The following is a 131,935-nucleotide window of genomic DNA, read 5'->3' as shown; positions in this document are numbered from 1 at the left end:
AAAGCCCCTCAGAGGCTGAGCTCACAGTCCAAAATTATAGAGCACACGAGGAAACAAACCACAGCAAATGAAAGCCGAAAGACACCAAAAAGAGGGGCGCCTGGGTGGCTCAGCTGGTGGAGCTTCTGACTTGCTTTCAGCACAAGTCATGATCTCACGGTTTGTGAGTTCAAGCCCTGAATGGGACTGTCTGCTGGCAGTGCTGAGCCTATTTGGGATTCTCTCTCTCTGCTCCTCCCCTGCTCTCTCTCTCTCTCTCTCTCTCAAAAATAAGTAAATAAACATTTTTTTAAAAGACTCCAAAGGAACAGGATTAGACACTCCCCCCAAGCACCTTCCCCAACTATGAGGAAGAGGTGTGCACAGCAAACAGCTTCTAGAAAGCTCCCAGTGATCTCTGTCCCTTGACCCTTCACCCTTATGTCCTCTCCTCCTCTTGACTGTGGATGGACCTGGTGATTTTCTTCTAACAGAACAGGGCAGTGGTGGGCAGAGTGCTAAGCAGCCTCCAGGACTCCCATGCCCCGCCCCCCCCCCCCCCCCCCCCCCCCCCCCCCCCCCCCCCCCGTGACTGTGGGTAGGGAGCTTGAGCGGGGAGAGTCCCTACCAATGTCCCCATCAGTTGCCTTTCAACTAATCGGAAGGGAGAAGCCCTGGGTGGGCTTGAGCTGAGACCTTTAAAAGAAGAACTCTGTGTAGAGAGGCTCTCCTGCTGGCCTGGGGGAAGACCGACCGGGAGCTGAGAGGAAATGGGGACCTCAGTGCTATAACCGTGGGGAACTGAACAGAGCCAACGCCTTGATCACAGCCTCTGATGGCAGAGGTGCATAGGTTCCCAGGGACACAGCGTGAAACAGTAAACGGTAAAAGGATTCCCCAAAGAGAAGGCTCAGTGCGTCTGGAATGAAACGAGAGTGAATAGCAAAGGTGGCTTTGGATCTTGGCTGTGGTCAAGGGTGGAGCTGAGCTGGGGGGACTCCCGCGGGCAGGCTGGGGCTTTCGTGATGTAAAGGGGACCCTCAAAGCTATGACTTGAGTGAAATCGGAAGACATTCTGCTCAGTGAAAGAAACTGGACACACACAAAAAAACACATAATGTAGGATCCTATCTGTGTGAAATGCCCAGAAGAGGCAAGTCCTTAGAGACAGGAAGCAGATTTGTGGGTGCCAGGGCCCAGGAAGTGGGGAGAAGGAGTGATTGCTGATGGGTCTGGGGTTTCTTTCCGGACTGATGAAACATTCTAAAAGCGGATTAGTGGGGATGGGTGCATAGCTCTATGAATGTACTAAAAGCCACTGAATTATATATACAAGGGTCATTCATTACAAGGATGAATTTTAGGATATGAGAATTCTATCTCAGTAAAGCTGGTATTAAAAGGAAAGGAATAGGGGCACCTGGGTGGCTCAGTCAGTTAAGTGTCCGACTCTTGATTTTGACTCAGGTCATGATCTCACAGTCGTGAGATCGAGCCCCGAGTCGGGCACCATGCTAAGCATAGAGCCTACTTAAGATTCTCTGTCTCCCTCTGACTCGTGCATGACCTCTTTCTCTCTCAAAACATATATATAATTAAAATAAATAAATAAAAGGAAAGGAATCTCATATACAATTTAATGATGCTTGAAAATTTTGGGTTAATTGTAGGTCTATGCAGTGAGGGAAAATTATCTTCAATTAAAGTTTCTAGAAGGTTAACAGAGTAGGCGTTAATTAGAGAAGGCAGGGCCGATTTGGCCCATGGTAAGGTCAACACTTGATTAAGGCTGTGGGCTGTACTTTTAGTTAGGCAAATACATACAGTTGACCCTTGAACTACATGGGTCCACCTATATGTGTTTTTACAGTACAGTAAAAACTGTAAATGTATTTTCTCCTCTTTATGATTTTCTTAACCTTTTCTTTTCTCTAGCTTACTTTATTATAAGAACAAAGTGCACATAACATACAAAATATGTGTTAATAGACTGTTTACGTTACCCATAAGCCTTCCCATCAATAGTAGCCTTTAGTAGCTAAGTTTTGAAGGACTCAAAAGCTATATTCAAATTTTCAACGGTGTTACAGGGAATCGGTGCCCATAACACCCATGTTGCTCACGGACCAACTGTCCTAATATTTGGAGGGATTCTGGGTACAAGAGAAAAAAATGGGGAAGGTTGGAGCTCAAGGTCTGTTTTGGAGAGATTTGAGGAGGGGTGTGATTTTTTGAGGGGCTATGGGCAGGGTAGAGTGCATATGGTGAAGGTGACACAAGAGTCAACCCCAGAATTAAGTCTCCATTGGCAGGGACGTGGTGCTCAGAGGGCATTCACCACTGGGAATGAATCTGACATCTAGGCATGAGTTATCAGGAGGCAAGAGTAATCTCGTTGGCATTTGGAACACAATAATTTGAGCCAAAGGCATTACCTTTAGGCATAGAGCCGTTTTGGTCAAGGAGGCACAAAGATGGAAGGGTGCCTTGGGATACGGAGTCAATCACCCTACTGGCTGCAGTCACTACTGGCGGCAGTCATATGCCTGCTGTGGATTAAGGAGCCCACGGGTGCCCACATTCTGTCGGTACCATTTCCAGTATTTTAGAATAACTCCATTTGCTAATAACATATAGAGGCATGAAGGTCAGATAGGTCTGTGGGTGCAATCTGTCATTCTGGTGGCCTTTTGCCGCAAAATGTGACTCCCTTTTAATTTTGAAAGATGGTGGGGGCACCTGGGGGACTCGGTCAGTTAAGTGCCCAACTTCAGCTCAGGTCTTGATTTCACGGTCAGTGAATTTGAGTCCCGCGTCGGGCTCTGTGCTGACAGCTCAGAGACTGGAGCCTGTTTTGTATTCTATGTCTTGCTCTCTCTCTCTCTGTCCCTCCCCTACTCATCTTCTCTCTCTCTCTCATTCTCTCTCAAAAATAAAGATTAATTTTGAAAGATGGTCAATTGAAGAAGTCCAACAGATTGTGTATTGTTGGAATGGATTTATTATCTTAGATTCTAGGAGGCTGTGGCCCCATCAGGATACTGAATAAATCAAATAATATTGGATGGCAATGGGGCCGAAAGATGGCCCCATTTCAGACCTGAGCGAGATCCCCCAAAGGATGGCAGTGCCCTTGACCCAAGGCTGGCTCAAAGAACAGCCAGAAAGCTGAGCAGATGCATTTTTATGCAATGGCCTGAGGGCCTGGAGACCCTGACTCGGAAGAGGCACTATTTGGGGACCTCAGCTGATATCTGTGTGTTCGGGAGGACTTGGGAGCACTTCCTCCTGAAACACAGCTTGGTGATATACCAGTTTTAACTTTTAACTGTTCTGTGAGAGGCTTTCATTGGGATCGTAACTGTGCCATCTGTACTTTCGGTAAATCTGGCAGGTGAGGTAGGTCAACGTCAGCAGGATATCAAAGGTAGATGCCGAGCCCTCTTGAGATTTATAATTAGAGGGTCATGTTCCAAGGATTCCCCTTGGGCCTCAATCTGGTCTCTTTCCCTTACGATGGGAGTAAAGCTGCAGAAGTGGACATTTTTCTGAGTGTTTTGTACAAGAGCTGAGTCTTTTGGGGGCGCCTGGCTGGCTCAGTGGGTAGAGCACGTGACTCTTGACCACAGGGTCATCAGATGGAACCCACATTGGGCGTAGAGATTACATAAACAAACAAATAAACAAACAAATAAATAAATAAACTTTTTAAAGTGTTTATTTAATTTTGAGAGAGGGGTGGGGAGGGGCAGAAAGAGAGGGAGACACAGAATCCAAAAAAGGCTCCAGGCTCTGAGCTGGCAGTGCAGAGTCTGGGTGGCTGTCAGTTAAGCGGTTAAGCGTCCGACTCTTGATTTCAGCTCCATGATCTCACGGTTCGTGAGATCGAGCCCCGTGCTGGGATCCTGTCTTTCCCACTCTGTCTGCTCCCCTCCTCTCTCTTTCTCCCTCTCACAAAATAAATCAATAATCTTTTAAAAAAGAGAGAGATGAGCCTTTTGTATTTTGTAAGAATGTAAGATCTTAGGGTCCTTGTTGAGGCTGAGAAGCTTGGGGGCAAGTTGAACCGTTTTGTGTTGTATTTTGGGCTTTTTGAGGTGATATTGTCTTTGTAGGGGCCCATCTATTAGCACAGGCTGGGGAGTGGGAGTCAGGAAAAGTGCGCTGACATCGCTGGTCGGTCAGGGTGCCCTCTGCAGCTAACGACAGCCCATGCTTCAGCCAACCCAGCTGCCCCTGGGCCCCACATTAGATCAGGGAGGCCCAGTGAGTTCCCTCACTAGAACTTCAAAGGCCATGAAGCCCCTTTCTGGTTTGCTTGCTTATGCCCAGGGTCCCCCAAAGTGGTTACCAATTCTGGGAGAGGGGCCCACTGGCATCAGTCTCTGGCAAGGAACCACAGATTGCACAGGGAAGACACCGGATGACCCAGATAAGGCTTTATCTTTTTTTTTTTTAATAATTTTTAACTTTTTTAAATTTATTTCTGAGAGAGACAGTGTGAGCAGGGGAGGGTCAGAGAGAGAGGGAGACACAGAATCTGAAAGAGGCTCCAGGCTCTGAGCTGTCAGCACAGAGCCCGATGCAGGGCTTGAACCCACGAACTGTGAGATCATGACCTGAGCCGAAGTCAGATGCCCAAACGACTGAGTCATCCAGGCGCCCTTGGATAAGGCTTTATCTTAAAGAGGTCACCTGTACCGTAGCAAGGAGGCTTGTGGCTAGGTGGAGTCCGCAGGGTACTGCCTCCATGATCCAGACATAATGGACATCTGTCTGTCTGAAGGGTAATGAGTTCATTTCCAATAGGGCCCAATGTGTGGCCAGCAGCTGTTTTAATGTAGTGTGGGGGCCACAGGAGGCAATTTTTTACACGAGAAACCCGTGGGCTGCTGTCCTGAGCCGCGCATGCCTCTCAGGGGGGTGAGCAAATCTTGTCTAGAAAGAAGTGCCAGGAGGGCATCAAGGAAGTGCTTGTGGTGTAGCCAATGGTGCAGCAGGTCAAGCTGACACACAAGGCCAAGGTCAAGGCCTGGCTGATTTGGTCGGTAAAGTCACCCTGAACCACTTTTAGGTTTAAGGTTTATTACTTGCGTAGACAGTGAGATGGGGACCAAGCCAAAGCTGCCAGCTCCCTGAGGTCTTTGTCGCATGTACCAAAAAGGATGACCTTGAAACCAAAGGGCTGGGGGACTATAAGGCGAGTGGTGGGGTGCCCCGCAGCTGAGAGCCCGTGCTAGGCTGCAGCCCAGTGTTTTCTACCCTGCAGCCTTCTCCTGAGGAAGCCAGTCAGAAGGCCTCAGAATAGTCTTTTTTTCTTTGCCTGTAGTAATTTTATCTTAGCATTTTGTAACTCAGAATATTTTAGGGATCCTTCTATTTATATATTTTTTTATCTTGCAGGACATCCCCAAATGGAACAGAATACAGTAGTGAGCAGTGAGGAGAGCCACACAACAGAAACACCTTGACCTTGGGGAGCGCTGGCGAAGCAGGCCCCCCCGTGCAAGCACAAGGCTCCAGACGCTGCCACATTGCACTCGCGCCCGGCGACCACCCTGGGAATCAACCACCCTTTCCAGGCAGCTCCTGAGAAAGGGAGGGGTCAGTGCCTGGCTGTGACATGTGACCATTTCCATTCTTCTCTCCGATGAATGGCTCGGCACTGCCAGGGTGCAGGCCGGGGTCCGGATCCTGGGTCTCTGTTTCTTTGCATGCTTTTTCAACCCTGTCCGGGGCCTGGCCCTGGGGCCCTTCCCACGCATCATTACGTCTGGCTTCAGCCGGCTAGATGTAGGGCAGAGGCTTGGTAAGATCCAGTGGAACCACCAGAAAGCGGCCGCTCCAAGAGCACAGACATGCCAGCAACGGCCTGAGCCTGTCCAAGCCCCCGCCCTCCCCGCCCCGGGGTGCGGGCTCAGGTTTCAATGATTTGAATTTGAAATCTGATTTGAAATTTCTACCAGTACCAAGGGATGGAGGCTGCACGTGGGCCTTCTTACCAGGCCGGCCAGATGCAGGGGCAAAAAGGAGAAGGGGGCTTTGAAGCTCTCAGTGGCCAAAACAGCACGAATAAGGTCTTTGTCCCTGTTGGCTCCTGTAGACATTCTGTTGTGGGAAGGGGATGGGAGATGCTGAGGGGCCCCGGTTCACAGCAATTCCCAGATCCAGGCTGACAAAATCCGCCCACGAGAGACCCTCAGCCCTAGGGCCTAGTTAAGCTGCGGTAGGATTCCTGACCCAGAGAAACTGATCATAAATGATGGTTATTTTAAGGCGTTCAGTTTGGGGGTACTTTGCTATGCAGTAGCAGATAACTAATACAGATATTGATACCTGAAAGTAGAGTGCTACCATAACAAATAGCTAAAAGCAAGAGAATGCTTTTGAACTGGCCAGTGGGTGCAGGCTGGAAGAATTTGGGGATCGTGTTAGAGAAAGTCTAAACTGCCTTGAACAGACTGTTGGTCAAAATCTGGACTTTGAGAACAGTGTGACGAAGGCTCCAAAGGAAGTGAAGAATGTGTTATTGGACGTGGAAAAAGGAAGATTCTTGCAGCGCCTGGGTGGCTCAGTTAAGCATCTGACTTCGGCTCAGGTCATGATCTCGTGGTTATGAGTTCAAGCCCCGTGTCGGGCTCTGTGCTGACAGCTCAGAGCCTGGATCCTGCTTCAGATTCTGTGTCTCCCTCTCTCTCTGCCCCTCCCCTGTTTGTTCTCTCTCTTTCTCAACAATAAATAACCATTAAAGAAAGACAAGAAAAAGGATGATCCTTGTGATATGGTGTCAGAAAGCTCAGTGACAGTGATGTCTGCAGCTATGCGAAAAGTGGACAATGTTCCTGAAGAATTTCAGGCCAAGTGCTGAAGGCGCTGCCTGCTTTCTTCTTGGTGCTTTTAGTAAAATGCAAGAGGAGAGATTCGTGGGCGGGGTGGGGGGGGACGGTTGAGCAAAACAGCCTTTCCAAGACACAGGTAATGAAAGGAAGCATAGACAAACTAGGCTTGATGAAAAATTTTAAATTCTGTGCATCAGAAGACATATCCATAGACTAAGGGGCATACCACAGAAGGGAGGAAATATTCGCAAAATGTGTACCTGATAAGGGATCAGTGCCCACAATATGTAGAGGGCACCTAAGACTCAACAACAACAAACCAACAATCTGTTTCAAAGTGGACAAAGGGCTTGACTGGACGTGTCTTCAGAGACGGCATCCAGATGGCCAATATGCACACGGAAAGATGCCCAGCATCGCCAGTCAGTCATTACGGAAAGGAAAAGCAAAAACCACAGGGAGGTGCCACATTACACCCATCAGGATGGCCACTAAAAAAAAAAAAAAAAAAAAAAAAAAAAAAAACAAAAAAACAGGAAATCACAAATGTTGGCAGAGATTTGGGGAATTGGAACCCTTGTGCTCTGTTGGTGGGAATATAAAATGGCGCCACCATTGTGGAAAACGGTAAGGCAGTTTCTCAACACTGAGATTACCATATGATCCAGTCATACTTCTGAGTATATACTGAAAAGAATTGAAAACAGGGGCTCAAAGATTTACTATGTTTGTAGTAGCATGAGTCACAATAGCCACAATGTGGAAACAACTCAAGGGGCCCCTGACCCATGAATGGATAAGCAAAATGTGGTCTATCCATGCAACAGAACGGCAAAAGCCACTCAGCTGCAAACACGTGTGCCCTCTCATTAAAAAGGAAGGATGATTCAGAGGCCCAAGACCCAGAAAGTAGAGCCAAGAGCCATGGAGAATTCTTCCTAGACGTAGGAACGTGATGGAAGAATTTCCAACATTTTGCTGGCTGGATTTCAGAGGGGCTTTGGATCAGTTCAGGTCTACCGTGACTCTCATTTTCTTGCTCTTCGAACAGGAATGTTAACTGTGGCTGACACTGACACTTCAGTGTACTTCAGGCTATAGTTACGGCAATAACTAGAGTTCTAGTCATCTCATGGCTTACGTGGGAGATGACCCACTTCCAAGCTCCTTCCCACAGCTTTTGGAAGGTTTTCATTCCTTGAGGGCTGTTGGGTTGAAGATCTCAGCTTCTTATTGGCTGTGGTCTGGAAGCTCCTTCAGTTCCTGCCATGTGGACCTTTCCTAAGAACAGCTCACAACACGGCAGCTGGCTTCATTCATTAGTGTAAATACATGAGAAGAACGGAAAAGAGCACGAGCAAATGGGATCATAATCTTTTATTTTTGTGGAGGTGAAATTCAAATAACTATTTTTTTAAAAAATTATTTTTTAACATTTATTCATTGTTGAGAGACAGAGAGAGACAGAGTGTGAGTCGGGGAGGAGCAGAGAGAGAGGGAGACACAGAATCCAAAGTAGGCTCCAGGCTCCAAGCTATCAGCACAAAGCCCGACGCAGGGCTCGAACTCACGAACCGTGAGATCATGACCTGAGCTGAAGTAGGGTGTGCAACCTACTGAGCTGCCCAGATGCCCCACAACTAACCATTTTAAAGATAGAATTCAGTGGTATTTTCTCCACTGTGATTGCAACCACCACCTCTCTCTAGATTCAAAGATTTCATCACTTCAGAGAAACACCCTGTACCCATGTAGCAATCACTTCTGAAGCACCAAAAGATCCCCAGCAGGGCCATGGCCACCACTCCAACTGTGCCCAGTGTGTGCCCAAGGATAAGGCCATTAAGAGGTTCATGATTCAGGGGCGCCTGGGTGGCTCAGTTGGTTAACTGTGTGACTCTTGGTTTTGGCTCAGGTCATGATCTCATGGTTTGGTGAGTTCGAGCCCCACATCGGGCTCCGCACTGGTGGCACACAGCTTGCTTGGGATTCTCTCTCCCTCTCTCTCTGCCCCTCCCCCACTCATACTGTCTCTGTCTCTCTCAAATAAAATTAAAAAATTAAAAAGAGTATTAAAAGAAAGTTCATCAGTCAAAACATAGAAGCTACAGTCAGCAGGGACACTTCCAAAGCAAGCGTTTTTGATGTTTATGTGCTTTCCAAGCTGCATGTGAAACTACATCACTGCATGAATTGTACCATTCATGGCAAGGTGGTCAGGAATCAGTCTTGTAAAGCCCAAAAGGACTAAACATACCCAGTCTAGACCCATGACCTCTGCCAAAATCCTTAAGGAATGGGGGGACGGGAACTCGTCCTCTGGGGGAAAAATGCAAATTATACTAAAAAATATCATTTCCTAATCCATGGACATGGGCTGTCTTTCCATTTATTTATATCTTCTTTAATTTCTTTCAGCAATGTTTTGCAGTTCCATGTAAAAGTCTTTCCCAGTCCTTGATTAAATTTATTCCTAAGTATTTTATTCCTTTGGGTTCTATTGTAAATGAAATTGCTTTCTTAATTTCTGTTTATGATTGTTCATTGCTGGTCCATAGAAACACAACTGATTTTTGAGTGTTGCTTTTGTACTCTTCAATTTTGCTAACTTTATTAGCTCTAGTAGAGAGAGAGTGTGTGTGTGTGTGTGTGTGTGTTGAGATTTTTATATATAGAATTATATAAAAATAAAGTTCTGTAAATAAGAAATGTATTACTTTTTACTTCCTGATTTAAATGCCTTTTTTTCTTGCCAGTGGGGAAAGCCAACTGTTCTTGTCTTGTGCCTGATTTTAAGGGGAAAGCTCTCAGTCTTTCACCCCTGAGTATGAAGTTAGCTGTGGGGTTTTCATAAATGCCTCTTATCATGTTAAGAAAGTTTCTTCAGGGGCAAAAACCTGGGTGGCTCAGTCGGTTAAGCGTCCGACCTTGGCTCAGGTCATGATCTCACAGTTCGTGGGTTCGAGCCCCTCGTCAGGCTCTGTGCTGACAGCTCGGAGCCTGGAGCCTGCTTCAGATTCTGTGTCTCCCTCTCTCTCTGACCCTCCCCAGCTCATGCTCTCTCTCTCTCTCAGAAATAAATAAAACATTTAAAAAAAAAAAGAAAGTTTCTTCAATTCCTAGTTTGCCAGTGGGTTTGATCATGAAAAAAGTCAACGTTGAATTTGTCTTTTTTTATATCTATGGATATGACTGTGCTGTTTTCCCTTTTATTTTATTTATGTGGCATGTTTATTGTTTTTCTCATGTTGACTCACCTTTACCTTCTTGCATACATCTCACTAAATCAGGGTGCACAATCCTTTCAGTGTTCTGTGACTCATAAACCTTTATAATCCAGTCTTCTAAATGGTATCTCATCACCTTTGCTCTATCCTATTCTTTAGAAGCAAGTTTCCATACTTGAGGGAACAGGATTACACAATGCATAAATAAATACCTGGAGGCAAAGCTCATGGAAGCCATCTTAGAAGCTGTCTTTCACAATTACCTTCTGATTTATTATACGTTTTCTCAGATCTTTTACACATACATATGACAACAACAACAACAAAGAAACCTTTATGCCAATTGGGTTTATAGGTAGAGTTTTACCAACTACTCAAGGAATAGGTAATCACAAACTTATATGCATTGTCCAGAGAACAAAGAACGGAGGGTGCTCTTTAATTTACTTGATAAAGCTAGTCCATCCTTGACACTAAAAACAAAAAAAGAAAGCAAGGCCAATCACATGTGTGAACTGAGATGCAAAAGTGTTCCATATTTTATTAGCTAACTTAATCTTTCAATACACAAAAATCAAATTTCTTCTAATACAACTCATCACATTCATTTACTAAAGGAGAAAAGGCATATGATCATTTCAACAAAGAGAAAATATTTGATGAAATTCAATATCCACTCATGATTTCAAATAAACAAAATAAACAAGATTTCTGATCAAGGTAATATAGAAAATCTTCCAAAGAAAGGTAAAGAAGTCTTCCAAAAATGTACAGCAAACATTATACTTAAAGGTAAATTGTGACTCACAGGCCATTAAGGACAAGAACTAGATAATAAATCCCTCACTCATTGGCTTCTATTCAACATTGTACTGGAGGTCCTAGTGCATACAATAAAACAAGAAAACCAATGAAGTATAAGAATTAAACAGGAAGAAATAAAACTGTCAATTTCTATGGTTTTTTGTTTGTTTCTTAATTGTTTGAAGTTTATTCATTTATTTTGAGACAGAGAGCACACATGTGGGAGGAGAAGAGAGAGAGAGACAGAGAAAGAATCCAAAACAGGTTCCACATCACCAGCACAGAGCCCAATGTGGGGCTTGAACTCATGAAACTGTGAGATAGTGACCTGAGCCAAAACCAAGAGTTGACAGTCAATCGACTGAGCCACCCAGCTGTCACAATTTCTACAGGTTTTCTCTTCATTTACATGAAAACCTCTTATTATTAGAACTAGTAATGAAAATAAGATTAGTACAAAGAAATAAATTGCATTTCCATACTCCTACACAATTTTAGAAAGTGTAACTTTTAGGGTCACCTGGGTAGCACAGTTCGTTAAGTGACCAACTCTTGATATTTCACTATCTCACAGTTTGAGCCCCGAGTCTGGCTCTGCACTGACAGTGTGGAAGCTGCTTCAGATCCTCTGTCTCCTCTCTGCACCTCTCCTGCTCTCTTTCTCTCTCTCAAAATAAAATGAATTTTTAAAAAATTTTAGAAAAAAGAAAGTATAATTTTTAGAGTAGCAATAAAAAGAAGCTACCTAGGTATTAATTTAACCAAAGATGTGCTGGTGGAGGGGTGCCTGGGTGGCTCAATTGGTTAAGCATCTGACTCTTGATTTAGGGTCAGGTCATGATCTCAAGGTCGTTAGATGGAGTCCTGAGTAGGCTACTGTGCTGAGTGTGGAGTCTGCTTGGGATTCTGTCTCTCCCTCTCACCCTGCCCCTCCCCCACTCACTCTGTCTCTCTCTTTCAAAATAAATAAATAAACATTTTTAAAATGGACTCTAGAGGGCTTCATAGTTTCAGTTCTAGGGGAAACTGGATGTGACTTCATTCTGGTTTCATTCTGTTTGCTGGTTCATTTATTCTTTTTTGTTGAAAAAATTTTTTCCTTTCTTTTCTTTTTCTTGGAAAGAGAAGAAAGAGAAAATTTTATTTTTATTTTCTTTTTTTAAATTTAAAAAATACTTTTATATTTTTTACTTTATTTTTTAATTAAAAATTTTCTATGTCATTTTCTTTATTTCATTTTATTCTATTTTATTATACAATTTTTTTTACTTTTAAAATTTTTTCTTACTTTTGTTCTTCTTTCCCTTTTTTCTTTATTCCATCAAGCTTCTTTTAACAAACAGACCAAAATACACCAAAGATCTGGCTTCCTTTATTTGATTTTTTTTGTTTTGTTTTTAATTTAAAAATTTTTTATGTTTATTCATTTTTGAGAGACAGAGTGAGTGGGGGAGGGGCAGAGAGAGAGTGAGACACAGAATCTGAAGCAGGGTTGAGGCTCTGAGATGTCAGCACAGAGCCTGATGCAGGGCTCCAATCCACTAACTGGGAGATCATGACCTGAGCTGAAGTCAGACCCTCAACTGCCAGCCACCCAGGCATTCCTTGTTTTTAAGTTTTTAATTTTAATTTTTTTATTTCATTAATTTTTTTCTTCCTCCAAGATGACAAAATGAAAGAGTTCACCCCCCAAAAAAGAACAGGAAGAAATGACAGGGGATTAATCAACACAGATATAAGCGAGATATTTGAACTAGAATTTAGAACCATGGGCCGCCTGGGTGGCTCAGTCGTTTGGGCGGCTGACTTCAGCTCAGGTCATGATCCTTGGGTTGGAGCCCCACGTTGGGCTCTGTGCTGTTGGCTCAGAGCCTGGAACCTACTTCAGGTTCTGTGATTCCCTCTCTCTGCTCCTCCCCCGCTCAAGCTCTGTCTCTCTGTCTCAAAAATAAAATAAACATTTAAAAAATTTTATAAAAAAATAGAACCACGATAATAAGAATACTACCTGGGGTTGAAAAAAGCATAGAATCCCTATCTGTGGGGATAAAAGACATAAAATCTAATCAGGACTAAAAAAGGCTATAACTGAGATGCAGTCTTGAATGGATGCTATTACAGCAAGGATGGACAAAGCAGAGCAGCAAATCAGTGATATTGGAGACAAAATTATGGAGAATAATGAAGCAGAAAAAAAGGGAAATAAAGGCAAAAGAGCACAATACAAGACTTAGAGAACTCAGTGACTTACTAAAAAAGAATAACATCTGAATCATAAGAGTCCTAGAAGATGAAGAGAGAGAAGAAAAGGGCAGAAGCTTTTTGTGAACAAATTATAGTGGAAAACTTTCCTAATCTGGGGAAGGACACAGACATCAAAATCCAAGAAGCCCAGAGAACTCCCATGAGATTTAACAAAAAATTGACCATCACTAAGGCATATCATAGTAAAATTCACAAAATTTACAGACAAGGAAAGAATAATGAAAGGAACAAGGGGGGAAGAGTCCTTACCCTATAAGGAACGACAGATCAGGTTCGCAGTAGACCTATCCACAGAGACTTGGCAGGCCAGAAAGGAATGGCAGGATATATTCAACGTGCTGAATTGGAAAAATATGCAGCTAAGAATTCTTTATCCAGCAAGGCTGTCATTCAAAATAGAAAGAGAGATAAAGAGTTTCCTGAACAAAAACTAAAGAAATTCATGGCCGCTAACCAGCCCTGCAAGAAATTTTAAGAGGGATACTTTGAGTGGAGAAAAGATGAAACAAAACAAAAAAAAGATGAAAAGCAACAAAGACTAGAAAGGGCCAGGGAACATCACCAGAAACACCAACTCTATGGGCAATACAATGGCACTAAATTCATGTCTTTCAGTACTCACTTTAAATGTCAATGTACTAAAGGCTCCAATCAAAAGACATAGGGTATCAGAATGGATAAGAAAACTAGGTCCATCTTATATGCTGCTACAAGATATCCATTTTAGACCTAAAGACACCTGCAGATTGAAAGTAAGGGGATGAAGAATCATCTACCATGCTAATGGTCCTCAAAAGAAAGCTGGAGTTGGGGCGCCTGGGTGGCTTAGTCGGTTAAGCGTCCGACTTTCGCTTAGGTCATGATCTCGCGGTTCGTGGGTTCGAGCCCCGCGTCGGGCTCTGTGCTGACTGCCAGCTCAGAGCCTGGAGCCTGTTTCAGTCTGTGACTCCCTCTCTCTCTGACCCTCCCCTGCTCAAGCTGTCTCTCTCTATCTCTCCTAGAAATAAATAAAACATTTAAAAGAAAGAAAGAAAGAAAGCTGGAGTAACCATACTTATATCAGACAAGCTAGAGTTTAAAATAAAAACTGTAACAAGAGATGGAGAAGGGCATTATATCACAATTAAGGGGTATATCCACCAAGAAGATCTAACAATTATAAATATTTATGCTCCCAATGTGGAAGAGCCCAAATATATAAATCAATTAATCACAAACATAAAGAAACTCATTGATAATAATACCATATTTGTAGGGGACTTCAACACCCCACTTACAGCAATGGACAGATCAATCTAAGCAGAAAATCAACAATGAAACAACAGCTTTGAATGATACACTGGACTGAATGGACTTAACAGATATATTCAGAACATTTCATCCTAGAGCAGCAGAATACATATTCTTCTCAAGTGCACATGGAACATTCTCCAGAATAGATCACATACTGGGATACAAGTCAGCCCTCACCAAGTACAAAAAGATCAAGGTCATACCTTGTATATTTTCAGACCACAATGCTATGAAACTCGAAATCAACCAAGAGAAAAAATTTGGAAAGACCATGAATACTTGGAGATTAAAGAACATCCTACCAAAGAATGAATGGGTTAACCAAAAAATTAAGGAGGAAATTAAAAAGTACAATGGAAGCCAATGAAAATTAAAACACAACAGCCCAAAACCTCTGGGATTCAGCAAAAGCAGTCATAAGAGTGAAGTATATAGCAATCCAGGCCTTCCTAAAGAAGAAAGGAAGTTCTCAGATACACAACCCAACCTTACACCTTAAAGAGCTGGATAAAGAACAGCAAAAAAGCCCAAAACCAGCAGAAGAAGGGAAATAATAAAGGTTAAAGCAGAAATCAATATCGAAATAAAAAACAGGAGAACCGATCAATGAAACCAGAAGCTGGTGCTTTGAAAGAATTAATAAAATTGATAAATCCCTAGCCAGATTGATCAAAAACAAAAAGGAAATGACCCAAATAAATAAAATCACAAATGAAAAAGGAGCAATCACAACCAGCACTGGAGAAATACAAACAATAATAAGAGAATATTATGAGCAATTATATGACAACAAGTTGGGCGATCTGGAAGAAATGGACAAATTCCTAGAAACTTATAAACTACCAAAATTGAAGCAGGAAGAAATAGAAAATCTGAACAGACCCATAACCAGTAAAGAAATTGAATTCAGTAATCAAAAATCTCCCAACAAACAAGAGTCCAGGACCGGATGGCTTTCTGGGAAAATTCTACCAAACATTTAAAGAAGGGTTAACACCTATTCTTTTGAAGCTGTTCCAAAAAATAGAAATGGAAGAAAAACTTCCAAGCTCGTTCTACCAGGCCAGCATTACCCTGATTCCAAAACCAGAAAAGACCCCACTAAAAAGGAGAACTACCAATTTCCCTGTTGAACACGGATGCAAAAATTCTCAACAATATATCAGCAAACTGGATCTAATGATACATTAAGAGAATTATTCACCACGATCAAGTGGGATTTATTCCTGGGGTGCGTAGCTGGTCCAATATCTGCAAATCAATCAATGTGATATACCACATTAATAAAAGAAAGGACAAGAAGCACATGATCCTCTCAATAGATGCAGAGAAAGCATTTGCCAAAATACATCATCCTTTCTTGATAAAAACCCTCAAGAAAGTAGGAGTAGAAGGATCATTCCTCAAGATCATAAAAGCCATATATGAAAGACCCACCTCTAATATCATCCTCAATGAGGAAAACCTGAGAGCTTTCCACCTAAAGTCAGGAGCACGACAGGGATGTCCACTCTCACGACGGTTGTTCAACATAGTGTTGGAAGTCCCAGCCTCAGTAATCAGACAACACAAACAAAAGGCATCCGAATCAGCCATGAGGAAGTCAAATGTTCACTCTTTGCAGATGACATGATACTCTATGTGGAAAACCCAGAGGACTCCACCAAAAAACTGCTAGAACTGAGCCATGAATTCCACAAAGTCACAGGATATAAAATCAATGTACAGAAATTAGTTGCATTTCTAAACACTGATAATGAAACAGCAAAAAGAGAAATCAAGGAGTCGATCCCCTTTACAATTGCACCCAAACCCATAAAATACCTAGGAATAAACCTAAGCAAAGCAGTGAAAAATCTATACACTGAAAGCTATAGAAAGCTTAGGAAGAAATTGAAGAAGGCACATACAAAAAAAAGGAAAAACATTCCATGCTCATGGATTAGAAGAACAAATATTGTTAAAATGTTGATACTACCCAAAGCAATCTACATATTCGATGCAGTCCCTATACAAATAACACCAGCATTCTTCCCAGGGCTAGAACAAACAATCCTAAAATTTGCACGGAACTAGAAAAGATCCTGAATAGACATAGCAATCTTAAAAAAGAAAACCAGAGCTGGAGGCATCACGATTCCAGACTTCAAGGTGTATTACAAAGCTGTAATCATCAGACAGTATGGTACTGGCACAAACGCAGACACTCAGATCAGTGGAACAAAACAGAGAACCCAGAAATGGACCCACACATGTATGGCCAGCTAATCTTTGACAAAGCAGAAAGGAATATCCAGTGGAAAAAGTTTCTTCAGCAAATAGTGTAGGAAAACTGGACAGCAACATGCAGAAAAATGAACCTGGACCACTTTCTCACACCATATGAAAAAATAAACTCAAAATGGATGAAAGACCTAAACGTAAGACAGGAAGCCATCAAAATCCTAGAGGAGAAAGCAGGCAACAACTTCTTTGGCCTCGGCTGCAGCAACTTCTTATTTGACATGTTTTCAGAGGCCAGGGAAACAAGAGCAAAAGTGAACTATTGGGACCTCATCAAGATAAAAAGTTTCTGCACAGAGAAGGAAACAATCAGCAAAACTAAAAGGCAACCGATGGAACGGGAGAAGATATTTACAAATGCCATATCAAATAAAGGGTTAGTAACCAAAATCTATAAAGAACTTATCAAACTCAACACCCCAAAAACAAATAATCCAGTGAAGAAATGGACAGAAGACACGAAGAGACACTTTTCCAAAGAAGACATCCAGATGGCCAACTGCCACATGAAAAGATGCTGAACGTCACTCATCATCAGGGAAATACAAATCAAAACCACACTGAGATACCACCTCACACCAGTCAGAATGGCTAAAATTAACAACTCAGGCAACAACAGATGTTGGCGAGGATGGGGAGAGAGAGGATCTTTTTTGCACTGCTGGTGGGAATGCAAACTGGTGCGGCCACTCTGGAGAACAGTCTGAAGTTTCCTCAAAAAATTAAAAATAGAACTACCCTACAACCAACCCAGCAATAGCACTACTAGGAATTTATCCAAAGGATACATAAATACTGATTCAAAGGGGCACCTGCATCCAATGTTTAGAGCAGCACTATCAACAACAGCCAAAGGATGGAAAGAGCCCAAATGTCCATCAACTGATGAATGGATAAAGAAGATGTGGTATATATACACAATGGAATATTACTTGTCAATCAAAAAGTATGAAATCTTGCCATTTGCAACAATGTGGATGGAACTGGAGGGTATTATGCTAAGCGAAATAAGTCAGAGAAAGACAAATATATGATTTTACTCGTATATGGAACTTAAGATACAAAACAGATGAAAATAAAGGAAGAGAAGCAAAAATAAGATAAAAACAGAGAGGGAGACAAACCGTAAGAGACTCTTAAATACAGAGAACAAACTGAGGGTTGCTGGAGGGGTGTTGGCTGGGGGGATGGGCTGAATGGGTGACGGGCATTAAGGAGGACACTTGATGAGATGAGCACTTGGTGTTATGTACAGGAGATGAATCACTGGATTCTATTCCTGAAATCATTATTACATTATATGTTTTTTAAAAATTGAATATAAAAAAAGATTTCAAACCATACTAAAAGACAAAACACAGTCTGAAGAGACTGCACAAGCATCAGTTATGACAAGGACATTGGAATTAGCAGACCAGGAATAAAAAAAGAACTGACTAACGAAACAAGTGTGTTAATGGAAAAGGCAGACGACATGTGATAACAAATGGATAAAGGAAGCAGAGAGATGGACATTCTGTGAAAGAATCAATGTTAAAATTCTAGAGACCAAAAACCTGTAACAGAAATAAAAAATGCCTTTTATGGGCTCACCAGTAGCCTGGACAGGGCCGAGGAAAGAATCTCTGAGCTTGAAGATGTGACACTAGAAACTTCCAAAATGGAAGAGCAAAGGGAAAAACAGATTGAGAGGGGGGGGGGAAAAGTGCAAGATATCCTAGAACTCTGTGACGATAACAAAAGGCGTAACGTACATGTAAGAGGAAAACCAGAAGGAAAGGGGAAGAGGAATTGAAGCAATATTTGAAAGCAGTGATGACTGAGATTTTCCCCAAATTAACATCAGACACAAATCACAGATCCAGGAATCCCAGCAAAGCAATCAGTGGTTGCCAGGGGTTTGGGGTGGAGCATAGAGGATTTTTAGGGCAGAGAAAATATTCTTTGTGATACTACAATGGTGGATACATGTTATTATGCCGTTTGTCAAAACAGAATGTAGAACACCAAGTGCGAACCCCAGTGTAACTGTAGACTCTGGGTGAGGGTGATGATAGATCAATCTAGATTCACTGATGTTAACAAACGTGCCACTCTGGTGAGGGACGTTGAGTATGTGCGTGGGGACACAGGGGTATATGGGAGCCATGTGTATTTCTCGCTCAGTTTTGCTGTGAACGGTTCTGGAAAACAAAGTTCATGGATTTAAAAAATTAGATGCACGGGGCACCTGGGTGGCTCAGTCGGTTAAGCGTCTGACTTCGGCTCAAGTCATGATCTCACGGTTCGCGGGTTCGAGCCCCACGTTGGGCTCTGTGCTGACAGCTCAGAGCCTGGAGCCTGCTTCAGATTCTGTGTGTCTCTCTCTCTGACCCTCCCCTGCTCATACTGTCTCTCTCTCTCTCAGAAATAAATAAAACATTTAAAAAAATAAAAACAAAAAATTAGATGCACAGCAAAGGATTGGTATTGTGAATATTCAGAATTCCTGCAAGCCAATAAGACAAAAGAAAAAGAACACAACAGCAAACCATGCCCTTCCCCCACCAAAAAAGAACTGAAGAGCCCACAAGCAAATGACACTCTGCTCATCTTCAACTGTCCTGGTAAAACAGACATTAAAACAATTGTTAAGATAAGGCTGCATGCCCATTGCACTGGTTTCCTGGTTAGACCTGCGTAACAAGTTGCACAGACTCGGAAGCTTAGAAACCAGATATTCATTCTCTCACAGTTCCAGAGTCAGAAGTCTGAAATCAGGCCGAGACAGGACCGCACTCTCTGCACCATCTCTAGGGGAAGGTCCTTCCTTCCCTCTTCCAAACTCTGGGGCTCCAGGCGCTCCTTGGCTCATGGCTGCGTCCCCCCCAATCTCTGTCTAATATTCATATGACCTCCTCCCCTTCTATCTCCAATCTTTCTTCTATCTTTCTTTCTCTTTTGGGTACATGTCATCGAATGGAGGGCTCCCTTGGCCAATCCACAATGATCTTCTCTTGAGAAGGGTGAGTAAGGACCCTTTTTCCACAGAAGGTCACATTCACATTCTCCCAAGGTTAGGGTATGGACACGTCTTTTTTGGGGGGCACCATTCAACCACTGCACTCGTTAGGAAAAAGCAAGAAGCTCGTCAATGCTGTTGGAGAGAATACGGGGCAGGGGAACTTGCATACGATGTTAAGGAGAATTTCTATTAGCCAATCTCTTTGAAGACAGCATCCAAGCCATGTATAGCAATCCCTGGGAAAGTTGGAAATGCACACACCATCTCCATGTCTTACTCTCCCATAAACACCCAGAGAAGCTTTACAAAGAGACCCCCCACCCGCCCCCGCTAGGTGTTACTCATAGCAAGGTCTGTAATTGCCAAAAAGGGAGCAGTCTCTAAAAGTCCACCGTATGATTTTGGAAGGATGAGATTCAACCATAGGAGTCTGTCAGATCTCAATGGAGGGTCAGGGTCAAACCTCAGAGGCCTTCACCAGAGCTGCTGTTCTGTCCCCAGATTTGTCACACCCGACCTCCTCGCTCCTCCACTCTGGCCGATGTTCCATTATGAAAAAAGCAGAATTCCCCAGAGGAAATCAGTCCCTTACTCTCCCCCCAACCCCCGGCTCTGCAAGCCTCACCCCACACCCACGTGCTCTGTCCCCGCCTGGATCATTCCTGTATGTGCCCCTAGATCTCCCCACTCTCAACCCGTCCCACCCCTCAGCCGTCACCCAATCTTGGCTTCCCCATAGCAGCAGAACTCTTTGAGAGAATCATCTAGGGTAGTGGCTGTCAACCGGGGTTGATGTCATCCATCAGTGGACGCACCCACTCCGAGGTGCTCCTGCCCTGCCCCTTGTCTTCCCCCTGCTCTGTCTCGCTGATGCAAAGCCACCTTGAGCCCCCCCTTGTCCTCAGATGTTTACGCTTGCATCCCATCTGCCTGGAACAGACACTCTTCCCTCCCAACTGCAGGTCCGAGTGTCCAGCTCATCTCACTGCCACGAGTGGGCGCAGATACAGCTTCATCAGAGAGGTGCCCTGGCCAGCACAGCCTCTCTCTGCCCAGCATGGTCCCGTCTAGCATCCCTCCCCCACTTCGAGACTACTGCCCTGTGCAAGGCTAGTTCAAAGCCAGTCCCCCGTGCAGCCCTCCCCTTAAGTGCCCAGCAAATATTGCTGATGATTTTGTTGTTTGTTCGAACCCATGAATGTGAGACCATGACCTGAGCCGAGGTCGGACGCTCAACCGACTGAGTCCCCCGGGCGCAATGAGAGCTTACTTAAAAAAAAAAAAAAAAAAAAAGGGGTGGCTTTGAGGGCGCCTGGGTGGCTCAGTCAGTTTAGCATGCAACTCTTGATTTCGGCTCAGGCCATGATCTCATGGTTCGGAGGATCAAGCCCCATGTAGGGCTCTGTGCTGAGAGCATGGAGCCTGCTTGGGATTCTCATTCCCTCTGGAAGCAGAGGTAGGAGGCGCGTGGCCACAAGCCCAGAGATGCAGGCAACCACAGAGGCTGGGCAGCGCGGGGAGGGACTCTTTCTAGAACCCCAGGGCAGGAAGCATGGCCCTGATGTTGGCCTTCTGGCCTCCAGATGGTGAGACAGTTAATTTCTGTTGTCCGCACCCCTCCACCCCCCGTGTTTGTGGCCATTTGTTAGAGCAGCCGCAGGAAACTGATAACACGGGGCGGCAAAGGTGTCTTACAAGGGTTTTATCTTACATTTCAACACCTGCTGCTGGGGTGGAGAGTATTTTCATTTGCTTATGAGCTGTTCAGGCTTCATGGTGTAGGTTTGTTTGATTTTGTTTTGCTTTATTTAAACAGCTTCATTAAGGTACATTTCACCCACCTGAAGGCATGAGCCAATGGTGTGGGGCCAGTGGGCGCCCTCAGCCACCACGCTCCCCCTCCTCTCTGCAGTGGACCTCTCCAGCCCGCCGGTCCCCTTCCTGGGGTCATAACAGCACTGACGTCCGAGGCTCGGGCCCGGACTCAGGTTTGGGGTTTGTGGCAGGCTGTGGCTCCTGCTTGGCTGGCTCCAATCACAGCCTGGGGATGATCTCAGGGTCCCGAGTGGGTTCTCACATGCTCTGCCTGGACACTCTCCGCAGCCCTCCGCAGTGGGTGGTCTTGGTCTAATCAGACGGACTCAGGGATGGTGGAGGGACAGGGTCTGGCGACAGGGCTTTCGCTCGTTCTACTGCTTCCCAGAATGTAGTATGTGCTCAAGACGTGCTCAAGGAAATATTAGTAGCCAACATTCGGGAGCACTGATCTTGTGCCAGCAGCTGTGACCTGTCTCGTCTAGTCTTCCATCTTCCCATGTGACCATGACAAGCACTAATGTGACCTGGAGAGGCTCAGAGAGGGTAAGTGACTTACCCAGGGCCCCACAGTGAATACGAGAATAAATGAACAAAACAGACCCCGTAGCTATACAGGTGTTCCCCTCACTGCCCCCAGTCCAGGCTCTCTCTGCTCACAGCCCCTTCCTCTGCCCTGAGGATGCCCGTCAGACACATTAGGAGAGGGGAAATAAAGAGCCTCTATGGCATGGGGACTGAGGGGGTCGTGGACATGATGACTTGATGCAGGGACCTGGGTGGGCCATAAAACCCTGATGGCTGAGGGCTTCCTGGAGGAAGCAGGATTTCCAGCCAGGGTCCCACTGATATTTTCAGCCTGTGACTCCCTGGGGCATTTTTCACCTTATTGCGCATCTCCCTGCCAGCCTCTGACGAAGGAGCTGCCAGACTTGTTCTAAACAACCGCAGCCTACTCCCAGCCCAAGCTGGGGAGGGGTGTAGATCTATGAATCAGGAGGCAGCTTCTGCTAGGTCTCCCCCAGGGCCGCTCCACTGCTGGGCTGGGGCTCCTCGGAGGACTGGCAGACAGCAGAAGCAGGGGTGAGGCTGGACCTAGGAGCAGAGTCAGCACGTCCGGAGGCAGAATGTCAGGCGAAGAGGGCAAAGGAGTGGCGAAGGATCCGGGGTCCGAGCCCACCCTGGGGTATGTGGGGCCGCGGGGTTAGGGGCCAGCAGCACGGGGCGGGGGTGAAATGTGGGGCCACAGGGCCGGGGCTGGGGGTCCGGAGCCGGCTCAGCGCAGGCAGGTGATGCTGCCCTGCTCTGGCTGTGCCTCCTGACTGGATCTCACTCTTCCCCCGGGACAGGCAGGCTCCCCGGAGCACCGTCGGAGGAACCCTCCCTCCTGGCCTGTGTGCTCTGGCCCCGGGACGATGGGACAGATCCCAGCTCCCAGGCCCGGGGAGGAGGCAGCAGGTGGACCGACTGGGATGGGGGTGGTGGGGAGCCAGGAGAGGAAAAGGGGAAGCTTCTCGGGAGGCGAGGCCAAAGCTGTCTTTGATATATGGTTGTAAAAGCGACACTTACAGATGTTTCTTTCTGCTTCTGGAAGTATTGCAAGCTTACTATGGAATGATGCAGACAGATGCTAGGAAGTCAATGAAAACAGGGTCCACCTCGGGGCAGGGTCTCATCTCAGTGCTGCTGGGGTGAGGGGCCGGGAGACACACAGATGGGGACGGAAGCCACCATACAGCAGCCATGAGGAGGGTAAATCAGGTCACCGCTCAGAGCCCCGGTTTCCTCTTCCTTCCAATGGGGCAATAATAAAACCCTCAAGGCTCAACAGAGATGACTCATGCCAAGCACTCATCTCCAGGCACCAGCTATGTCTTATTTCTCAAAACCTGGGCACATGCCCAGTCCCTCTGTCCAGAACACATGCCCCCCGAGAGGCTCTGCCCCCGCCCCTTCCCCGGGACGGCTGGATCCCGCTGGGGGGGGCGTCTCTGGCTGGCCCCTCAGAGCCCGTGCCACACCCGTTCATGTTTGCAAATTGTTTTCAGTGTCCTTGTTCTTTCGTGTTTCTTTTTTTTTTAATATGTTTATTTATTTTTAGGAAAGAGAGAGAGCAGGGGAGGGTCAGAGAGAGAGGGAGACACAGACTCTGAAATAGGCTCCAGGCTCTGAGCTGGCAGTCAGCACAGAGCCCGACGCGGGGCTCGAACCCACAAACCACGAGATCATGACCTAAGTGAAAGTTGGACGCTTAACCGACTAAGCCACCCAGGCGCCCCCCCCCCTTTTTTTTTTTAACGTTTATTTTTGAGACAGAGAAAGACAGAGCACTAGCAGGGAAGGGGCAGAGAGGGAAGGGGAGACGCAGAATCCGAAGCAGGCTCCAGGCTCCGAGCTGTTAGCACAGAGCCCGACGTGGGCTTTGAACTTACAAACCGTGAGATCAAGACCTGAGCCCAAGTTGGACGCTCCACCGACTGAGCCCCCCGGGCGCCCTGTTCTTCCATGTTTAGACTGTGAGGTCCAGAAGGGCTGACCAAGTCCGCTGAGGTCACCTGCGGGGCCTGGGCCGGGCAAAGCCTGCCTGAGAAGCAGAGGGGAGTTTCTTGTCAGCAAGGCCTGGGGCCGTGTCCCCTACAGCGGGGGAGGCAGGGCAAGGAGGCACCCTGGGTGGGAAGCAAGAGCCAGCTGGCAGCTCCAGCCCCCACCCAGCTATCTGTTTCCTCACTTACTGGGCAACAGTGGGGATGGGGCTGGAGGTCTGGCCACGGACAGGTCGAGCCTGAGATTGTCCCCAAGCACTCCAGGGGTGCACAATGGGGACACAGACCATGACAGCTGAGAAAAGCAGAGAACACTTGCTCTGCCTGCCTCACCTGGAAGAGGTATGATTGGCTGGTGCCAGGATCTTGGGATGGACGTCAGGACACCTGGATGCCATAACCCCTCCCAGACTCCTCCACTCTGGGCCTTGAGTCAGCGCTGAGGCTTTTGACCCTAGAGAGGTACTAGGGAGCCATGGACAAAGTTAGAGCAGGGCTGGTGGGACCAGGAGCTGTCTGAACGCCAGGCAAGGAGAGCTGGGCGAGGGAGGGCGATGCTGGCATTCCAGGCAGAGCTCTGGGGTGGCCCCGAAGGGGCTCCAGGCCAACTCTGGGGTTGAGGGTGGGCAGTGCTGTGGTCCACTCAGGCCTCACCCCTTCAGGAAGTGCTCAGAAGGAAATAGGCCTCTGTGGTCTGGGGCTGCGGTCTAGGTGGGACACAGTCCCCCCACCACCGGGGCTAGCTGTGGGAGGGTGTGACCTGGGCCCCCTTACAGCCCATGACAGGGACAAGTCTTTTACTGAGCAGCTACCGTGGGCTGTATCCGCTGGGTACAGAGCCCCTGCGGCCACGGAAGGGAGTGGACGGTGCCACAAGTGATGGCCTCACCGCCACGGGGAGGGGGGCGTCTGCAGGCCCTGCCTGGGAACATGTGCAGCGCAGCATCTCCCCGAATTTCTCCGCCGGGACCACCCACTGAGCTGGGCACTAGTTGCTTTCCTTGTGTTATGGCTTCCGAGAATAGTAACCACGGCCCCAGGCCGGTGCTGTGTGCGCCTCAGAGGAGTGCTATTCCCACTTCCCAGATGAGGAGACTGAGGCTCAGAGAGAAGGACTGCCCAGCCTGAGCCCCTGGGAGTGGCGGAGGCACGGCGGGGCCTGCTGGCCTGCAGGAGCCCAGGCGAGAGGAGATGCTGAGCCCCGTCTCGTCCACGGCCAACGCTCTGAGGTCCTGGGCTCCAGCCTGCGAGATACTGCTGAGGGCAGAGGACAGCCCAAGACCACACGGACAGACAGAGACACACACAGACATACACACAGACACACAGAGAGATAGAGACACACACATGGACAGACAGAGACACAGAAAGACACGGAGATGCACATAATTCGTACGATCTTGTAGCCTCTGGGTTGGGGTGCCCAGAACCCCCTTTTGCTCTGTGTCTAGGGAATCCACCCCCTCTGCTGGGCCCCTTCCTCCTGGCCCCTGCAACCCCCACTACCGTCAGCCCTGCGGGGGCTCCCTTGGGCCAGCTGGCTACAGCCCAGAGGGATTCGACGCCCCAGGCTGTCAGCTCCACCAACCAGAAGGCTCTTCTGCTCCTCGCTCTGAGAGCCTCCTTCCAAGACCACCTCCCCAGAGCAGACACGGAGCCCTCCTTATGCCACGGGCACCTGTGGCTCACCTGGCCTCGCTTTCCCCACGGACCAGTGCAGAAGTTCTGTTAAGAACCCTCAGAGACCCTGGCCTGGGCCCAGAGGGGGCCCTCTGTGTCATCTGTTGAGTCCCTGCTTCTCACTGTTGCTTGCGGCCTGGTGCCGTGGCTGGAGGGGAGCCAGGCACACGCGTGGGGGGCGGATGCACACGTCGGATGCGCGCTGGGGCAGCCCTGGCGCCCTGGGGTCACACGCGAGTCCCTGCAGGAGTATCGTGAGCCCTGATGGGTGGCGGCCGGGGGCTGGGAGGGGAGGGGGAGAGACCGCCCGTGGGGGTGGGGAGCCCCGGCCCACGCCGCCCCCTCCCTGCAGGATGGACCCTTTCGCGGACACGCTGCAGCGGCTGCGGGAGGCCTTCAGCGCGGGGCGGACGCGGCCGGCCGAGTTCCGGGCGGCGCAGCTCCAGGGCCTGGGCCGCTTCCTGCGGGACCACAAGCAGCTTCTGCAGGAGGCGCTGGCGCAAGACCTGCACAAGGTGGGGGGCAGGGGGCAGGGTTGGGGCAGGGGGGGTCCCCACCTCACCCCTGTATTGTTCCGCAGACCCTTCCCGGGCACGCAGTATGGCATAGGCACCCTACAACATTAATGCACACAAACCTGTGAGGCATGGTCCCCATGTCACTGATGGGGACACTGGGGTGCACAGGGGTTAAGACACGGCCGAGAAGTGGCAGAGGGGCAGCTGGAGCCCAGGCCACCTGTCCCGGGGGCCCAGGCTCCTCACCCGTCACGGGGCAGCTCCTCGAGGACTATCTCCACATCCCGGGGTGAGGACTCTTGGGGACCCCACGCACTAGATCCCCTCCCCGCCCTGCCCCAGCCTGACCTCTGAATCCTATCTCCACTGCAGTCAGCCTTCGATGCAGACATATCCGAGCTCATATTGTGTGAGAACGAGATCGACCTGGCGCTCAAGAACCTGACCACCTGGATGAAGGACGAGCCCGTGGCCAAGAACTTGGTGAGCCAGCTGACCCCACCGGGGGAAGGGGTGCCCAGCGGCAGCTCCGCACAGGCCTCTTCACCAGCCCCGACCCACGGCAAGCCGCCGATGCTCTCGGGACCTCTGTCTCCTCCTGGGGACGTCACTGCACAGGAGCTTGAGGACACTGGGGGTGGTCTTGGGGTGTTCCTGGCAGTGCCAATGCCTCACCCTGCCTCCTGCACGGCAGTTCACACAGCTGGGCTCCGCCTTCATCCGGAAAGAACCCTTTGGCCTGGTGCTCATCATCGCCCCCTGGAACTACCCCGTGAACCTGACCCTGGTGCCGCTGGTGGGCGCCCTCGCTGCAGGTGAGAGTGGCTTCCACCTTCCTGCTTTCCACGGTCCCCGCCCTCGGGCCTCACGGTGCCCACAGAGCCAGTGAGCAGGGAGCTGGCAGTAAGTGGCCAAGAAAACCTGCTTCCCACCTGCCCCCCTCCCCCGCCGTGGGCTGTAGGGCCTTGGGCCTGTCAGTCACCTCTCTGAGCCAGATTCCTCACCTGAAAGGAGAGTGAGACGAGGCGGGAGGGGTTGCCCCCTCCCAGCGCTCCCCCTGCCCTGCCCTGGCCTGCAGGGAACTGCGTGGTGTTGAAGCCATCGGAGTTCAGCAGAAGCACCGAGAAGGTCCTGGCCGACGTGCTGCCCCGATACCTTGACCAGGTGAGCAGGGCCGGGCAGGCCCCCGCGGTGTGTGGTCAGACTGGGTCCCCGCCCCCGCAGCCTCTTTCCCTCTGGGTGAAACAGGGGTGGGGATCACAGAGTCCCCTGGAAACCCCCGCCTGTCATCGGGTCAGCCCTGCGTGCCCCGCCCCGGCGTCCCTCCCCCAGACCTCAGCGGGGCTCTCACCGCACACCTGCGGGGCCGGGGCTGGCAGGTGCCCCGCGCCCCCCCGGGCGGCTCCCCGCCCCCACCTCACTCCGGTCTGGAGCCCCAGCAGCTGGGCATGAGGCCAGGCAGGGGGGGCGGCCCCACACAGGCGGGTCCCCCTCGGGGTTCCCCAGGCCGGGGTCCCAGGGGGCTCCCTCTGCCGTCCCGCCCCACAGAGCTGCTTTGCCGTGGTGCTGGGCGGGCCTCAGGAGACGGGGCAGCTGCTGCAGCACAAGTTCGACTACATCTTCTTCACGGGTGAGGCTGACCCCTCAGGCCCCTCGGGAGGGCTGGGTCCCACCCCCTGGCATGGGCCCCTTGACCGGTCACAATCCCACGGATGACGGCGTCTGGCCCTGCTGAGCTCCCACGGTGCCAGGGGCCCCTGGACCGTCTGTACCACCCACTGGCTCCAGGACCCTGTGTGTGACCCCACCGGCCCAGGGTGCTTGTGGAGGGTTGGGCAGATGAGGGATTGGAGGCCGGGTGACAAAGAGAGGAGGCACCCGGGCTGGGTCACCACCCCCCTCCCTCGGGGCCAGGACGGGGGAGGCCGGGTTTTCCCTCCAGGCCCACAGGTTGTTCTCAGAGGCCACCTGCTGTCCCCCTGTCGTGTGCCACGAGGCCCAGATGCCACCGGGCTTCGAGTGGCCAGGAAGGAGTCTCTATCAGGGTGATAGAGCCCAGGAGGCCAGTGGCCATCTTACCCGGCCAAGGTTCTGGAAGCGAGAGAGTCCTGCTCACTGGCCTCCTGCCTTGCACACTGTGTCCACCCCAGAGCAGGGAGAGCGTGGTCTCTGCTTCGCTGCCCCCCAGACCCGCCGCAAGCCCGGGACCACCTTGCCTATCAGGGGGCGTGACCACAGAAGCAGGGGGCGGGGTCCTCAGCTGGTCCCCGAAGGTTCCCAGTGGGCGGAGGAGCAGCAGGCAGCTGGGAGGAGGCAGTCACCTTCTAGAATCCCGGCCGGCGGCTCGGTGGGCTCGGGGCCTCGGGCCCCCGTGACTGTGGCCAGGAACCCGGACAGCGTGCACTGGGGCCTGGCACACTGACCCGAACAGACTCTGCCACAGCCTCGTGGCTTCACCAGGCCTTTTGTATCTGACGGCGGTCACAGGTCTGTGTCCAGGACATGCGAACTCATGGGAGCCTTTGTCCCAGCACGTGGCCTGGGGACGTGTTCACTCACTTGCTCACTGCATTCTGAGAGCGTGCGCAGTGTCCAGACTCTGTGGTGTCATAACGAGGGGACAGGGGACAGAGGGAGGGCCTCACAGACAAGAGACGGTTTTGAAAGACAGGAGGACCTGAGGGAGGAATGGATGGGCCTGGAGGGGGGAGGGGAGGTAGGTGGGCCTGGAGGGGTAGGGGTGGGGGCAGGGACACCTTGAGGACCAGGGGACTTAAGGTCGGCGGGAGGGGGGGAGGGGTCTGTGAGCCCCTGGAGATCAAGCACGTGGCCACTTCAGCCGGGTCAGGAGCGGAGGGAAGGGTGGGTGGTGAGGGGGGCAAGACAGGCTGGTCAGAGAGAGGCTCAGATGGCGGCCCCTGGAGCTGGACTCTGGTGTCGGGCCAGAGCGGTCACTGTCAGTGCTCGAGGGGCCTGGGGACGGGGGGAGGGGTGCAGGGTCTGGCTGGTCCGGTGGAGGACGCGATCGGGGCCCTGGTGCATTTCCCCAGGGAGCGGACCCCCCTCGAGGGCTCCCGATTCCCAGGCTGAGGCCATCCCGTCTGGCCGAGGTGACCGAGGGCCACTCTGGTTTCTTTCCGCGACCAGGGAGCCCTCGAGTGGGCAGGATCGTCATGTCCGCCGCCGCCAAGCACCTGACGCCCGTCACGCTGGAGCTGGGGGGCAAGAACCCCTGCTACGTGGACGACGACTGTGATGCCCAGACCGTGGCCAACCGCGTGGCCTGGTTCCGCTACTTCAACACCGGCCAGACCTGCGTGGCCCCCGACTACGTGCTGTGCAGCCCTGACACGCAGGCGCGGCTGCTGCCCGCCCTGCAGAGCGCCATCACCCGCTTCTACGGCGACGACCCGCGGGGCTCCCCGAACCTGGGCCGCATCATCAGCCAGAAGCACTTCCGGCGGCTCCAAGGCCTGCTGGGCTGCGGCCGCGTGGCCATTGGCGGCCAGAGCGATGAGGGCGAGCGCTACATCGGTGAGCCGCCCTCCCGCCACGACCCCCGGGGAAGGCCTGTCCATGATGCGGTCCCGCCTGGGCCGCGAGTCTGGGCCGCGAGGCTCCCACGGCTGCACCGGCCGAGCCCAGCCTGGGCCCCGGCTCCGGGAAGACCGTTCGGAGATGCTGGCGCTCCACCTCGGCCCCGGCCGGCCTCCCGGTCCTTCCCGGGGGCTGTGGGGACACCGTCTTCCCCAGAAGGTCCCTGAGCCCTGCCCGAGGGCCCCCTCCCCAGGGCTGAGCCGCCCCCTGCGCCCGCAGCCCCCACGGTGCTGGTGGACGTGGCGGAGACGGAGCCGGTGATGCAGGAGGAGATCTTCGGACCCATCCTGCCCATCGTGAACGTGAGGAGCCTGGACGAGGCCATCGACTTCATCAACCGTCGGGAGAAGCCCCTGGCCCTGTACGCCTTCTCCAACAGCAAACAGGTGGGGGCTCGGGTGGCGCTGGGACAAGACGGGGGCTTTAAAAAGGTGCAGACTGGTGACCTCCCCCGTCACAGGCCACCCTGGGAGGGTTAGGGCAGCACCACTTGGCCAATGGTCCCCTGCCCAAGGCTCCTGGCAGAGAGGGCTTGGGAGGGCTGAAAACTTGCCAGACGCGTGGCTGGCCGGCTGGCCGCCCTGGGTGGGGCAGCCACCACCTAGACAATGAAGTGCCTTTTTCTCTCTGGCCTGGCCAGAGCGCCCTTCTCCTAAATTGCACAGAGGCTCTGGGGGGCGAACAGAGGCCCGAAGGGGGGTGGGCCCCAACAGGCAGAGGGACACGGCTGCTGCCAGTGCATGGTTGGTGCTTACTGTCACTTCTCACAGTCCCGGGCCCCCTCTGTGTGGCAGGGGCTCAGAGGGGACGCGTCTCAGTAGAAGATGGGAACAAAGGAGGCTCCTCTGCTCCCTGTGGAACGGTCTGGGGCCCAAGCCTTCTTCCCTGACCACAAGCCCACCACCGGCCACCACCCCCTGCTCCCCCAGGTAGTGAACCAGATACTGGAACAGACCAGCAGCGGCAGTTTCGGAGGCAACGAGGGCTTCATCTACTTGACTCTGACGTCCCTGCCGCTGGGGGGAGTCGGTGAGGCCTGCCCCCCTCTACCCTCCAGCCCTCACTCCCAGGGATGCCTGGGTTGGTACTCCCAACCCCGGGTGGCCTGGTTTCGCCCTCACTCTCTTCATCTTGGCTCTGGGTCTCTCAAGGCCTCAGTTTCCCTATCTGCACAATGGCTCTTAGAGTGGCTGGGCTTTCCCTGAGGTCCTTGCCAGCGGTGGGCTCCCGCTTGGTCAGGAGACTGGGCCTCAGGCCCTCCCCTCCATGCCCACGCAGGTAACAGCGGGATGGGAAGGTACCACGGCAAGTTCTCCTTCGACACCTTCTCCCACCACCGCGCCTGCCTGCTCTCCCACTCAGGCCTGGAGAAGCTCAATGATATCCGGTACCCGCCCTATACTAACACCAAAGAGCAGCTCATCAGCTGGGCCCTGCGCTCCCAGAGCTGCACCCTTCTGTGAGCACCCTGTGCCCCTCCAGCACCCTGCCTCCACGGCCCCTCTGTGCTGCCGCTGCACAGGTGTTCAGTGAGGTGCTTGAAAGGTGGGGATCCTGCCCGGAGGGCAAAGATCCTTTCCTTGGACCTTTGTCTCAACAGACCTCTGGCTGGGCAGTGCCTGGGGGCCGATGGTCCCGCCGTTTTCAGGGCCAGAGTCCTCATCTGCAGTCTCCTGACTCGGCTCGGATACATCTGGTGATGGGGTTCTTGTGGTTAGAAAGGACTCCCTTGTATCAGACCTATAATTAGACTCCCAAAATACAGAGCCGTTTCTTTTCTTATTTTTTTTTAATAACGAGGGGAGGGGATGGGGATCGGGGGTGGGGAGGCAGCCCAGGGGTGGGGGGCTGCTGGGGAGGGGCCCTAAGGTTGGGTTCAGGCCACAAGTACAGTGCTGTCACCGCGCCCGCCACGGACTCCCCGGCCTGGGCCGCTGCCAAGAGGACTCCCAAAATACAAAGCGATTTCTAACAGGTCCACTCACACCTGGCCCGGGGGGCTGGGTTTGTCTGACCTGAAGTAACCTGGCCTCGAGCCCGGACCTGGCTGATCGCTGGCATCACCCTGAAGAGCATCACTGGCAAGGACTCTGATGCTGTGGGTGGGTGGAATCAACAGGAAAGAGCACAAGGGGTGATTAGGCACATCTTCTCCGGGCACATTCTGGACATCTCTATCAGCCTGCCACAGACTCCCAGAAGGAGATTGTGGTCGGCAGAGCCTAAATCTAGACTCTCCGTCCGACATATGGGGAAACTGAGGTCTAGAGGCAGCACGGGGCTGAACCTGTTTACACAGGAAAGCAAGGCAGAGCTGAATGGTGGTGGGCTTCCAGAACAATATGGAGGCGGTGGATCAGTAAACAGAAGGTACCTAGTGTGTTGTGACCTGCATCTTGCTCTTCCCCAAGTCCTCATCCTGGGAGCTCACTTCCAACACCCCCAACCCCACTCTTCAGGGGGCCCCTCACCCCTCAGAGCCATGGGAAGACTGGGTGTGTGGCCTGAAGCGTCCATCCAGTCCATAAGGACATCTACACGTGCCGTTCAGCTTCTATGGTCCCCTGATGACCACGGCCTGGTCTGCTCAGTGACCGGGGACAGCTTGGCTCAGGCCACGTGCGGTGTCCACACAAACCAAGGCATATTTAGAAGCCTCACCCAGAGGGGGGGCTGAGACAAGCAATTTGCCAATCCCTCCGTGGCCGGGAACTCTGGCGGACGGCCCCAGCTTCTCTTCGCAGTGGCCTTGGGCATCGTTTAGGACACACACGACATGCCATTACCATGTTAACCGAGTCACTGTACTCTAAGGGCAATCCGGCCTCCTTGGCAATATGCCAGCCTGCTGAGGCACTGGGGCGGCCACACTTTCCATGCACCCAACCTACTGTACCTACTCATGGGTAGGTCTCTCGGGCTCGGGCTCCAGCGAGGGCATCAGCTTCCCAACGGCCCGAGCTTGTGCCGCATGAACGGAGATGAAAACCAGGGAGGAGCACCTCGGGCCCTCGCGGTGAACCCAGATGCCTTTCTGCATATGCTGCCCCCACAAAGACTTCTTCACGATCTTCCACCCCTCAGCTTCCCATGCCCAGAGCTGCCAGGTTAATCCCTGTAAAACAGCCCCACTGTCAGTGCAAAGGGTTAAAGGCCGCGGCTCATGAGTAATCCCTGGTCAGACGACCCTGAGCTCTGCCCGCTGGCCGCCAGGGCAAGAGGCCGTACCTGGAGGGTACTGTACACGCAGCTAGGAGCTAGTGCTCCCTGAGGGTAGGCTGGGTTTCTGTCCCCTTACAAGAGCTGGGACCAAAACCCTAGGGGTATTTTCTGCTCCGTGGACTCTGCGGCAGTGGCTGACGCATGCTTTCTCTGCTGATGCTTCAGCAGCGTCCCTGCTTGTTTGCTTGTTAACCTTATGCCAGCAATGCTGTGGGTCCATGTCGCTGATGTGGGCAGAGAGAATGGGGACGGGTCCCCAGCTACCACCCCACGACAGATGGAGGGCGGGGCTGTGCAGGTAGCTTTGGGGGAGCCCTTGAAAGTGTCATCGTCGTCCCTCCCACATGAAGGTGAATTGATCTCAGTTGTCAGAAACCTGCATTGTCCGTCTTTTCCTCGAACCTCCTGGAGATAAAGCACTTTGGTAGGAAGACGTTGTTGCCAAACCATCAGGGTAAAAGAGTGACTGCAAATGACAACAGACTTGACAGTGGTCAGGGTTAGAGATCTGATGACAATTCATTCTAGCGCACAGGACAAGGGAGCCTCTCCGACAGTCCGTATTTCATTTATTATTTTTAAAGTTTTTTTTAAATATAGTAGTTCTTTTTTTAAAATTTTTAATGTTTATTCATTTTTGAGAGACAGAGAGACAGAGCACGAGCAGGGGAGGGGCAGAGAGAGGGGGACACAGAATTTGAAGCAGCTCCAGGTTCTGAGTTGTCAACACAGAGCCTGATGAGGGGCTCGAACTCATCAACTGTGAGATCACGACCTGAGCTGAAGTTGATTGCCTAACCGACTGAGCCACCCAGGCCCCCCTATCTTTTTTAAGTTTATTTATTCCGAGAGAGAGAGAGAGAGCGCGCGCCAGTAGGGGAGGGGCAGAGAGAGAGGGAGAGAGAATCCCAAGCTGTCAGCTCAGAACCTGACATGGGGCTCGAACCCATGAGCTGTGAAATCATGACCTGCGCCAGTCTCTCATCTGACTGAGCCCCCCAGGCACCCCTGCCAGTCTGTATTTTAAAAACCGCTTTCCTCCTTTCTGCTTCGTGTCTCTGTGGGCAATATTTACATTTCCAGACCAGACTTAACACCTTCAAGGGACAAAGAAAGAACGTAGATTTTCTCCTAGGGCTTTTGGGGTAACTGCTATTTAAAAATGTCCCTTATGTGAGGGGTCAGAAAGCACGGGGCATGTTGTCTGTTTCCTCATCAATTGCCACATCATCCTCTTCGTCTTCATCAGTTTCTCGGAGACCCTGCCTCTTAGCATCCCAGGCCGGCTGTCACAGTGCCCGGCTCTTAACCCGCGGCACCTTGCACCCTCCCCGCATTGCAGACGGCACGCTGAGGCCCCCAGTTTCTCACCCTGCTCTCGCTCCCAGCTCGTCTGCCAGCCTGAAGCCAGCAGAACAGTGAACCCCACACCTCTTTCTCTTGGCAATTCTAACTTTCTTTATTTTTTTTAAATTTATTTATTTTGAGAGAGAGTGAGAGCATGAGCAGAGAGAGAGGGAGAATCCCAAGCAGACTCCACGCTCAGCGCGGAGGCCAATGCGGGGCTCGATCCGACGTTGCTGGGATCATGACCTGAGCCGAAATCAAGGGTCTGGCGCTTAACCAACAGAGCCACCCAGGCTCTTCCCCGCTCCCCCCACCCCAGCAATTCTAGCTTTCTGACCGCAGCTGCAGCCCAGGGACCTGCGGAACTGCCCGTGGCCGAGGTCAGCCCCCTGGGGCCCCGTGGCTTCCCTCCTCTTCCGCAGGGCACCACATGCAGTTCCGCCGAGGAGCACGGGCACCCGGCTGGCATCTCCGGGTGTCCCCGTATTCACGCCGTGGTCCACAGGCATCTGATACAGGCTGCTGCCCATCACGGAGGTTGATGGCCAACTTGGGATTCCCCCCACCCCCCGCCCCTGGAGATGCCTCCTTCAGGCCCATTTCTTTGGTCTCCTGCCTGGCTCACCATGGGTTGGTCTGAACCCCCTTCCAGGAGCTTCCCAGGTGTCCCCTGAAACTGCACCCCATCTGCGGAGGGCAGGGCCCGGTCAAAGGAAGAGGCAGGCTATTCTAGGTTGGTAGGTGGCAGTTTTAGTAAGTGAAGGGAACTTACATACGAGTGGGTCCCCTCATTGCCCGCCGATCCTAAAAGGTTACACGGAAAGAGACCTTAACTGGGTACAGTCACTCAGACCGTGGACGCCTTAACGCCACGCCGTTATCTCACGGCTACATCCTTGGGAGCAGCCTCTGGGAGCCGGAAAGGCAAGCGCAACCCACAGCCAAGGGCAGGGGGGAGGCTCAGGAGCCTCCGAGCGCCCCCGTCCGGCTCATGGCTCAATTGGCAGCCCTGCTTTTTCCGCAACCTTCCCGATAATGGATGGATGAGCCAGCGGGTGGCTAGAGGGGCAAGTGAGTGTCGGTGGGTGAACTGATGGGTGGGTAGGAGGCCCAGGGAGACGCTGAGTGTCCAGTGGGGCCTGGGTCTGAGAGATGCCGTCTCCCCCCACCCCTGCGCTGGGAAGTTGTGTCCTCGGACTGAAAAGAGAGCCAGACGGGTTGAGAAGCCTCGGGGTGCGGGGGTCTCGGAACCACAGTCTGGGCGGTGGGTCCAGTGAGCAGAGAACAAAAGACCCCTCGTTGTAGAGTCTCGGGGAGCCTCACCGCCTTCCCCACGCCGATCCTGCTTCCTTCGCCCTCTTGGCCATTGGTTGCTGTGGCTCACGTGGGGCACGAAGGCTCCGAGGGAAACGTGGCTCTGGGGGACGATGGGGAGAGAGGAGTCCCAGATGGACAGACTCCCGGTGGCCTCTAACTGGGGAGCAGTGTCACACGGCAGCAGCCCATCGGCCAGCGCCCGCTTCCCACCCTCCCACCTCTCCCCTGCCCTCCCACCCGTCCCCTGGGGCGGCTGGCCAAGAGAGGCCACGAGGTGCGGCAGGCACCCCCCATCCACCCCACCCTTCCCGGTGCGTGCACGTCCCCTCCTCGGTCCCCGCTGACCAGGCACGGCCCTAAAGCCAGTGTCATCAAGAGACAGAACTGAGACTTGGTCCCGCATTTTAGGACCCAGTAGCCCAGAAGGCCTCAGGGAGCCTTGAACTCCTCCAGGCCTTGGCTCAGCTCTTCTCTCTTCCCAGGACACCCTCCCTCTACCTCTAACCCACCCCCACCCGGAGAGCCGGTCTGCTGTCGCTCTGCTGTCACATCGGTGCCTTTGGGCACGTCCCTCTACCTCCCCTGTGAGGTTTGTGACAGAAGCCTCTCCTTGCCCAGCTGCCCCCTGGCCGTAGGAGTGCCCGCCACGCAGATCTGCCTTCCCCCCCCACCCCCCGTCTGGTTCATGTTCATTCAATGACCGCCCGTGGGGCCGCGTGATCGGGGCCCCTTGGAGATCAGTATACAGACCTTAACAGCACCGGCCAAGGCCCGCATCGGGGGAGTGGGTTAGAGATAAGCAGTCTTTCCCCTCCTGACCATAGGCGGCAGAGCCACGAGATCTATTTAAAACTTAGCCGTCGGGACGCCTGGGTGGCTCAGTCAGTGTAGACTTCAGCTCAGGTCATGATCTCGAGGTTCACAGGCTGGAGCCCCGAGGTGCAGAGCCTGCTTGGGATTCTCTCTCTCTCTCTCTCTCTGCCCCTCCCCTGCTTATGCTTTCTCTCTCTCTCTCTCTCTCAAAATAAATAAACATAAAAAAAAAAAAGGTTAGCTGTCAGGTGCACACAAGCCCTGTGACAGCACTACAGTCCTTCTGGGCGTCCCCTCGCTGTATAAGATCTGCGGATGAAGGTCCCGGCCTCACGGAGAATAGCCACACAGATGCACGTCGGCTCCACCCCCAGTGAGTCACCCTGAGCAAAGCTCTGTAAACTGCGTGGAGTCGCCTGCTTCGTGTCGGTCTCGCAGCGCCTTCTCAGCCTGGGGATACTTCACTGCCCCGCCTCCACCTTCCAGCACCGGGGTGTGGGAGCCCCAGACTCAGGGCCCTGGAGCCCAGTGCAGCATAGGTGACTGGCCTGGACAGCTCACTGGCTGGCTCTGCCTCCCTCCTCAGGGACCTCTGGACTGTCCTCCGCTTTTCCCTGACAGTGCGACTTGGGCCGGGTGTGGGGGGGGGCTTCCCCGTCATCCTTTCTCCCTTGACCCTTGAGGACAGCAGGGGAAGGGTGGGCTCAGTGGGACACCCCCGGGTTCCAACTCCAGCTCTGCGTCTAGTGCCCTGCGTTCCCTCAGGCATTCTGTCTGGGCCTCAGTTTCCACATCTGTAAAATGGGTCTGAGGATCATTTCCAAAAACAGAGCAAACTGAGTCCTCTGAATCACACCTATCCCTGAAAGTGATTCAACATACTGGACAAAACATTTAGAAATTTTGTTTAAAGCGTCAAGAAGCTGGGAAAGTGAGACCCCACAGATCATAGCCCTTCAGGGTAGTGGTGCCCTGGGAGTGACGCTGGCTCTCTGGGGTTACAAGCGCAGAAGCATGTTGATGAGGGGATAGAGGCAGGGGGGTGTTCTCCATCCAGGCATCTGCTGGAGCACAGACCTCAGTAAGTAACTTACAACGGCCGGGGCCGGGGCCGGCCCATGGCTCAGCCAGTGGTGTGAGGGTCAGGTTCCAGGCGCACCTGCCCTTGGCTGGATGGCTGTGCCGGAAACAGCCTGGACCCGGCAGCCCTCTGGGGGGATGGGGGACTTGTGTTCATCTCAGGCCTCAGAGACTCCTCGCAGGTAATCTTCCAGGTCTGCGTGCAGCCCCCCGACCTGGCCGTGGGTGGGAGGGCTGGCCCCACTCCCAGAGGAGGGACAGAGGGCACGGACAGGAGCCTGGCCAGGGACCTTGACTCTATGTGGCGGCAGGAAGTAAGAGCGTGCGGTGGGGCGGGTGGGGAGACCTCAGCACTCCTGACCTCTGGGCGGACCTGCCCGGGGGGGTCTCTGGGCCCATAAATACCCGCTGGCCTGGCAGGTGCACATGAGCCCTGGAGGCCCGGGAAACCCAGACCCGCTTCTGCAGGTAATCACCCCTCCCCAAGGCCCCTCCGCCTGCCCAGAGGGGCAGGTGGGAGGGAGCAGGAGCTGCCTGGAACCCAGACCCTCCCAGGTAATCAGGTGACACCCCGCCTGCTTCACCCTCCCATCTATAGAATGGGAGCGTAACCCTCTTGCTAGAGGGAGCCTGCCTTGCTGAATCCATACGCCCCATGGGGACGGGTCTCCAGCATAGGCACCAGCTGGGAGAAGCCCTGAGCTGTCCCACCAGAGCCATAAATGGGGTGGGGCTAAGCTGCGTCCCCCCACACCTCTCTGCCCAGCTCGGGTCCCTCAGGCCTCAGGGGACTCACCGCTGCCACCCCAGCTCTGACCCTTGGGCCCCGCGTCCGTGCCAGGTTCACCTGAGCGGGTCCACCACCAGGTTCTCCGCCCCACCCCGGGATGTGCTTGCTGCCTGGGCCCCGAAGGCCCCTGCCCTGCGCGGCAGTGACGGGGGTGGGGGTACCCAGTGCAATGACATGTCCGGTGTCACCTGGCCCAGCATGGCTGCGGGCCCCAGCCTGTGCTGGCCTACCCAGCGCCCACAGCTGCCTGCCGCCGCTGCATGGCCGTCACCTCAACCGCACCTTCACCGGCAACTTCCTCGCGGGAGTGTCCTCGCCGCTGTGGGTCCCTGCCCCCCAGGCTGGCCCAGCCCCTCAGCCTCACAGGCAGGCCGGGCCCTCAGGGCCACAGTGATCTTCACGGCACCCGCAGGGGCCGGGAGAGGCTCCTCGGCAGCCTGGAGAAGCGTCCCCTGGCCACAGAAGGCAGAGGGAGGTGACATGGAGCAGGCACCCCCCAAACCACCTGCTTGGAGGTGCAAATATGGAACCTGTCTTTATTTTCCACTTATGTCCCCGAGCATCCTATGCATTCCTTCTGCAGCCCTTCCCTTCCTGAATGTTGCAGGAATCTGGCTGCGCAGCTTCTGGCTTCTGCAGGAGGAGTTGGGGAAGACTGCGTGCCCCCCACCCCCAGCTACTGCTCTGCCGCTGCCACATGGGGTCGCTGTCGACCTAGGTGTGTGCCCTCCGTGGCCTCCGTGGCCTGCAGGGTCCAGGCCACAGGACTCCCCACACTGGGTGCCCAGCCCTGGCCTCCTTAGTAACTGTTCCCCAAGCGTCCCGAATGGCCTCAGAACGGGCCACATGCTCTGTTGGCACCAGCCCTCCTGCTGCCACGCCAAAGATCTGCCCCTGAGCCCGGCGGGCAGCCACAGCCCCTCCTTCAGCGGTGCGTCCGTGCGGGACAGCATGGAGTGACCCAGCACACAGACCTGGCATGCGCTGGGGGCACAGCAGAGCCTGGGCACAGAAAACACAGAAATACTAGAAGGAGTTTGATATTTCAAAAACTGTTTAAAGAACCAAATTAACGGGGCACCCGGCTGGCTCAGTCAGCTGAGCGTCCGACTCTGGATTTTGGCTCAGGTGGTGAGCTCACATCTCACAGTTCAGGAGTTCGAGCCCTGCATCAGGCTGTGCGCTGAGCACAAGGAGCCTACTTGGGATCCTGTGTCTCCCTGTCTCCCTGCCCCTCCCCTGCCCTATAAATAAATAAATAAATAAATAAATAAATAAATAAATAAATAAAGTTTTTTTAAAGAACCAAAGTAACAATTGTAAAAAAAAAAGTCAGCAGTGGATTGGGTTTGTTTTGGGTGTTTTTGCTCTTATTATGGCTTCGTGTTTTATTTTGAGGTGTTCTCGTACTTGTAGCAACGCTGTGTGGGAGGGGCACCATCTTTTCAGTGTTTAGGCTCACATGCTCCAAACCTGTCCCCACCCCGGCCCCTAACCCAGGCCAGACCTGCACAGCCCCAACACTCGCATCTGAACAATGGGTCCTGAGCCACAGTCTTGCGCCCCGGGTGCCCTTTGCCTGTATGCCATGTTTCTGGCCATACTCCCACACCTCCATACCTCAGTTTCTATAAAATGGAAGATGTCCAGGGGTAATGGTTCATGTCCCCTCTCCTTCATGGCCCCTCTCTGTGGCCTCAGGATCTGGGGCAGGTCTGGGCCAGGGTGGTCTTGGACATGCTGTGTGTCCCGGGGCCCGTGATGGCTGTCTCTGTGCAGCCTATCAGTGCCCAGGGGGAAGATCCCACCTGGAGTCAACAGAGGGCCTTCCAGAAGAGGCCACGACCCAGAGGGGGCCTCGGTTTGAGAGAGCAGAAGCCCATGTGTGTCTACCCAGGCGCTGTGTGTGTGTGTGTGTATGTGACTGAGCACACGTTTCCAAGAGCTTCGGTATTTGGGCGTCCTTCTTCTGGGGAGATCTATACGTGGCTGGGCACGCAGCCCAGATGTGCATGTCCAGTGTGTGATGAGCCCAGTGCCCACGGGGACTCGGGGGAGTCGGGGCTGGGGAAGGGGTGCAGCTCGACAAGGCTGTCCCCACCCGGGACAGTCGCCCAGGTGCTGGGACGCAGGGAAGAGGCGCCTCTGCTTGGGGCAGAGGGAGTCCTACCAGGGGGCTGGAAGTCCTCAGCACCCCAAGAGGGAGTGGGCACAGGGTCTGCTGCGGGGTCCCCTCCACCCTGATCCAGGCACCCTCTGCGGGGCGTCCGTACAGACCAGACTGGACGCAGCCCCCGGCTTCCGCACCCACGCGAGCCTGACAGGCTGCGGTTCCTGCCTGACAGCGGGGCTGGGGGGGCCAGAGCTCCGTCCTTGGGAGGTGTCGCTCCCTGGCCCCCCTGCGCCCCGCCTGGCCCATCCATCTCCCTGCGGCCACAGCTGCCACGCGGCCTCCTGCTATTGAGCAGTGAGATGAGAAGGTGTGAAGGATACGGGGGCACCAGGGACGGGCTGGCAGGCAAGATGGATGAGGGGGCAGGGGGGCCAGCAGGCGCCTCCGGCAGGAAGGGCAGGTGGGCCAGGGAGGGGGCTGTGTGCAAGGGGTGCGTGTGACAGCGCGCACGCATGTGTGTCCACGAGTGGGTGTGCGGCATTGGACCTTGGGTTCCTCTGTGCGCGTGTGGGCTGGCGTGTCAGTGTGCTCACCTACGTGTGTGGAGGGGGTAAAGTCGCGTGCAGGTGCGCGCCCGCACACACACACACACACACACACACACACACCAGGAGCCAACAGAAGCCTGGGCCGGGACCCCCGGGAGTTGAGGCTGAGGGGGAGCATGAAGATTGGTGGGAACCTCCCCAGAGCATCATCTCTCCCCTCCCCCACCCACCCCGCCCTGGATCCCAGGACAGCGTGGCGTGGCCGGCCACACCCCGCTGGGTGGCCCCTGAGAGCCGCTGGGACCCTCACAAGCACGGAGAAGCCCCCCCTCACACACCCTGCCCACGGCAAGCCCCAGAGCTGGCCCCGGGTCTGTGCCGGGCGCCGGCCTACGTCTCCCGGCTCGGCAGGCAGGGATCTGGGGAACAGGGCACCAGAGCAGAAGGCGCCCCTAAGCGGAGGGAGGAGAGGTCTGCCCCTGGGGCACGGGGCTCTGGGAGGAGCCGGTGTCGCTCTGGAGAGAAGCAGCCCCTGCGGCCCTCGGTAACCTCCAAGCCCGCTGTCAGATGTGGGCCTCCGCCTCCCCCACGTCCCCAGTGCACACTCTGGAGGAGGTATGTTGGGGGGTCGTCCAGTGTGCCTCGGGGACACCAGTCAGGTAGGCCCAGTCCCGCCAGAGGTGCCGTCACCTAGTGCCGGCCTGGGGGCTGGCCTGGAACCCTCCCCCCCGGAGTGAGCTATCCTGCGGTCTAGCCCGATGACCGCCCTGGGCGCGGGTGAAACGGCCAAGCAGCACCTCAACTGAGAGCAACCAAGCTTTGTGCCTTCCTGACCGGTGACCCATGCAACCCTGAACGCCGGGCCTGGATAGGCGGGGGCAGCCTGGAGAAGGTGCCTGGTCGGGCCACAGAGAACAGACTGACCTGTGGGCAGAGCAGACGCCCGCCCCACAGGCCTCTGAGCTTACCGCAGTTGGGGAAACCGAGGCACGGGGGCTGTCAGGAATCCACCAGCACTGCACAGCTCACGGCGCCCCAGCCATCGGCCAGACCCAGCTTCCTGCCACCCGGCCGGAACTCTGCTTCTGCCAGCACTTGCTGGTGCTGCCCCCTGGTGTTTCCCAGTTTCCCAGGGCGGCGCCAGGGCAGCAGCAGCCCCAGGTCAGGGGTCAGGGCCCCGGTGAGAGGACACCACCTCTGCCATTAGCCTCCATGCTCCTGCGGCTGCTGCCGCCTCCCCAGCCTCCCCCAGGCCCTTTCGGTGCCCAGCCCTCCAGTCATCGGGCCTGGGCCCCTGCGGACCACCCAGCAGATCCTCAAAAGGGGCCCCCACCCTGCGTCTGGGCCCATTGATCAGCAGTGGCTGGGAGGCCCCTAGCTGGGGGAGGGAGGGAGCGGGGAGGGGGGACCGGGGAGGGGGAGAGGAGGCTTTGCAACGTCAGAGCCTTCCCACCTGCCCTCCTCCCGCACAGCGCCACGCCCGGAGCTGACAAACCCAGCCGCAGCCGTGCAGTCCAGTCTGGGGGTGGTTTGGAGCCGGGGTCCCGCCTGCAGAGACCAGGTGCCGGGCTCCGGCGGGGAAGCAAGACGTGAGCAATCGCTGGGAGGGAAGGACGGTCCTGCAGGACCCAGCTGCCGCCGAATGGGCCAGGACACCAGGAGCGCCTGACCACCCACCCCACGGGCGAGGGCCCCTCGGTGACAGCTACGGCCGGGCCCCGCGGAGCAGGACTTCTCCAGGAGCCACCATCCAGGCTGTCCCCATGGCAGGTACCGTGTAGGCAGCCCAGGGGGCCCCATGACTGGGCTCAGGCTCCAGGGTGACCGGGGCGGGGCAGGGACTGGGTGTGGGGGCCAAAGACACCCCTCTGGACCCAGGTTTTGGGCAAGAGGGTGGGGCAGGGGCAGCCCACGCTCAGGCCTCAGAATCCACCCGCATCCCAGGCAGGGCCGATGGGCTCACAGCCACCCATGTACAAATATAGGGGTGCTCATGGGTGGGGGTACAGAGCCATTTCTGGGAAGGCAAAGCCTTCTCAGGCATGAGTGACCTTGGGGCTGTCCCTTCCTCTCTCCGGGCCTCACCCATTGAGTATAAAGATCAGGGGCTGGACAAGAAGTCTCTGACTTCCCCTCCAGACCTGACTCCGTGCTTGTGGGAAATTGTCAACTCCTGACCGCAAGCGATGCCAGCTTTTAGAGGAACCGGGCAGAAGGCAGGCCCTTCCTGAGTTTCTGAGGGCACTCAGGGGTGGCACTTTGACCAAGATGGGCAGGGGGTGAGCTCACAGAAAACTCGGGAGCCAGGGACCAGCCTGCGAAGGCCCCAGGCCCAGGGAAGCCAGAAGCCTCTCCCGGGGACCCCTGGACCCTGGCAGCTGGCATTGGTTACCCGGATGGTGGACCTGCCCCAGCACAGCAGCTGAACGATGGGCAGTTGCCCAGATGGTGGCCCAGTCCACGTGGTGGTGGGGGGTGGACATCAGCCCTTCTACCCTCATGCCCCTCTGGGGGATGCAGACCTGATGCGGTCCATCCCTCTCGGAGAGATCCACCCCCCGCCCCCCACAGCTTTTCATACATGGCCTTCAGGGCTGCTAAATATGGGGCCACAGGCCCTGAGCCCCCTGCTCCAACGAGGCACCTACTATGCACCAGCTCTGGCCAGACGCTGCCTACCTGCTAGCTCATTACACGTAGGCCCCTCCGGGAATCTCCCTCCACACATCCATTAATCCATCCATCCATCCAACCATCCACCCGTCCTTCCTTCCATCCAACACCAAAATCCACCTCTGCCCAAGGGATCTCAGGTCTACCAGGCTCTTGGACACTTGGGGGGTGGAGCTGTTAGAAACTAATAGTCCATTTTTCAGGATTCTCTTTCTAGTTTTAATGTTTAACTGGTAAAATGTACATAACATAAAAATTACTATTTGGATCATTTAAAAAAATTTTTTTTAATGTTTATTTATTTTTGAGAGAAAGAGAGACAGTATGTGTAGGGGAGGAGTGAGAGAGAGGGAGACCCAGAATCAGAAGCAGGCTCCAGGCTCTAAGCTGTCAGCACAGAGCCTGATGCGGGGCTCAAACCTATGAACTGTGAAATCCTGACCTGAGCCGAAGTCGGATGCTTAACCCACTGAGCCACCCAGGCGCCCCCCCCATTTTGGCCATTTTTAAGTGTACAGTTAGGTGGTTTAAGCACATTCACTCTGCAGCTGTCCCCACCATCCATCTCCAGAACTTTTGTATCTTGCAAAACTGAAACTCCGTTGCCATTAAATGCCCACTCTCTGTCCCCTCCCTCCATCCGTTCTTCTTCTGTCTACGAAGCTGACTGTGGTAGGACCTCTCACAAATGCAAGCACACGGGATTTGTTCTTTTGTATCTGCCTGGCTTATTTCACTTAGCATAACGTCTTCAAGTCCATCCAAGTCACAGCTCACTGCAGAATCTCCTTCCTGCTGAGAGCTGAAGAATATTCCATTGTCTGCATTGACTATATCTTGCCCATCCATTCATCCAACACCAGACACTTGGGGTGCTTTCACCTTTGGGCCGTCTGGAATGATGCTGCTGTGAACACTCATGGACACAGCTCTGTTCGGGTCCCTGCTCTCAGTTCCTTTTGTGCATTTCTCCATCTCTAGGCAAATCCCCAGAAGTGGAACGGCTGGATCGTACTCTCATTCTGTTTTTCACAGCAGCAACGCCATTTTGTACCCCATCAGCGATGCACAGGGTCCCCATTCCCACACACCATCACCAACACTTGCAATTTGTTTTGTGTTCTTTTCTTTGTGGTAATAGCCATCCTTATGGTGTAAGGTAGTATCTTATTTTAGTTAGAATTTATTTTTTTATTAAAAAATTTAAAATATTTATTTATTTTTGAGAATCAGAGACAGAGCACAAGTCGGGGAGGAGCAGAGAGAGAGGGAGACACAGAATCTGAAGCAGCTCCAGGCTTTGAGCCATCAGCGCAGAGCCCAACGTGGGGCTCAAACCCATGAACTGTGAGATCATGACCTGAACCAAAGCCGGACGCTCAACCGACTGAGCCACCCAGGAGCCCCAGGATTTTGTTTTTTGTTTTTTGTTTTGAGGGTAGAGGGTGGCCAAGCTTTTAGCCAAGGCTCGTGCCGGGATTGCACGTCAAGAACTGGAACGTTTATGGGATGCCTGGGTGGCTCAGTCAGTTAAGCGTCCGACTTTAGCTCAGGTCATGATCTCACAGTTCGTGGGTTCGAGCCCCGCGCTGGCCTCTGTGCTGACAGCTCGGAGCCTGGAGCTGCTTCGGATTTTGTCTTCCCCTCTCTCTCTGCTCCTACCCCCTTTGCACTCAATCTCTTTCAAAAATAAACATTAGAAAGAAAGAAATGGGATGTTCAGAAGACAGTGAGGAGGGGCGCCTGGGTGGCTCAGTTCGTTGTGCGTCCAACTTTGGTCAGGTCATGATCTCACGATTCGTGGGTTCGAGCCCCGCGTCGGCCTCTGTGCTGACAGCTCAGAGCCTGGAGCCTGTTTCAGATTCTGTGTCCCCCTCTCTCTGCCCCTCCCCCACTCATGCTCTGTCTCTCTCTGTCTCAAAAATAAATAGACATTAAAAAATTTTTTTTAAAAAAGAAAAAGAAGACAGTGAGGAGGCCAGAGCAGAAAGACATTAGGACAGGCTTCTGGAGGAAGGGTTTGGGCAGGTCTTGGAGGTCAGACATGGGTGGGAGTCCTTGGCGGTGATTCAGGGACGTCCTCTCGGCTCGGCTCCCCTTGAGCGGCCCCAGAAGCTCCCACGACCTCACGTGCCCTATCATCATATCAAGTGTCGTTTCTGAAGGGTCTGCCGTGTGCCAGGCACCGTGTCCTCACCAACCCTCACATCAGCCCTGTGAAGCAGGTATTAAGAACTCCTTGTGACAGAGATTGAAACAATTTGCTCAAGGCCACAAGGCCACTTGAGGCCTCAAAGATTCCCTGGGGAGCCAGACAGCTCCTGTCTCTGGCCTCCAGGAGATTTAAGTCAGCATTTGCCTCATGAAGTGATGCCCAGCCAGGGAAACGATGGGATGGGAACACAGGCCGGGCAGTCAGGGAGGGCTTCCTGGAGGAAGAGGCACCTCGGTGCAGCCTGCAGGACGAGAGCTGGCTTGGCGGCACGGGGGTGAGGCCCACACTCTCATCCTCTCTCCCTAGCCTTCCTCTCTGCCAGCCTCGGGGTACTTGCATCCTCAGAGCCCTACCCCCTGACCAGCTCCGGCTGGGAGCCCCGGCTGGACTCCCCATTCCCGTCAGGCCCTGCCACCGGCGCCCAAGTCGTGGCCGAGCCCAGCAAGCAGGGCCCCAAGAACCCACGTGTGTCCGGCGTGACGGTTCAGCTGGAGATGAAGGCTCTGTGGGAAGAGTTCAACCAGCTGGGCACAGAGATGATTGTCACCAAGGCAGGCAGGTGCGAGCGGCAGCCGTGTGTGTGGTGGGGACCGGGGGCCACCTTTGGGCTGCTGAGCACCGGCCTCTTGCAGGAGGATGTTCCCCACCTTCCAGGTGAAGATCCTGGGCATGGACACGCTGGCCGACTACGCCCTGCTCATGGACTTCGTGCCTCTGGACGACAAAAGATACAGGTCTGGGGGCGGGCCCAGAAGTAGAGCCCTGCCTGCGCCCCGGGGCAAGCCGGGGACCGGGGAGTGTCGGGGAGGCCCACCCTGGGCCGACAGTGTCAGGTGGGCAGCGGGCTAGCCTGGGCCGGGAGGGTGGGCCGGCCCAGCGCAGCCACCGGGGACTCAAGGCCAGACTCTTGGAGTCTCGGGTTCCTCGGGTGTGAGATGCGGACAGCGCACAGGCCGTACCGGAGAGGGTGACAGCCCTTTCGCCCCGCCAGCCTTCAGGGCAGCAGATGAGGTGCCGTGGGGTGCAGATGGGGCGCCCTTTCCACTTGCTCTGCCCCCCAGGTACGCCTTTCACAGCTCGGCCTGGCTGGCGGCAGGCAAAGCAGACCCGGCCACACCCGGTCGTGTGCACTTTCACCCGGACTCGCCGGCCAAGGGTGCACAGTGGATGCGCCAGATTGTGTCCTTTGACAAGCTCAAGCTGACCAACAATCTGCTGGACGACAATGGCCACGTGAGGCCCCGGCCACAGTGGGGGGCGGGGGGGCAGGGCAGGGCTCGGGACGCGGGGGCCTGATTATAGCGAAGCCTGGAGCCAGGGCTGCCTGTGACCTTGGTGCCCACCCGCTACTGATGGCCAGCGCTGGGGGCCAAGTCCACCCGGCCAGGCGCTGGGCGGCAGGGGGCACTGTCCAAGCAGCTGGGTAAGTGGGCTGGAGCTGTGAGAATGTTCCAGCACACACGGTCCCCCTTGTAGATGGCGTTTATGGAATGCCCGCCACGGGCCAGGCCTGTGGTAGATTCAGGCACATGGCATTGTTGCCACTTTGTCAGACAGACAAAGATCCCTGCCTGCATGGGGCTCACCAGCCGGGATAGGGGGCAGATGGTAACCAAAGAAACCAGAGGACCCTGTGTGCAGTGTCTGAGACGGTGATCGATGCCCACAAGATGGGGGAAAAGAAACAAGCGAGGGGGGCTGAGACAGAGGGGCTGGTCTGTTCAAGGGGCTCGGAAGCTGCTGAGGCAGTATTTGAAGAGAGATCTAAAGGAAATGGAGAAGGGAGTCTGCGCAAACAGAAGTGGGAGCTGTCTCAGGGAAGGAACAGCAAGTGCAAAGGTCCTGAGGCTGCAGAATGTTGGACCCGTTGGGAGAAGTGCAAGGAGGTTCCCCACGTGGCTGGAGTGGGGTGTGTAGGGGAGACGGGAGGCGAGAGACCCTGGAGGGTGCCAGAGCTGATCTGCGGGGCCAGTTGGCTGTGGAGAAGGTTCTGGCTTTTACTCTGTGTGGTGTCCACAGGAGGGTTTTGAGCCCGGGGTGACACGCCGCAGCTCGCCGGGGCTGCTGGGTGGAGAACAGACGGCGTCGCTGGATGGAGGCAGGGAGAATGGCCAGGAGGCAGTGGGGTGGGAGTGGTGGTCAGATTCTGGATATTTCGGGTCATGAAGCTGACAGCAGGGTGTGGGGGTGAGAGAAGGCAAGTGGCAAAATGCTCAGACACAAAAGGGCCTTTGATGCAGAACCGTGGGCTCTCAGGACCAGACTCTGCGCCCCCGTTAGCAGAAAGGCAGCCTTTCTGCCCGGGAGACAAGGGCTTAGCCCAGGGGAGGGTTTTCTCCTGCTCTCCACCCCCGAACACTGCCTTCCGCAACCCCCCGCAGATCATTCTCAACTCCATGCACCGCTACCAGCCCCGATTCCACGTGGTCTTCGTGGACCCGCGCAAGGACAGCGAGCGCTACGCTCAGGAGAACTTCAAGTCCTTCGTCTTCACGGAGACCCAGTTCACGGCCGTGACAGCCTATCAGAACCACCGGGTGGGTTGGGCCACAGCTCATGAGGCAGCTGCCAGCCCATTTCACAGGGATGGAGACTGAGGCCCAAAGCTCTGAGCTCCCACATGCGCACAAAGCCTCGCCCTTCTCTCCTTCCCTAGGACTCGGCAGACCGCTGCCCTCGGACATTCTCCTGCCTTCACCCCCACTCGCTCTAAGCTCCTGGGCTGAGGGCCCAGGTCCCAAGGCTTCCTGATTGGGGGGTTCAGGGAAGACAGGGGGCCTGAACCTGGGACCCCACAGCCTTACCCTGGCTCGGGGTTGGCCTATAACTGCACTTTCTCCTCTGCAGATCACCCAGCTGAAAATCGCCAGCAACCCTTTTGCCAAGGGCTTTAGGGAGAGTGACTCGGACTCCTGGTACCGTGTGGGCCCCGGCAGCTCCGCCCGCTGCCCCAGCCCAGCCCCTGCCCCCATCCGCACCATCTCCTAAGGCCTGGGTGCCTGCCCTTCTCGCAGCTTCATGCCCCCCGACTGGTCCTGGGGTCCCACCGTCTGGCTGATCACCATCCTGGGCTGGGGCTCCCCCCTTTGACCCTCTGCCTCCACTCCTGTTTGTCGCGTCTTCAGGGCTGTCTCTCCCCGACCCCTGCTCAGCGGCGCGGCCCGGAGCCACAGCCGCCTCGGCCCCTGCCTGCTGAAGGGCTCCGCAGAGGAGGAAAAAGGTGAGCCCCCCGCGTACAGACACAGTGGGGCCAGAGCCTGCGTGGTGGGCAGGAAGCGAGGAGACAGGGGCCTCCAGGAGGGGGCCTCGGCGTGTTCAGCAAGCCCACTGGGCGCCTGTGTGGACAAAGAGGAGGCAGAGAATTCCGAGACTCTTTGGGGCCAAGGGCACCAAGAACAGGACAGGGACAAGGTGCTAAGAGCAGGGGCAGGAGGTGTCACGTGGGCTTCCTGGATGACATGGCTCCTGAGCTGGGCCTTGAAGAACTGGGAAGGGCTTGGATAGCAAGAGACGGTGGGGAAGAGAGAACAGAGAGGGAAGGGCAAGAGCAAAGGCCGAGAGGGGGGAAACGTGGGATGGGAGCGGGGAAGGAACAGGGGAGGCTGAGGACGTGGGGCAAGGTCTGGGGTCCACTCGGACCATGTCCTCCCTCAGATCCCAGCAAAGCTCCAGTCTCCAGCTCCAGGACCTCTGCCCGGCTGCACCATCAGCTGCTGGGCCCCCCTGAGGCTCTGCTGGCCCCAACCACCTACCAGCCCCTCACCTACCAGGGCCTGTACCCTGGAGCCTCAAGCCCCCTCAGAATCCCAAGGGCCCGACCAACACCATACCCCCTCCCCAATATCCAGGCAGACAGAGATCAGGAGAGCCTGCCGCTCCCAGCTAGGCTGGGGCTCCTGCCCCCCACTGCCATGTGCTTGGGGCTTGTCCAGGATCCTCAGTGATGATGAGGGCCCTGTGCCCAGAATCCTCTTACCCTAAATACCACCCCTCCTGCCTCACCTCTGCAGAGTCCCTCTTCCTTCAAGGATAGCAGGGCAGGTGGAAACCCAGAGAGGGAGGCTATCTACCCAGAGTCACAGCAAGGTTGAGAAGGTGCCAGGCTTGGAGCCCGGTGCTCCACCTCCCAACACGCCCCCTTCTGCCTTGGGGGTGACTCCTCTCAACCCTGCTTTACCTCTCCCTTTCCCCTAACATTAAACCATTTGGCATGAGTAGTCAGAGCACTTCTGTCCTCAGGGGGTGGGGTGGGAGGACTCAGGAACACCCAGACCCCAGAGACTGGGCTGCCGACATCCCAAAGCTCTGCCCGGTGCCTGTGGCATCGCTGGGAGCACAGCGGAGGGAAACACCAGCCTGGGCGTGAGGCCGCAGGCTCTGCTCCAGGCCTTAAGTGCCCAGATGAGGACTGAAACCGCAGCTCAAAGAGGTAGCTGCTCAAAGTCAATGCGAAGCATGGCGACACTGCCATTCCACGACGGGTGCTGTGCACAAGGCTGGGGTGGTCTGGCCCGCGAGAAGCCAGGGTCTGGAGGGATGCAGCACCATGGTGGGCAGTGAACACAGGCGCCAGGCCAAGCGGGGGACGGGGGAGGGACTTGAGAAGCCAATCAAGACTCGAGGCAGGACAGCTTCCATATAAACTGACATTTAAACCTACACCTAAAGGAGTAGAAATTTCGAGGGAGAGGGAAGGGGAGGAGGGAAGCCAAGCTCCCAGCGGTGGGAAAAGCAGGGCAAAGGCCTGGGTATGGAGTGGGTCCCTTGCAGCGGGAGGGCGCGGCGCGCGCCACCCCGAAGAACCAGGAAAGGGGCCCGGAGTGGGGCCGGACTGGGCACTCCGCCCGCAGCCCCTGACCCCCGAGGAACCCCCCAAACGGCCACTCTGAACATCGTGGAGCACTTCGCGTGAGGTCCTTAGGACAGGGACGGGCACACGCGGGCGTGGACGGACACGGGCCCCGGCGAAGCTTCGAAGCCCGACGCCCGGACTCCCGAACCCACTTGTCACAGAGCGGGGTCCGGAAGCTGCGGAGACTTGAGCGAAGCGAGCTACTTTAGGCGCTCTGACACCCTCCCTCCAGACCACCAATGCCAGCTCCGCCCTCCAACCAGGCCCGCCCCTTCTGCCGGAAGCTCAAGACCCCAGGGACCCGCCCCTTCCGGACCCGCCCCTTCCCTCTTCCTGGAGCCCCGCCTCTTCCCGACGAGACCCCGCCTCTTGCGCGGGCCCCGCCCCCAAGGGCACTGCGTAGGCAGCTTCCGAGCCCCCTAAGGGGCGGGGCGGGGTGGGGCGACTCCTCCCACGGCCCCGCCCAGCTCCCCCGGAGACCCCGAGCGCGAGTGTAGCCCCGCCCCTTCCCTCGCCTGGCCCGGCGCCCTCAGTGTCCCGGGTGCTCCTGGCCCGACATGCCGCCTGACTGCCTGTCATCGGAGGGCGAGCGGCGCTGCCGGCGGCTGCTGGCAGGGGCCACTGCGCGGCTCCGCGCGCGGCCCGCGGCGGCCGCGGTGCTGGTGCCGCTGTGCTCGGTGCGCGGGGCCCCAGCGCTGCTCTACACGCTGCGGTCCAGCCGCCTGGCCGGAAGGCACAAGGGTGACGTCAGGTACACCGCCGGGAGCTCCTCGCTCTTCTGGGAGGAGGCCGCCGAATCCCGGAGATCGCAGGGACCCGAGCAAGGCGCTTCGCCTGTCCGAGCCTGAGTTTCCGCCTCTGTGAAATGGGTTCGGGGCGAGGCGCGCCCCGAGTCTGGTGCCCTGGGATCCCCAGCTCGGACCCCACGCCGGACCCCTCGAAGCGCGTCCCGCACCGCCTCAGGCCGGGGACACGTCTTGGAGCTGTGTCCGCGTTTCTGAAAAGGCAGGACCCTGCCCCCTGCCGGCGACTCTGGGGAGATTCCGGTCCTGGAGCTGAGGACGCTTGCGGGTCGGGGGCGCTGCCTGGCTTCCCGCCCTGATCCCGCCCCCGTCCCCGTCCGGAATTAGGGACACGCTAGGGTCATAGCGCCACTAGGGCCACCGGAAGCAAAATTTGCGTGTGTGAGGCCCAGCGCCTCCCCCTTCCCCCTATCGTTGAGGGAGGTAAACTGAACCTGGAGAGGTCCTGTGGCTTGCCGGAGGCCTCACTGCAAACTAGGGGCAGAGACGAAAGATGCTTAGGTGGGTCATCAGCTCTCTGCCACACCTGTCACCCTCACCCGCCACGGCCCCAACAGACCAAGGACCAGGCTGCCTGTGCTTGTTCAGTTTCCCAGGTGGCAAGTGTGACCGCACTGACCAGGACGTGGTACACACAGCCCTGAGGGAGACCCAAGAGGAGCTGGGCCTTACTGTGCCTGAGGAGCACGTGTGGGGCATCCTGCAGCCTGTATACGACCAGGTAAGGCTGCCAGGCCCTGAGGCCACCACCAGGGACAAGGACAGTGGTCCTGGCCTCTGGTGGAGCTCCAGACACCTGCCCGGCAGCCATGCTCCGTCCCCACACAGACTTTCAGGGAAATGTATCTTGGACCCTTTGGATGGGGGCTACTGAGGCTCAGGTCCTGGGCTGGAGGTGGCCCAGCTTGGTGGAGGAGGGTGGGGGAAGGTGTCCCAGGGGAGGCAGGGATTGAATGACAAGCAGGAGATTCCAGGGTAGTAAAAGTCAAAGAAGGTTATTCTAAGTAGAGGGAACCGTCTGTAAAAAGCCCAGAGGACTGCATGGCTCTAGTGAGTTTGAGCGGCCTGTGGTTAGCGTGGCAGGAGCGAGCTCAAGGGCAGGGGCCAGGATGCCAAGCTGGGAGTCTTCCTCTTGGGGCCCCCTCCCCAGCCCCAAAGCCCCGCCAAGGCCACGCCTCCCCTGACTGCCTGCTCTCTTCCTGCCCCAGCAAAAGACCACCGTGGTGCCCGTGCTGGCCAGTGTGGGCCCACTGGATCCCCAGAGTCTCAGGCCCAACCCCGAGGAGGTGAGTGTGTGTGGGGGCGGGGGGGGGGGGCTGGGGGCAGCCTGTTCCAACCAGGCTGCAGCAGCAAGTCCCCGTCCACCCTCCCCCTGCCTCCTGCCCACAGGTGGACGAGGTGTTTGCACTACCCCTGGCCCACCTGCTGCAGGCACAGAACCAAGGCTATACCCACTTCTGCCAGCATGGCCGCTTCTGCTACACACTGCCCGTCTTCCTGCACGGGCCACACCGTGTCTGGGGTCTCACGGCCATCATCACAGAGTTCACCCTGCAGCTGCTGGCACCCGGTGCCTACCAGCCCCGCCTGGCCCTCCCTGGGAGGCCCACGGGCTGAAGGCCTGGCCGTAAGCAGCATCCTTCCTTCAGCTTGCTAGGCCCGCTCCCTTCCCAGACTGAATAAAGAGCCTTTACCAATTGTGTGCCAACTGCCTCTTGTGCACTGGGGCCCTGACCTTGGGCAGACCCTTTGGGAGAGCTGGCCTCCTGGCTGGGGTGCCTCTGTCCAATCACAGCGTTCCCCACTGACCAGCGGGCACTTACAGTGAGTGCTTTCTGCGTCTGGGCACTTGGCCCTTACCACAGCCCCAGGGTGGGCCAGTGCTGGCCCTGGCTGGTGAGACTGGGGCTCAGAGAGAAGAGACACCTTGCCCAAGGTCACCCCAAGCTATGGTTGGAGCCAAGCTGTCCCTGACTTCAGAGCCCAGACGCAGCCACTCCCCTGCAGCTCGTGTTCTCTCCTGTGTCTAGCTGTCCCCATGCCAGGCTGCAGAAATCCAAAGAGGAGCCCTGTGTTACTATAAAGTTCCAATATGTCCAGCTTCTGCCACACATCAGGTACTGTGCTGGGGCAGTATCTTCGGACCAGCCAGATGCCACCCTGCCCTCTGGGGGGTGACTCAGTCCAGGGAAGACCTCAGAGCAGGCCACACAGATAATCATGTGATTGTACATTAATTACTCACAGCTAATAGTGGAATTATGCATCGATTATGTAGACCAGAGAGGGCCAGAGAGGGGGGTAAAGCCATCTGACCTCGTCATGGTGGACTGGGCAATATTAGCCAGGACACGTGATAGGAAACTCCCCACACTAGCTGACTTTGCCAAAAGAGGAATGGGAATAAACTCGAAATGGACCAGCTTCAGGCATGGCTGGATCCAGGGGCTCAAGGGCTCTCTCTCTCTCTCTCTCTCTCTCTCTCTCTCTCACTGTGCTTTCTATTGTGTTGGCCTCACTTTTAGAGAATCTCTACTCTGCAGGGATGAGGAGAGGGCAATAGCTCTCGAGTGGCATGGGAAATGGCATCCCATCAACAGAAAACAGAGCTTCTGTCTCTGGCTGTCCGACCCAGAATTATACTTCGTTGGGCCTCCCTGAGCCTGCGGCGTGGCCTGCTGTATTTGGAATTCACTGGTCGGCAGGAGCTGGGGACACAGGCCTGGGGACAAGGGTGAGCCTCCCAGACTGAGACTATCGAAAAGGCGGTCCCCGAGGGACTGCTGGGAAGAGAGAGATGGGAAGGTTGAACAGGTAAAGACCAGCGAGTTTCCCCTACAGAGTGACCTTGAAACCAAAGGTGAGCAAGAGCAGGCCGCATCAGAGGGCAAGGGGGGGACGTCGGGGCAGAAGGAGCGGCAGGTGCACAAAGTTTGGGGTGTTGGAGGAAACAATGAGCAATGCGGAGAGCGGGGGAGGGGCCCGGACTCTCAGGGGCCGCCATGGGGTGCCAAGGGGACATGTCTCAGTGTGGGTTAGGATTTTGTTCCAGGCCAGGAAAGAGGGGAGAGGTGTGAAGCGACATGATTCATGTTTTCAAAAGCTTGAGCCGCAAGAGGACCAGACTGGGGGTGCCCTCCTCCTCCTCGGGGTCCCCTGCCTGGGCCCCCTCCCCACTCCGCACCTCCCAAAGTGTCTCCCACACCGCTACCCACCCCTACCCACACCTCCCGCCTCACCTCTCCCTTCCTTCACACGCCCCCCCCCATTGCCCCTCACACTTCACACGCCTTGCGTCGCCTCTGGCCCTCCAGTCTCCTCAGATGGGAGCAGGGCGCGTGATGGTGGTAAAAATAACTGATGGTGTGAACGGGGGACGAGGGAGGAGGGAGGCCGGGCCCCAAGGGACCCTTGGAGTTGAGGGCAGAGAGGTGCCAGTCTCCTGAGCCCCAGAGATGGGTTCTGACCCCGCCCCTTCCCCCTCCCTCACCGGTTCTGGGAGGCCCTTTGCTCACAGTCTTGCTCTCTAGGGTCATCTCCATCCGGCTTATACCCGGCGAACCACACCGGGTGGAGGAGCTCACGGAGCGGTGAGTAGCCCAGCCGGCCTGACTGCAAGCACACGGGGGTCCTCCTTCAGCCCGGAGCGCCCCCCTTCTCCCCCATTCCACCTACTCTGACCCTGCATTCTGTCCTCAGGTCCTGGCCGCCACCCGAGATCCCCCTCTGCGCCCTCAGGGATGCCTCTTCACCCTGGCTCCTTGGCCCGCTGCCTCCCCCCTGTCCCCAGTCCGTGGGGGCTTCTCTGAGTCCCCGCCCCTGTGTCCAAGCCCCCATGGCGGCAGGCAGTGCGGCAGGGAGCCGGGGCCGGCCGCAGCGGGTGAGCATGCAGGAGCACATGGCCATCAACGTGAGCCCCGGCCCCATCCGGCCCATCCACCTCATTTCCGACTATTTCCCACACTTCTACCCCTTCGCTAAGCACACCCTGCGCACCCCAGACCCACACCCTGCAGTGACCCCTGCACCCCAGCAGCAGGCGGAGCCAGAGCCAGAGGGAGATTCAGATGACAGCAGTGAGTGGGGACAGGGGACAAGGGGAGCACTCCTGGCCCGGCCCAGCCAGGGCGGGGTTTGGGGCATCCCAGGCATCCGACCAGGGATGGGTAGGGCGACGGGCTGGGCAGGGGGTGAGGCGGGAGCTGACCCTGCCTACCGCCTCCTGTTAGCTGCCCTGGGCACCCTCGAGTTCACACTGCTCTTCGATGCGGACAACAGCGCCCTGCACTGCACGGCTCACCGAGCCAAGGTGAGGATGCGGGCAAGGGTCTGTGGGCGCAGGGCCTGGGCCACAGACCTGCCCCGCATTCACTGCCTCTTCTCAGGGTCTCAAGCCACCAGCCTCAGGCTCTGTGGACACCTACGTCAAAGCCAATCTGCTGCCAGGAGCCAGCAAGGTGAGGGCAAGACCCAGGCCCCTACTGATGCTTCCTGGCCGCACCCCAGCCTGGAACACCCCCCGGGTCCTGCCGTAGCCCCCCCCTCCCCCAAAGCCTGGCCATCAGGCATGGAGCTCCCCGTTGTTGGGATGTGCGACTGGGGACCCGCCAGGGAGGTGAGCCAGGGTGGGGCCCTGGGGCCCAAGGACGTCCTCATCCACCCTCCCTGGCCCCCAGGCCAGCCAGCTGCGGACCCGCACGGTTCGGGGCACAAGGGGGCCCGTCTGGGAGGAGACCCTCACCTATCACGGCTTCACCCGCCAGGATGCTGGGCGAAAGACGCTGCGGTGAGGACCCGGCTGGGCCTGGATTGCAAGGGGGCAGGGCTGAGGTGGGAGGGGCAGGGGGCTTGCTTGGCCCGGTTTGACCTGGGCGGCCAGCAGGCTGTGTGTGTGTGAGGACCCACGGCTGCGGCGACGGCGGCGGGCGCCCCCCCTGGGGGAGCTGCGGGTGCCCCTGAGGAAGCTGGTGCCCAACCGAGCCAGGAGCTTCGATGTGTGTCTGGAGAAGCGGAAGCTGGTGAGTGGGGCTGACACAGCCTGGCGTGGGGATCAGGATCCTGGGGGCGGGGAAGCTGGAGAGGGGCGGAGCGAGGAGGGAGACCCCGGGCAGTGTCTGGCGAAGGTGACCAAGCTCTCTGCTCCTTCAGACCAAGAGGCCCAAGAGCCTGGACACCGCCCGTGGCATGTCCCTGTATGAGGAGGTGAGTAGGACAGTGGGACCAAGCAGGGACTGGGGGGCAGGCCTGGGGGCCCAGGCTGAAGTGCATCGGGCAGGGCCTGAGGTGGGCTGAGGGTGGGCTTGGGGACACTGAGGCCGTCCCTCTCATAGGCCCTAGCACTCGTAGCCCCGGGGAAGAGCCGGGTCCCAGTGGCTGGGTGGGGGGTGTGTAGGGGGGTGGGGGGTGGGAGGAGGGCAACTCCCCCACCAGGGCAGCCCAGAGCAACTATTGGGCACGGGGACAGTCAAGGCCCTTAGGGGGCAGAGATGAAGCCCGGCTTGAAGCAGAGGCTGAAAGTGGTGGGACCCATCCGGAGCCCAAGTTGGGAGGGCAGGTCAAGGTGCAGGAGAGAATGGACAGCAGGATAGGGCATTGTGGGTGCCACTCCTGGACCCTGAGCCCTAGATAGGCCCTTGCCAGCAGGCAGAGGTGACTGCGGGGGCCCCGTGCCAATGACCGCAGCCCTGGTGCCAGGCCCTCCCTGGCTCGCCTCGGACGCAAGAGCCAGGTGCTGCTGCCCTGCCCCCTAGTGGAGCCGCAAGTTGCTGCACCTGCCAATTAGCCAAGGCCAGCCTGGCAAGTCCTACCCAGGTGGGGCAGGCACCCTGAGACGGGCACTTCCTGTCGCAGACCCCACGCAGGGCGGCACCACTGCACACGGCACAGCCCTGCACACAACCCTCCGTTCAGTACGGGAGCACATTCTTCCTGGCATCCTCCCAAGCCCTTTGCAAGCACCAGGGGCTGAGGGTGGCTAAGGACACTCAGAATCTGGTCCCCTGGGTGGTGGGAGAAGAGGGCAGGTTTTGTAGCTTTAGTGACCTGTGTGTCACCAGGTAGAGAACAGCCTCTCAGAGCTGTTTCTGTGACACAGGGAGGGTGGCGATGGGCACTCAGTGAGAGGCCATTCGGGAAGCTCCTCACGTGTTTGTGGCCTTGGTCACCAGCACCCTTCCCCTCCATGATGAGGAGGCACTGAGCTGACCAGTCACATGGCCTGAGCAAGCCCCTCCCCTTCTCAGACCCTGGTGGGTAGAGCTGACCGGAAAGTTCCCTTCCAGGGCACCGGTCCAGTGACTGTTTTTGGAAAGTCGTGACATTACACTGTTGGTCCCGATTTCTGTGCAGCGAGCTGGGGCGGTCACATCCGGGCTAACACTGGCTGGGGGGCGGGCAGGCTGTGGGACGCGGCTGGCTGACCACGGCCTACCCCCGCAGGAGGAGTCGGAGGCGGCAGGGGACGAACGCGGGCGCATCCTGCTGTCACTGTGCTACAGCTCTGGGCAGGGCGGCCTGCTGGTGGGGGTGCTGCGCTGCGCCCACCTCGCCCCCATGGACGCCAATGGCTATTCGGACCCCTTCGTCCGCCTGTGAGTGTAGAAGGGTGGACGGGTAGGTGGGCAGTGGGGGCGCACGCCAGAGCCCCTCTCCAGGCCCGTCCCCAACCTGACCCCATCCTCCCCAACCAGCTTCCTGCATCCAAATGTGGGGAAGAGGTCTAAATACAAGACCAGTGTTCGGAAGAAGACCCTGAACCCTGAGTTCAATGAGGTAGAGGCCAGGGGCCCGCGGAGGCCGCCCTAGCTGCCCTGGGGCTGGGGAGGTCGGCATCCGCCTCAGTCAGCAGGCGCAGGTCCCGCCTAACCTGGGCCACTCGCCTGCCTGGGCCTGTTCCTGAGCCTGTAAAGGACCCGAGCCCCCCTCCCCTGCAGGAATTCTTCTATGCAGGCCCAAGGGAGGAGCTGGCCCAGAAGACGCTGTTGGTGTCTGTATGGGACTATGACCTGGGCACAGCTGACGACTTCATTGGTGAGAATGCAGGGGAGCGGGGTGGCGGGCGGCAGTGGGTTCCCACGTGGCTCCTGACCTCTGTTCCCCAACCCAGGCGGGGTGCAGCTGAGTAGCCACGCCAGCGGGGAACGCCAGCGGCACTGGTGCGAGTGCCTGGGCCTCAGTGACTGCCGACTGGAGCTGTGGCACCCGCTGGACGGTGCGCCCCTCCAGCTCAGCGACTAGAAGGGGTGTCCCGCCTGGCCCTGCTCACACCCAAGCGGACCCACACAGCTGGGAGGCCCTGCAGCCGCCTCACCCACCGTGCCCAGCCCGCGTCAAATCGTCTGCTCCCTTACCCCTCCTTTCAAATTCACCCCGCTGCCAATCATGGAGAATAAACTTCCCAACCAGACCAGACAGAGCCTCTTCTTTCTTCTCGTTGCTCGTGGCCTCACAGGGCACACGGGGCCCTGTTCTCCTTGCTCCCATCCTGCAGACACCCCCAGGGGGCCAGGCCTGGACCCCAGGCCACTGCTTTCCCCTCCTCACACTGGGAAAGCGCCGTCCCCACCCCTGCTATCTGCACTGAGGGACGGGTGCTCATGATGGTCTAGGACAGACTGACCCACGGGAAGCCAAGTTGTGGATTCATGACGTGACCTTGAGCTGACCTGTCCTCCCCCCGAGACCCGCACGGGGTGTGGGAGGCCTCTGTCTCTGGGAAACAGACCTCCCTGAGTGGCGGGCGGCAGCGGCAGAATGAAGAGAGAAGCAAGCAGGAGAGTGGGCATCAGTTGTTTATTGTCCAGCCACCTGGACAGACGGACATCAGCCCAGGCCAGTGGGATCAGGAGGCAGCCTGCCTGGCCTGGTGCTGCTGGGCAAACCTCTGCATCCGCTCTTCAAGCTCTGGCCGGAAGTGGCGGATCAGGCCCTGCGGGTGAGTAGCAGACACCGTGTGAAGCAGAGGGGAAAACCCCAACACCCTAGGCTCTCAGCGCCCCCACCCTAGTGCCCGCAGCAGGGCGGGGAGTACCTGCACAGGCCAGGCGGCCCCGTCACCCAGGGCACAGATGGTATGGCCCTCGATCTGCTTGCTGATCTCCCAGAGGGAGTCGATCTCGGCCGGCCGGGCGTCCCCCTTCACAAAGCGGGCCATCACCTTGTTCATCCAATCCACACCTGCAGCCGTGGCAGCAAGAGAGGGCCTGATGACCCCGGCCGGGGTGCGGGGAACCGCACTCGAGGGGTGCAGGCCACGGAGAGGGTGGGGCCGAGAGAAGCTAGAGCAGGCTGGGAAGCAGCAGCTGTACTGACCCAGGCCCAGGGTGAGCCACAGAGAAAGCCTCCCGCCCGCCCAGGGTGCTTACCCTCACGGCACGGGGTACACTGGCCACAGCTCTCATGCTTATAGAACTCAATAAGGCGGGCGATAGCTTTCACAACATCCGTCTGGGGGGGACAAGAGACAGTGAGGGCCAGAGCCTCAGCACCCCCAGCAGCATCCCCCCCCCAATGGATTCCAGCAGCATTCTGGCCACCTCCTCCACCGTCCCTGGGCATCCGGCACTGGCCAGACCCTAACAGGCATTCTCTCTAGGGGAATCCTCTCCTCTCCCACTTGGCTGTGGCTCAGGTCACATGAGCTGGGGTCCAAGAGCTGGAAAGAGTCCTCAGGAAGCCCAGGGAGGGGCGCTGCCCGGGTGGACACAAGGCAGGGACTGGGTGGGGAGCGTGGGCGGCCCTTACCGAGCGGTCCATGACGATGACGGCGGCCGTGCCCAGGCCCGTCTGAGCCTGCACCAGCGCGTCAAAGTCCATCAGCACCGTCTCACACACAGACTTGGGGATCAGAGGTGTGGATGAGCCACCGGGGATCACAGCAAGGAGGTTGTCCCAGCCACCTGTGACACCCCCTGGGACCCCAGTCCACCCCCAAAAGGATGGATGGTCAGGGCTGGGACCGCCGCCCCTGACTCGCCCTGAGCCCAGGACCTGTGTCGGCCCGTGCCCAGCCAGCGCCCTGGCTCTCTTCATGCCGCCCCGCCTGCCCCCAGCCCTGGCTGTTCCCAAACCTCACCGGCATGCTTTTCGATCAGCTCCTTCAGTGGCACGGACATCTCCTCCTCCACAGTGCAAGGGTGGTTGACGTGGCCAGAGATATTGAACAGTTTGGTGCCTGAGTTGCGCTCACGACCAAAGCTGGCAAACCATGCACCACCACGGCGGCAGATGGTGGGGGACACAGCCACCGTCTCCACGTTGGCCACGGTCGTGGGGCAGCCGAACACTCCTGTAGAGGAACGGGGTGAGAGGCCGGTGGCTGCCGGAGGGTGGGGGCAGGGTGGATCAGGGTTCCCGCAGTGGGGTCTGTCCCAGGGTCCTGCTCTGTGGCACAGCCCCCCCTTACCCTTTGGTCATTCCCCCCCCCACTGAACCCCAAAGTCTAGCAGGTGCTGCACTGCCTTTTTGCTCCTCTACTCTTAGTCCCTGGGGGGCCAGGGAGGACCTGGGAGCTGGGACAGGTTAGGGACTACAGATGGGCCCTATGTTGTCACCGCCCTACTCTGCATCTGGCCCCCTGTCCAGGACGAACTCAGAAATCCCCCAAGAATGACCAGTGAGGACCTGAAGCCAGATGAGATTCCACAGGACGAAGCACCAGGCCCAGGACCAGGCGGGGTCTTACCCACATCAGCAGGGAAGGGCGGCTTCAGGCGGGGCTTGCCCTGCTTGCCCTCGATGGACTCGATGAGCGCCGTCTCCTCCCCGCAGATGTAGGCCCCGGCACCGCGCACAACGAACACGTCAAAATCATAGCCGGAGCCACAGGCGTTCTTCCCGATCAGACCAGCCTCATAGGCCTCTCGGATGGCCACCTGCAGGAGGGGACAGTGAGGGTGCGTCCCCCGGCCTGGGAGCACTGTGGGGGGAGGGGTACGGCCCGGGGAGCCCATGTTCACCAAGGCCCAGGGGAAAAGCTCCCTTTGGACGTAAGTAGAGGATGCTCCAGGAGAGGGGTGGGCATTTTCACCACGTGTGCGCTACTTCTGTAATCACGACATTTAACAAATTCTTCAACTATATCTTTTTTTAAAAGAATGCCTGAGGAAACAATGAACATTTTAATAAGCACTTTCTTACAGGCAGCAGATCTGTGGGAGATTTTTCTGGGTGTTGTGTGTGCGTGCAGCTTCTTGTCTTTACGATGAGCAGGTACTACTTCTACAGGAAAGGAAAAGACCCTACAGGTTTGTTTTTAAATACGGTGCAGTAACACTTATACACAATGCTACTGTGTGCCCGGTGCCGTCCCTGGTGCTGTCCCCGTGTCCCTTGTCGCTGCTCTAGAGGAGCCTAATAGAAAGGTGTGAGACTCTGGCCCTGGACCAGTCACCACAGGTGTCACTGAGCTGTGAACTGCTGAAATGAGCCCCCGCCCCTTCTGCAGGAACATGCCTGCCAGCCCACCCCTGTCCCAGGAGTCCTGGAGCCCGGAAAGCCCCCCGAGCTGAGGCTCTGGAACATATCGAGAGAGTGCAGAGGAGGCTCTGGGGCCCACGTCCCATTAACAGTGCAAGCAGCAGGGGTAACTCCTCTTCCAGGGGAGCCCCAAACAGGTCAGGTGCTAACACCTAAGCACCGTGCCAGTACACAGGCATGTGAGTGCGCGCCGGTCACCCTCCCCTCTGCTGAGGCTCCTCCCCTCTCCCACCTGCAGGTTGGAGGCCTCGTTGTAGAATTCCCCTCGGATGTAGATGTAGGCAGCACGCGCACCCATGGCCCGGCCCCCAACGAGGCAGCCTTCCACCAGCTTGTGGGGATCATGGCGCATGATCTCCCGGTCCTTGCAGGTGCCCGGCTCCCCTTCATCCGCGTTCACGACGAGATACTTGGGCCTGTAGATTCCAGCAGATCCGTGAGGCCCCAGGACCGCCAGGGCTGGGCCTTCCACTACATGCCACCCCACTCCACCCAAGGAAGCCTCAGAGATGTCTCCTCCGGGAGCCAATCCCTCCCTGTTCTCCCAACGTATTCCTAGCGGCTCTGCTTGCTCACCAATGACATCGAGCTCACTGCCTATTATGTCTTTGGGTGACTGTGACCACAGGAAAGACCTTTGTTCAGCTCAGTCCAAACGTCTCCTTGTGCTTTCCTAAGAGCCCAAATTCTGCTCTTGGTCACAAAGAGCCTTCCTGAACCTCTACCATATCTCTGGGGTCAAAAGGAGATGAAGTAGCTGATATTTAAAATTTGCTTTCTTTTTTTTTAAATTTTAATGTGTGCTTACATTTAAGAGAGAGACACACACACAAAGTGTGAGCAAGGGAGGGGCAGAGAGATGGAGACAGAATCTGAAGCAGGTTCCAGGCTCTGAGCTGTCGGCACAGAGCCCGATGCAGGGCTCAAACCCACGAACTGTGAAATCATGACCAGAGCCGAAGTCGGACGCTCCACCCACTGAGCCACCCAGGCGCCCCTTATCATTTGCTTTCTATGGGCTGACCAATGTGAGGGGCAACTGCTATATGAACACTCTCTTTAATTCCCTGCACATTATAATATCCACTTACAAAAGAGAAATCTGAGGTTCAAAAAACGCAGGAGACTGCCCAAGGCTATACAATTAGAAGGAAGAATTGACCAATGAGTCTGCCGACGTCAAAATCCTATGTTGCTTCTGCTACCCCTCGAGCTTGCCCTGAGGAAGCCCGGAGAGAACAGAGTTGCACCTCCTTCAACTCTGGCGACGTTTCATTCACTCTTAGTTTCCCAGGAAAGAGCCCCGAGGCCCGGGGAAGCCACAGCCACCCCCAAGGTCTCTCCTGCAACCCCATCGCCACCTCCCCACACACACCTGCCATCTGAGGGCTTATTCATGAAGCTCCACTTGAGGCCAGTGGGGAAGCCAGCGCCGCCACGGCCCCGCAAGCCGGACGTCTTGACCTCACCCAGGATCCAGTCAGGCCCCTTCAGCAAGATCTCCTTTGTCTTGTACCAGTCACCTCGGCTCTGAGCACCTTTCAGCCTGGGCAGAGTGGGGAAGGCATTGAAGGCGAGGCCCTGCTCCAGGACCACCGCGTGAAGGGCACCATCTCACCTCCAGTCGTGGCGGCCGTACAGGTTGGTGAAGATCCGGTCTTCATCTTTCAGCGAGCCAAACGAGGTTTTCCTGGGTGCTGTCTGAGAACACAAACAGTCATGAAGGGCCAGGCCAGAAGTTACAGATTCTTGGGTCCCCACGATTAGACGGGGCGGGGTGAGGAGAGGGCGAGCGCCTACGCCTCAGAACCCTGCGTGGCATCACAGCTGCCGCCCCCACTTTAGTGAGCACTTCCTGCTCAGCCCGCATCAGGCTAGGCGCTTTCCATCCCAAACCCCATTTCATCCTCATAACCCTGAGACAAGAATGATTCCCTCCATTTTGCAGGGGAGGAAACTGAGGCTAAGGGTGAATAGAACTCATGGGAAGGCACACAGTCACAAGCTGATGAATCCCAACTCAGGTTTGTTTGTGGTCAGAGCCCATGCCTGAACCACGGCACATACGACCTCCCTGAGCCCCGGGAGAAGCGGCCGTTCGTTTGCCTGGCTGTCCTGAGGGGCCAAAATTTGGCCTGATCAGGACCTTATGTAACTAACTCTGCCGGAAACAAAACGTGTCTACTGATGCCAAGAAGCGTTTCACTGGGGCTGGGATGCAAAGCTGATGGGATAAAACTGATGAGAAGCGGGGTCTGGAATTCCACATGACCCGGTGGCGAGCCCCTCGGCTGAGAGCGAAGGGCACCTGGCTTGGACTCCTGTCCCCTTAAAAGGCATCACAGGGAGCAGAGCGTCAGGGGACGCACATCCTCTCCAAAGCCTTTCTAAAGCATCTGTAAAATGGGGCAGTGACACCATGAAGCTCCACAAAGCTAGGGCAAGGAAAGAATGAGACAGGGATGCTTCGCCACCTGCAAAAATTTCCATGGCGCCCGGCAGTTAAATAAGGCCGGCCAAGGAACCGGGGGGCTGGGGGAGGCGGCCTCCCACTGGGGACCGGTTCCCCTCTACGCCCAGGCCGGAGCGGCAACCTTCCTGCCTGGCTGGGGAAAGGAGGAGGGTTCTCTAGAAGGCACTATAGACCCAAGGGACAGCGCGCGCAGAGGGACTGCAGGGAGACCCGGCCCGCGGACACCCTTGGCCCGAGCCGGTCCGGGCCTCACCGTGTCGCCGCTGAAACGCACAGAAACCCGCGCAGGGAGCGACCTGCTGAGCAGCCGCCGTGCCGCCAGCATCGCGGGGCACGGCTCAGTCACCTCCCACTGTCACCTTCACGGTTCCGAGGCTGAGGCACCGGCGCGACCGAGGCGCCAGGCGGCGCACAGGAAAAACGTCACGCGCCCGGGCGCCGGCTGCGCGCCCAAGCTCCCCGGCGCCTCTCTCGCCCCGCCCTCGGCCGCACTTCCTCGTAGGAGGGCGGAGAGGCCGGAAGTGGCCTGTCTGGCGCAGAGGCTGCTGGGAGATGTAGTCCCGCCGGCCCTGGAGCCCGCCTTTTCCCTGTTGCAGGGTGGTGGTTACCCTCGCGCTCCTCTGCTCCGAATGTTAGCGTTCGCCTCCGGATCCCAGACTTTCAAACCCTAAGTAAACAGTCGTCGCGTGTCACCTTTTGCTAGGTTCTGGTGTTTGCTGCTTTCTGCGGGTTCTGCATTTAGCGTGCACTTGTATGCATGGGTGTATGGCGGGAGGAGGAGAAATCAGGCTGGTTGCAGCCCGACCGCGTTGTAATTACTTTGCCCTAGTCCAAGTCTGATCTCGCCCCGACCCCACTCTGTGCACCCCGGGGCTCGGGGAAGTATTGCTTATTAGCGGCAGGGAGCAGGGACAGCTCCAGAGCCAGGTAGGGGATAGTCGGTGGGGGTCTTAGGTTGGGGTGAGACCGAGAGGGTGGAGATGGTGGACATGGGCCGGTGAGTGGCACATTGTCTTGCCGGCAGTGCTGAGCTCCCCCAGCCGTTCCTTCCTCAGCCCCCCGTCAGTAGAGCTCGGTGCTTGGCACTCCTGCTCAAAATCTTGGGGTGGCCCCTACGTGCCTTCACAGTCAGGCCCTGGCCCAGCATTTAAGGACTCTGCCCCTTACCCGCAGGGTCATCAGGCCCAGACATCACGCCGGCACCCCCTGCCCAGGACCCCTTCTTCTTGGGACTTTAGGGCATTTATGTGGCTGTGCTTTCCTGCCCTGAGAGGTCGCTGTCCTTTATCTTCCCCCGAAGTCACAGAAGCCTGATTAACTCCGGTCTTCATCAGCTCCCAGGCACCCTTTGGCTCTGAGACCTTGCCCTGGTCCTGTGACAAGCATGTCCTTTTCGTTCTTTCCTTTCCAGCTCCTCTATTCTCTCTTACTGTTATCATCCTTTCTTGCCTCTCCTGCTGTTTAGAAACTCATTTGCCCTTATTTTCTCATATACTCCCCACAGCAGCCTTGGATAGAGTTAACGTTGTACGTGACAAAAACTGAGGCCCCTGGAGGTTTTATCTCTTGTCCATGGGCATGAGGGTGCCGAGTGGTAGAGCTGGAATCAGACGGAAGCCTTTCTTCCTTTCCAGAGTGCTCCCCCCCCCCCCAGCAAACGCACAGAACGACACGCGTGACACTCATTGCAGATGATAGTGGTGTTCCCAGTAAAGGTACCAAAGCGCCAGCACCTTGTCGGAGGTCTCACAGATGGGTAGGGCAGTACCAGGCCCAGGGCCCAGCAGTCCTGGCTCCCAGCCGGGGGGCCCCACTCCTGGACAAGGAAAGAGATTGCGCAGACAGAGCTGGGGATTACACAGCTAATCCCAGGCTCTGCGACCTGAGTCCATGGATCCCTCCGTATGGGGCGGGAGAAGGGGTGCAGGATGGAGCCAGACGGTGGATTCCTTCCTCATCCTTGTCTAACTGGGTCAAGGGAGCACAGGCCATGGGGAGAAGGTCGCCTGGGGATGCTGTGGATGGCAGGTGGCCGGGCGTGGGGTGATGAGAAACTGAGAGTGAGGGGCAGGGTCTCTTGTTCATCCGGCACCAGGCTCTGTGCCAAGCACTTGCCATGTGTCATCTCCTTAATCTTCCCACAACCCAGGGTGTAGGAATGATGAGACCCTGTTTTCAAAAGAAAGTATTAGCAACGCTGAGCGGCCCGCCTAAGACAGTGCAGCTGCCAGAACTGCTGACCTGAGATGCCCCCACTCAGTCCCCACCCATCCAGAGCACCTACTTGCCAGGCTCCCCTCAGTGTCCCTTCCCAGAAAGTCCTCCTCTGAGGCTCCCCAGGCCCCGGCTGTCCCTTCTCCCTCTGCACCTGTCCCGTCCTATGCCACTTTCCCCATCTGCCTCCGCTACCAGCCTCCAAACCAGAAGCCATTGCTGTGTTTGGCCAACTTTGCCTTCCAAGTGCCCCTTGTTCCTGTGCCCTCCTGCCCATCCCACGGCCATGACCGCGGTTGGCTTGCACCCGGAATTTTGCAAAGCTGCCTTGAGGTCTCCCAGCCTCGCGTCTCAGCCCCTCCTGTTCCTTCTCTGCATCGTGGGATGAGGGGGATTCAACCTCAGATCCGTGTCGCCTCTCCTTGGTCCTGAGACCACCAAGGGGTGGCTCCCCAGTGTCCTCAGGACAAAGCCCAAGCCCCCTGGCCTGGCGTTCAAGATCAAGTGCTGGCCTCTCCAGCTCCAGCTCGGATGGCTCTCCCCACCCAGAGGATCTCTCTGATTTCCACCAAGGATCCCTCTTCCTCCCATTCCTCCTCCTCCCGAGGAACCCTTTGAATGTCACCTCCAAGCGTCTCGAGTAACTTTTGCCACAGATCCAGTGTGAAAACAGCACAATCAGGGGCGCCTGGGTGGCTTAGTCGGTTAAGCGTCCGACTTTCGCTTAGGTCATGATCTCGCGGTTCGTGGGTTCGAGCCCCGCGTCGGGCTCTGTGCTGACTGCCAGCTCAGAGCCTGGAGCCTGTTTCAGTCTGTGACTCCCTCTCTCTCTGACCCTCCCCTGCTCACTCTGTCTCTCTCTCTCCTAGAAATAAATAAAAACATTAAAAATAATAATAAAAAAATAAATAAAAACTATGCACATTTTTTAATACAGGAATTTTATGTGATGTACTTTTTAAATAACATTTTCCCATTGGCTCTCGTTTGTGCACAGAGCACTATCAATTTGCCTTTGTTAGTGTTGATCTGGAGCCCTTAATGGACTCTCCTATTATATAAAAGTTTGTCCGGGGGCGCCTGGGTGGCTCGGTCGGTTAAGCGTCCAACTCTTGATCTCGGCTCAGGTTATGATCTCACGGTCGGTGAGTTCGAGCCTCATATCAGGTTCCGTGCTGACAATGCGGAGCCTGCTTGGGTTTCTCTCTCTCTCTCTCTGCCCCTCTCTGGGTTTTGCTCTCTCTGCTCTCACTCTCGCTCTTAAAATAAATAAATAAGCTTTAAAAAAAAAAGTCTCAGATAAAGCTGGAGCCTCAGATAAAGAGAAACTGTCTAAGCTTTTCTCTGATATTTGAATTGCATTCTTCTACCTAGAATGTCCTCTTCCCCAATTGCAGGGATCTTTCATGACACCTGCCTGCAGGCAGACGAATGACCTTTAACATCCAAGTGGCTTATTAACAAACAAAGAATATGTCCAGGCTATAAAATTTTAATTGCCCTCCCAGATCTGGGCGTGGCTTGGTTTGTTGCCCAGAGGCACCTTGGAAATAGGCTTCTGGCCCATCAGACCGGAAGGGAAAACATCCAGAGGACTCTGGCCCATTTATTATCTTAAGGCAACGCCTAAGTGTGACAATTGTCATTGTACCCTGTAAGTATGAGGCTTGCCCAGGCTCTTGGTAAAGCCCTTGATCATATTAAGGAAACTCCTTTCTAAGGCATGGTTTTATCATGAATGGGGCGCTCAGTTTCATTGAATACTTCTACATCTCAGATGTCATATTGTTTTTCTTCTTAATTACATCAATCTTTTTTTTTGTCGTCGGTTAAACTATGGTTGACCGAAAGGGGTGGTGGAGTGAGGCAGCTAGGAGAGTAGATTGAAGCCAGTTGGGACTAAATCTTAGCTCTGGTGTCTACCAGCTGTGTGGCACTGGACAAGTTGCTTGACATCTCTGTACCTCATAGTATCATTGTGATGATTGCATGTTCTAATCTCTGAAAGCCTTACAACAGGGCCTGGCACACAGTGCTCTGTATTTGCTGTTTTCCTTTTTTATTATTCCAGGGATAGACCTTTGGTCATGCATACTATTCTTTCATTGTAATGCTGGCTTGGTTTCTACATCTGTGTTCATAAATGAGGGAGGCCTATAGCTACATTCTCTTCAGGGAATTTTGTCCAGTTCTCTTAGAAGTGGATCACTTTCAGTGCCCCTTGGGTGGCTCAGTCAGTTAAGCATCAGACTTCAGCTCAGGTCATGATGTCAAGGTTCCTGAGTTTGAGCCCCCCTCCCCCCCCCCCATGTCAGGCTCTGTGCTGACACCTTGGAGCCTGGAGCCTGCTTCAGATTCTGTGTCTCCCTCTTTCTCTGCCCCTCCCTGCTAGCTCTCTCTCTCTCTCTCTCAAGAATAAATAAACATTAAAAATAAAACCATCTAATTAAAATCCGTTTTGTTTTCTTTTAACCCAGTTTGACCCATTTACATTTATTGGTATTACCATTATGTTGTGTTTTCTATTTAGCATTCTTTCCCATTCTTTCTTTTTCCCCTCTCTTTTCTGGTCTTCTGTTGAATTAACTGAGTTTTCTTTGTGCTGTTTCCTTTTCCACTGTTGTTTTGGAAGTTACGCATTTTGTTTCTATTCTTAGTACTTCCTCTAACATTTTTAACCGTCATACATAAATTTCTTTCTCAGGAAATGCTAATTAATATGTCTATCCTCCTGCTGAATGTGAAACTATAAATCAAAAAGAGAGTCTACTGCTTCCCTCTGTACTTCTTCCCTCCCCAATCCTGTCCTTCTGTTTTCTGGGTTGACCCCACTTATGACCTGGCATTGCTGGTCCCCTGCCTCGTGCTGCTGGCCTCAGGCACGGGGACCTCTCAGCTTTGTTTCCCAGGGCTGCGTTCTGACGGAGGACCTGGCCCACGCCCTGTGCGCTCAGCCTGGCTGTGTTCCTGCTTCCTGCCTCAGATGCAGGCCTTCCCACCCGGGGCTATGGGTTTCTTCCAGTTCATTTGTTGTTTTTGTTGCTTTTCCTTCAGAGGTTTATTTCAAGCCTACCCAGAATTCCCTTTTCGTATCTGTGTGGCATTTAACGATGAACATTTTTTTCTTCTCTGACTTGAACGTGTTTCAGAAGGACAGGGTGGGTTTCAGGTTGTAGTCTGCTCTCTTGACCTGGAAATCTCCCTATTTTTTCCCATTCATCTAAACTTTATTATTTTTTTTTTAATTTTTAATGTTTATGTTTGAGAGAGAGAGAGAGAGAGACAGAGCGTGGAGCGGGGGAAGGAGGCACAGAATCCGAAGCAGGCTCCAGGTTCCGAGCTGTCAGCACAGAGCCCGACACGGGGCTCGAACCCATGAACCGTGAGATCATGACCTGAGCCGAAGTGAGACGCTTAACCGACTGAGCCACCCATTTACACTTTAGAAAGTGGAGTTGATTCGTTGCGGCTGGGAAGGCACACAGGACAAGGCAAATGCATTTGAGGCAAGCAGCACAGTCAAGGATGCATCTAACTAGGCCTCCCTCCCTGCGCCCCTGCGTGGGATGCTGCACACATACTCTGTCGACTCGACTCCTGGTGTGAGAGCCACTCCCTGTCAGCCCGCCAGTGTCAGGGCCCCTGTTTGGCTTCTCCGGGTTCCGAAGCACGGGACAGTGTCTGCAGCCTCCACCACAGAGGACCCGTCAGGTCTCAGCTGGGCACAGGTCCCAAGCCCCAGGACAAGCCCGCCCACCCTGGCCCCTCCGTGGCCACGCCCACGTTCGGATGCCCAGCAGACGGGGTCTAGGAACGTGGGACACCTCCATGTTGGTCCTTTGCCCATCTCCACGTCATCCCTCGGAGTCCTGTCTACGGCCGCTTTGTCCCCTCACACAAAAGCTCGTCTCTGTTCTGCCCAGTGTGGCCCTTGATGGCTATTTGGGGTGACAGACACCAGGAAGAGTTCACACACTCCATAACTAATCCTGAGCTTTTAGAAACATGAGACTCGTCTCCCCCATCCCTCAAGGGTTCGGTTTTTAGACATGCCCTATCTTGTTAATCAGCAAAAAGAAAAGAGAAAAACTTGCTTGGGGTTTATTATTGGAAACAGGTTGAAGTGTTCATCTTCTGTTACATGTTCTTCCTGCCCCCGTGACCACTGTGCTCCTCACAAGAACTATTTCCTCCCAAAACATGAAACTCAAGGCCACAAAGGGGGGCGGGGGGAGGGCTCTGGTGCCTCAACAGGTCATGACACCATAGCCAGTATTTATGGTTTTCTTCCCTCTTCGTGAATCCCACACACCCTTTGCCTCCAGCAAGCACCCCAGCTGCTTGCAGGGCTTTAGCAGGTTGGGGGGACTTAATATCATAAAGATGTCATGTCTCTCCAAATTAACCTAGAAAGACACTTGAATTCCGATCAAAATCCCATCAAAGGGGCGCCTGGGTGGCTTAGTCGGTTAAGCGTCCGACTTTGGCTCAGGTCATGATCCCATGGTTCATGGGTCCAAGCCCCACGTCGGGCTCTGTGCTGACAGCTCAGAGCCTGGACCTGCTTCAGATTCTGTGTCTCCCTCTCTCACTGCCCCTCCCCTGCTCGTGCTGTCTCTCTCTGACTCTCAAAAATAAATAAAAAATTTTTAGGGGCTCCTGGGTGGCTCAATCGGTTGAGTGTCTGACTTCGGCTCAGGTCATGATCTCACGCTTCGTGGGTTCGAGCCCCGCATTGGGCTCTGTGCTGACAGCAAGCTCAGGGCCTGGAGCCTGCTTCTGATTGTGTCTCCCTCTCTCTCTGACCCTCCCCTGCTCATGCTCTCTCTCTCCCTCTCTCTCTCTCAGAAATAAATAAAACATTAAAAAAATTTTTTTTAATCCCATCAAAGCTTTTCATGGAACTGGGAAAACTGATGCTGAAACCTATACAGGAGAACACAAGGTCAAGAATGGTCAAGCCAATTTAGAAGAACAAGGTTTGGGGGAAGCTGCCTGACCAGACAGAAAGACTAATTATAAAGCTAGCATAATCGAGACAAGCAGATCAATGCTTCTGAACTATGGTGCTCCTTTATCACTATTTGCTAGAAGCTTCGCAGTTTTGGGTTGTGATTTCTTCTTTGTCATGAGACATTTTAAGAGAGATTTATAAATATAATATATAAATTAATATGCTATCTATAAGCATTATAGCATTGGTTTCCTGGTTTGTTATTTTTTTTTTATTGCTTTATAATGAGAGGCTGTTGTCTGTTCTGTTTCTCATCTTTCCCTCTGGAATGTTCTAAAAAGTTCCCTAAGCCATGATTCATGGCTATTACAGTCAACGTCCCAAGAGCAATAGAAAGGACGCCACCTTCCCTGCTTTCCTGTTACAGAATTTGAAATTTGTTGTTTCTGGCCGCCAAGGTCCTTGCCTCTCATCAGCTTTCACTATGTTAGGGTGTCTTGTTTGGTGTATAGAAGCTCTTAACTGTACTCACTTCAGATGTCGCCTCCTTTCATGACAGAGTGTATGTGTTGGTTTCTCAGGGTCTTTGTGGTTTTGCAGGGATTCCGAAAGATTAGTGGGAATTCCAGCTTCAACATTATAAACTACAGATCCTCCTCACCCCCCCCATCAGATGTTGCAAATATTTCCTTTGAATTTATTATCTGATAATCTGAAGAATAAAAAAACAAACAACCGTCATTGGATAAGAGAAATCCTCAGTTTTGATGTAATAAAGTTCATTCATCTGGGAGCCTTGTTTACGAAATTCATCCCCAAGGCACCTGGGTGGCTCAGTCAACTGGGCATCTGACTTCAGCCCGGGTCATGATCTCGCGGTTTGTGAGTTCCAGCCCCGGGTCAGACTCTGTGCTGACAGCTCGGAGCCTGAAGCCTGCTTTGGATTCTGTGTTCCCCTCTCTCTCTGCCCCTCCCCTGCTCATGCTCTGTCTCTATCTCTCAAGAATAAAAACATTGGGGCACCTGGGTGGCTTAGTTGGTTAAGCGTCCGACTTTAACTTAGGTCATGATCTCGCGGTTCGTGGGTTCGAACCCTACGTCGGGCTCTGTGCTGACTGCCAGCTCAGAGCCTCGAGCCTGTTTCAGTCTGTGACTCCCTCTCTCTCTGACCCTCCCCTGCTCACACACACACACTCTCTCTCTCTCCTAGAAATAAATAAAACATTAAAAAAAATTTTTTTAAAACATTAAAAAAAATTTTTTAATAAGAAAAAGAAAGAAGGAACTTCATCCCTAGCCCAAAGTCATGAAGAAGTCTCTTACTTTTTTTCCTGTTAATATTTTATTTTTCTCATCACATGTAGACGAACCCTACTTCAGGATTTCTCAATCTTGACATTGGACATTTGGGACTGGATAATTCTTTGTTGTGGACACCTGTCCTGTGTACATTATGGGACATTTGACAGCATCCCTAAGTGCCAGGAGCACCCAACACGTTGTGACAGCAAAAATGTCTCCAGACTTTGCCACATGTAACCTGGGGTACAAAATCACACACACACACCGAGAACCACTGATCTATTTGGATGTTATTGTTTTATATGGTGTAAGGTGTGAGGATCCAGTACTTTTTCTCAATATGATGTATCCGTTTTATTAATACTAAGTAATTCTTTTCCAACTTGTTTATGATGCCCCCGCTATCTCACATAGCAACTTCCCATATGCGTGTCCATCTGTGTTGCATATGGGAGACCCCCATTAGATATCACAAACTCATTTCCTTTTCCTGGGCGCAGAGGCCCCTTGCACCTGAATGGGGCAGAAGCGAAGAGTGTCACTTCCAGATCTGGACAGCAGGGAGCAGGTGTGTCTTCATCACGTTCTCTTCTCTTCCCCCCCCACCCCCCACGCCATCCAAGGACACGCCTTGTCAAGAATATGAACCTGGGGGTTCAATGGGCACCAATTCTTACTCAGGGTCTCATGTGACCATGGTCAGATGGCATCTGTGTTTGGGGCATCTCCGAGGGCTTCTCCCCTCGCCTGGCGGGGCTGGGAGAGGAGCTGAAGTCTGGGACAGCTATGGCTCACGGGTCTGGCTGTGTGTGTGTGTCTCTCTCCCTTCACCCCTCCCCCCGCATCCTCTCTGGTCTCTCCACGTGGGCTCAGCCTCAGGGTAGCTGGACTTTTTGCACAATGACTGAAGTCTCCAGGGGAAACTGCAAAGCTGCATGACCTTTTCTAACTCAGCCTACAAAGCACTACAGTGTCGCTTCCACCGTCTTCATCCCAGAGATGCCAGCGTAGAAAGATTTGTGGACACGTTTCAAAATCACAAGATATCTGATGCAGTTCCGGAGTCCTTATCCCTCACATGTGGTGTTCGTTTCTCCCTCTGGAAGCTTGCGCCTTCTTCCTTTTCTTTCCGGCCACTCTGGAATTTTATGATCTGCTTTGCGGTGCTTTTTTCAATGTGCTCGGCACTCATTGTACCTTTCAACTCGAAAGTCCATCTTCAGTCCTGGGAAAACTTACCGCATCATTCACTTGGCAGTCTGCTCCCTACTATTTTTTTTCCCTCCCCTCTTCTCTGTCCCTCTCTCTGGATCTCCCGGAATAATACTGTTATTCTTAGCTGTCCATGCCTTTATCTTTTCCCCCTCTATTTTCATGCGTATTTTTCAATTCCGTCTTGAGGTTTTTTATTTCTGCGATCACATTTTTAATTTCCAAGACCTCCTGAGTACTCTTTATAATAGCCTCCCTTTCTTAGCTCCTGGGTGTAATATCTTTGGTTATGTCCCTGAAGATAATGACTAAAGCTGATTTGAAGATTTCTTATACAGCCTGCGTGGCCCCTGTCTTTTCCGAGTCCTTTTTCTTTCCCTGTTTATTACTGTCTCTCTTTCATGTGAGCGATTTCTCTCAACTATCTAGCAATTATTTGTTGTCCTTTGATATTTATCATGTCAGGAGTGAGCAGGAAAGTTGAGGGTTTATCAAACACAGACCCTGTCATTAGGGACCCATAAATGTCAGTTTCCACTTCTCCCAGAGGACACCCCCAGGCATCCACCTGGGGTGTGGGCCTCTGTGTCCACGCTCCAGAAGCTGGCTTGGAGGGCTGTGCATGGGGTCTCAAGGTTTGAGTATGAGGACTCTCCCCTGGCCTGCAGGCTACCCAGTCCCATCCGCAGAATACAGCCAAATAAAGAGCCACCAATTTTGTTAGTGACACAGGTGCCTGAAAACCCACTTCATAGGCACTGGGTCTGCTGGGGAAGGAGGATGTGGAGACAGCCCTGTGGGAGGTCATCAGCCCTGACTGGATCTTTCTGCAGCCGCATCCCCCAGGCCCCCTCTTAAACCTCTTCACCAACAACCCCAATGCCAACCCCCACCCCCATCTTGTCCAAATTCCTGTGACATCCCGGAGCCTTGGGGGCCTGCTCAGCATGTTCTGCAAAAACCCCGGGTCCTGGGGCCACTGCTCAGCATGTTCTGCAAAAAACCCGGGTCCTGGGGCCACTGCCGTTTGGCACACCATCTCTGTCTTTGTGTGCCAATGGGCGGCCCCGACCGGTCCTCGCGAGCAGGTGCCCCGTCTCCCCCCAGGGCTCAGAATGGCCAGGAGCCTCAGAAGGAGGCTGTGTGGGCTCCTGTTTGCTCCCTGCTGGACGGCTTTGCACTCGAGGTTCAAGGGCCTGAGGAAGGGGCTTCCAGTGGGCCTGGTTGAGGTCCCCGGTCTCCAGAAAGATGAGAGGCTGAGTCCACCGCAAACGATGGCGGAACCACATGTGAAAATAGAACTCGGACCCCACGACCTGCCACTGCCTGCCCGGACAACCAGCCTCTCGTCTGCAGTAACCAGCCAGGAAGCTGGCGGCCATGGGTCCCAGGGAGGGACGTCAGACTGCCATCTCTAGGAACAATGCAGGAAGCCGGCAGCGGGCCTGGTGACAATTGCCCAGGAGGTCCACGACTTCATTAATAAGCAAGAGCTCCCCTCACTTTTATTTTTTCCTACTTAAGACCAACCAGGAAAAGCCACATCTGCTCCCCTGAGCAGTGACACAGGACACCCCGCTTCTACCAAGCCCACTCACTGCTTCCCCGGGCCAGCAGCCTCCCTTCGGGGCAAGCCTGAAGTCTCCCTTCCCACCCACCCCCTGCAAAGCCCTCCCTCTCCCCTGCCTGTTGAGTCTCTGCCCAACACCAGTGGCTGCAGCCGGCTCCGTCGCCAGCAAGTATGAGTAAACAGCACTGCTCACTCCCGCTTGCTGCTCTTATTTCCACAGCGGGCAGCCAGGCCCATGGCTCCCAGAAGAGGTTCGGGAGGTGCTGATGTGGGAGAAGATGAGGGCAGACCGGTCTCCGTCAGGCCGCGGGGCCGGGCTCTGCAGGCCGCAGCAGCAGACAAGCTGTGCCAGGGCAATTTGCTGCCCCAGGAAGGGCCGAAGGAGCAGGCCCGGCCCAGCTCTGAAATCCTCACGTGCTCTCCCCCGACCGGTGGCCAGATTGGCTGGCCAGGCCCAGCCACTGTGCCCTCAGCCCTCGGGCAGCGCCTGGACCTGTTCCGCCTCCTGGCCTGCAGCCAAATGTCCGCACCGCGGAGACGGCTGGGCCCTTCAGCTTCCAGATGCTTCCCTCAGCCAAGGGATCTACCTCTGCCCCCAAATGAGGGGATTCTAGCTCCCTGTCACTGACCGCTCTCAGGGTCTGGTCTGGGGGAGTCTGAGGGGCCTGGTGTCGGTGTGGGGTAGAGTAGTCCCACAGCGCTCTCGCTCTCTCTCTCTCTCTCTCTCTCTCTCTCTCTCGGAACCCCTCCCTGATCCCCTGGGAAGGCAGGATGAAGCTGGGAGGTGACCCCAGTCCCTTAGCCTGAGAACAAAGGACACATCGGACAGGATGGGTCAGATTATGCTGTGGTGACAACAGCTCTGAAATGCCAGCAGCGGAAAACCGCAGAGTCATTGCTCAGTGGCACCACGTGTCTGCCACACTTGAGCGGGGGCCGTGCTGCATGTCGTCCTTACACAGGGCCCAGGGCCACCATCGCCGTCCCAGAGGCAGGGGAGGGCAGCGCCGGGGTCTAGCACTGGCAGTGGCTGCCCGGGAGTGATTCCCCAGCCTGCACCCAGCACCCAGCCCACCACTGACCAGAATGCATCGTAGGACCCCTCCCCGTGGCAAGGGTCATTTTCCCATGTCCTGGGTGACTGCTGTCTGTACTCAGTCACCCCAGCCCACCGTGAGCCAAAGAAGCCTGGGCCAGGCCTCCTTGGTCTGGCCAATAGTCTAATGTCTCGTGTGTGTGCAACTGATGCAGCCGGTCTCCTGGACGCTTATTGTTTTCAACCCGTCGTGATCACAGGCAATACGATGAATAGTCTAGTGCCTCAGTTCACACACCAGCAAGTCACTGAAAACTCGTGACAGTTTCTTCTCCCCACTGGGCACACAGCACCGCCAGCTCTCCCAGGCTGAGCCTGGGGAACGTGGATGGTGAGAGAAGGCAGGGGAGAACCATCCAGATCGCCCAGGGTTGCTTCTGCGCCCAGGATGCAGGGAGAGCCAGCAGGGCCCCACCGGCACAGAAGCGACTGTCCCCCCACCTGCCTGGGCTGTGCCCTCAGCTACTCAGCTCCTCCCCGCAGCCCCCTCACCGGGGCCCCTGGGCTTCTGGGCTCCGCTGTCCTGGACGGAAGCCCCGTGGCAACCAGAAAGCATTTTATATAAGTGAGCCTCTCCTCTCCCTCTAGACCGTGGGCATCCCCGCGGCAGAAACCGTACTTAATTTCTCTTAGTGTTTTTTATTTTTTCAGTCTCTTTATTCTTGTTCCTGAAGCTCAGCAAACTGGGTTGAAGGCTCTAAGATGACATATCCATGTGTTTTCGGACTCAAGCATCCTCGGGGGCTGCCCCACCCCTCCCTCACCCCTGACTGTTGAGGCTCTGAGGGCCCCTCCCCAGGAAACTCGATGCTCACAGCACTGCCTCTCGCTTAGAAATTTTATTGGTCCCGGGGAAAGGGAGGCAGGCAGCCCCCACCTCCTGCCAAGGGTGCTGCAAGCTCTCACTGCTTCCCATTGCCATTGATGGGGCGGTTCACGTGCTCCGGGGAGGCCAGGAAGGCCTTGAGCTTGGGCCGGGCGCTGAGGCGCGCCACGTAGGCCGAGAGCAGAGGGAAGGAGTCCAGGCAGCCGGGAGCCAGGACCTGGTGATTCAGCAGCAAGTCCAGCAGGTTGTAGTCCGCGAAGGAGATCTGCAGGGCAGGGGCGTGAAGGGGCTCAGGAGCTGGGAGCCTGGAAGCCTGAGCCGTTCCCTCAGTCTGGCCCGTTCTGAGCAACAGGCTCCTGTGTTCTCTCTGCACCCGTTTCCCATCTGCAAGAGGGGGGTGGGGCGGAGGGGCAGCACAGAGCCAGACGCTCACCTGGTCACCAATGATGAATGCCTGGCCCCCCGCGTTCTGGGACAGCAGGGTCTCAAAAGGCTTCAGCTGCTCCGGCAGCGCCTTCACATATTCCTGCTTGCCTCCCTCCTGCCAGAAAGACACCATCGCACGTTACCCTCCTGACCCTCCCACCGTGGCCCACCCCAGCCCCTGTCTCAGCCCGGAGACGACCCCCTTCTTTTTGCCCTATTTCAGTGACTCCCCATCCACCCAGGCCGGAGCCCCGGGGCTCCCCTGCCCCCTTCCCATCCCCAGAGCCACACCACATCCTGTCCAGTTCAGCCATGGAGTCTTCTTTACCCCACCCCCACCTCTCCGCCTGTGCCGTGGTCCCCCACCGATCTACTCCAAAAGTCTTGGAAGATCCTTCTAGATCTCACATTCGTACACGGCCCTGCTTAGATGCCTCGATGGCTCCCCACTGCCATCAGGGGAGTGTCCAGCCATCCAGTTCAAGCCCTCCGGATCCGGGGCCGCTGCTCTTCCGGTTTCAACGCCGGCCACTCCCTCTCCCTCTCCCACGGGCACACACACGGCTCGTCCCTGCTAAATTGGCCCCTGGTCCCCCCCCAGATGTGCCCGTGTCAGCACACTTCCTGCACCTGGAATTTTTGCACCTCCAAGGGCCAGCGCCCACTTCGGGAGGCTGGCTACAGACCCTCCCCCTCCCCCTCCACGAAGAAGCCCGGCCTGGACGGAGGCAAGTCTTTCTTTGTTCCCGGCCGTGCCCACCCCTGGCGCCCGGGCTCACATAGTTGGTGTAGATGAGGGTGGCATATTTGCAGCGAAGATCCTCCACCCCGTCATTCACCACGTCCACCAGGGCTGCCTCCCGCTGGTCCTTCCCGTACAGCCCTGGGGAGAGAGTCCGCACACGGCATGACTGGGGGTCTGACATGACAGGCGACGTGGGCACAGAGGGGAGAAGGGAGGAGGGTCCTGACGCACAGTAGGCGCTCAGGACTCAGCAGGAGGCGAGAGCTGCAGGCAAACCCACGCCTGTCTGTGAGCAAGGTGACCTCCTCCTGCCTGTTTCCTCCGTTCCCCAGCGGTCGCCAGGCAGCCTGCTTCGTACGGAAGAGGTTCAAAGGGTGGGCAACAAGCGGGCGTGCCGAACGCGGGCTGATGCCTGCCCGCCTCTGCCCTGGGCCACCTGCGGCTTTGCGACTCACCAAAGGTGCGGCCCAGGTGTCGCAGGATGGCATTGGACTGGTACAGAGTGAGGTCTCCGTCCTGGAACTTGGGGAGCTGCCCGTACAGCTGCGGGGGGTGGGGGGGACAGCTCTGTCAGAGACGCTGAGCTGGGCTGCCCCCCCTCCCCCCGCGCTGCCCAGCCCCCGACCCCCCCTCTGGGCACCGGAGCCGCTCACACAGGAGGCCTTGAGTGGGCCCTGCAGCCAGGCGTCCTTGGTCACCACCTCTTCCTTCCAGCTCTGGCCCTGGTCGGCCAGCAGCATGCGCATGGCCTCGCAGCGCCCTGGGGGAGGGGAGACCAGGGTGGTGGGATGCGCACAGACCCCAGACTCAAAGCACGCTGGGGAGGGGGCGTGGGGGCAGGGACTCCGACGACGACCTCACTGGACACTAGGGAGGGGACGGGCCACGGTGAAGAGATTGGATATTCCAGCCCAGGGAGCGCAGGGGAGCAGGGTAGGAGGCCCCAGCCAGGACCCACGTGATGGAGGGGCGGGGGGGGGGGAGCGGGGATCTGCAGCCCCGACCTCTGCCTCCCCCTGCTGCCAGTCACGCGGCGCCTACCTCGAACGGGAAAGTAGACAATGGTGTAGGGCGGCACTGGAGCGGATGGAGAGAAGTCTGTTAGAGTCTGGGAGAAGGGTATTACGGAAGGGAGAGAGCACCAGTCCGTCCTCCCTGGGGTCCCCTGGCCGGCCCTGGGCCCTCGAGGGGGCCCGTAGGAGCAGGTCCCTGCGCGGGAGGCGCCGCCCCACCCCCACCCCGCCCCCCGAGAGCCCCAACCGCGCGCTGCAGGCGTCGTGGGTCTCCTGGATCCCCTTCCCGGAGCTGGGGTAGGGAATCGGGCTGGGGGTGGGGGGGCAGAGCCTTCCAGGAACTCTGGCCCGAAGCCGGGGTCCGGCCTCCAGCCGGGAGCAATGCGAGGCCCCTGGCAGCCCCCCGGGAGGCCCGGGCGGCGGGACTCACTGGTTACAGCGCGAGCAGCGGCGGCGCGGGCGGCGGTGGCGGCGCAGGCGACGAAGCTCACACCCTGTCCGGCCTCCAGCCTTATAAGGCTTGTCCCGCCCATCCCCGTCCCGCTCCACCCCAGTGCTGACTCACGGCGCCCCGGAAGCCCCGCTGGCTGCCCCCCTGCGCGCCCGAGCCGCCGGTGGCCCCAGGCCGCCGGCGCGCCCGCGGGAGGCTCCCCCTGCCCGCGCGCCGCGCCCTACGCGTGGCCCCAGGTCTGCGCGCCACACCGGCCTGGCCAGAGCCAGCGCACCAGCGGCGAACCTTCCAGAGCCCTTGGGGTTCGCCCACCGCAGCTGCTTCACCTGCCTGGCTCACAGACCTCAGAGGCACGAACCCTTTGTCCACCGTAAAAATAAAACAGGCAGTTATTTTGCCAGTAAAGTGGGTTTATTGGGGAATAGCGGAGAAGTATTATTTGGGACAAGCGAGCTACGGAGAAACCACAGGCAAGTCCACGAAACAAAGGACAGGAACTCTTCTTCTGAGAGAAGAAGGAGGGAGCCGGCAAGGGCTGCTTTGAAAGAAAAGTCTATTGGAAGAAGGGAAGTGGGGATGGTTTTCATGGGCTGGGCTATGGGGGAGAGAAAATGGTTATTTTCCTCCTAGTGGGATAGTTAAAAAGGAGTCTGTCTTCCTGTGGCGTTTACAGCTGAGGAGTGCAGTCCCCTCTCCCTATTTTAAATGAGGTTTTCTTTATTCAGTTTCACATGTCCCCATTCTGATAAAACTCTTCTCTTCCCACTACGCCCCCCCCCTCAAAAAAAAGCATCCATGATCCATGGATCCATGATCCAAATTGAGTTTTCCAAATTCAGTGGGTTTTTTGGTCCCTTCCTGCCAGGAAGGACCTTTCCGTTTCCTGGGTGTCAGATCCCGCATTGGAAGCAAAGTACAGGGATGGGAAAACCTGAAGCTACGTTAGCAAGGAGGAGTAGGAGGGAGGACTCAGGCATTTCCTGTGTGAAATCTGTATCTTCTCAAAATCCTTCAGGTTGGAGATCATCTCAAAGCATTGAATAGCATCATCTTATTTGGTACATCGTTTCTCCGGTGATTTGACAGGGAACAGCTACAAAGCTTCCAAATAATGATATGAAACATAAAATATACTTAAAGGCAACATGACAGTTCTTAACTGTATGATGGTTCTGAGCTGTGCCTCTAGGCCTGAAGGTGATGAGGGAGCTTGGGGCAATCTGGGGGCAAAATACAAGTACACACACACACACACACACACACACACACACACACATCGGTGGAATATGTGTGATATTCCTTGGACACTCCTGGCTACCCAAGAACAAAGGAAAGGAGTTTAAGTCCTTGCCATGATGATGTGGGAGACTAAGGCAAATGAGAAATTAAATTCCCTTACTGCCTACAGCCCATTAACAAGCCCTTGAAATGGGCAGAGTGACCTCCCTCTAGGAGCTCAGCTGCCTCAATGGCAACACTTCACTGCGGACAAATGAAAACCCTACCTTAACATTATCTGAACCTCCAGAATCCTAGAAGTCAACTTCTTTATCTCAGCCGCCCCAAGATATATGCTGGCGATCACACCCCAAGCTTATGCTCCCCCCATATATATCTAAAGGGTCTCATGACTGAGGTTTTATCAAATGGTAATAAACGGCGTTTCCCTAGCAACAGCGAGCCCTTCAAGGTCCTGGAAACCTTGCTTCCAAAATTCCTTACTTACTCTATCCCTGACCCCCTCCCAACCTGAGGGTATATAAGGAGTTACCCCAGCACAGCTCTTCCTGCCCACGGGTCCTATCCCGGTGCTTTAATAAAATCACCTTTTTGCACTAAAGATGTCTCCAAGAATTCTTTCTTGGCCCTCGGCTCCAGATCACCCCACCATCACCCCAAACTTCACCAAAGGTAGTCAACAAAAAAAGGACCACGGAGAATCGGGTGGAATTTGCTGTAGCCAGAGTGTTTTTTCCTCTCATTCTGTGTAATCGGCTTTGTACCTCCCCTGAGGCGTGTATCTACCTGCAGCAGGTAGGCGATGTTTCCTGTCACACAGATGCTTCATTGTTCAGCAAGTAGATAATCAAGGGCTATGCAATTGTCTCGAACTACCTTGGACAACTTATCCTGAAGCTCGGCTCCTCTGTTGACTGTGGAATTGGCCTGTTCTCTTGATGTTAGGGAGAGATTTCTCATCATGTGTTCACTGGCACTTTCTCCAGCCCTGGGGAGGGAAGTTCTTCCTGCGGCAAACTCAGAATCCTGTCCGTCTCCTGGGAGCTCCTGATCGAGGCAGCTGTGGAGAAGAAATGGCACAGACCGAGGAGGGGGTTCTAGTTTGTTACGAAAGGAAACTGGAATGGTAAACACAGCAAGAGCACCTTGCCCTTTATCTTCCAGCTGTCAATACAGTGAGTGGCCCCAGGCTCGGCTTCATTGTCAAAAACCCCACCTTTAGAGGAGTAGCCAGGGGGGTATGCATAAGGCTGCCTCATAAGTACCATCTATGGACCCCTCAACCTGTATACAGACATAGCACCATTCAGCCAACATCTAGACGCTGTATTATTACACATTGAAAGAGTACCCAGATGTATGCATGTGTCCCTAAACTGACAAACGACCCTATTTATACTGTCGGCCCCACAATAGCTATAGAGATGGATAGATGGCTCGATCAATTGATAGATATTATTTATATTTATATATATTTGAGAGATCTTGTTTTCCCATCCCAGGAATGGGTTACATTGAAGCAAGGGATGGTGTCAGAACTCTAACCCTATAAAAGGGACCTGAGAAACAATCTAGGCACACAGTGGCACTTGGGATTCTGGCGACATCCCTTAGAGAGTGAATTAAGGGATCACTATCATCATAAACAGGTGGAGGTTTCTGGGGACAAATCCGACTATCGGAGAGGTTTCCCCTTTTTGCAGTAGATTGGGAAATGCGGATGAGAGCGTTGTCTGTCTGGAGAAAGCACAGTAAGAAACAGCAGTGAGACCGGGGCACACAGGCCCTCCCACTCACCTTGGGAAAGCTGTCCCCATCGGATATCGTCTGCTTCAATTATTAGAAATCTCTGCCTTCAGGCCACCATTCCGTGTGCAAGTCCAAGTCCCTGAATTCCAGCGGGGGCAGATCTGAGATTTAGAAGGGCCATGCTTTGGGCTAAGGTATTTGAGGCATCTTTACAAACGTTGCCAGCTGAGTCTTACTGACGTGTTAGTGTGTTGATTAGCCCTGAGGGCTCAGGTTGATGTGCCCGGGAAGGTGTAGAAGCACCTGACCAGCACAACTGTCCCAGAGCACCTGACCAGTGAAACAAGTTCCTGCACATTGTAAAACACGGGAGGGGTTCCCCAGGTAGGAAAAACCTTTTTAAGGGGATTTTGGCCACAAAAGAGACCATAGCCTATCTACAAGGAAAGCTTCAGTCCCGTGAGGAAACATGCAAACCATAACCAAAACATATTTATATCCATGAGATGGGGCATTCTAAATAAAATCCACTTGCCAAACCTTGAACGGTCCATTGGGCAATTTTAAATGCCCAGAGGTGCACCCAGGACTGTATTTTGGAAGGTGCGAGGTGTGACAAGCAGGGTGAGCATTTTTTTTGATGGCCTTATTCATATTTCCCTACCAGTGTTGGTTCACACAGGGTATTGTTTTATCAGTAGACCGACGATTTAGAGTATGTACAGCGGTCAGTAATGGGAATTCTAGAGTCTGGCAGGACTAGATTGTATTTGGCTCAAGCTACAGTCCTCTCTTTTTACCAACCCAACAACGATTAGATTTCCAATATAGTTTTCCCCTCTCCAGGCCAATTCTTGGACATCTCTTGTCAAATTTTTCTAGATTATCATTTGGGAGAACTTCCCTTTGGACCATGACAGGGGTTTGGCGTTGGTTTCTTCGAGTGTTTTTGGTAGAAATATCAGCAAGATGGTTTCCTTTGGCCTCCAGGGAGCTGAGTCTGGTAGGCCAGGAAACTTACTAAGTTGAGGATGCCATGAAGCCTCTCTAGATCTCAATGTAGGCCCTGTTCCAAGATCAGGTGCCCTAAATATTGAAACTGGTCTTGAGCAAACTGCAATTTTTTTAGAGAGAGAATTCCCATCCCTTTTGGCTTAAAGTTTTAACAAGTGGGTGCTGTCTTTCTTTGAAGAGTTTTGAGGAAAGCACAGAAGTAAATTATGTACGTACGGTAACAAAGTAGAGTGTACAGAAAACTTTTTTTTTTTTAATTAGAGAGAGAGCGAGAGCACAAGCAAGGGAGAGGCAGAGGGAGAGAGAGAGAATCTCAAGCAGCTCTATGCTCAGTGTGGCCCCATCCCACAGCCCTGGGATCATGACCTGAGCTGAAATCTAGAGTCAGACGCTCAACCAACAGAGCCACCCAGGTGCTCCTTTCTTTTCTTTTTTTAATTTGAGAGAGAGAGAGAGAGAAGAAAACTTTCTATCACCCACATCAGCCTTTAACTTTTGTGTAAAGTATGGACATTCTGTGAAACCCTGAGGCAATCCTGTCCAGGTATGCTGTTCTCCGTCCCAAATGAAGGCGAATAGAGATTGGCTGGCCTTACCCACAGAGGCTCTAAAGAAGGTGCTACATAATTGATCACAATGTATAATTTGCTTTCAGTGAAGATGGAGGCCACTAACGTATGGGGATTAGAAACAGCAGCGTGCCGAGGGACAAGGTTATTGTTTGTGGCCCAGAGATCTTAGACAAACTTCCATCCTTGACCACTGGGGTCTTTTCTCCGGTAAAACAGGGACCAGTGCAGAGGATAGTGAGACCCCAAGCCTTATAATATTTTATGATGGACCTGATGCCTTGAAGGATTTTTTTGGGTGGGGGGGAGAGTATAGGATTAATTCATTCTGAGGGAAGAGTTAAAGGATCTATTTGAATCTTAATGGGAGATGCACTGCGGATTCAGCCAACATGAGCTGAAGACTTGACTCATAAGGAGGGTGGTGACCTGATTAGTGTCCTTGGACTCAGCTCCAATGCCATCAGCGATGGAGCAAGTAGATGATGTTGAAGGGTCAGGGGCACCTGAGTGGCTCAGTCAGTTAAGTGTCCTACTCTTGATTTGGGCTCCGGTCATTATCTTGAGATTTATGAGATGGAGCCCCAACTTGGGCTCTGAGCTAGTAGCATGGAGCCTGCTCGTGATTCTGTGTCTCCCCCTCTCTCTGCCCCCTCTCGGCTTGCAATCTCTCATTCTCTCTTAAAAATAAATCTTAGGGGTGCCTGGGTGGCTCAGTCAGTTGGGCGGCCGACTTCAGTTCAGGCCATGATCTCACGGTTCGTGGGTTCGAGCCCCGTGTCGGGCTCTGTGCTGACAGCTAGCTCAGAGCCTGGAGCCTGTTTCAGATTCTGTGTCTCCCTCTCTCTCTGACCCTCCTCTGCTCATGCTGTCTCTCTCTCTCAGAAATAAATAAAATGTTTTAAAAAAAAGAATAAAAAATAATAAATAAATAAATTTTAAAAGAATACAAAATTTTTTTAAAATCTGCAGTTGATTGTAATAGTTGTGAACAGGTTTATCAGATTTTTGCGTGCAAGTCTGAATTTTGTTCTGGTCTACAGGCTTAGGAAGAGCTACTATAATTGCTTGGTGGAAATTTCCAGCAAGTGTTCGAGCAACTTGCCAAAAGTTAGGGGTCTGTTTCTCTAGATCCCTTTTAGGATTCCCATTGGGCAAGTTCTGAAGCAGTCTCCAGGCTCTGAGCTAGCTGTCAGCACAGAGCCCGACGTGGGGCTGGAACTCATGAACCACGGGATCATGACCAGAGCCGAAATTGGACGTTTAACCAACTGAGCCACCCAGGTGCTGCCAGGGAATTTTTTTTTTAATTGTATGTATTTATTTCTTTATTCAAGTATAATTAACATACAGTGCAGTGGTAGTTTCAGGTGTACAATATAATGATTCAACCCTTCTCTAAATGACTCAGTGCCCATCATGATAAACGTGTTCTTAACCTCTTTCACCTATATCCCCCATCCCTCTGGCAACCATCAGTTTATTGTCTGTAATTAAGTCCAGTTTTTGGTCACTTTTTTCTTTGTTCATTTGGGGTTTTGGGGTTTTTTTGTTTGTTTGTTTTTGTTTTGTCTTGTTTTCTTTTTCTTTTTCTTGTTTTTTTTTTTTTCGAGAGAGAGAGAGTGCATACGAGTGGGGGAGAGACCAAAAGAAAGAGAGGGAGAGAATCTTAAGCAGGGTCCATGCCCGGCACAGAGCCCAACTTGGGGCTCACTCTCATGGTGAGATCATGACCTGAGTCAAAATCAAGAGTCTGACACTTAATCAACTGAGCCACCCACATGCCACTCATTTGTTTTGTTTCTTAAATTCTGCATTTGGGTGAAATCATATGGCATCTGTCTTTCTCTGACTTATCTCACTTAACACTACATCCTCTAGATCCATCCATGTTGCAAATGGCAAGATTTCCTCCTTTTTTTTACGCCAAGTAATAGATTCCATGGGATGTGGTTTTTTTCTTTATTCTCACATTTTCTTTATCCATTCACCTATCAATGGACAAGACTGGGGCTGCTTCCATGTCTTGGCTATTGTAAACAACGCTGCAATAACGCAGGGGTGCATATATCTTTTCAAAGTAGTGTTTCCGCTTTCTTTGGGTAAATACCCAGTAGTAGAATTACTGGATCATATGGTAATTCTATTTTTAGTTATTTGAGGAAACTTCATACTGTTTTCCACAGTGGCTGCACCAATTTGCATTCCCACCAACAGTGCACAAGTGTTTCTTTTTCTCCATATCCTCGCCAACATTTGTTGTTTCTTGTGTTTTTTATTTTAGCCATTCTGACAGGTGTGAGTCAATATATCACTGTGTTTTGATTTGCGTTTCCCTGATGACGAGTGACGTTGAGAATCTTTTCATGTGTCTGTTATACATGTGTATGTCTTCTTTGGAAAAAATATCTACTTGTGCCTTCTACCCATTTTTAATTGGATTATTTGCCTTTCTTGATATTGAGTTGTATAAGTTCTTTATGTATTTTGGATATTAACCCCTTATCGGGTGTATCATTTGTGAGTATCTTCTGCCATTCAGTGGATTGTCTTTTTTGTTTTGTTGATGGATTCTTTTACTGTGGAAAAAAAAACTTTTTATTTTGGTGTAGTCCTGATAGTTTAATTTTGCTTTTATTTTCCTTGCCAAAGGAAATATATCTAGAAAAATGTTCCTATGGCTGATGTTAAAGAGATTCCTACCTCTGTTCTTCTAGAGATTTTATGGTTTCAGGTCTCACATTTAGGCCTTTAATCCATTTTGAGTTTATTTTTGTATATGGTGTAAGAAAATGGTCCAGTTTCAGTCTTTTGCACGTTGCTGTCCAGTTTTCCCAACACCATGTTTTTAAAGACTGTCTTTTCCCATTGTCATATTCTTTGTCAAAAATTAACTGACCATATAACTGCGGGTTTATTTCTGGGCTCTCTATTCTGTTTTATTAACAGATGCATCTATTTTTGTGGCAGTACCACACTGTGTTGATTACCACAGCTTTGTAATATATCTTGAAATATGGAATTGTGATACCTCCAGTTTTAGTCTTCTTTTTCCAGATTGCTTTGGCTATTAAGTGTCTTTTGTGGTTCCATACAAATTTTAAGATTATCCTAGTTCTGTGAAATGTGCTGTTGGTGTTCTGATAGAGATTGCATTAAATCTGTACATTGCTTTGGGTGGTGTGGACATTTTAACAATATTTCAGTCTTCCAATTCATGAACATGGTATATCTTTGCATTTATTTGTGTCTTCTTCAATTTCTTTCCATCAGTGTTTAATAGTTTTTGTTGTGCAGGTCTTCACCTCCTTGGTTATGTTTATTTCTAGGTATTTTAATTATTTTTGGTGTGATTGTAAATGAGATTGTTTTCTTTTCTTTTCTTATTTTTTGGATTGTTTTCCTTTTTTATGTTTTATTTGTTTTTGAGAGAGAGAGACAGAGTATGAGTGGGGATGGGAGGGGCAGAGAGAGAGGAAGACACAGAATCTGAAGCCGGCTCCAGGCCCTGAGCTGTCACCACAGAGCCTGATGCGGAGCTCCAACCCATGAATCGTGAGATCGTGACTTGTGCCAAAGTTGGACTCTTAATCAACTGAGTCAGCCAGGTGCCCCTGGATTGTTTTCTTAATTGCTCTTTCTGTTACTTCATATCGGTGTAGAGAAATGCAATGGGTTTCGGTGTTGATTTTGAATCCTGAAACTTTACTGAATTCATTTATCAGTTCTACTAGGTTTTGGTGGAGATTTTAGGGTTTCCTATGTATAGTATCATAGCATCTGCTAATAGTGAACATTTTATTCTTCATTGTCAATGTGGATGCCTTTGATTTCTTTTTCTTGTCTGGTTGCTATGACTAGAACTTCCAGTACTATCTTGAGTAAACATGGGGAGAGTGAACATCCTTGTCTTCTTCCTGATCTTAGGGGAAAATCTCTCAGTTTGTCACCATTGAGTACGAGAGCTGTGGGTTTTTCACATATGGCCCTTATTATGCTGAGGCACGTTCCCTCTAAATCTACTTCGATGAGGGTTTTTATCATAAATTGATGTTGTGCTTTGTCAAATGCTTTTTCTGCATCCATTGAAATGGTCATTGGTTTTTATCCTTTCTCTGGTTGATGTGATGGACCATGTTGATTGTGAATATTGAACCACCTGCATCCCAAGAATAAATCTCACTTGATCATGCTAAATAATTTCCTTAAAATATGTTGCTGGATTCAGTTTGCTAATATGTTGTTATGGATTTTTGCATCTACATTCATCAGAGATATTGGCCTGCTGTTTTCATTTTGTAGGGTCTTTATTTGGTTTTGGTATCAGGGTAATGCTGGCCTTGTAGAATGAATTTGGAAGCTTTCTTTCCTCTTCTGCTTTTACTTGGGGAAACTCTTTAACTATGGCTTGCAATTCAGCTTTAGTCCAGGGAAAATAAGAAATTTGAGGTTTATTTGGATCCTTGGAAGACTTAACTTTAAGCGGACAGGTTTTGGGGTGCCTGGTGGCTCAGTTGGTTAATGACCCAACTCTTGATTTTGGCTCAGGTCATGATCTCATGGTTCATGAGACTGAGCCCCACGTTGGGCTCTGCACTGACAGAGTGAAGCCTGCTTGGGATTCTCTCTCTCCACCTCCCCTCTCTCTACCCCTCCCACTCACAGGCATGCTCTTTCATTCACTCTCTAAACAAACAAACAAGCTTTAAAAGGACAGGTTTTAATAGGTTCAAGAGAGAGAGTGGGGAGTGGTTCAGAGGAAAATGGAAGTTTAGTGAAAAGATTAGAATCAGGGAAGTGGTGCAGAGGAGATAGAGGAATGGACCCCTAGGTGGGGCCTCAGCACAAGGTGGCTGTCCTGTCTCCAGAGACAAAGGAGACGGGGAAGAGGAAAAAAATAACAACAACAACCTCAGAAGCCACCTGACTTCCTTCAATTGTTTGCTCACGTCAGTTAATTTAGAAATAGTATTTTGCAAAGAGGCAATTTTAGAATCCGGCAAACGTTTGGAAGCTTCAAGGTACCAATTTAAAAAGCCATCCCATTCAGTTTGTTTAATTTTGGAGCTGTAGCTTTCTAATTTAGTTTTGAGAAAAAAAACAATTTTGGGAGATTGAAAGCTTCCCATAATGGCCACTGAAGTTCTAAATTAACTTTAGCTATGTTGGTCCATATAGTTGAAAATGCACGGTAAGAGGGACCACGGTTTTTTAAACAGAAAGCCGGCCAGATCCAAACAGGAGGGCTCTCTTGAAAGAGTTTAGAGGGCAGAGATCCCCTTATTCAACACCGGAGGGTCAGAAAATGAGTTCTCACCAGATAGAAGAAGCCTTTAAAAGGACGCTGAATCAAGCCTGGAGCTCAAAGTGCAAAGGGAGTGGCGTTTGGATCCAGGGGAGGCTTACCCTCGATCTCCAGGGCCGGATGACAGAGCAGGGAGCAAAATGGGCCCTCCACAGGGCCCCGTTTGCTCACTAGCCTCAGGGCTATTGAGGGTCTTCTCTGGATCCCACCTCTGATCACCAAGTAACATCTACCTTAAAAATAAGACAGCCAGGGAGCACTTGGGTGGCTCAGTCGGTTAAGCATCTTACTTCAGCTCCGGTCATGATCTCACAGTTCATGAGTTTGAGCTCCGGGTCAGGCTCTGTGCTGACAGCTCGGATCCCGGATCCCTGCTTCGATTCTGCGTCTCCTGCTCTCTCTGCCCTTCCCCCACTCATGCCCCCTCTCTCTCTCGCTCACTTTCTCTCTCAAAAATAAATATTAAAAAAATTTTTTTTAAATAAGACAGTTATTTTCCCATTAAAATGGATTTATTCAGGAATAGCAAAGAATTGCAATTTGGGACAAGCAAACTATTGTAAAACCACAGGTAAAAACGGGGAACAAAGGAGAGGAACGCTACTTTACAGAGAAAAAGGAAGGGGTTGGGAGGGGCTGCTTTGGAGGAAAGTCTGTGGGAGGTAAGGAGAGTTCAGAGTGGTGGCAGTTTCTCGTTGGCTGGGCTGTTGCTGGTTGAGGAGAAAACCTTGCTTCCTCCTGCTGGGGCATAAGCTTCTTCCTACCGGAAGTGTAAGGCCCCTCTCTTCTTCAAGGGTTGGAATTGAGGACCAGTGGTAGGGCATGAGAGCGCCCCCTTGTGGCCTCCCAACTCCATTTAAAATGAGGTGTCCCTGGGGCTCCCGGGTGGCTCAGTGGGTTAAGCATCCTTGATTCTGGCTCAGATCATGATCTCATGAGTTGGTGAGTTCCAGCCCCACATCGGGTGCTCTGCTCTGACAAGGTGGAACCCGCTTGGGTCTCTCTCTCCCTGCCCCTCCCTGACTCGCTCGCGCCTGGTTGCATGAACGCACTCTCTCTCCCTCAAAAATAATACACTTAAAAAAATAAAATGAGCTGTTCTCAGGGTGCCTGGTGGGCTCAGCCATTAGAGCATGGGACTCGATCTCGGGGGTTGTGAGTTCGACCCCCACGTTGGGTGCAGAGATGACTTAAAAATTAATTATTTATTCTTTTTCTTCTTCTTTTTTTTTTTACGTAGGCCTCACACCCAGCGAAAAATAAAATCTGTAAGTGAGGTATTCTTTACACCTGTAGACACTTGTTGCCCGATACCAAACACGCAATGGTGTCTTCACAAACACAGGCACACCCACCTTCCCTGCACGCAAACATGCGCTCACACGCACTCACACATGCTCACACTCTCACACCCATCCCACCCTCATGGTCCTTGTTATAGTCATGGCCCTGATGCCATCTACTGACCCATTTTCTCTAGATCACCTCACTTCTTCAGCTAAAACACGCTGATTCTAGATAGAAACTGTGTCACTCCCCTGGTGGGAAGGGGCACCTCTTGTTAGAAGTAAAAGGTCACTAAAAATTATGACAAGGAGAATGCTTTTTAAAAAATTTTTTTAAATGTTTATTCCTTTTGAGAGAGAGAAAGATAGAGCACGAACAAGAGAAGGAGAGAGGGAGACACAGAATCCGAAGCAGGCTCCAGGCTCTGAGCTGTCAGCACAGAGCCCCAGGAGGGGCTTGAACCCACAAACGGTGAGATCATGACCTGAGCCGAAGCCGGACACTCAACTGACTGAGCCACCCAGGTGCCCTATGATTGCCATTATTTTTTAAAATTTGCTGTGCTTTTCTCCCAACTTTGTGATTTCAATGATTTGCTTGTTTATTTTTAGACATTTTTATTTCCTGATAAATATAGTCAAAGCTATAAATTTTCCTCAAAGTACTTCTTAGCTGTGTTCCACTACTTTGAACATGTGATGTTTCTATTCATGCATATATAGATATGTCTCAATACTCTTATGGTTTCTTCATCAGCTCGAGGACTATTTAATAATAGGGATTTGGTTTCTAAATATATGGAATTTTTAAAAAATGTTTAAATGTTTTATTTATTTCGAGAGAGAGAGAGAAAGAGAGAGAGACAGCGTGAGCAGGGGAGGGTCAGAGAGAGAGGGAGTCATAGAATCCGAAACAGGCTCCAGGCTCTGAGCTGGCTGTCAGCACAGAGCCCGATGCGGGGCATGAACCCACAAACTGTGCGATCATGACCTGAGGTGGAGTCCGACGCTCAACCGACTGAGCCACCCAGGCGGCCCCATTGTTATCCATTTCAACTGGGAGAAGCTTTCATCCCTTTGTTTTTATTTCTAGTTTTATTACATTACGGCCAAAGAACACAATCGGTCTCATATCTATCCATTGTATTTTATTGAGATTTTATTTATAGCCTAGGTCATAGCTTGTTTTCGTAAATGTTTAAAGATACTCCAAAAAAATGTTTATTTTTTGTTAGGTGTAAATGATTGTTCATCCCTTTGACATTAGTGTTTATTTCTTTTTCTTTCTTTTTTTTAATGTTTTTATTTTCTTTTAGAGAGAGAGAAAGAGACAGCGTGAACAGGGGAGGGTTAGAGAGAGGGAGTCACAGAATTCGAAGCAGGCTCCAGGCTCTGAGCTGTCAGCACAGAGCCCGATGTGGGGCTCGAACCCATGAACTGTGAGATCATGACCTGAGCTGAAGTCGGACGCTTAACCAACTGAGCCACCTAGGCGCCCCAATGTTTATTTATTTTTGAGAGAGAAATACAGACAGACAGAGCACCAACAGAGGAGGGGCAGAGAGAGACAGAGACGGAGACAGAGACAGAGACAGAATCCAAAGTAGCTCCAGGCTCTGAGCTGTCAGCATAGAGCCTGATACGGGGCTGAAGCCCATGAACTGTGAGATCATGACCTGAGTCGGAGTCCGACGCTTAACCAACTGAGCCACCCAGGCGCCCCAGTGTTTATTTCTTGTACATGTTTGTTCTCTCTTATAGGAGAGAGATGTGGTATGACTATTGGCTTGTCTGTCTCCTGCGATGCTCCCTGCCATCATGTAAAGCTATATTGCTAAGAGTTTTTATCTTTGTCTGTGTTATATTTTATGTGTTTATAACATCCTTATTTATCCTTTGTGATTTTCATGAATTATATTTTTTCACATATTAAGTCAGTCATATATGAAGATGCCTGCCTTGGCTTTCTTTTTATTCATGTTCATTTGGATTGGAATACATTTTCACATCCTTAAAAACAAACAAACAAACCAACCCTTCTGTACCTTTAAGAAAAGGGAAGTGATTTATATTCAGTAAGAGAACAGATTTTTAAGTGTACTACACATACATTGCGATAAATGTACGTTACCATGTAACTACTGGCAAACCAAGTCATGACACATCTGTCAGCTTTGAAGTCCCCTTGGGGCACCTTCTAGTTGGTCCCCACCCTCTGTAAATAACCACTGCCTTGACTTCCATCACCACAGATTAGTTTTGCTTTTCTCCAACTTCACATCGGTACAATCAGTAAGTGTTAGCTTCTTTCACTCAACATAACATTAAAAGATTTTTTTTATTGTGCTATGGTTTACGGGTAGTAAAATGTATCCTTTTTACTATACGGTTCTATGAGTTTTGACAAACGCCATTGCTACCATGAAGATCTAGAACATTTCTTTCCTTCTTTCTTTCCTTCTTTCCTTCCTTCCTTCCTTCCTTCCTTCTTTCTTTCTTTCTTTCTTTCTTTCTTTCTTTCTTTCTTTCTTTCTTTCTTTCTTTCTTTCTCTCTCTCTCTCTCTCTCTCTCTCTCTCTCTCTCTCTCCCTCCCTCCCTCCCTCCCTCCCTCCCTTTCTTCCTTCCTTCCTTCCTTCCTTTGTATGTCAGATTCTTAACCGACTGAGCCAGCCAGGCGCCCCTGCATGCAAGTTTCTAAATGAACATAATTTTTCATCTGTCTTAGGTGAAAAACGAGAGAAAGGATTGCTGGGCCATCTGGTAAGCGTGTTTAACCTTGGAACATATTGCCAAGCTGTTTTCCAAGGTGGCAGCACCGCTTGACATTCTCAGCAACAGCACGGATGAATTTCATTTGCTAGGGGTGCCTGGGGGGCTCAGCCCACTTGGTGTTGGACTTCAGGTCATGATCTCACAGTTTGTGAGTTCAAGTCCCACATTAAGCAGAGTCTGGGTGGGACTCCTCTGTCCCTCCCCCACCTACCCTCTCTCTCTCTCTCAAAAATAAATAAATATATATTTTAAAAAATTCACTTTCTGTCTCAAGCCTCATCAGCACTCAGCACTTTCAACTTTTGTCCCGGCCATTCTAATAATAGGTTTGCAGTTTTGTCTCACTGTGGTTTTGGTTTGCATTTCCCCTAATGGCTAATGACGTCGAATGCCCTTTCAACTTTCACACTTATTTGCCATGAATGTATCTCCTTTCCTGACCCGTCTGTTCAGATCTTCTGGCCATTTTTAATTCGATTATTCATTTTATTATTGAGTTTTGAGAGGGTTTTGCTTGTTTGTTTTAAAATTTTTTTAACGTTTACTCATTTTTGAGAGATGGAGAGAGACACAGCGTGAGCAGGGGAGGAGCAGAGAGAAAGGGAGACACAGAATCTGAAACAGGCTCCAGGCTCCGAGCTGTCAGCACAGAGCACGATGCAGGGCTCAGACCGTGAGATCATGACCTGAACCGAAGTCGGACTCTTAACTGACTGAGCCAGCCAGGTGCCCTGTGTTGTTTTTGTTTTTAAGTAGGCTTCCGGCCCAGCATAGAGACCAGTGCAGAGCTTGAACTCACCACCTTGAGATCAAGGCCTGAGATGAGATCAAGAGTCACACACTTATCCGGCAGAGCCACCCAGGCGTGCCTTGAGAGTTTTTCATATACTCTGGATGTAGTAGTCCTTATTGGATGAGGATTTATAAATCTTTTCTCCCAGTCTATGCTTTGTCTTTCCACTTTCTTAACAGAATATTTTTTTAAATTGAGTTTTGTGGTTTTTGCTTTTGATGAGGTAAAATGTATCAACCTTTAAATGTCATGGACCATGTTTTTGGCATTCCATCCAAGACACCTTTTCTAATGCAAACACTGCAAGAATTATTTTATGCTTCCTTCTAGAAATTTCTAGAAGTTGGGATTTTACATTTATGTCAGGGATCCATTTTGAAGTTTACGTCTGATGTGAAATGTGGGCTGGAGTTCATGTGTTTACACGTGGAAGCCACGTTTGTCCAGCACCACTGGTCAAAAGGGCAATCCTCCTTTCTCCATTGGTTTGCCTCTGCAGCTTTACCAGATCCTTGGGAAAGCACACTGTTGGGGTGAGGGGGACCCCACTAAGGTGCCTCCCTGGGAGCTTGTAGGGAGATGTGGAAGGGAAAGCTCAAAGCCAGTGGTCTCCACTCTTTTCCCCAATGGTTCACCCAAGAGAAGTTCTGCAGCCCAAGGATCGTCCTGGGGTAACCGCTATTAAGTCAGGATGGAGTAATGGCGGCAGCCTCTCAGTCACTCTAGGGAATGGTAAGAACCTAATGCCAACTTCTTCCCTCTGGCATCTTGTTTTGCCACCGCCAGCCACACTCAATCCTGCCCCCCCCACACACAGACACCCCTCCCACAGACATACACACACGCATGCACACGTACCTCCGTGCATCACATGCCACACACGTCCACATGTCTAAATACGCACACCCACGCACACCTTCAGATTCACACGCCCACCTACACACACCACCAGACACACACACAGTGTCAAAATAGCCATCCATCCCCAGGAGGGGGTACGTCTGATTTGTTCTGTCTCATATCATCCTTTCCTGAAATCCTTGCTTCTCTCTGCAGCGGCCCTAGGGTTCATATCCGAGAAGGAGATGGTAGTGTGCTCATTCACCGTCTAGACCAAAGGCTGGCATACTGTGGACTGCAGCCTTTCATAACGTTCCTTTTATAAATAATGTTTATTGGAAGCCAGCCACGCTCATTCATTTATACAGCCTCTGTCTCTGCTTTTGTGCTACAAGGGCAGAAATGAGTAACTGTAGCAGAGACCGTGTGGTCCTCAAAGCTTAAAATACTTGCTATCTGCCCTTTACAGAAGTTTGCTGACCTTGACACAGACCAAAGTCCTGGATCTCAGCTTCCTGGAGAATGACCTTCACCAAGAGGGTTGCTATGTAGCCTGCATAGCAACGCTCTCTCATCGCCCTGTCGTCCCCTCACTTCCCTGACATGCTGGCGGTCCAGTGTGGGAGCCGCTGAGCAATCCTGGAATGTGTCCTGAGGTGAGCTGGGCATCCGGTGTGGTTTGCACATCACCTCAGAGCAGATGGAGCGGGCCAATGAGCTCACAGACAGAGCTTTTTCCTTTCCACTCTTATTAAATGCATTCCATTGAGGGAGTCCTTCTCACCCCATCGGAGGAATCAAGGGCATATCCCGAGCTTGATCAACCCCTCCAAAGTCACAAAAACTCTTCCAGGTGACTTTGAGATCATTGAAAGGTCTGGTTCTATATAACCTTCAAAGTTCTGAATCCTTACCCAGCTTGGAGCTCCTCTCTCTCCCAACGTGGGTGGGACCCGGCTAGGAAGCCCGGAGTGGGAGGGGGCAGCCTTCTGTACCATGTTCTAGCTTCACCGACTCCCAGGGCAAGGTTTGAAGGCCAGGGAACAATCTCCACAGAATCCCTTACCTTCTGTCTCTTCCACCTCAACAACTTTACATCCTTGAGACGGGTGATGAGTTAATGGCGGACAATACATTGGGTGGTCTCTTAGCATGTCTGGTGTGGGTGATCTGGCACCTCACTCTCATGTGGGAATACTTGGCAAGCATCATATCACTCCCAACCTCTGGACCCGCCACAACTGAGACAACAAGAAACTAGTTTTATTATCCTATTGTTCAGAGCTCTAAGAACAGCCAGGGTTCCTCTTGAAAATCAGGAATTCCCGGCCATGTTCTAAAGGCCTGCATGAGTTTCACTGGGGATCTGATGTCTCCTTCATCATTGGGCTGAGTCTGGTCCCAATCTGAAAACTGGACAAGGGATGATGACCTTTGTTGGGCCAGCTACCTGCAGCCCCCTGATTTCTTCGAGGGATGCCGATTGGGCAATAATCGCTGACCATTGGTTCGATTGACCATCTATTGTGCCCCTAGGAGCAGAGTTTTCTAACTATCTGCGTACCTCTCTAGGGGACTGTCCCTCTGATGTTGATGTTTCTTTAAAAGTAGCAAGTAGCTGCTCCCACTTCTGTCTGGTGGTTAACCCCCCACCGGGCTGCACTTTTCAGGGGTCCATCACCTTCATTGCTAGAGGGAGTCTACACAGCTTCTCCTGCCAGTCCCAGCCTGCCCAGAGGCATTGCCACTGAGCCTCTCAGTGATCGGGGGGAGGGGGGGAGCCTCTCACCAGCGCATTCTTTACTGCTTTGTAAATATGGGATTTCCAACCTTACATAAAATACCCACACTAAGGGCGCCTGGGTGGCTCAGTCGGTTGAGTGTCTAACTGTTAATTTCCGCTCAGGTCATGATCTGACAGCACAGCACAGAGCTTACTTGGGATTCTCTCTCTCTCTCTCTCAAAATAAATAAATAAACTAAAAAAAAAAAGTACGCCCACACTAGCATGCTTGCTTCTCTGAGCCTGTTATTTGTGCCTTCCACCATCTACCTCTGCGATCCTGGAATTTTTTCTCACCTCGTGTGGGCATTGGTGCTAAGAGCTGTCCTAACCACTTCATCGCACCATTTCCTGGGTCCTGGCCACAAAAGAAGTCCTATATCCTTGGAAATGTTCCCAGATCAATAAACACTCCTTGGTCCAAGTCGGTGTTTGCCCTCCTTTGATCTCGCACAATCCCAGGGTACGTGCTGGCTGTGTCCTCAGCTCCTTCGGTGTGGTTTCTCTCCTCCCCTGGGAGACAACCTGCCTCTATAGGTCATACGGTGTCTTAATCTAGCTATTCGCACAGTGGCCAGGAGAGGCTGAGCGGCCGCTTGTGGTCTTGCAGGGGGGAGGCATCATCTTTGGGGGAGTGGAGGAGGGGCACTGGCCCTTCACGGGGAAGGGTGGGCCGCTTCTGGCTGCAGGGTCCCTGGGAAGCCGGGGATTCGATATTTGAAGGGTGTCAACCCAGATGTGGCCATTCCCAACCTCAGGGTCCCCTGACCTGGGCTTGGCAGATCTGCCCCGACGGGAAGCTTCACCGTCTTTAGACTCAGACGCTCCCAGGACTCAGCCTGGGCCTGGGCTCGGCCCTCCCCCCGAGGGTGGTGAAAACCCAGCTTCCTGCCACCACTAAGCGTTTTGTGCTGAGTCACGACTCAGCCTTTCACCCCTACCTGGTTTTCCAAAGTATCAATCAACCTTAGCGACGGACCCCTAACCCCCGGTTCCTTGTAGGGTCCACCCTTCCTCATATTCCCCACATGCCAGACGCCTCTCGCCAGCTAGTGGCCCCCTGCCTTTTCCACCGGCGCCCCATCCGCCCCCGTGAAAACGTAGCGGTCATTCTGCTCTCTCGTGCCAAGGCATGGGGGCGGGGTATTGGGGGGGGTGTCACACCCGTGGGGGAGAGAGGAAAGACCAGGATTGGGTGGAGGAGGAATCGAGGTGCAATGGGGTATCAATAATACCCTACCCCCCGGAGGGGTAGAAGCTGGATGTTTTGGAGGATCGTCTGGAATTGGGACAAGTCTGGGTCTTTATGCTCCTCTGTTCTCCAGTCATTGGATGAGGGCTGCCTGGGGAAGGGGGCATGACCTCGGGCAGGTGACTGTCCTCTGAAGCAATTCCAGAGAGCGCTGGCCGCCCAGGGCTGTTTGCCACCAGGAGGGGATGGTTCTGGGCGATGTAGCACAGCCTCCCGCGGCCAGGAAAACAAAAACAAAACAAGGAATTCTCAGAAATTCACAATGACTCCCAAAAGGGGCGCCTGGCTGCCTCAGGCAGCCGAGCACACCTTGATCTCCGGGTTGTGAGTTCAAGCCTCATGTTGGGTGCAGAGATTACTCAAGGAAATAAATAAACTTAAACAACAACGACAAAAGTCCTCTTGGGCACCTGGGTGGGTCACCTCGTTGAGGGTCCGACTTTCTGATTTCAGCTCAGGTCATGACCCTAGGGTCTCTGCCCCTCCCCCGCTTGTGCTCTGTCTCTCTCTCTCTCTCTCTCTCAAAAATAAACATTAAACAATTAAAAATAAGTAAATAAACAAACATTAAAAAAGAACGCCAAGAATAAAAAGAAGTTCCTCCAGGCTTCTCTAGGGGAAAACCGCAACAAAAATGAAACAAAACCAAACAAAGGGCCACTGTGCACGGAAGAGTGGGATCAGGCGGGAAGGGTGAAGGCGAGAAGGGTGAAGGCAGGAAGGGTGAAGGCGGGAAGGGTGAAGCGTGGACTATCCAGGTCAGGGGGGAGGAGTCTCACCTTTGAATGTAGTCTCAACCTTGAATGTAGATTCAGCCAAACTGAGTCAAATGGGAAGACGGGGACGTTTTAGACATAACGGGTACAGAAAAGTTACCTTCCACACTTTTCTTCAGAGTTACTCACGGGGAGTTTTGCTCCAGACAAACAAGGGAGTGAGCATGAGGCGAGAAAGTGGAGGCTTAGGACTCGCGGGCTCCCTGCTCCCCGGGACATCAGCCGGCACCCTGGGCCCCACACTTCTGTGCACAGGGCCTGGGGGTGGGGGAGGCTCAGCGGGGCGGCAGCCCCCAGTCAACACTGCTCACTCAGGGGCACGTTCAAGCCCTCGAGAGCCCCCAGAGGGCCCTGTGTCCCCCTGCAGTCCATTTCCGTGACTTCCCCGCGCATCTGGTGGGCCTTCCTTAGGGACTCCTACTTCGCTGAAAGTTCTCGATGAAATGTTTCAGGGCCGGGAGCTCCACTTTATGCACCGGCATAGCTCTTAGGAGCAGGCAGGCTGATGCTGGAGAAAGCCCCTGCCCCCTTCTTGGGTGAAATCCAGTGCCCCTCTGTGCTCCCTGGTGAACCCGATGGTGCTCCAGGGGCCTGGCCACACACAGCACCTGGGCATCCCAGCCTGACCTGATAACCCGAATGAGCTTGCTTTTATTTTATTTTATTTTATTTTATTTTATTTTATTTTATTTTATTTTATTTTATTTTATTTTATTAATGTACATCTAAGTTAGTTAGCATATACTGCAATAATGATTTCAGGAATAGGATTTAGTGATTCATCTCATAGGTATAACACCCAGCGTTCATCCCAACAAGTGCTCTCCTTAATGCTCGTCGCCCATTTAGCCCCTCCCTCCACCCACAACCCCTCCTACAACCCCTCAGTTTGTTCTCTGTATTTAAGAGTCTCTGATGTTTTGTCTCCCTCCCTGTTTTGAAATTATTATTTTCGCTTCCCTTCCCTTATGTCCATCTATTTTGTATCTTAAATCCCACATATGAGTGAAGTCATATGCTATTTGTCTTTCTGTGACTAATTTCACTTAGCTTAGTACCTCCTAGTTCCATCCACATTGTTGCAAAAGGCAAGATTTCATTCTTTTGGATTGCTGAGTAATACTCCATTGTGTATTACACAATGCATATATATACACCACATCTTCTTTATCCATTCATGCCTCGATGGACATTTGGGCTCTTTCCATACTTTGGTATTGTTGATAGCGCTGCTATAAACATTGGGGTGCATGGGCCCCTTCAAATCATCACTCCTGTATCCTTTGGATAAATACCTGGTAATGCAATTGCTGGGGGGCAGGGTATTTCTATTTATAATTTTTTGAGGAACCTCCATGCTGCTTTCCAGAGTGGCTGTGCCAGTCAGCATTCCCGGCAGCGGTGCCAAAGGGTTCCTCTTTCTCCACGTCCTCACCAGCATCCGTCGTTGCCTGAATTGTTCATGTCAGCCATTCTGACGGGTGTGAGGTGGTATCTCATTGTGGTTTTGGTTTGTATTTATCTATTTTTCATGTGTCGGTTGGTCATCTGGATGCCTTCTTTGGAAAAATGTCTATTCATATCTTTCGCCCATTTCCTCACCAGATTATTTGGTTTTGGGGGTGTTAAGTTTGATAAGTTCTTTACAGATTTTGGATACTAACCCTTTATCTGATATTTCATTTGTAAATATCTTCTCCCATTCCGTCAGTTGCCTATTAGTTTTGTTGACTGTTTCCTTTGCTGTGCAGAAGCTTTTTATCTTGATGAGGTCCGATAGTTCATTTTCGGTTTGGTTTCCCTTGCCTCTGGAAATATGTCAAGTAAGAAGTTGTTGCGGCCGAGGTCAAAGAGGTATTTACCTGCTCTCTCCTCTAGGATTTTGATGGCTTCCTGTCTCACATTTAGGTCTTTCATCCATTTTCAGTTTATTTTTGTGTATGGTGTAAGAAAGCAGTCTGAGTTCATTCTTCGGCACATCGCCCAGTTTTCCCAACGCCACTTGCTGAAGAGACTGACTGTCTTCTTCCCATCGGGTATGCTAGCCCGCTTTGTCAAAGATTAGCTGGCCATACATTTGTGGGTCCATTTCTGGGTTCTCCATTCTGTTCCGTTGATCTCTGTGTCTGTTTTTGTGCCAGTACCATACCGTCTTGATGATTACATATTTGTAATACAGCTTCAAGTCTGGAATTGTGATGCCTCCAGCTTTGGTTTTCTTTTTTAGGATTGCTTTGGCTATTCGGGGTCTTTTCTGGCTCCCTACAAATTTCAGGATGGTTTATTCTAGCTCTGTGAAGAACGCTGGTGCTATTTTGATAGGGATCGCATCGAACCTGAATGAGCTCATTAAGCTGTTTAACACTCAGAATAATCTCCCCCAAACCTCCCAGAGTAATGGGAAACCCCAGAAAGGCTTTCATCTCCGGTCTTGCTGGCCAACTGGTGACAGTGAGACTCTTTCAGGTCTGCGTCCCCTGAGTGCCAGAACGCTGGCGGCGACTGTGCTCCAGGGGAGGCGAGGGCCACAGCCACCGCTGACCCTCAGGTTCTTTCAGACTGCAGCCAAAAATAACCATGTCCTCAGATACACCAAACCTCATCCCTGCAAGGCTCTCCAGGGTCGTGGCTGTGCCCTGCCTGCTTTGCTGAAAGCCTGGGAGAACGAAATTGGGGTCCTTAGCTGAATAGCCCCTCGATGAATCAGCAAGCAAGAAAGCGCTTCCTGGCATTCACATTATAGTCCCCATCGGGGGCATTGGTGGCAAGAGCCTGGTCTCGGGTGCTGGGTTCAAGCCCTAGCTCCTCCACACTCTCAGAGACCTTGGTGTTGCTACTTAGAACCTTCTTGCAAAGTGAGGACCAGCTGTGAGGATGGGGCAGCAGCCGTGAGGATCGGAGGAAATGATACTTGGCACACAGCGAGCGCTCTGAAAATGCCAGCGGTCCGTGATCTACCCACCTGGTCCCCGGGGGTTGCTGAGGATGAACCATGACAAGATCAGAGGGAAGGTGGTCAGAGACCACTGGGCTAGTTTAGGACCCATACCTCTTCCCTCCCCGCTCCCCAACTCCACAGTGTCCCTGGGATATTCCCAGGTACATTTTCTTTTTTTCTTTTTTTAAGATTTTTAAAAATGTTTCTTTATTTATTTATGAGAGAGAGAGAGAGAGAGAAACAGAGAATCCCAAGCAGGCTATGTGGTAATGGCAGTTCAACTAGGGGCTTGAACTCATGGACCATGAGACTACGACCTGAGCCGAAATGAAGAGTCAGATGCTTAGCCAACTGAGCCGCCCAGGAGCCCCTCCCTGATGCCTTTTCTAGTCCCGGGATCTCTGCTTCCTGAGTCTGTCTCAAGGGAGCGAACCCCACCTGAGCTGTCCCTACACCCACCAGGAGGCCTGACGGGCTCCAGCTCAGTGCAGGAGAAGCTGGGTCAGGACTCGGGCCCAGAAGAGGCTGTTCCCTTGCACCCTCGGACCCACAGCCAGAGACCCGTTACATGGAGGTCCTGGGGCAGTGGGGTGCAGGGTCCCAGACCCAGTCCTGGCTGCTCCCAAACCAGATCCCAAGGTTCTGGTGCCTTCCTGAGACAAAACCAGGGGATGCAGCAGCCAAGACCGCACACCCCCGGGGGAAGAAGCCTCGCTGAGAGCAACCTGAGGATGGTTGGAAGAATGCCCCTTCCTTCCACAGATTTTTCTTGAGCAACCAAGTGCCAGGCGCTGTTCAAGGTACTGAGGACTCAGCGGGGGAACAAGACAAAGTCCCTGTGCTCGCAGAGCTTGCTCTCTGTCTACCTCCCTGTGCACTGAAAGCTTACAAATGTCCACAAGAATAGTAAGTGCATCACATACTTACTTAGTGCATCACGGAGTTTTTCTCCGTGTCAGAAAACCTCACAAAAATTATTACTATAAGTACCCTTGCTGTCTGAGGCTGGGTCTCCCCAGAAGGCAGAGCCTGAGACCAGGGCTTGTGTGGCAGCTCCTTTGGGGAGTGGTCCGGGTAACAGGAATGGGGGGCAGGGGAGAGGAAGCTTCCCTAGGGGCCAGTATATGAAACAACTGAAATCAACCAGTTACAGGACGGCCAGTTTCTTTCCCCGTCTAAGTAACTGGTGAAAGGCAATCTCCAGTCGCCCTCCGCCTCCCACCCCCACTGAAGTACTCAAGGGGAAGAAAAAAGAACTTCTTGATTCAACGCTGGCCTCTCTTCGCCAAGTGCTCTTACAAAGCATATTCATTAGAAGTCATTGTCAATTGACAGTCAGAAATTCCAAACCAAGTACTGCATGGAGTCATGTTGCGTGTTGGCAATAAATGACTTCTTTTATCATCTGCACTGTCAACGCTCGCAGATGCCTCCCCAGCAGGTATGGTGCAGAGAACTCCCTTGCCCTGGCTGGGGAACTCTCCTGCCCAGGAGGGGAGAGGACAGCACTGTCACAGTGACAGAGACGGCCGGAAGGGGCTAGGGTCCCCAACACCATGGAGAGTGTACACCAGCGCTGGCCAGAGGACACTGGACTTTCAGCTGAGTGAAAAAAAAAAAATAATAACAAACCAGTTTGTTGCTGTCGCTGTTCCTTGGAGAAGCTGTTAGCCCAGTTGAACTTCCATCTAGTTAATACCCACACTGAAGCAAGAATGAGGACCACAGAGACGTAGGAAATGGTCAGGAGGCTTTTTTATTTTCAGTCTCCAAAAGCGAATCTATTTCTGTAAACAATCTGTTAAAAAAAAAAAAAAGTAGCATCCGATCAGCCAAACCAAACACACGTTGAGTAAATATTTAAAGACTTTGGTTTGACAAAGAAACACACTCCTGGCCTACCTGTGGCCACATTTCACAGCCCAGCCCTCAGTGCAAAAAAGTCTTTGCTGCCCTAAGATCTTTTGTGTCAGCACATGAAAAGCGCTCAGCATCATTAGTACTCAGGGAAAGGAGAATTCAAACCACAACGCCCATTAGATCACCAGCATGTACCCATTAGAAAATTTTGAAGCCTTGACAATTCCAAGTGTTAGCGGGGATATAGAGCAACTGGAGCGTTCGAGCACTGTTGGCAGGAGTATGAAAATGGGTCCGTCACTCTGGAAAACTGCATTGTCTACTAAAGCTCCAGTCCTAAGTATCTGTACTTGTGATGGTTAATTTTCTGTGTCACTTTGAATAGGTCACAGTACACAGATATTTGATCAAACATAATTCTAGATGTTCCTGTGAAGGCATTTTTAGATGAGACGAACATTTAATCAGTAGACTGCGAGATTACCCTCCATGAAATGGGTGGGCCTCCTCTAATCAGTTGAAGACCTTATAAAAAAGACTCAAGATACAGCGAACTCTGCCAGCAAACTGCCTTCGGACTTGAACTGCGGCACCAACTCTTCCCTGGATCTCCAGCCTGCCAAACTATGCTGTAAATTTTAGATTTACCAGCTTTCACAATCACACGAGCCAATGCCTTACTCGTAACAGACCTAAACTAGAAACAACCCAAGTGTCCACCAGCAGGGGAATGGAAAAATCAACTGTGGTATGGTCACACAACGGAATACCGCCATGAATGAATCCCCACAGACATTATGCTAACCATAAGAAGCTGCCCAGAAGAATACATCGTATATATCTTCATCTATATGAAATTCCAACACATGCAAAGCCAGGACAGGGGGTACCTTGGAGGGTATTAACTGCAAAAGAACATGAGGGAAGCTTCTGTGGTGCTAGAAAGCTGTCGTCTGGTGGTGGCTGCACAGGTGTGTATGCATATGAACATTCACTGAGAAGTCTACTTAGGAGCAGAGCACTTTACAGTATGTATATAATATCTCAACAACAGGAGTTTTTAAAAACCAAACCCCTAAAATTGCAAACAAAATAGTTGAGGGGCGCCTGGGTGACTCAGTCATTTAAGCATCCAACTTCGGCTCGGGTCATGATCTCATGGTTTGTGAGTTCAAGCCCTGCGTCAGGCTCTACGCTGACGGTGCGGAGCCTACCTGGGATTCTCTTTCTCCTCTCTCTGCCCCTCCTCTCCCTCTCTCTCTCCCAAGACAAATAAACTTAAATAAATAAATAAATAAACGTGTTTCTTGTAAATTGAATATAATTTAATGTTCTTTTGTCACTCCGATGCCCTTTGTCTTTTAACTAGAATATGCAAGTCTATTTACTTTTTTTACCTGAACTTTTCTTTTGAGATAACATCTTGCAAAACTCTAGTTCAATATTATACCTGAGGTATTGACACTGATACAATCTATCCATCTTGTTTGGGGTTATAGTTGGACGTGTGTGTGTGTGTGTGTGTGTGTCTAGTTCTGTACAGCATTATTACCTGTGTAAGTTCATGTGTCCACCACCACAGTCCAGATGCTCAGTAGTTTCGTCACCCAAGGATCGCTCTATGTCACCCTTTTATAACCACACCGACTTCCCTCCCTCTGCCTCCCCTCTCCTGTCCTTAATCTCTGGCAGCCATTAATCTCTTCTCCATTTCTGTAATTTGATCATGTCAAGAATGTTATATAAATGGAATCAAACAGTATGTAACCTTTTTGGATTAGCTTTTTTTTTTTTTTTAACTCCGTACACTGCTCTAGATTCATCCAGGTTGCTCTGTACCTCAGTGGTTCCTTCCTTCTTATTGCTGAGTTGTAGTCTGTGGTGTGGATCTTCCACTTTGGGACTATTCTAAATGCTTTTATTTTTTTTATTTATTCTTGAGAGAAAGAGAGAAAGAGCGCGAGCAAGGGAGGGGCAGAGAGAGAGAGGGAGACACAAAATATGAAGCAGGCTCCAGGCTCTGAGCTGTCAGCACACAGCCCAATGTGGAGCTCGAACTCGTGAACTGGGAGATCATGACCTGAGCTGAGGTTGGACACTTAACCAACTGAGCCACCCAGGCGCCCCATTTTGGAGGTTGTTCTAAATAAAATTGCAGTAAACATTCATCTACATGGTTTCTGTTTGTTCGTTTGCTTGTTTTGAGTTTTGGGGAGAGGTTGGGGCTTTTCTGGTTTTTAATTTAAGTAGGCTTCACGCCCAGTGTGGAGCCCATTGCAAGGCTTGAATTCATGACCCTGAGATCCAGGCCTGAGCCAAGATCAATCAAGAGTCGGATGCTTAACCAACTGAGCCACCAGGTCTTCTCACGTACATGGTTTTTTGTGTGTGACCATGTATTTCCATTTTTTGGGGATAAATGCCCAAGAGTGTAATTCCTGGGTTGTATGGAAATTTGCCTGTTGATTTTTTTAAGTGTATGTATTTACTTAGAGAGAGACAGAGACAGCAGGAGTAGGGGAGGGCGGGGGGGGGGGAGATTCCCAAGCAGGCTCCACACTGTCAGTGCAGAGCCCGACGTGGGGCTCAAACCCACAAAGCCACGAAATCATGATCTGAGCAGAAACCAAGAGTCCAACGCTCAACTGACTGAGCCACCCAGGCGCCCCTGCCTATTCAGGCTTATAAGAAACTGCCAAACTGTTTTTCAGTGACTGTACCAATTTACATGCCTACCAGCAATATACATGATCCAGTTTCTTCAGATCCTTACCAGCATTTGGTGTTTTCACTATTTTTTTTTTAGCAGTGGGGATTTGGCGCTCCTCCCATCAGGGGATAAAGATCTTCTCTACCTCGTGAGTCTGGGCCTGGCCACGTGGCTTGCTCCGGCCACTGCGACGTCAGCAAAAGTGGCAGGGGCCCTTTGTGCACTGAGGCTGGTCCCTGTCTGTCTGGAAAGCCTTCCGCCACGGCGCAGTCAAGCCTGGGCTGGCCTTCCCAGAAAACAAGGGGTGGCCTAGAAAGCTGTCCCTGCCCTCTCCATCCATGGGACATGTGGAAGCGAGGGCGGTCTAGACCGTCGGGTCCCAGTGGAGCTGACCCAGACCAGCAGGGCCACCAGGCCAAGCCACATAATTGGGAGAAATAACACCTGTGAGTTATTATTATTACTTTCTCTTTGAGGGAGAGAGAGAAGGAAAGCACGAGTGGGGGAGGGGCAGATGGAGAGGGAGAGAGAGAATCCCCAGCAGACTCCACGCTATCAGTGCAGAGCCTGATGTGGGGCTCAATCTCACGACCCTGAGATCATGACCTGAGCCGAAATCGACAGTCAGACTCTTAACCAACAGAGCCACCCAGGCGCCCCGCCATGTGAGTTGTTTTTTTTTTTTAATTTTTAATGTTTTTTTTATTTATTTCTAGGAGAGAGAGAGAGACAGCGTGAGCAGGGGAGGGTCGGAGAGAGAGGGAGTCACAGACTGAAACAGGCTCCAGGCTCTGAGCTGGCAGTCAGCACAGAGCCCGACGCGGGGCTCGAACCCATGAACCGCGAGATCATGACCTAAGCGAAAGTCGGACGCTTAACCGACTAAGCCACCCAGACGCCCCGCCATGTGACTTATTTTAAGCCACCATATGTTGGGGTGGTTTGGTGTAGAGCAAATAGTAAATGTGGTCGCATCCAGTCACACGGGCAGAAAGGGAGTCTTTCCTTTGGGAAGCAGGGCTGCGACTGTACCCGCGTGTAGACATTAATGGAGCTGCTGTGTGTAAGTTGAGTCTCAATTGAAAAGCGGGAACAGGGGCACCTGGGGGCTCAGTCAGTTGAGCGTCTGACTCTTGATTTTGGCTCAGGTCATGATCCCACAATTGTGGGATTGAGCCCTACGCCAGGCTCTGTGCTAAGTGTGGAGCTTGTTTAAGAGTCTCTCTCTCTTCCCTCCGCTCCTCTTCTGCTCACTCACTCTCTCTATATATATATTTCTCTCTCTCTCAAATAAAATGAAGTAAATAAATAAAAGTGGGAAAGAAAAAGAAAAATAATAACACAGTCCATTCTCTCTAAAGGTTTCTCGTCATAATAAACAAGCATTCTAGCACAAAACCAAACGTGCCCTTCAAACCTGGAGGCCCAGGCTGTGCTCTGGACGTGTAGATGGGGAGAAACAAGGCCAGGTGAGAAATGGTACAAACTACCGGTTTTGCCAAGTGACGCCCGTATTCAGTGCACGCTCAACGTGACCCCAGGGAATGTCAAGCAGGCACGTCTCTCACTCCAAAGCCGCTCAGGCCAATCCCAGGCTGCAGACATCATCCCTCCCAGGAAGGCGGGGGGCCGTTCTAGATCAGAGGGTGGAACTTCGCCGCGTGAGGAAAGAGGGAGAGGCTGGAAATGGCGTGCATGGGGAGGGACAGCTGTCCCGAGCAGTTGAGGCATGAGGAGTGAGGTACAGACCTAGAAGGACCATCATGGAGGCTCAGAGGCAAAACTAAAACAAAACAAAGCCAAAAATATGGACTGTGTCGTATACACAAAAGGGAAAACTTCAAAGCCATTTAGTGATGGTTAATTTTACATGTGAACTTGACTGGACCGACAGTAACCCCGATTACCAGTTAAATATTATTTCTGGGTGTGTCCATGAGAGCGTTTCCCAAAGAGATCAGCACTTGAATCGGTGGACAGAGCAAAGCAGATGGCCCTCTCCCAGTGAGGGTGGGCCTCATCTAACCTGTTGAGGGCGTAGATAAAACAAAAAGGTAGAGGAAGGTTGAATTCACTCTCTGCCTGATTGTGGAGCTGGGCCGTGATCTTCTATTCTCAGTCCTTTAGACTGGATTGGAATCTTCCTCAGCTCCTGGCTGTCAGGCCCTCAAACCACACCATCAACTCTCCTGGGGCTCCAGCCTACAGAAGGCAGATGGGGGGCTCTCTCAGCCTCCGGAATCATGTGAACTGATTCTTTATAACAAATCTGTTTATAGGTAGATACATACATAATACACAGACATAAATAGATCTTTATATTTATACATATCTATGTAAATCTATAGTTATATATATAGATATAAATCTTTTTTTAATGTTTATTTATTTTGAGAGAGAGAGAGAGCAGAGGAGGGGCAGAGAGAGAGGAGAGAGAGGGAATCCCAAGTAGGCTCCGTGCTGTCAGTGCAGAGCGTCACGAGGTACCTCGAACTCATGAACTGTGAGATCATGACCTGAGTCGAAATCAAGAGTCAGGCCCTTAATCTACTGAGCCACCCAGGCACTCCCGTTTTGTTCTTGATTCTTAAATAATCTGCTGATTTTCAAAATTGAACAATTTAAAACACTTCACTTAAGAAACCTTATTTGGGGGCGCCTGGGTGGCTTAGTCGGTTAAGCGTCCGACTTTCGCTTAGGTCATGATCTTGCGGTTCGTGGGTTCGAGCCCCGCGTCGGGCTCTGTGCTGACTGCCAGCTCAGAGCCTGGAGCCTGTTTCAGAGTCTGTCACTCCTTCTCTCTCTGACCCTCCCCTGCTCACGCTGTCTCTCTCTCTGTCTCTCCTAGAAATAAATAAAACTTTTAAAAAAAATAAAAAAAAAAAGAAACCTTATTTGGGGAGGAAATCATAGCGTAGGAATATTTATTGGTTTCATCCTAGACTCCAGTGCCCAAGTGATGATTGGCTGAAAATGTCAAATTTCAAGTTTTGCTAGAAGTCAGCTCACCAGCCATTTTATTCCTCTTGCTCAATCGCTTATTTGCACCAAATATATAGTGAAAGAAGGGGTGTGGCTTTTTCAAGACTTTGAGGTAGCGCCAAACCTGATGGTGTGATAATATCAGCAAAGCTAGGTTCTTACAAATGTTGTCAGCCTTTCACTGCGCACTTATTAAGTGCCTCCCCTGTGCTAAGAGTTTTAGGTGCATTACCTTGTTTGGGTACCTAACTGAGGATCATGAAGCAGATAAGGGACAGGGTTGGGACCTGAACTCAAGCTCACAGGCTGTTCTTTTAACCACTATGACCTCCTGCCTCTTCAACATGAACGAAGTGCTTTGGGAAAAGGAATTTACTGGAATGTGCTTTGTCAGAGTTCAGCCACACTAGCTTCAGGAATCAGGGACGTCATCAGGGCGCCTGGGCGGCTCAGTCGGTGAAGTGTCCGACTTCAGCTCAGGTCATGATCTCATAACTTGTGGGTTCCAGCCCCATGGCCGGCTCTGTGTGGACAGCTCAGAGCCTGGAGCCTGCTTCCGATTCTGTGTGTCTCTCTCTCCACACCTCCCCAACCTTGCTCTGTCTCTCAAAAATAAATAAATGTTAAAAATTAAAAAAAAAAAAAAAGAAATCAGTAGCATCAAAGGAAAGACTCCTATTTTGAAGGATGTGCCTTCATCCCAAGCGCTGACCAGCACATGGGCTGAGTGGCTTCAGAGAAGACATCAAACGTCCACCAAAGGGACCGGAAAGCTTCCAGAAAATAGTTCATTAAACCCCAGAGCGCCTGCCTTGCAATGGGCGCCTCCAAACCTTTCTGTGTCTTGCTGAGGCCATACGGTGCTGCTTGGCTGTGACTTTATATTAATAATCTATTGCTGCTTAACAAATTACATCAGACTTTAGTTCCTTAAAGCAACTAGCATTTATTAACTCTGTTTCCTGGAGTCAGAAATTCAGGAGCGCGTTGGTTGAGTGGCTGTGGCCTGGGGTCTCTGTTTTAAATAGAGCTGTTATTACTCAGGTATGCAACGGCGCACAGATCCGAGGAGACTATTGCCACTGGGAAGACAGTTTGTTACTCACGGATTCCAAACCAGCAGCAGGAGAGAGGGGAGCTGGCCTCCCAGGAGCTGGAACCAGGGACCCAAAATTATCTCCCTCCCTCCCTCCCTCTTCCCCTCCCTCCCTCTCTCTCTCTCTCACAGGCACGCACTCACTCTTCCCTGTGCATGGCTCCGCTCTCTCAACTACAACCAAATCCAGAGTCGGCTCTGAATTCACATCCTGACGGCCTCTTGCACAGAAAAGAAAGCTCTGGCCCCAGAGGGAGTCCCTGGCGCCCGGCCAGCTGCATCTGGGACGGGTCAGGGGAGGATCCTGACGGACCCAGCTCCGTTCTCGCTGGGTCCCACGCCCTATGCCGGGGTCACAGGGGTCTGGAGGACAAGGCCCGGTGGCAGCAGGGGGTGGTGAGGCCCTGGAGGAAGAGATGTGCACGGACGTGCTAGCTTGCAGCCAGGTGGCCGTCCCCGCGTGTGCCCCAAAGTCGGGGGTACCCTATTTGCAGAATAATAGGACAAAGCAACTGCCCCAAACTCTCTCAATGGTGACTTGCCACAGATGGGGCTTCAGCAGTAGGTCTTTTCCGAGACTGAAAATGCTGAGCCTGAATCTTCAAGAAGCCACCTTCTCACCGTTGATGCGCCCTGAAGCCCGAATCCGGTAACGAGGACGCCGCAGATGGATGGGCCGAGTGTCTTCATTTTATTTTCTACCCTGGGCGCTGCTCTTCAGAACAAGGCTCGTGAAAAGAAGTTGAAGGGGCGGGAAGCCAGGCTCCTGCCCACAGGATCCTAGGCTAGTTTCCTGATCTTGTGGAAAATCCGATGTGGAAATGAGAGGGCTCCCCCTGCACCCCGTCCAAAGTCCTCCAGGGGGGAGAGATGGAGCTCACGTCTAGATCCACTGCCAAAACCCCTCCCGAACACCTTGGCGGTTCGTGTCCATCTGCACACGCTCACCCCGATCCCACACCCACACCCGTGCAGAGCAGCATGGACACAAACAGCAGAGCGGACCCCAGGCTGGGCCAGGACCCATGCTCTTGCTTCTAAACCTCCCCGCGGCTTTGATTTGATCTCCGTCAGGATACTGAACGCTTAACTGATGCTAACATTTTATTTTTTTTAATGTTTTATTTATTTCTAGGAGAGAGAGAGAGAGAGACAGTGTGAGCAGGGGAGGGTCAGAGAGAGAGGGAGATACAGACTCTGAAATAGGCTCCAGGCTCTGAGCTGGCAGTCAGCACAGAGCCCGACGCGGGGCTCGAACCCACGAACCGCGAGATCATGACCTAAGCGAAAGTCGGACGCTTAACCGACTAAGCCACCCAGGCACCCCTGATGCTAAAATTTAAATACCCACCCCACTGACTACTAGATGTGTCCAGAGCACATTCGAGAACATTTTCTGGAGCTGCCTGGGAAAGCAGGTGGGCTTGCCGCCTGGGCTCTGGCCTGTCTGTTTCCTCCTCTGGAAAATGGAGATTTTTGAGACCCGCCAAGTGTCTGCAGGTAGGAGGTGCTGGGTAACACAGGGTGGCACTTGGTGGCCCCTGGGACATCAGAAGAGGGACCAGGCCCACAGAGGGCTGGCCACTTGGCCACGGATGCACTTCTGGGTAAGGGCAGCCAAGGGTCCTGACGCCGTCCCAGGGTCCCGGGCCAGGGCAGGGAGCAGACTCCTCGGGAAGGGCAGGTCACTAGGCAGGATGGGGAAGAGAGCATGGTGGGGGTGGGGTGGGGGGTTGGAGCCCAAGTCAGAACCATCTGGAACCTTGAGGGATGGAAGAAAGTGGCGGAGGCAGAGGTGGGAAGCAGGGAGGGAAGGGAGGGTAGGTGGTGTGGTTGGGGAGTGAGGCCCCCAGGCTGAGACCTGGACCCAAGGCCTTGAGGCAGCCTCAGGTTCTGCCCCTGAGGTCGGGGGTCACTCCCTGCGCCCCTCATCCCCACCCTCCCGGGGAGGACTCAAGTCCCAGAGCTGCCACCCTGGGGTGGACGGACACCTGCGTCCTCGCTGCCACCACCCCCGCCCCCCGCGTCTGACTCAACAGCAGCTAGCTGAGGACCGGGAGCCCCCGGAAGCACTAGAGCTTTTCACCTGCAACCAGCTGGGGAGTAAACCCGGTCACCAGCCTCTGAATGTTCCAGCAAATGTTCCCCAAGGGGGAGCCAGCCCCACTTCTGCCCCTGATAGACTGGAAGCCCCACCTTTCTCTTAGGGTTCCCGTCCCCCACATCATGAAAGGGGTCACCGTCCCTGCGGGTCACCCTGCACCAGGATATAAAAAGTAGTGGCTCCAGCCCCCACCTAGAGCAGAATCATTACGAGCACACGCTCTGGGGCCAGAGAGCCTGAGTTCAAATCCTGCCTCAGCCTCTGAACCAGCCGTATGTCCTCGAGCAGGGTGACTTCGCCTTTCTGGGCCTCAACATCCTCATCTGTGAAGTGGGGATATTGAGAGCATCTACTCGGAGGCTTCTTTTGTGAAAACTACATGAGTTAATATAAGTGACGTGCTTGGGACATGGTTCGAAGAAAGTTCAACCCTGGGGGTCACTTGTCACCTCATCAGCTGGAGGGGCTCCCAGTCTCTCCCCAACCTAGCCACCTCGTCACCCCCATGCCTGGCTGCACCAGCTCCCCTGAGTCCCCAGCTGCCCAAAGAGGGGACCTGCCACTCCCCAGCATCACATCTCCTGGTGCAGGAGCCAGGGGTCACAGAGCTATCCAATCAAAATGCCCACGGGGCGCCTCAGTGGCTCAGTTGGTTAAGCATCGACCCTTGGTTTTGGCTCAGGTCAGGATCTCCAGGTTTGTGGGTTCGAGCCCCACATCGGGCTCTTTGCTGATGGTGTGGAGCCGGCTCGGGATTCTCTGTCCCTCTCTCTCTGCCCCTCCCCCACTCACACTCTCGCTCACTCAAAAACAAATAAAGAAACATTAAAAAAAAAAAAAACGCCCAGCTCAGTCACCCCAAAGAATATGGAAGCCGTTGGTCACAGGAAGCTTTGAAAAGAGTAACTCTTCCTGCTGCCCTGGGACGCGCAGGGTGCCGGGGTCTCCCAGGCCTGTTCTGCGACCTCCTATGGCCACCGGCCCGTCTGCCTGCGCGGTGAAGCCACTGCGGCCCCAGGGCCCTGCCCTCCCCGCCCCAAGCCACCGGTCAGGGTGCTGAGGAGGCTCACCGGCCTCAGCCCTGCCCTGCAGTCACCCGCGCAGCCTTATGAAACCCAGCGGGACCACGGGAGCAGCAGGTCTCTCCTCTCGGGGACCCGTGGGCCCCTCCTGGGGCAGTCTGCACACAGAAGCCAGCTGTCCTCTGGAAACCCAAACTTCCAACCGGCACCCCCCACACCCAAATCCAGTGCACAGAAGACCCTCCTCACGAGGCCTCTGCTTGAAGTCCGTGGAGCAGAGGCTCCTCTGAAGGGCCAGCCAGGCCTCCCGCCTGGGAGTGTCACACCCACCTGGCTCGGTGACTCCCTCTCTGGGCCTCGGTTTCCCTGTCTGTAAAGGCACGGAGTTCCACGATGCCCGCAGCCTCCTGAGCGCCGGCGCTAGTGTGCCCATGTGTCCTCTTTGGCGTCACCTTCCTGCTCAAAGGCCTGCAGTGGCTCCCCAGTGCTCTGGAATCAACCCCGAGCCCTAGTCGTGGCAGACGAGGCCTCCACAGGGGACACGGGTGTCCTCAGGCCAGTCTCCGGCATCTGCCCAAGCCTGGGTCACTCCTGCCCCCTGAAACTGACCTCCAGCTCCCTCTTCCGGCCCCCCACTCCCTCCCCACTTCTCTCTCCCAGGACCGACCTGGGAGCCACTCAGACTGGGTTTTGAGCAGGGCAGCCTTGGCAAGTAAGGTGCCTCACCGCCCGTCTCCTGAGTTCTTGCTTCCTCCCTCGAGGGGCTTGGACAAGATAACGAAGTCCCCACCGTGAGGCCAGCATGAAGCTGGGGCACCAGCCCTGTGGCCTCGGGCGGGCCTCTGACAGAAGACTCTAGTAAAACAGACTTGGTGGATGAGAGCTGGCGCGCGGCTCAGGCCCTGCGGCCTCCCTGACGGAAGTCGCCGTGCCCTGCTGATGCTCACACGTCTGTTTCCTAACAGGTAAAGCCGATTCAGCCACTTCCCCATGGGGACAGGGAGACAGAAATGAACCAGACCCGATCTCTGACCTCACAGGAGGACGGCCGGAGGGGAGACAACCAGGCAGGACCCCACAGAGCAGAGCAGAGGGAGGCGGCAGTGCCCACTGTCATTGCTGGAGGGACAGTGAACGAAGCCGTCGGAGGTGCGGCCGTGAGCAGGTGAGAGAGTGCTGGCTGACAAGGTCACAGGGACGAAGGCTGGGCGGGACAGCTGGTGAATGGAGCAGGGCAGGGTGGGGAATGTTCTGGAGAGTGGAGAGTTCGTGTGGAGGAAGGCCTGGCAGGTTGATCAGGCTGTGGACTTTGTCCACAGGGCAGCAAGGAACCAGGATAGGTTTGTCCTAAGAGGGCCGGGCAGCGTGGGACCGGCCGACCCCACCTCGCCCAGTGAGCTGGCAGGAGTGTTGCAGGCCGGCAGAGGGGACTGGGCAGGGGACACTCAGAGAGGGGCTGGGACTGGGCAGCGGGCAGGCTGCTCCCTCCGGGCCGGGCAGAGACTCCCTGGAGCTGAGTGGTCCTTCCAGCCCCCTTAGGTCCCCTCGGCCGCCAGGCCGGGCCCCCAGAGCTCTAGGTTTGCCTTCGGCCACGCACCTGGGCCCTGCTGGCCACCTGCCATGCTGCCCGACGGTGACCGTGGGTGACGCAAGAGAATGAGCAACCCTGCTGCTCGAGTGAGACACCAGAGTGTGTCACTTCCTAGGGTACAAGTGTGATAGCGTCTGAGAGCACGCAAGCCACCCTGACGGTGTCCGCAGACTGGGGAACACAGATGTCAGGGACTGTTTGCTACATTCATGGCTGCCCTTGTCTCAGACTCAGGGGGTTCCCCAGGTGCTGTAACCACGAGTGCCCCGAGTGAGGCCAGCTGCCTCCTGCAAGAAGTCCTCCGGGGTGGATCCTGAAGGTTTGGCATCTTGCCTTCCAGTCTGAGCCCAGAACTACTCTTTGGCTCCTGGCAGATCGGGTGCCTAATGCTGTCCTGGGGGCCAAGATGCCCAGTGCAAGCCCCATCCTCCCGAGGCTGCCTGGGAAGAGGGAGAGGGTCCCCGGTGCCCCCCAGCCCCTCAGGGACACAGCACAGCTTTCCTCTCACGGTGTTTATTGGTCCCTAAGGGCAGCTCTTCTCTTGAGGGAGGCCGAGCACGCTCATATTTACTGGGCTCCGAAGACAGGGCGGTTCACGTGCTCCGGGGAGGCCAGGAAGGCCTTGAGCTTGGGCCGGGCGCTGAGGCGCGCCACGTAGGCCGAGAGCAGAGGGAAGGAGTCCAGGCAGCCGGGAGCCAGGACCTGGTGATTCAGCAGCAAGTCCAGCAGGTTGTAGTCCGCGAAGGAGATCTGCAGGGCAGGGGCGTGAAGGGGCTTGAGCAGGGTCAGAAGAGAGAGGGGCTTGGGGCGCCTGGGCGGCTCAGTCGGTCAAGCGTCCAACTTCGGCTCAGGTCATGATATCCCAGTTTGTGGGTTCGAACCCCGCGTTGAGCTCTGTGCTGACAGCTCAGAGCATGGAACCTGCTTTGGATTCTGTGTCTTCCTCTCTCTCTGCTCCTCCCCTGCACATACTGTCTCTCTCTCTCCCCACCCCCAAATAAATAAATATTAAAAAAAAGAAGAAAAGAGAGGAGCTGCAGGGAGCCAGACTACTGGTTGTTCCAATGAACTTGCCACGACCCCCCCGGGCCTCAGTGTACCCTTCCGAGAAATGGATCTACAATGGACAGGACCCAGCACCCACCTGGTCGCCCACAATGAAGGCCTGGCCCCCCTGGTTCTGGATCAGCAGGGTCTCGAAAGGCTTCAAGTGACCCGCCAGCCCCTGAATATACTGGGCCTTGCCTTCCTCCTGCAAAGGGCGGTGGTTCAGCGGTGGCCCCGGCATGCCTGGCCGGGTGACCTCCCGCCCCGCCCCACCTCTGCTCACGTAGTTGTGGTGGATGAGGTGGCTGCAGAGCCTGTGCAGGTCCTCCACGCCGTCGTTCACCATGTCCACCAGCGCCGCCTCCCGCGGGTCTTTGCCGTAGAGCCCTGGGTCGGCAGCGGGGCAGCCGGGCTGGGTCAGTCCAGGCCGGTCCTCCGCTGCTCCTCTCTCTCTCCCCCAAACACCCGCAGGCCTCGGGCTTGGGCCACCAGATCCCCCGATGGGGAGGGCCCGCGCTGCCCGACCCTGCTGCCCCCGTCTCCGAGAGCCCGCGGGGTGGGCCCGGCTGAAGAGCGGGCGTCTTCCGGGTCCCTTCCGGGTCCCATCCAGGTCCCATCCCGAGACTCAGGAATTCCCGGCCCAAATGGCCCCGAGTCCCCCGGCCCCAGATCTATCCCCTGCGAGTGTGAACCAAGCCCCTGGTGCACACGCCCTAGGCCTGAGGAGGAGCTGCGTGTGGGGCCGGAACAGAACTGGGCCGTGGGCACTGGTGTGTCCACGTGCAGTGCAGGACAGCACAGGGGCAGGAAGAGGGGGCCTCTCCTCTCTCCCCGGGTCCTGCAGAAGTAAGGGTAGGCTCGGCCTGGCTGCTACCACTGCTCCCCTGTCCCCTTCCCTGACTGTCACATCCTGCTGGGACCCATGACTTTTCTAGAATCCCCAGTGTTAGCCAAACCAGAGGCAGCCACGTCTCTAAGCCACGTTGCTGCCAACGTGGTCACAAGGCCACAGGCTTGCTCACTGTGAGCACGGGTTTTCCAGATTCAAGAGACGCCAGAGCAGGAAGGCACGGGCAGGAGGTCTGCCCGGAAGCCCCTGGTCACACCGGCAGCGGCCTCTAGCCCTCCACCAGCACCCACGTGGGGCTGGCGGCCTCCTCTGACTTGTCACCCGGGAAATGGGCACAGGGAGCCCACCTGGCACGGCCTGGCCGGCAGCCCCAGCCCCACAACCCGGAGCCCTCATCACCAGGCCCTGCCCTTTCCTCTAGGGTCACACGGCCTGACCCCAGAAGGGCACAACTCTGGTTCTCGGGTGCCCCAGCACACCTGAGTGGGGCCCATCAGGTGCTCCGCAGGACCGGGCTGCCCGAGACCTTGGAACTCACCAAAGGTGCGGCCCAGGTGTCGCAGGATGGCATTGGACTGGTACAGAGTGAGGTCTCCGTCCTGGAACTTGGGGAGCTGCCCGTACAGCTGCGGGGGGGGGGGGGGACAGCTCTGTCAGAGACGCTGAGCTGGGCTGCCCCCCCTCCCCCCGCGCTGCCCAGCCCCCGACCCCCCCTCTGGGCACCGGAGCCGCTCACACAGGAGGCCTTGAGTGGGCCCTGCAGCCAGGCGTCCTTGGTCACCACCTCTTCCTTCCAGCTCTGGCCCTGGTCGGCCAGCAGCATGCGCATGGCCTCGCAGCGCCCTGGGGGAGGGGAGACCAGGGTGGGGGAGGGAAGCACAGGGGAGGGGAGGGGAGAACAGGGTGGGGAGGTGGGTGCGCAGAGACCCCCGCGCGTTCTGGGGAGGGGTCAGGAGTGTGGGGACAGGACAGACACTCCGGCGTCAGGGCCTGCTGAGAAGATAAACCGCGGGGAAAGCGTGGAGATGGGAACGCAGGCAGGTGGCCAGCGCGCAGCCAGACAGGGATGGCGAGGAGGCAGCCCGGGGAAAGCCGGACCTGGCGCCGCCCCGCCGCCCGGCCCCGCCCGCACGACCCAGGCCCGAGCGAGCCCCCGCGCTGGGTCGGTGCCCCGCACCCTCCGGAACGCACCTCGGACGGGGAAGTAGACGATGGTGTAGGGCGGCACTACAGAGAGACAGACAGACAGACAGGGAGATGAAAGAGGACCCCCACGGAGCTGCGGGGAGGCGGGCGGGGGGAGGTGGAAGAGGGGGACAGATCCCCCCCGGGAGAGAGGGAGGTGGCTCAGCCTCGGCCCCACCCCCCACCTGGTCCAGACACTACTCACTAGCGGCGGTGAAGTGAAAGAGCGGCAGGAAGTGGCGAGGAGCCCAGTGACCTTATATTTATGGTTGTCCCACCCCCTCCTCCCTTCCCGCCCCACCCAGGAATGCGCCAAGCACTGAGCGCAAGTTGGCCCTGGGTAGGGCTGGCTGAGGAGGGGGCAAGGCCGGACAGACTCCCCTGCTCCTCGGCAGGGGTACCCACCTGCAGGGCACTGACTTTCCCATCCCACAGCCTCCACCCCTGTCCAGGCCACACCCAAACCCACAGAACTCAGGGCCCACAGAGGGCGGGGTCAGAGGACCTACCAGCGGCTGGGCCCCAGCCCAGCACACAGTAGGTACTCATTAAATGCTTCTTGCAGGGGCGCCTTGGTAGGCTCAGTCCCTTAAGCGTCAGTGAGTTCGAGCCTGCATTGGGCTCTGTGCTGACAGCTCAGAGCCTGGAGCCTGCTGCAGATTCTGTCCCCCTCTCTCTCTGCCCCTCCCTGCCCCGCCCCTCCCCAGCTCTCTCTTAAAAATAAACATTTTAAAAAAATGCTTGTTGCATGAATAAATACAACTTCAGTAGACGCATCCATTGACTCATCCTCTCTCTGGGATAATAATTAGAGCAAACCCTTAGGGGCTGAGCCCTGTGCTGAGAACTTTTTGTAAATTGTAACCGTAGGACTTGGTATTGTTCTGATCCTCATTTTACAGACGGGGAGCTGAAGCACAGAGAGGTTAAGTGACTCTCAATTTCTCAAGGTCGCACAGCTAGTAAACAGGATTTAAACGCAGGTCTGGGTAGCTTCAGGGGCCTCACTTTTTTTTTTCTTTCCCCAGGGGCCTCATTTTCACCCTCGGTCTTTCTTCTGCAAAGCCCTGTCATCTCCAAACCATTTTCTGACCGAGTCTAAGTGCTGTGCATTCTTTAAATACTGACTGGGGACATGGGTGGATGGCAAGATACACAGCCTGAAATGTAAAGGACCCGAGAGGGCTGTTTGCTTCTGGGCGGAGTCCAGTGCCTGCCTCCATCCGGCACCCCCAGCCCACTTCTGGCTGCCCCTTCCTGGGGAGGAGGGGGAAGGGGGTGTCCCAGCGGGTGCGGTGGTCTTTCCCCCGGAACCGGAGCTTGGCTGGAGCAGATGGCTCAGCCTGGTTTTCCTGTCAGAGCCACAAGGAGAGAGAAAGGGATTCTTGCCCTGGTGAAGTGCCCATCTAAAGCCCGGGGGAATCCCAAAGGCACCTAATCAGAAGCATCCCTGAGCCTGGGGCTGGGAGGGGTGGGGGAGGGGTGCCAGAGCTGGGTTCTATCCATGCCTCACAGCTGGAGGAACATCTGCCCAGCACTTAGCAGCTTACAAAGAGCTTTCGAATAAATGGTCTCATTTTATCCCCACCACATCCTGAGAGGGAGGGAGGCTTGCTCCCATTATACCGATGGGGACATCAAGGTTCACAGGGGTCCGTGCACCCGCTCTGGCGTGGAGCATGCATGCCCTCCCCTTGTGGATGGGAATCAAAGGCCTGGGAGACCCCTTCCCGTCCAGCGGGCCGGCCTCCTGCCGGCTCACACCCTCCAGCCATCATGCTCAAGTCCCCTGGGCAAGCTCTCCCTTAGGTCCATGGGGCTCTCTTCGGTGGTGTTCCAGCTGGCTGCTTTTACCCACAGTCCTCTGGCTCCACAGGCAAAGCCCGTGGACTAGTTCTGTGACCAGCCTGAGGCTTCCCCCTCTGAGGTCCAGAAGCAGTTTTCCCAGTCCAGTGTGCCAAGAACCTCCCCGTGTCCGACCCCCACCTCCAGCCCATGTGTCTATGAGCACCTGTCTTTAGCAGGTTTTTTTTTTTAAATGTTTTATTTATTCTCAAGAGAGAAAGAGACGGAGCATGAGCAGGGGAGGGGCAGAGTGAGAGAGGGACACAGAATCCGAAGCAGGCTCCAGGCTCCGAGCTGTCAGCACAGAGCCCGATGCAAGGCTCGAACTCACAAGCCATGAGATGACCTGAGCCGAAGTCAGACACTCAACCGGCTGAGCCACCCAGGCGCCCCGTGTCTTTGGCAGTTTTTTAAATATAAATAAACAGCTTTATTGCTACTTAAATTTCACCCTTATAAAGTGTACATTCTGTATGGCTTTAGTATAGTCAGTGTGATATAATTCCAGAACATTTACATCCCCCCAAAAAGAAACCCTTCAGTGTGTATCAGTACATCGCCTGTTTCCACGGCTGAGTAATATTCTATTACATGGATATACACGTTTTGTCTCCCCATTTCTACACTGAGGGACGTTTGGGTTGTTTCGCTTTTTGGCTTTTATGAATCTTGCTGCTGTGAACATTTATGAGAAAATTTTTGGTGTGAACTTACGCTTTCAATTCCCTTGGGGCCATACCTAGGGGTGGACTTGCTAGGTCACATGGTAGCTCATTTTGAGGAACTGCCAAATTCTTAACCAAAGAGGCTGCATCGTTTGACAAACCCAGCAGCAGCATGTGACGGTCTTTGCCACATCTTCGCCGGCACCATTACAGTCTGTCTTTTCCACTCTTGTTATTCCGGTGATGCGAAGTAGGACCTTGGCATGGGTATGTGTGCCAAGCTTGGGCTGGCTGGTGGGGAAAGGGCGGAGAGGGAGCCATCATCTTTGCCCTCAGAAGAATCACAGCTCAGAGTAGAGGAAACAGATGCGAGGCTTCATTCGCACACTGATGAATATGGATCAGGCCACGAATGGGCTAGACATCATGGCAAAAGGCCAAACTAGGTAAGAGATGGTCTCCACTCTAATGGACTCTCTTTCAGAAGAATATAAGGCCTTCAGGGGCGCCCGGGTGGCTTAGTCGGTTAAGCGTCCGACTTTCGCTTTGGTCATGATCTCTCGGTTCGTGGGTTTGAGCCCCGCTTCGGGCTTTGTGCTGTCTGCCAGCTTTGAGCCTGGAGCCTGTTTCAGTCTGTGACTCCCTCTTTCTCTGACCCTCCCCTGCTCACGCTGTCTCTCTCTCTCTCTCCTAGAAATTAATTAAAAACATTAAAAAAACATTAAAAAAAAAAAGAAGAAGAATATAAGGCCTTCAGCAGCCGCCTGTCCACCCATCCACCCATCCACCTTCATCCATCTCTCTGTCTGTCCATCTATATGCCCATCTACCCAATCATCCACCCATCCAACAACCAAACATTTGGCCAGTGGTCCATCAAAACATCCACCTCTCTATATATCCACCCATCCACCAAACCACCCATATACCACCCCCAGTCATCCTCTACCTGTCTATCCATCCATCTATCCATTCACTCAACTATCTATCGGTGCAATCTTCCATCCATCCACCTATCAACTAATTATTAGCCTATTTACACATCCTTCCATTCAATCAGCTTCCTATCTGTCAGTCCATCCACCCATCCATCCATCTGTCAACCACTGATCCACCTGGCCATCCTAGACACTGGAGCTGGAGCTCCAACTTGGCTAAATTGGGCTGGGCAAGTCAAGGGCATCAAGATGAATACCCTATCATGTTTGATGTTCATTGAACACAAGTGAGGAAGTATTTCCAAGCCAGGCTTCCCCTACCCGGACACAAAGTCTTCGTTTCATGATTGAAAATACTTCTGGGGCATCTGGGTGGCTCAGTCGGTTAAGCGTCTGACTTCGGCTCAGGTCATGATCTCGTGGTTCGTGAGTTCGAGCCCCGCATCGGGTTCTGTGTTGGCAGCTCAGAGCCTGGAGCCTGTTTCAGATTCTGTGTCTCCCTCTCCCTCTGCCCCTCTCCTGCTCACGCTCTGTCTCTCTCTGTCCCAAAAATTAAAAAAATAAACTATAAAAAAAAATTAAAAAAAAAGAAAACACTTTTATCCATGAGACTCTGACCAGTCAGCGCCCCTACTACCTTGGCTCAAACTTTGGGACACACATTTCTAACCACTTCCCACCTTAGATGGTCATGTGGGCCCAGAGTCACTCATCATACATGGCATCCACCATTTGTCAAGTCCTTCCTAAGTGCCAGGAAACTTCTAGGCCCTCCATTTAATTTTCACAAAGGCACCACGAGGCCTAGGTCAACCCCTATTTTCCAGATAAGGAAACTGAGGTTCGGAGAGGTGAAATACCTTGCCAAGGGTCATACAGTGAGTACATGGGGAAATCCAGGCCTGCAGGCCTTTTCTAAGACCTTGAAGAAAATGGCAGAATTCCTATATCTGAAGGTTGTTTGCCATAGGCTGTCTGGGATGTAGTACACCCCTGGCCTCCAGGAGGTGAGGCCCCAAGTACAGAGGGCTGGAGGCTGCTGAAGGCTGAAACTTCAAGTGGTCAACTTGAACGGTCACAAGGAGCCCTTCCCACCCTTGACCATCTGGTTGGCGTCCACTCACCTCTGGATGCTGACCTTTCCTCAAGTGCTCAGCCCTGCCCAGGGCTGCGTGGGGGCCGTTCCCTCTGCCTGCTGGCCACCCCTCCCTTCACGTGGTCACTCCCATCGTCTCTCTGGTCCTGGCTCACACGCCACTTCCTCGGCCCCCCAGTCACAGCAAGGTCCCCATTCTCCTCGCTCTTGACAGGCTGTTCTCCTCCACAGTCGTTCTGGGTCTGCTGAATGCACATCTCCCACCAGCCACTGGGGAAGGGCCCCCAGCATCCGGGAAGGCGCGTAGCAGGTGCCACAAACACTTGTTGAAGATGCCGCCCCTCTGGAATTTTCTCCAGCCTCTGGCCGTCATACCCCCTCCAGGGCCTGACCCCTGACCCCTGCCTCCCCCCGAGGGCCTCCACCTAACATACTCCGTTGGACCCCAGCGCCGGGACCCTCCACATCCACAGCTGATCCCCGCCAGGTCCCAGTGCTCACCCAGGGCTGAGCACAGGTTACACACATGGGCGGGCAATGCCTAAAAGGCGTCCCCGTCCTCCCGTCTCCTCCATGAAGCCCCCCTGATGCCTGGACCAGCGTTCCCAAGTACTTAGACTGTCTGGGGCCCTTTCCTGAGTCAGATGTGCCTCGGGATAGACATGGTCCGTCCGTGTAGCCCCAGCGGCTGGCCTGAGACCCAGTCCCAGCCTCAGATGGGTGGCCACTCGTGTGGCTGCGGGAGGCCGGAGCCACCGGCTCGGGTGGCAGGTGTCTGCGGGATCTGTTTCCCTCAGACAAAGGCTGGTGCGGGGGGCAGGTGAATAAATCATGAGGGGCCTGGAGCGGGGCCGGGGCAGGACAACTGACCTCATTCTGGGAGGTGAGACGCAGGCGGCTGGTCAGTCGGAGGGCCAGGGGCATAACAAGGGGGCACAAGAGGCCAGTGGGAGCTGCCTGGCCCCGCCCCGCCTTTCTCCCTGACGAGCAAGAGGCCGGAGGTCAGCAGAAGGTAGGTGAGAGGTGCTGGCCGGAGGTGGGGAGCCTCAGAGCGACTGTGGGGCTCTGGGTGGGGAGAAGGGGGTATGTCTAGGGCCAGGCTGTGGGGAGGGGCTGTCTCTCCAGAATCCAGGAGTCACCCTGGGAGGGGGGAGGGGAGGGAGATTAGGAAGAGCCAGGATGGACAGACAGAAAGACAGACGGACCAACAGAGAAGGAGTCTCATGCAGCGGAGGGAGGGGGGCAGAGAGACGGGCATGAGTGGTCAGAGAGACCCACAGAGACAGCCGGGCAGAGGTCAGCAGAGCGCAGGGGGTGGCCAGGGGCTGCAGGAGAGACAGAGAGATGGGCACGGAGCGGGGGCGGAGAGGGGCAGCGAGCAAGGCCGAGACAGAGGGGCGAGGGGGCGCAGAGACCATGAGCCAGAGAGGCCAAGTGACTAGAAGTCTGCAAGGGCGGCCCAGTGGGGGCCCCGGGGCGTCTGCGGCCGGCAGGGGGCCGGGGCCGGGCGGGTTGGGGGAGGCGAGGATTTGGGTGAGCAGCAGGGGAGAGCCTGACCAGCCTGTGGAGAGAGGAGCAGGGGAAGGGTAGCAGGGAGCCGGTGGGCACCGCGCCCACTAAACCACCCTCCCACAGGAGCGGGCCGACCCGAGTGGGAGCAGGAGGCGCCAAGCCCTCATCTCCATGGCCCTTCCCCAGGGCCAGGCAGGTGGCAGCCCCCCCGCGGGGGACCCCAGCCCCTCTGAGGGCTCTCCAGGGCCCAGCCGGGCCCCTCCCAGCCCAGCAGCCGCCAGGCAGCAGGCACTCCGGGAACTGAAGGCCCAGGTGCAGGCAGCCTATGGGCAGGTAAAGGGGACAAGGGTGTGGGGCTGTCCTCACCTGAGGGCGCCAGAGGGAGCAGCGGGGATCCCGCACCCCACCCGGGACCCTGTGGGGCAGACCCAGGCAGAGCTCAGGGAGGGGCCCCCGGACGTGGATGTTGCTGGAAGGTCAGCTGCCCAGGAGGGAGGCTGGCGTCTCTCCCCACCTCTGCCCTCGCTGAACCCGTGTCCAGCCCGCAGCACCCAGAGTTCTCCCCCTTCTGCTCTTCACCTGAGTACAGGGTTGGGGGGCTGGTCCGGGCAGCGGTGCCGAGGGTGGCCAGGTGCTCTAAGGTGAGAGCCAGGGTCCTGGCCTGGAGGGGCAGGAACTTCCGGGACTGGGCCAAGATGGCCGCCTCTCAGGACAGGGTCTGCAGAGGTCATACCACCGTTCTGAGGGGAGAGGTGCCCCAGCCCACCCTCGCACACCGGGCACCTGGTTTCCCCCTGCCGGGTCCAGGCCCTGCTTCTGAAGACATTAAATCTCTCCTGATTGGGGGAGATTTAGGGGTAGGGGTTGGGGGCGAAAGTGCTGGAGAGGAGGGGCCCGGAAGACCCTCCAAGTGAGCGCAGGGAGGCTGTGCCTTCCAGGGGCCCTTGGGTCCTGAGTGGCCCCCCCTCACCAGCAGGGATGCTCAGAGATAATCCTGGATTAGGACCCAAGCCCCTGGGCCCAGGGCTCCCCGCCTGCCCACCCGCTCCCAATCTTCCCCGCAAAACCCCAGGAAAATCCCCTGCAGCGCTCCCAGACTCTCACTGGGAGCAGCTGGGGGCAGGCAGGAGCCCACAGCATCCGCCGAGGCCCAGCCCTGGGCTGCCCCTCGGGACCTCAGGCCTGGCATGGTTCGGGAGCCCATGGGAAACTGTGCCAAACGGCCTCGACATCGGGGGCCTAAGGTAGGACCACTGAGGGGGAGAGGCCAAGGTCAGGGGGCTGGGCTGGAGCCTGGAAGGTTCTGGGGGGTGGGCAGAGCCCTGCGTGAGGACTGGGCTGGGGTTAGAGGTGGAGCACGGCAGGGGGGTTGGGGGGTGGTTCCCACCACCCTAGACCAATCAAGATTTCCCCGGGCAGGCCCCAGACTCTGGCCCATCCTGGCCTTGGCTCCCAGGACCACTGGGCTTTCCCGCCAAGCTCATTAGGCCCCGAGGTGCCCCTCCAGCCGCCCTGGGCGCTGTTCCTGCTCTCTGCCAGTCAGAGACAGGGGGTGCAGAGCTTGAGCTGAAGGTTCCCATTCTGCCACTGGCTTTCTGAGTGACCTTGGTCCAGTCCCTTGCCTTTTCGGGGGCCCTCCGTTTGCCCAGTTGAACAGGAAGGGGGTGGACCCTTCCGGCCTAGAGTATTGATGGGTGAAGGCCCCCGCCGTCCTGTGCCAGGTTCCAAAGACGGGAGAGGCTGGTGAAGGCGGGTGGAGGGGCCACCGCCCCGGCTCATAGCTGGCTCTGCCGCAGGACCACTGGCAGTGGCCCAGCTCCCCCCCAGGGGGCTCCCGCCACAGCCCAGGCCCCGGTCCGGAGGAGCAGGGGGCCCCTGGGCCGGGCACCCAGGGTTACTCGGTGCTCAGCAGCCTGGTGGGGCCCGCCTGCATCTTCCTGCGGCCCAGCATCGCCGCCACCCAGCTCGTATGTACGGCCGCCCCTGCCTTTGCCTCACCCCTGCCTCTCCTGGCATGGGCGGAGAGGGGTGTTTGGAGCAAAGGCACACAGTTCCTGGGGCAGGGGGTGGGGGGGACAGAGAAGAGCAGAGAAAACAGAAACAGGAGCTAGCAGGGGGGAGACCCAGGGAGACACACCAGGAGAGAGAGAAGAGAGGAACAGAGAGAGACCCAGAGACCCTCAGACAGCCACCAAGGGGGTGGGCAGGGAGGTAGCAGGGCCTCCGAGAGGGACAAAGAGAGACCAAGAGCGACACACGGAGGTCCCCAGGGCCAAGTCTGGGGCTCTGCCCCCCCCCCCGCCATCACCGCTGGCAAATGGAGCTCTGTGACCTCGACAAGGGTGGGGGCGGGAGGTGAGCAGAGGTCTGGGCAGGGAAGGGGCCCCTTCCTGAGCGGTGTCGAATGACACAGGCCCTGCCCGTGCGTGTTGGGGGTGCCAAGTGGGGAGCCCCAAAGAACAAGAGGAGGGGTGCAGTGCTAGGGTGGTCCAGGGAATTCTTAACCTCTCTGTGCCCCCCGCCCCCCAGGACCGGGAGCTGCGGCCGGAGGAGATTGAAGGTAAAGGGTTTTGGAAAAGACTAGTCTCCAGAGGGGTGGACATAGGTGGGGCACACAGGGTGGGGGCACCGGGTGGGGCCTCGGTGGTCTCCACGAGGAAGGAGATCACGGACATGGGGACAAGATCAAACAGGGAGGGGCTGACAGAGCCCCCAGCTGTCAGCTCCCAGGCCCCATTCGCCAGGTGGGTCTCATTTCCCTTTTATGTTTATTCACTCAGCACACACCTCCTGGGTGCCCACCGTGGGCCTGGCCCTGTGCTCAGCACGGGGAATGGGGCCAACTAGACAGATATAGCTCTTGTCCTCTGGCGACAGATGTCAGTGAGTCAACAAGTACAAATGGTGCTGAGCGCTCGCAAGGAAATGAACAAATGGGCTGGAGGGGATCGAATTTAGAGGGAAGGCTTTCTTGAGTAGGTGACATAAAGGCCAGAGGAGGGAAGAATGTTCCAGAATGTGAGCCCTAGGAGCTCCATGAGGTTAGGGATTGTTTCCTTCCTTCCTTCCTTCCTGCCTGCCTGCCTGCCTGCCTGCCTCTCTCTCTCTCTCCATTCCAGCCTGCTTGCTTGCCTACCTTATCCCCAGTACCTACAGCAAAGCTTGGCACATAGTAGATGCTCCTTAAATATTGGTTGAAAGGATGAATTAAAGAAATAGCACATGCAAAGTTCCTGAGACAGCAAAGAGAAACTGATGTTCACAAGGAGGAAATGATTAGACCAAAGGAAGAAGGAAGGGTGTGCTGGTCCAGGCTGGGGTCCGGGGGAGGACGAGTGGGAACGACTGACCCTGCACTGCCCGGCAGAGCTGCAGGTCGCCTTCCAGGAGTTTGACCGAGACCGGGACGGCTACATCGGCTACCGGGAGCTGGGCGCCTGCATGCGGACGCTGGGCTACATGCCCACCGAGATGGAGCTCATTGAGATTTCACAGCAAATCAGTATGTGCCTCAGACCTGCCCCGACCCCAGTTCTCCAGAGGCCATGGCCATGGCTTGAGCAGCTGGGTGGCCCAGGGAACAGAGGTGCCTACACAGGGTGGCCCCCAGGGCCGGGGACCCTGGTCATTCCCAAGGTGCTTTCTCTGTCCCTGAAGAATCTCACCATCCCCTACAAGGTGGGGAGGGCAAGGACCATTATCCCCACTTTTTAGATGAGGAAACTGAGTCTCTGAAAGCTTAAGTGACTTGGCTAAGGTCACAGAACCAGAGTCAGGTCACCGGAGCCAGAACTTAAACCCAACCAAACTCTCCAAGAAAAGAAAAGCCACCAGAAAGCACAGATGGTCCAGCCTGTGGGGCCCAGCGAGAGAGAAGGACCCATTTAGTGGGGAGAGGGACGCAGGCCAGGAGGGCCAGGGCGGTGCAGGGGCCTCTGATCGCCTGGGGTCCCTGACGGGCATGGCCCCCAGGTGGCGGAAAGGTGGACTTTGAGGACTTCGTGGAGCTGATGGGCCCCAAGCTGCTGGCAGAGACCGCAGACATGATTGGCGTCAGGGAGCTACGGGACGCCTTTCGGGAGGTGCGGCCCCTGGGGCTGGAGGGAGGGCCGGGGCTTCGGGTCGGCTGCTGCGAGCGGGGGCTGTGCGTGAATGCATGGTTTGGTTGGGGACTCAACGCCTTGACCGACGCCACCACAGTTTGACACCAACGGAGACGGCTGCATCAGCTTGGGGGAGCTGCGGGCAGCTCTCAAGGCCCTGCTCGGGGAGCGCCTCAGCCAGCGGGAGGTGGACGAGATCCTCCATGACATTGACCTCAACGGGGACGGCCTGGTGGACTTCGAAGGTACTGCCCGCTGCCCTCCACACTTAGTGCCAACACCCTGGGAGGCTTTTAAGAGATTAAGGGAACGATAAAAGAAGCATCACTACCGCGTGCCAGGTACTCTGTGTCCTCTCCCCAAGAGCTGGACAAGAAAGTCAATTCTTAGGAAGGCGGGAGTACTTAGCAAAAGATGTGGATGGAGCCAAGATCTGAAGCCAGGCGGGCTGAGCAGAACCCAGTTCTTCCTCTATATTGCATTCCCCCAGGGGGAAAATAAGGGTTCAATAATGATAGGAAGCCAAGGAAAATCGGTATGTAGAAATTCTCCGAAGTAGGCCCCAAAGTTGTTCCTGAGCTTCCTAGCAGCCAAAGCAAAGAGGAAAATAGGTTCAGTTACAAGGTTTGGGGTTTTTTGTTGTTGTTGTTGTTGTTTCTTTGTTTTGTTGTGTCCATAAAGCAAACCCCTCTTCTTAGCCTGAAGGCCTATCCCCTACCAGATCCAGAAGACTCCCTTGCGGGCTCTGCCCTGGACCGTACTCCCTTCCAACTCAAGGCCAATATATTGGTCTCACCCCTCCTGGGTCCAGATTGCAGACCTGCAACCTTGGCTTTGTCCTGGCAGAGTTTGTGCGAATGATGTCGCGCTGAGCCTGCACGGAAGCTGGAGGCGGGAGACAGGACTTGGGGCCACAGCCACTGCTGCCAGCTGACCCCCTCCCGCCGCCTCCCTACCCTGCCTGTGTGCAGCTCCCTGCTCTGCCCTCACCTGCACCCCTACTTCCCCACCAAACCCCATTGCCCATCCTGGACTCTCTGACAATAAAGTATCTTGGAGTCTGGGGATGGCTTTTACCGCTCACTTGTTTACCCCGGAGGACCCAGTATTTGGCCGCCCAAAAGTTCAGTCCTGGATTATAAGACCCCTTGACCGTGAACTCCAGGTGGGCAGAGGCCCTTTCTGGATTCTGGGCCCCTCCCAGCGCAAGTGTCAGGAACCTTCCCTAGATGAGTAAGTGCCACCTGCTTCTCCCAGAGCTGCGATGAGCCCTGGCCCCTCATCCTGCAAAAGGCTCCTGCCAGGGCCAGGCTGACAGGGGGTAGAGCAAGGGAGTGAGGGCTTTGCCAGGGCCAAGCTCATGTTCCCTGAGAGGGAGAAGGGGCTCAGAGGTCAGCTGGGAGGAGTGAGTGAACCGACAGGCTCTGGCTGTTGGCCCCTTCGGATACACATCAGCTTCGGGGTTCCCGCCCCAAACCCCCGAGTGTGGCAGGGGCGAGGATGGCGTGTCTGCCTCTCCCAGGTGGTCTCTGCTCCGAGCTCCCTTTGGGGTAGCTGAGGGGAGGCCGGGTCGGCCTCAGCTCAGAGGCTGTCCTGCCCAATCCTGCTTCCTCGCCCTCTCTCTCTCTCACACTCCTGACTTCATCTCAGGGCCTGCTTCCTGGGGGACCCGAACGCCACGTCTCCTCACTCCAGCGCTGCCCGTGGTCTTCAGAGCCCCATTTTGCAAACTGAGGAAACCAAGAGGCTGAGCCAAGCAGCTTGGCCCGAGGTCACACGGCCCCACGGCCATCCCTCCCGGCCCAGCCCATGCGGCCCGCGCTGCCAGATTATTCTTCCGAAAGCGTTACTTGTGTTTTGCCACACTCCTGCTCAGGAACGGGCCCTGCCCACCGCCCCCCTCCCGCCCCCAGACTAGCACCAGAAGGCTCTGGGAGGGTGAGCTGGCATAGAGTCACACACAGTTAGGACGAAGCAGAGGTGGGACTCACACCCAGGCCCTGGGATTCCAAAATCACGGTGTCAATAAGAGGGTCTCAGGCTCCAAGAGCTGAGCCGCAGCCTGACCTCTTGGTCAAGAAGGGTAGAGGTAACAGCGCCCCCGCCTGGTCTTCCCCACCGATGCTGCCAGCAAGATGGCCTTGGGCAGCCACCCCAGGGTCCCGCCCAGCCCAGAGCCCGCACACCGAGGTGCCGGGGCTGGCGGCCGGGGCCTCAGCACCACTGGCCCACCGATCCCAATTAATCCCTAATACTCAATTAGGCGATCTCTCCTGCTGGTCTGGTAGGCCTGGGGATGAGGAGCCACCCCAGCCCCGGAGCTTCTCTGGGCGCTCCAGCCCACCCTCCACCGGCTGGCACACGTGGCATCACTGCCTGAGATGCCCGGCCCCTCCGCAGGGGGCTGGGGGTGGTGTTGGACGTGTGTCAGGGGAAGGCCGGCATCCTGCTGGGCTCTGCCTCCCGCTGCCCCCTGGCTCCCAGCCTGGCAGGCTCTATGGGTGGGGCGGGCGGGGGGAGGGGGGATGGTGATGGGAGGGTTTTAATTGGCTGCCGTGTATCAGCTGGCCCCCAAAGTGCCCACAGCTCCCCCAAATCTCATACATGCCTTCCTACCCCCAAAAAGCTGCTGGCC

The 131,935-nt window shown here is 54.1% G+C and overlaps 8 protein-coding genes and 1 long non-coding RNA gene across 12 annotated transcripts; 5 read left to right on the top strand and 4 right to left on the bottom strand.

Annotated features, from left to right (window-relative positions):
• The first annotated feature begins 26,085 nt into the window (after positions 1-26,085).
• On the top strand, positions 26,086-31,310 carry ALDH3B2 (aldehyde dehydrogenase 3 family member B2). Of its 2 annotated transcripts, none has more exons than XM_039235355.1 (8): positions 26,086-26,247; positions 26,623-26,733; positions 26,945-27,065; positions 27,329-27,414; positions 29,631-29,784; positions 30,067-30,233; positions 30,777-30,876; positions 31,126-31,310. In XM_039235355.1, exons 1-8 carry the CDS (start codon positions 26,086-26,088, stop codon positions 31,308-31,310), a joined length of 1,086 nt encoding a protein of 361 aa, XP_039091286.1. The 2 variants fall into 2 exon arrangements, with proteins under 2 accessions (XP_039091286.1, XP_039091285.1); XM_039235354.1 differs by lacking the exon at positions 26,086-26,247 and adding an exon at positions 27,799-27,880 and having other exon boundaries at positions 26,689-26,733; positions 29,398-29,784.
• Positions 31,311-39,262: 7,952 nt separating this feature from the next.
• Positions 39,263-50,148, top strand: TBX10 (T-box transcription factor 10). The gene is made up of 8 exons (XM_039235383.1): positions 39,263-39,347; positions 46,272-46,524; positions 46,598-46,699; positions 47,027-47,198; positions 48,347-48,502; positions 48,813-48,880; positions 49,091-49,185; positions 49,620-50,148. The coding sequence occupies exons 1-8, from the start codon at positions 39,263-39,265 to the stop codon at positions 49,907-49,909; spliced, it is 1,221 nt and encodes a 406-aa protein (XP_039091314.1). The 3' UTR covers positions 49,910-50,148.
• A 1,185-nt stretch (positions 50,149-51,333) lies between these two features.
• On the top strand, positions 51,334-53,721 carry NUDT8 (nudix hydrolase 8). 2 transcript variants are annotated; one of them, XM_039235534.1, is made up of 5 exons: positions 51,334-51,568; positions 52,209-52,341; positions 52,829-52,906; positions 53,010-53,247; positions 53,651-53,721. In XM_039235534.1, exons 1-4 carry the CDS (start codon positions 51,375-51,377, stop codon positions 53,235-53,237), a joined length of 633 nt encoding a protein of 210 aa, XP_039091465.1. In that variant the 5' UTR covers positions 51,334-51,374; the 3' UTR covers positions 53,238-53,247; positions 53,651-53,721. The 2 variants fall into 2 exon arrangements, with proteins under 2 accessions (XP_039091465.1, XP_039091464.1); XM_039235533.1 differs by lacking the exon at positions 53,651-53,721 and having other exon boundaries at positions 53,010-53,318.
• LOC120233946 (double C2-like domain-containing protein gamma) lies at positions 53,665-59,028 on the top strand. The gene is made up of 12 exons (XM_039235532.1): positions 53,665-53,737; positions 54,146-55,210; positions 55,320-55,696; positions 55,850-55,929; positions 56,006-56,077; positions 56,297-56,406; positions 56,503-56,638; positions 56,769-56,822; positions 58,059-58,210; positions 58,310-58,391; positions 58,553-58,649; positions 58,726-59,028. The coding sequence occupies exons 3-12, from the start codon at positions 55,456-55,458 to the stop codon at positions 58,854-58,856; spliced, it is 1,155 nt and encodes a 384-aa protein (XP_039091463.1). The 5' UTR covers positions 53,665-53,737; positions 54,146-55,210; positions 55,320-55,455; the 3' UTR covers positions 58,857-59,028.
• A 365-nt stretch (positions 59,029-59,393) lies between these two features.
• NDUFV1 (NADH:ubiquinone oxidoreductase core subunit V1) lies at positions 59,394-64,992 on the bottom strand. The gene is made up of 10 exons (XM_039235531.1): positions 64,823-64,992; positions 63,715-63,797; positions 63,472-63,642; positions 62,329-62,512; positions 61,303-61,492; positions 60,694-60,906; positions 60,363-60,529; positions 59,984-60,065; positions 59,650-59,795; positions 59,394-59,547 (listed from the first exon to the last, which is right to left on the bottom strand). Exons 1-10 carry the CDS (start codon positions 64,892-64,894, stop codon positions 59,461-59,463), a joined length of 1,395 nt encoding a protein of 464 aa, XP_039091462.1. The 5' UTR covers positions 64,895-64,992; the 3' UTR covers positions 59,394-59,460.
• A 12,558-nt stretch (positions 64,993-77,550) lies between these two features.
• Positions 77,551-80,475, bottom strand: LOC120233937 (glutathione S-transferase P). The gene is made up of 7 exons (XM_039235517.1): positions 80,358-80,475; positions 79,956-79,991; positions 79,568-79,674; positions 79,370-79,457; positions 78,949-79,052; positions 78,177-78,284; positions 77,551-78,008 (listed from the first exon to the last, which is right to left on the bottom strand). The coding sequence occupies exons 1-7, from the start codon at positions 80,458-80,460 to the stop codon at positions 77,820-77,822; spliced, it is 735 nt and encodes a 244-aa protein (XP_039091448.1). The 5' UTR covers positions 80,461-80,475; the 3' UTR covers positions 77,551-77,819.
• Positions 80,476-82,321: 1,846 nt separating this feature from the next.
• Positions 82,322-83,659, bottom strand: LOC120233926. Its single transcript, XR_005528945.1, has 2 exons — positions 83,415-83,659; positions 82,322-82,677 (listed from the first exon to the last, which is right to left on the bottom strand). It is a non-coding gene; the product is annotated as an uncharacterized LOC120233926 (long non-coding RNA).
• Positions 83,660-116,556: 32,897 nt separating this feature from the next.
• Positions 116,557-119,419, bottom strand: GSTP1 (glutathione S-transferase pi 1). Its single transcript, XM_039235504.1, has 7 exons — positions 119,347-119,419; positions 119,148-119,183; positions 118,693-118,799; positions 118,495-118,582; positions 117,390-117,493; positions 117,204-117,311; positions 116,557-116,809 (listed from the first exon to the last, which is right to left on the bottom strand). Coding segments are annotated over exons 1-7 (627 nt in total). The 5' UTR covers positions 119,348-119,419; the 3' UTR covers positions 116,557-116,626.
• A 5,519-nt stretch (positions 119,420-124,938) lies between these two features.
• CABP2 (calcium binding protein 2) lies at positions 124,939-130,326 on the top strand. 2 transcript variants are annotated; one of them, XM_039235494.1, is made up of 7 exons: positions 124,939-124,981; positions 125,321-125,530; positions 127,727-127,757; positions 128,565-128,699; positions 129,170-129,279; positions 129,398-129,545; positions 130,147-130,326. In XM_039235494.1, the coding sequence occupies exons 2-7, from the start codon at positions 125,369-125,371 to the stop codon at positions 130,170-130,172; spliced, it is 612 nt and encodes a 203-aa protein (XP_039091425.1). In that variant the 5' UTR covers positions 124,939-124,981; positions 125,321-125,368; the 3' UTR covers positions 130,173-130,326. The 2 variants fall into 2 exon arrangements, with proteins under 2 accessions (XP_039091425.1, XP_039091424.1); XM_039235493.1 differs by lacking the exons at positions 124,939-124,981; positions 125,321-125,530 and adding exons at positions 126,385-126,441; positions 126,994-127,164.
• Positions 130,327-131,935: the final 1,609 nt, after the last annotated feature.

This window comes from Hyaena hyaena, unplaced genomic scaffold (assembly GCF_003009895.1).
Source record: "Hyaena hyaena isolate Hyena2069 unplaced genomic scaffold, ASM300989v1 scaffold_98, whole genome shotgun sequence".
In the NCBI taxonomy this organism is placed as follows: Eukaryota; Metazoa; Chordata; class Mammalia; order Carnivora; family Hyaenidae; genus Hyaena; species Hyaena hyaena.
This window is presented reverse-complemented; position numbering and strand designations above follow the sequence as displayed.

What these genes read in the sequence shown, in the direction of transcription:
- GSTP1 (XM_039235504.1), bottom strand. An exon ending in GCCCACTCAAGGCCTCCTGT is followed by an intron (nt 118,583 to 118,692) that starts GTGAGCGGCTCC and finishes CCCCCCCCGCAG; the next exon opens with CTGTACGGGCAGCTCCCCAA. An exon ending in ACCTCATCCACCACAACTAC is followed by an intron (nt 117,312 to 117,389) that starts GTGAGCAGAGGT and finishes CGCCCTTTGCAG; the next exon opens with GAGGAAGGCAAGGCCCAGTA.
- NDUFV1 (XM_039235531.1), bottom strand. Translation starts at nt 64,894, where the DNA reads ATGCTGGCGGCACGGCGGCTGCTCAGCAGGTCGCTCCCTGCGCGGGTT. An exon ending in ACGAGGCCTCCAACCTGCAG is followed by an intron (nt 61,493 to 62,328) that starts GTGGGAGAGGGG and finishes CCCCTCCTGCAG; the next exon opens with GTGGCCATCCGAGAGGCCTA. An exon ending in GGGCCGCCTGGCCTGTGCAG is followed by an intron (nt 59,548 to 59,649) that starts GTACTCCCCGCC and finishes ACTCACCCGCAG; the next exon opens with GGCCTGATCCGCCACTTCCG.
- NUDT8 (XM_039235534.1), top strand. Translation starts at nt 51,375, where the DNA reads ATGCCGCCTGACTGCCTGTCATCGGAGGGCGAGCGGCGCTGCCGGCGG. An exon ending in AGGCACAAGGGTGACGTCAG is followed by an intron (nt 51,569 to 52,208) that starts GTACACCGCCGG and finishes GTGCTTGTTCAG; the next exon opens with TTTCCCAGGTGGCAAGTGTG. An exon ending in TCAGGCCCAACCCCGAGGAG is followed by an intron (nt 52,907 to 53,009) that starts GTGAGTGTGTGT and finishes TCCTGCCCACAG; the next exon opens with GTGGACGAGGTGTTTGCACT.
- TBX10 (XM_039235383.1), top strand. Translation starts at nt 39,263, where the DNA reads ATGCTCTGTTGGCACCAGCCCTCCTGCTGCCACGCCAAAGATCTGCCC. An exon ending in CAGCCTATCAGAACCACCGG is followed by an intron (nt 48,503 to 48,812) that starts GTGGGTTGGGCC and finishes TCTCCTCTGCAG; the next exon opens with ATCACCCAGCTGAAAATCGC. An exon ending in GAGAGTGACTCGGACTCCTG is followed by an intron (nt 48,881 to 49,090) that starts GTACCGTGTGGG and finishes TCGCGTCTTCAG; the next exon opens with GGCTGTCTCTCCCCGACCCC.
- LOC120233946 (XM_039235532.1), top strand. Translation starts at nt 55,456, where the DNA reads ATGGCGGCAGGCAGTGCGGCAGGGAGCCGGGGCCGGCCGCAGCGGGTG. An exon ending in GGGAGATTCAGATGACAGCA is followed by an intron (nt 55,697 to 55,849) that starts GTGAGTGGGGAC and finishes GCCTCCTGTTAG; the next exon opens with CTGCCCTGGGCACCCTCGAG. An exon ending in TGAACCCTGAGTTCAATGAG is followed by an intron (nt 58,392 to 58,552) that starts GTAGAGGCCAGG and finishes CCTCCCCTGCAG; the next exon opens with GAATTCTTCTATGCAGGCCC.
- ALDH3B2 (XM_039235354.1), top strand. Translation starts at nt 26,704, where the DNA reads ATGAAGGACGAGCCCGTGGCCAAGAACTTG. An exon ending in TGCCCCGATACCTTGACCAG is followed by an intron (nt 27,415 to 27,798) that starts GTGAGCAGGGCC and finishes CCCGCCCCACAG; the next exon opens with AGCTGCTTTGCCGTGGTGCT. An exon ending in CGACTACATCTTCTTCACGG is followed by an intron (nt 27,881 to 29,397) that starts GTGAGGCTGACC and finishes TTCCGCGACCAG; the next exon opens with GGAGCCCTCGAGTGGGCAGG.
- LOC120233937 (XM_039235517.1), bottom strand. Translation starts at nt 80,460, where the DNA reads ATGGGCGGGACAAGCCTTATAAGGCTGGAGGCCGGACAGGGTGTGAGC. An exon ending in TGTCTACTTTCCCGTTCGAG is followed by an intron (nt 79,675 to 79,955) that starts GTAGGCGCCGCG and finishes CCCCTCCCCCAG; the next exon opens with GGCGCTGCGAGGCCATGCGC. An exon ending in ACACCTGGGCCGCACCTTTG is followed by an intron (nt 79,053 to 79,369) that starts GTGAGTCGCAAA and finishes CTCTCTCCCCAG; the next exon opens with GGCTGTACGGGAAGGACCAG.
- CABP2 (XM_039235493.1), top strand. Translation starts at nt 126,385, where the DNA reads ATGGTTCGGGAGCCCATGGGAAACTGTGCCAAACGGCCTCGACATCGG. An exon ending in TGAGATTTCACAGCAAATCA is followed by an intron (nt 128,700 to 129,169) that starts GTATGTGCCTCA and finishes CATGGCCCCCAG; the next exon opens with GTGGCGGAAAGGTGGACTTT. An exon ending in TACGGGACGCCTTTCGGGAG is followed by an intron (nt 129,280 to 129,397) that starts GTGCGGCCCCTG and finishes ACGCCACCACAG; the next exon opens with TTTGACACCAACGGAGACGG.